This window comes from Oncorhynchus mykiss, chromosome 23, assembly GCF_013265735.2.
Source record: "Oncorhynchus mykiss isolate Arlee chromosome 23, USDA_OmykA_1.1, whole genome shotgun sequence".
NCBI lineage: Eukaryota > Metazoa > Chordata > Actinopteri > Salmoniformes > Salmonidae > Oncorhynchus > Oncorhynchus mykiss.
The window spans coordinates 57335791-57479969 of NC_048587.1; the positions used below are offsets into that span (position 1 = coordinate 57335791).

Genomic DNA, 144179 nt, shown 5'->3' on the forward strand with positions numbered 1-144179 from the left:
TCTTCTCACAATCGTCTGTAGCATCCAAAACAGTTTGGCCTACAAACTCTATGGAAAGATGACTCACAAACATGATGGTGCTCTCTGTTTTGCTCTACGACCCCCACAAGCGTCTTGGGACTCATCTGAAGTCTGTACAAAAGTTGGCAGCTCGGCTGTCTGTAGCATTCGCACAGTTTGGGCTACACACTTATATGGTCCCTCTGGAAAGGTGAGACTCACGAACACGTACATGTCGGCTGTTTTGCTCTAGCCTCACAAGCCTCACAATACTTGTCTGATGGTCCCCTGTACCAGTTGAAAAAAAATGAATGGAAGTACGTTATACAGCCTTATTATAAAGTGGATTAAATGGCTTTTCCCCCTTCAATCTACACACCAAATCCCATAATGGCAAAGCAAAAACTGGGTTTGACATTTGTACAAATTTATAAAGAATAAACTGAAGTCACATTTTACTTAAGTATTTGGACCCTTTGTCAGTACTTTGTCAACGCTCTAATTACTGCCAAAGTTGCTTCGAGTCTTCTTGGGTATGATGCCACAAGCTTGGGACACCAGTACTTGGAGTTTCTCCCATTCTTTTCTGTCAGGTTTGATGCGGAGTGTCGCTGCACAGAATTTTTCAGGTTTCTCCAGAGATGTTTGATTGGGTTTAGGGTTTCAAAATTCTGGGACCTTTAAATAAATTCCCTGTTTTTCCCGAAGTCCCGATTGGAGATTTCCAAGAATAAGCAGGAAATCCGGAATTCTCCAACCAGGATTTGTGGAAAAACAGGAAATTTATTGAAAGTTCCCGGGATTTTTACAACCCTAATCGGGTTCAAGTCCGGCTCCTGGCTGGGCCACTCAAGGATATTCATAGACTTGTCCCAAAGCCACCTCTGCATTGTCTTGGCTGTGTGCTTAGGGTTGTTGTCCTGTTGGAAGGTGAACCTTCGCCCCAGTCTGGGGTCCTGAGCGTTTAGGACTTCAAGGATCTTACTACTTTGCTCTATTCATCTTTCCCTTGATTCTGACAAGTCTCCCAGTTCCTGCCACTGAACAACCCACAGCATGATGCTGCAACCATCATGCTTTACCATAGAGATGGTGCCAGGTTTCCTCCAGACGTTACGCTTTGCAATCAGGCCAAAGAGTTGATTCTTGATTTCATCAGACCAGAGAATCTTGTTTCTCATGGTCAGAGTCTTTAGGTGCCTTTTGGCACACTCCTAAGGGGCTGTCATGTACCGTTTTACTGGGGAGTGGCTTCCGTCATGCCACTCTACCATAAAGGCCTGATTGGTGGAGTGCTGCAGAGATGGTTGTCCTTCTGGAAGGTTCTCCCATCTCCGCAGAGGAACTCTGGAGCTCTGTCAGTGAAAATCGGATTCATGGTCACCTCCCTGACCAAGGCCCTTCTCCCCCGATTTGCTCAGTTTGGCTGAGCGGCCAGCACTTGGAAGAGTCTTGGTAGTTCCAAACTTCTTCCATTTAAGAATGATGGAGGCCTTCAATGCTGCCTCGACACAATCCTGTCTCGGACGATTCTACGGACGATTCCTTTGACCTCATGGTTTGGTTTTTGCCATGACATGCACTGTCAACTGTGGGACCTTATATAGATAGGTGTGTGTGCCTTTCCAAATCATGTCCAATTAATTGAATTTACCACAGATGGACTCCCAAGTTGTAGAAACATCAAGGATGATCAATGGAAACAGGATCTGCCTGAGCTCAATTTTGAGTCTCATAGCAAAGGGTCTGAATAATTATATTCTAGACAAATCTGTGCTTCCAACTTTGCAGTAACAGTTTTTGGGGAAGGCCCTTTCCTGTTTCAGCATGACAATGCTTGCATACACAAAGTGAGGTCCATACACAAAGTGAGGTCCATACAGAAATGGTTTGTTGAGATCGGTGTGGAAGAATTTGACTGGCCTGCACAGAGTCCTGACCTCAACCCCATCAAACACCCTTGGGATGAATTAACACCGACTGCAAGCCAGGTCTAATTGTCCAAAATCATTAATGCTCGTGGCTGAATGGAAGCAAGTCCCCTCTGCAATGTTGTGTAGATTATTTTTTCTTCAATTTGAATCCCACTTTGCAACAATGAAATCCAAGGGGTCTGAATACTTTGAAGGCACTGTTAGCTGTATGTCTACAGTAGGCTGCTAATGATAAGTCAGTTCACCAATGACAAGGCATGTTGAATGGATGAGGTCATAGGCCTAATTTACTTGTTTCATATTCCATAGCCTACTGTATGCAGGGCTGCAGGTAGCCTAGTGATTAGAGCGTTGGGCTAGTAACCTAAAGGTTGCTGGATCGAATCCCCGAGCTAACAAGGTAAAAATCTGTTCTGCTCCTGAAAAAAAGCAGTTAATCCACTGTTCCCCGGTAGGCTGTCATTGTAAATAAGAATTTGTTCTTAACTGACTTTCCTAGTTAAATAAAAAGATGACTATTACATTGCATCCAGTAATTGAATTATTCTGAATTTTCTCCCCAATCAAAATGAAGCCAGTTTATATTTTCACTAGACTATCCAAATAAAGACAACGAATAATCATTACTCCTAAATTTAACCTAGAAGCACCTCAATTTAATTTAGGATCCAACACCAGAATGCTGTGTTGGCTACATTGTTTGATATCATTTCTGGAAATGAGTCACATGTTTTTCAAAAATGCTCCAACTTCCTGGAGGGGGAAATTGACTACATCAGCACCACCTTGTCAGAAAATACAAGTAAGAGAGCCCTGGTTGTACATTTAAACTTGTTTCTAGTTAGCTACTGAAGAGCAGCCAATTATTACTAAGTATCCATAAGTCTATAGCCTTCCATTCCTGCAGAGGCAGTCTTCTGCCAACGTTAGGCAAATGCAACATGTTTAGCCAATGGTTTGAGCAGTGTGGCGATCGCATGCGCGCCGTCACGCTGAAGTGGTACTCAAAAATTATTCACGTTTAGCAGGTCTGCGTTAGTTGTTCAACATAATGCTTGCAGAGCTCTCTTTTACTCCCGTTACGGCGGGTATATGCTTAAAAAAAGTCCAACTAGAAATGTACAAGCAACCGAAAACATGCCTATTCGGCACCTCTCAATGTAAATCACTGCCACAGGTCAAGTCTACGACTGCACAATACATCGGAGGTGCCAAAAATGATTTTTTTTCAGTTGCTTGTAAATTTCTACTTAGACCTTTTTTTTGGGAAGCACACACCAGCCGTAATGACGATAGTTGCTCAGCTAAACTCCATATTTGATGTAACCAACGTACAGAGTAAGAACATTAAGAACACATTCCTAATATTGAGTTACGTGACCCCCTTAATGTTTTGTACACTTGAAGAGCTGTTCTACCCATGAGCAAATATTAAGGTAGTCCCCCACACCTATCTGATTGCGGAGTAAATGCATTTTTCTAAAAAAAAATGTTCCACGGGAAGCTGTGTTTGTATGCTGAAGACCCCAAAGCAGCTGGCATACAGTTTGCCTTGCTCTCCAGATGATCAGCAACCTGTGAAAATGCACCGTTTTGTTGTTGGGGCCTGTTTAGGACATAACTTTACAAAACGTTCAGATACTGTGTTCTACACGATACATTTGTCAAAGTATTCATTCTATCTGCAACATTAAACCTTTCCCATCCCTGAATACACCCCTTTCCTGCTCTTTTCCACAAGTCACTAATGTATTATCATCTAATAAAGTTCATTTTTAAAAAAATGACCAGTTTTCTCTATCTAGGAAAGTAAACCCTTTTAATTCACTAGCATCTACATAATGGTTATTGAATACTCCACAATATATTAAGTCTGGGTGTTATGGTACATGCATACAATTCAAGCTGTTTGAGAGCCCACAGTCACCAATACACATAGATGGGGTGGAGGGGAACGTAATAAACCATTTACCGCTGTGTGGATACTTAGTCTCATTCAGTAGAGCTCTAGTGTTACAAAAAAAAAGCTCCAGCAATGTTTTACTCTCCTAGTCAGTCCCAGATCTGTTCGTGTGGCGTTGACAACTCCTGTGGTCATTATGGGGAACGGCACAAACAGATCTGGGACCAGACTAAGAAAGCACTACAGTACACCCTGGACCTTGGAGCCTAAATGAAGACAGCTGTGATTTCACAAGACTGAGGGCTGGATTCAATCCATATTACAAAAGATCTGCGTTATAAAATGCCTTTAAATCAATGTTCCTGCTTTCGGAGACTGCATTCACAGTGAAAGTTGCATGTGTCGGCTCAATCGAAATTACCCTAAATTTAGGTCAGATTTCCCACAATACAAATTGAATCCAGCGCTTATACTTATACAGTATACAATTATACTGAGGTTACCTGCAGTATGGTCCAAATAGGAAATATGTAGAGAAGCATTCATGGCTCCTTGACAAAAAGAAAAGGTATTCAGACTCGAAACAGCCACGATCAATTCTAAAAGTCTCACATTTGAAAGTCAACATTGCTGGGGAAAATGTTTTTTTTTTGTGTTTGTTTGTTCTCTTTCACAGAAAGAACGTAGATACTGCGACATGAGTACACTTACAGCAAGTCTATGGTTGAATAACCAAAAAAAACTATTATATTTAATAAAATAAGACATTCAAGTACAGTAACATTTTTGCATGAAAATACAAAGCTACAGGGGGAAAAACCATTTAAAATCAAAAACTTTGTTTTCACCCAAAAAATTAAAAGCGGAAGTGCTAGGTCATTAATATTTCATTTGTTGTATCCATACCAACACCACAGGGGTTTGCTGCCCGGAGACATAGGCAGTGTGTGGCGAGGAACTGGTTCCTTTTATGGCTCTGAGCGTTGCTGTGCCGTCCTGCCATCATTCATGGCTCTGTACAATAACTGCAGTCTGACTTGACCACTTCAAAGGCGGCGGGGGGCATGAAGATGGCTAGCGCCCATCCACCTCTCCCCAGCTCCGTTATAAAACTGCAATGCGTCCCATTAATTCTCCTTCAACCTGAGTCAATATCTCTGAGTCCGAAATGGCATCCTATTCTCTTCATAGGGCACTACATTCGACCAGGTCCTCTCCTCTCCGCCAATACATTGCTGGGAAGGAAAACAAGGGGGGAGCGGTGCATCCACAGCAGAACATTTTTCAGTATATAAATGTATGTCTCCTTTCAGCTTGTCTTTATCCACCACAACATCCATTTTTACATATTTTCATGTGGGAAACAATTGAAATATTTATAACAGTTTGTATTGTATTTTTCCTCCTTCCCATGCATTAGTGGACAAGTTAGCTGAACAAAGAGGAGTTTCTGTGTCGGTCCAAAATGGCACCCTATTCCCCACATAGTGGACCACTTTTGACCTGGCCAGCATAGGGTCCTAGTCAAAAGTAGTGCACTATATAGGGAATAGGTCCGGAGGTGGGAGGTCCAGCTCAGTTGTGTTGCAGCGTATTGGACTCTATAGGAGGGGCGGAGTCGTACAGTGTGTCCGTGTCATGCGTAGGCTCTCCGGCTAGCGTGCAGGGGTTTGACAAGGTTCCGGCTCCACAGTCACAGAAGAATCTACAGAGAAGGTACGGATTAGAATATTGAAAATGACTAAAGTGGAAGACCGTGAGGAAATATCAACTGATCAAGTAGCCACTGAAATACTAGCACATCTCCAGTCAGCTCTTCAGATTTCTTAAAGTCAATTACTGTACACAAACAGATTTGAATGTGAGCTATCATTTGGCACAGGAGGGAGAGGTTCTGCACACGATTGTGCAATATAAAACCAGATATAATTAAAAGTAACTTAGAGTGAAATATCACTGTCATTAAAAAGGCATTAAACAGAACAGTAACGTACCTATCATGCCTAATGAACTCAACGTCGTGCCCCTGGTGGCACTTCTTGATGCAGTTCACACAGATGGCGTTGCGGTCTGTTGTGTTACAGGTGTGACACCTGACCACACGGAGGGACAGAACAAAGAAACAGGTGACGAGCCAAATGAGTTTCATCCATTAAAGTGGACAGATGGATCAATGAATCCAACATTGCTTAAAATAAATAAAAATCTTCTTGAGAAATACAGACTTAACATTTACAAAAGTAGCATTCTCAATAAATCAGAAAATCAAGAGTTGTATGTGGCTGTTTATCAAAGTTTGCCGACTAACTTCATAATCCTGCTTTCTGGAATACTCCACTGGGTGACGCGCTCTATCTATATATCCAGATATGTAGAGATCTCTCCATCTATATATCCAGATATGTGTGGAGATCTCTCCATCTATATATCCAGATATGTGTGGAGATCTCTCAATCTATATATCCAGATATCTCCATCTATATATCCAGATATGTGTAGAGATCTCTCCATCTATATATCCAGATATGTGTAGAGATCTCTCCATCTATATATCCAGATGTGTGGAGATCTCTCCATCTATATATCCAGATGTGTAGAGATCTCTCCATCTATATATCCAGATATGTGTGGAGATCTCCATCTATATATCCAGATATGTGTGGAGATCTCTCCATCTATATATCCAGATGTGTAGAGATCTCTCCATCTATATATCCAGATGTGTAGAGATCTCTCTCGCTCTATATATATATATATATCCAGATGTGTAAAGATATCTCTAACGCTCTCTCTCTATATATCCAGATATGTGTAGAGATATCTATACACACAGGGTAAGAAATTATTACCTGTAAAAATCGTGCATTGGATAGCTGGTGTAACTGGAAATCTTGTACAGGCACTGACCTCTGCTCACAGCTTTTTCAATGGCATCTTGATTGTTCATTATTTTGTTATCTGGGGGGGGGTGGGGGGAATACAGGAGAACGGGGGGGGGGTTGGATCAGACCAGGTACAGATAAAAAAAAGTAATTTAGAGACAATTTCAGAGAATTCAAAACCACCATTTTGCCAAAGAGACTGACCATAAGTAGTTCCTGTGTTAGATTCTAGTAACAATATGTTCTCTTTTACCTTTCATTGTAACGTTGACACCCGATGCGAGAAACAACCCTCCAAAGCGGTTGTTGAAGATCTGATTGCCCTCCAGGGTTGCCGTGGCATGATTGGTGATCTCAATACCTGGTAGACATAGAAACAGAGACAGGTCAGGATCAGCATGGGGGAAGTGGAAATTCAGGACCCCCTAAGCACCTGTGGAGATCTGAGAGAATTTCATTAGTATAATATAGTTAAACTTCCACCTAAACAAACTATCAGACGACAAGGTGGAGACATACTATAGTGTTTTCAGAAAGTATTCAGACCCCTTGACCTTTTCCACGTTAGGTTAAAGACTTTTACAAAAAAGTATATGTAAAAAAACAAAATCTATGCACAATACACCATAATGACAAAGCAAAAACAGGTTTCTAGAAAGACCCTTTACTTTGTTGAAGCACCTTTGGCAGCAAATACAGCCTCGAGTCTTCTTGGGTATGACGCTACAAGCTTGGCACACCTGTATCTGGGAAGTTTCTCCCATTCTCTGAAGATCCTCTCAAGCTCTGTCAGGTTGGATGGGAAGTGTTGCTACACAGTGATTTTCAGGTCTCCCCGGAGATGTTCGATCGGGTTCAAGTCCGGACCACTCCAGGACATTGAGACTTGACCCCAAGCCACTCCTGCATTGTCTTGGCTGTGTGCTTGGGGTGGTGGTCCTGTTGGAAGGTGAACCTTCACCCCAGTATGAGGTCCTGAGCACTCTGGAGCAGGTTTTCATCAAGGACCTCTCTGTAAATGCCTCGATCCTGACTAGACCCTGCAGCTGAGAAACACCCCCATAGCATGATGCTGCGACTACCATGCTTCACCGTAGGGATGGTGCCATGTTTCTTGTTTCTTCCAGATGTGAGGCTTGGCATTCTGGCCAAAGAGTTCAATCTTGGTTTCATCAGAACAGCTAATCTTGTTTCTGAAGGTGCCTTCTGGCAAACTCTCCCATCTCCACAGAGGAACTCTGGAGCTCTGTCAGAGTGACCATGGGGTTCTTGGTCACCTCCCTGACCAAGGCCCTTCTCCCCTGATTGCTCAGTTTGGCCGGACATCCAGCTCTATAAAGAGTCTTGGTGGTTTCAAACTTCTTACATTTAAGAATGGAGGCCACTGTGTTCTTGGGGACATTCCATTTTTTTGGTACCTACAGACAATTCCTTCGACCTCATGGCTTGGTTTTTGCTCTGACATGCACCTTATATAGACAGGTGTGTGTCTTTCTGTCCCTGAACAAGGCAGTTAACCCACTGTTCCCCGGTAGGCCGTCATTGTAAATAAGAATTTGTTCTTAACTGACTTAAATAAAGGTCAAATATTAAAATAAATGTAGTTCCAGTGAAAGAAAATCTTAATGCTACAACATACATTCTACATACAAATTACATTTTAGACGATTCCGCTTGCAACTCTGTGGTAACAGTTTGGGGAAGGCCCTTTCCTGCATGACAATGCACCCGTGCACAAAGCGAGGTTCATACAGAAATGGATTGTCGAGATCGGTGTGGTAGAACTTGACTAGTCTGCACAGAGTCCTGACTTCAACCCCCTTTGGGATGAATTTGAACGCCGACTGAGCCAGGCCTAATCAGCAGTGCCCAACCTCACTAATATGGAAGCAAGTCCCAGCAGGAATGTTCCACCATCTAGTGGGAAGCCTTCCCAGAAGAGTGGAGGCTGTTATTGCAGCAAAGGGGGGGAGCAACTCGATATTAATGCCTATGATTTTGGACAGATGTTTGACGAGCAGATGTCCATATACGTGTCCATTTGGGATTGGGTCCCACCTCCTGCAACGCTGGCGCAATTTGGTATTCTAACCCCATTTAAACATTGTGTTTGAGCTGATTTGTGAGACACGGGTGGATCCTGGGTCTTTTTACAAAAACGTCTGTAGAGTCTATGGTTTGAGCCACAAGTTATCTATGAAAAGCTGGGACTCTCACGAAAACGCACGTGACATGTTTTGCTCTGTCGCTAACAAGCTACACAAGAACCGTTAAAAGGTAAGAGTTTCTTCTACATAGTGTCTATAATACTGTGATACGCTCACATAGTTGCTGTCACAAACTCCACACAGTTGTTACTGACTAGTTGGATATTCATTTCCCAGGGAGGAAACAATTTCTGTACATACAGCATTCATACGAATTCATTTTGATCAGGATTTTGCTTGAGGACATTTATTTTCACAGTCTATTAAACTCATGAATGCAACTGTTTATATGAAATTGTGAAACTGTTTTGTGTTCAGCCCGTCCTAAAAATAAAATGGTAAAAAAAGGCTAAATATAAGGGCTGGACATGCAGAAAAATTTAAGTCAGATAAACAAAAAGCCTCGGGACTGATAGGGTTAACGTCTACCTATTAATCACATGGAGTCAAAGCTAAATACTGCCCGGTCATGCTTAACACAGTCAAATACATTTTTTGCAGCATTTGTTATTGGACCAATCCAGGTAGTCCCTCCTCCTTTCAGTCTGCTTTCCTTCACATGGTTCCTAATGAACACAACTCTGGACTGAACTCTGCTTTCTAGCATAGCGTCGCCCACCTGCAGCGAAGCCGTCAAATATCCTGTTCTTCCTCAGGATGGGGTGGCTGTTGGTGCTGATGAGGACCCCTGCCTGGGCGTTCCTGAAGATATCGTTCTCCTCCAGTAAACCCCGTCCTCCGTTGAATATACAGATCCCTCCGTCTCGCCCGTCGTGGATCTTATTCCTCCGGAGGGTGGGGTTGCTGTCCGTCTTTATCCACACCCCCGCCATGGCGTTGTCAAAGATCTCATTGTCCTCGATGAAGCCCAAACCTGAAACAGAGTCAGGATATCAGCCAAGAGGTCCCCCTTTCATGTATCATGGTTATAGAGTTCATGAGGGAGCATCTGAGTGACACAGGAATGTGATGGAGCCACTCCACTCAGAACCTGTGAATCCAGGGTGTCTTAACTGTTCTGCATCATGATTTTCATGTGGAAAAGGTACACTTTCTGAAGAAAATATGTGCTTGCTTCACCCCTCTGCCGACAAAATCAAGCTGAGAGGAGACTGAGAGGATGGATAGAGACTAACAGTTGGTTTCTCACCTGAGTTGTAAACCAGAATGCCTCCATTTTGACCTCCCCAGATCTTGTTCCGTCTGATTTTGGGATTGCTTCCAGTTCTGTTACAGTGGGAAACATTAACCAACAAATCAATCAATGCATATAATTAAAATCAATAGTATGACAAAAAAGTGCATAGCAATGTGATAAATCATCTGTTAAAATGCCTTTATTAAAACAGCAACATGCACTACACATGTGGTTGTCAGTGGGTCCCACCGTGTGGTTGTCAGTGGGTCCCACCGCGTGGTTGTCAGTGGGTCCCACCGCGTGGTTGTCAGTGGGTCCCACCGCGTGGTTGTCAGTGGGTCCCACCGCGTGGTTGTCAGTGTGGCACCGCGTGGTTGTCAGTGTGGCACCGCGTGGGACCCACCCATTGAGTTCCAGCCCTTTCACTGACCTGATTTGAACTCCAGAGTACATGTGGTTGTAGATATCATTGTCCTCCAACACTCCATGGCCGTTGTCGTAGAAGTAGACACCAACCTGTATGACCCACAAGACAAGAGGGGAGGTGGGAGTGTTTAGTTTGCATTCATCCATCCATCCGTGGGAGATGAGTGGCCAATGGAGCCAACTGAACTGACAGTGCCCCCCCCCCCCCCCCCCCCCCCGACACACAAAGGTGAATGCATACACACACATTGTGATATTGTTGTATGGTGGTATTGAACATGTTGTGGATATGTGGTGGTGTAGGGATGTTATATGATGTACTGTTATCTTTAGCTCATTCAGTACAAACATAGTTCACTGTTTTATATGTAATGTGGATGCTTTGGTGTGTTTGGGCCCCAGGAAGAGGGATCCCTAATAAATGCAACTCTCCCTCTATGTCCATACCTGTTTCCCACTGTGTATCCTGTTCCTCCTGAGGACAGGTGTGCTTCCTGTGGTCACCCAGACTCCTGCCAGCGTGTTGCTGTAGACCTCATTCTCCTCAATCACCCCCTGTCCCTTTTCATGCTACAGGGGAGACACACGTGAATTACATTACTAACATCCTTATCCTCTGTCAGTCTGCTGCCTACTGTATGAAGGTTTATTTAACACTAATATGGCAGGCTAATAGTGGTTAAATATGCTAAAGGGTTGCAGATAAACCACAGCTAGGAGCTTCATAAGTACTAAACATGTGATTATGTGCTTTCTTTAAATATACATTTAAAAAGGTTCTAGAAAGCTCTACTTACCACATAGATGCCCCCGTGCTGTCCGTCGTGGATCTTGTTGTGTCGTACGATTGGGCAGCTGTTCGTCCTGATCTGGATCCCTGCCAAGGCGTTACCGTAGATATCATTCCCCTCAATGAGGCCTCGGCCGTCACCGAATATGTAAACGCCACCCTGGTTACCGTTGAAGATGGCGTTTCCCCTGTGATTGACACACCGTGGAAAAATGGCACCATTGACTATCCATTTACACATCAGCATCAATACAATGTAATATAGATTGCATAATGGACAAAGGGAGAGACGAGACAGCGAAAGAGGATTTTTTTTTTTTAAAGTGAGAGAAAGAGAGAATGTATTTGACCCAAAACCCCACTGACCTTATTGTAGGATCGCTATTGGAGGTGACCCACACTCCAGCAAAGTTGTTTGCATAGATCTTGTTCTCAATGAACTGTCCTCGGCCCTTCTCGTGCACGTAGATCCCTCCCGTCTGTCCGTGGTGGATCTCACAGCGCACCACCGTGGGGTTGGCGTACGCCTTCACCTCAAAGCCAGCTATGCGGTTCCTGTGGATGTTGCAGCTCTCAAAGTAGCCCTGCAGGAGGAGACCGTTACGTCAGTAATAAATCAGCATACCATGGCTATTTCTCAATTAATCTTTTCTCGATTCATCAGATCATCACTCCTCCTTTTCAGAAGCATTGGATAAGAACTTCACAGGAAAGAAACCTTCGACTTTCTCCAAAATACAGTTGAGAAGCGCAAGGTGTTAAAAAAAAAACTTTTATTTCCTATTTAGAAAATGACCTCAATCCGATGTCTTGTGTAACCAACATTAGGAATAGATATCCATGTTTTTAGAAGCTGTGGATTAAGGTTTATGTAACTAAAACCAGTGGTGGGTCTTCAAAACCTACAGTCGGATGAAACCGGGAGGCAACACTTCTCTTTACAGACTGAGTATTTACAGCAGAAATACACTTTTTTCTCCAGCTAAGGTAGAAACCAAGGTTCTTCCTCAATTCTTTCCTCATTACCTTGCATACGCTCCTCAAAATGCATTGAAGAATGTCAGATGAGAGGGACCTTAGACATTCTCCTACAATACGATAGAGAAGGAAGCGAGAGGATGCAAGGGATGGAGGAAGAATGAGAAAGAGCCTCTAGTCACAACTGTAGTCCAGATCAATATGGAGCGTCATCTCTCAGGGGTAGCCAGACCAGACCAATATGGAGCGTCATCTCTCAGGGGTAGCCAGGCCAGACCAATATGGAGTGTCATCTCTCAGGGGTAGCCAGGCCAGACCAATATGGAGCGTCATCTCAGGGGTAGCCAGACCAGACCAATATTGAGTGTCATCTCAGGGGTAGCCAGACCAGACCAATATTGAGCGTCATCTCAGGGGTAGCCAGACCAGACCAATATTGAGCGTCATCTCAGGGGTAGCCAGACCAGACCAATATTAGACATAGGGTAGCACATTTTGGGGAATATTCAGTGGTGGAAACCTTCTGTGGGAATTGAAGGGAATATATGGAAATGAATGGAAATATATGCAAATTATTATTAATACCATTTAAATGTTTTTTGCATTGGATATATTTACCATATATGGAAACAGAAACATTAACCTTTTATCTTATCATAAGTAGACAATTGCAAATGACCAAATCCTTCCAATAGAAATATATTTTAAAAAAATGTTACAAATTGAACTTTAATTAAATGAGTTGGCTCTTCACATGGGATGATTTCACTGAACGATCTCCAATGATCCATCGCATCTCCCAAAGACATTTTCAACATACATCTGTAAAATGATAATCTAGAAACGAAAGCTTTGGTTGTCTTCCTCTCAGGCTTCCATGTCTTCTCCCTGGACCTCCTCAATGCACACTACTTGAACATCAGACTGAGGCCTCATCTTCACTGTAACTTTCCAAGCTTGTTGAGGGAGTTTCGTTGTCAGGCTCAAAAAGCCTCAAATATGCCTGGATGTCCACCAATTTTTCAACCCTTGTATTGGTCAGCCTGTTGTGTGCTTTGGTGTGTGTTCCCAAACAAGGACCAGTTGCGCTCTGAGGCGGCTGTTTTTGGTGGGATTTGGAGGATGGAGGCAACAGGGGAAAAAAGTCCCGGTGGCTGATGAGATATGTTGGCACAACTGCCATATTGCATCTCCATCACAAAGCCCTTACTTGGAAGTGTACTTCGCCTGACTGCCAAGAACCTTGCCCTCATCCAGGCCAAGGTGGCGAGACACAGTAGTGATGACACCATAGGCCTTGTTGTTCTCTGCGCCAGACAGGATGCTCTTGCCAGCATACTTGGGGTCCAACATGTACGCTGCGGCGTGTTTGGGCTTCAGGCAGAAGTCTTCACGCTTTTTGATGTATTTCAGAACTACAGTTTCCTCTGCTTGGAGCAACAGTACAGTGGGCTGGGCAGTACAGATTTCTTCTCTTACATCTGCAAGCAGAGTCTGAACATCAGACAGGACGGCATTGTCTCCCTCAATCCGTGCAATGACTACTGCTATAGGTTTCAGGCTGCTTACCACTCTCTACCAAAATACATCATCCAGGAGGATCCTCTTGATGGGGCTGTCCATATCGGCAGACTGTGATATGGCCATTTCTTGGAGAGACTCGATGCCATCCAGGAGACATGGATGGCATTGATGATGATGACAACACCACCCCAACGGGTGTTTCTGGGCAGCTTCAATGTGGTGCTCTTATTCTTCTCACTTTGCTTGGTGAGGTAGATTGCTGCTATAACTTGATGACCCTTCACATACCTAACCATTTCCTTGGCTCTCTTGTAGAATGTATCCATTGTTTTCAGTGCCATGGTGTCCTTGAGGAACAGATTCAACGCATGAGCAGCACAGCCAATGGGTGTGATGTGAGGGTAGGACTCCTCCACTTTAGACCAAGCAGACTTCATGTTTGCAGCATTGTCTGTCACCAGTGAAAATACCTGAGCGCTGAGGGAACTTTATGCACTTGACCAGATGATTCCGCATCTTTGTTGCATTCTTCACATATGATTTGGCACAACATTTGCAAATGTACACAGCTTTTCCTTCTACATTTGCTGCAGTGAAATGTCTCTACACATCAGATAGTGCCCGTGGCATTTTCCTGTAAAGATCAGAAACAATAGTTTAAAAATATATATAAAAAATACAATTCCATCTACAGATAAATAGTTAAGCAGTTAGATTAAACAACTCCTTTGTAAGACAAATATGTAAAAATTAAACATGTATGGAAACAGGTGAATTAACACGCCTCAGTTAGCAGGCTCAAGCAAGCTAAAACCCACATGGTAACAAAAACTAACTAGCAGAAACTGGTAACAAGTTAGAAATTATTTAAACACACTTTTCTGTAGGCTACTATTTGCTAATTAACAAAAAAATAAAAATAAAATATATTCACTCCACCCAGTAGTGTAATCAAAACTTACAAGAAAGCATGTAGTCCTTGGCTCAGTGTAGTAGTGTAGGCTCAATAGCATCTCATTAGTGTGCAAGATCTTGAGATTCAGCTGTACATGTGATGGAAGAATGCACTGTGCATGCAGAGGGTTACAATTTCATTGAATTGGGGATAGTTTAACCAAAATATGTCACAAGACCCAGAATTACCTTGTGTATCCCACAAAAAAAGGTTCACTGCTATAAGCAAAATTCCCCAAATTCCCGATCCTTTGCAACCCTAATGGAGCATCATCTCAGTGGTAGCCAGACCAGAACAATAGTGTCATCTCACCATGCCGTGGTCGAAGGTGAAGACGCCCACGTCTCTGCCGTGGTGGATGTGGTTCCGTCTGATGATAGGGTTACCATGGTTTTTCACCCAGATCCCTGCCAGAGCGTTGTTGGAGATCTCATTGTCCTCGTAGATTCCCTGGGAACGAAGAATGAGTTGCAGAGTTTCACAGCACAGTCTTGGAAATGGGATGATATGAGTAATCAAGTGCCATATGGAAAAGTGGTGTGCGTTACCTACCTGTGCATGGTCAGTGATGTAAAGCCCCACGTTCTCACAGTCGCTGATGTTGCAGTGTTTGATGGTGGGACAAGCGCCCTGGCCGCTCACACAGACCGCTGAGCCCACTGAAACCAACAGGTGTAGAGCCAGCCAGGTGAGCATGGTAGAGCCCGGTGTATCCACTACACTTCTCAGACAGATACCCACCCACTGTCTCAATTCCATGTGTGGAAGACACTGTCAAAATATTGCCCTATGAGCTATGATCATTATAATACATTTAGGTGTCATGAAAATTAGATTGCACTTGGTAGGTCTGAGATGCTAAAACTATGCTTAGTGAAAGGCAGGTAGGTCTGAGATGCTAAAACTATGCTTAGTGAAAGGCCGGTAGGTCTGAGATGCTAAAACTATGCTTAGTGAAAGGCAGGTAGGTCTGAGATGCTAAAACTATGCTTAGTGAAAGGCAGGTAGGTCTGAGATGCTAAAACTATGCTTAGTGAAAGGCAGGTAGGTCTGAGATGCTAAAACTATGCTTAGTGAAAGGCAGGTAGGTCTGAGATGCTAAAACTATGCTTAGTGAAAGGCAGGTAGGTCTGAGATGCTAAAACTATGCTTAGTGAAAGGCAGGTAGGTCTGAGATGCTAAAACTATGCTTAGTGAAAGGCAGGTAGGTCTGAGATGCTAAAACTATGCTTAGTGAAAGGCCGGTAGGTCTGAGATGCTAAAACTATGCTTAGTGAAAGGCAGGTAGGTCTGAGATGCTAAAACTATGCTTAGTGAAAGGCAGGTAGGTCTGAGATGCTAAAACTATGCTTAGTGAAAGGCAGGTAGGTCTGTGGAGAGATGGAGACATTGTGTTGTAAGGTACCTGTGCAAGTGCTGCGTATGATACAGTGGTCAATGATGGGACTGCAGTTGACTGTAATCTCCAGACAGTGGTGGGCATTGTGGTGCTGGGCAGACTTATCATCAGGATTAAACTAAGAGAGGCAGACAAACATAAGGGAGTTAGTTTATTATATAGGACTAAGATAGGAGTCATTCATAACATGTGACTAACATCCACAACTGATATCATGTCAACAGTTCCCTTCGTATGATGAGGACCACTGTACAGAGTCAATATGACAATATGATGAGGACCACTGTACAGAGTCAATATGATGAGGACCACTGTACAGAGTCAATATGATGAGGACCACAGTACAGAGTAAATATGACAATATGATGAGGACCACAGTACAGAGTCAATATGACAATGTGATGAGGACAACAGTACAGAGTCAATATGACAACGTGATGAGGACCACAGTACAGAGTCAATATGACAACGCGATGAGGCCCACTGTACAGAGCCAATATGACGATGAGGCTCACTGTACAGAGCCAAAATGACGATGAGGCTCACTGTACAGAGCCAATATGACGATGAGGCCCACTGTACAGAGCCAATATGACGATGAGGCCCACTGTCCAGAGTCAATATGACGATGAGGCCCACTGTCCAGAGTCAATATGACGATGAGGCCCACTGTCCAGAGTCAATATGACGATGAGGCCCACTGTCCAGAGTCAATATGACGATGAGGCCCACTGCCCAGAGTCAATATGACGATGAGGCCCACTGCCCAGAGTCAATATGACGATGAGGACCACTGCCCAGAGTCAATATGACGATGAGGACCACTGCCCAGAGTCAATATGACGATGAGGACCACTGCCCAGAGTCAATATGACGATAAGGACCACTGCCCAGAGTCAATATGACGATGAGGCCCACTGTCCAGAGGCAATATGACGATGAGGCCCACTGTCCAGAGTCAATATGACGATGAGGCCCACTGTCCAGAGTCAATATGACGATGAGGCCCACTGTCCAGAGTCAATATGACGATGAGGCCCACTGTCCAGAGTCAATATGATGATGAGGCCCACTGTCCAGAGTCAATATGACAATGAGGCCCACTGTCCAGAGTCAATATGACGATGAGGCCCACTGTCTAGAGTCAATATGACAATATGATGAGGACCACTGTACAGAGTCAATATGACGATGAGGCCCACTGTACAGAGTTAATATGACGATGAGTCCCACTGTACAGTCAATATGAGGATGAGGCCCACTATACAGTCAATATGACGATGAGGCCCATTATACAGAGTCAATATGACCGCCCCCAGGTGGCAAGGGTAGGTAATAACATATCCGCCACGCTGATCTTCAACACAGGGGCCCTGTTCACTCATGACAACATGGCCAGGTACGACTCCAACACCATCATTATATTTGCCGATGACAAGACAGTGGTATTCCTATGGGGAATAGGTTTTGTCATGCGCTCTTCATGACTGTCTTGGTGTGCTTGGACCATGATAGTTTGTTGTTGGTGTGGAGATCAAGGAACTTGAAGCTCTCCACTGAAGCCCCATCGATGAGAATGGTGGCATGCTCGGTCCTCTTTTTCCTGTAGTCCACAATCATCTCCTTTGTCTTAATCACGTTGTGGGCGAGGTTGCTGTCTTGGCACCACACAACCAGGTCTCTGACCTTCCTATAGGCTGTCTCGTTGTTGTCGTCTCAGGAGACTGAAAAGATTTGGCCTGGGTCATCAGATCCTCAAAGGGTTTTACAGCTGCACCATCGAGAGCATCCTGACTGTTGCATCACTGCCTGGTATGGCAACTGCTTGGCCTCAGACCGCAAGGCAGTACAGATGGTAGTGCGTATGGCCCAGTACGTCACTGGGGCCAAGCTTCCTGCCATCCAAGAACTCTATACCAGGCGGTGTCAGAGGAAGGCCCTAAAGATTGTCAGAATCCAGCCACCCCAGTCAGACTGTTCTCTCTGCTACCACATGGCAAGCGGTACCGGAGCTCCACGTCTAGGTCCAAGAGGCTTCTAAACAGCTTCTACCCCCAAGCCATAAGACTCCTGAACATCTAGTCAACATCTAGGCTTCCTAGACTATTTGCATTGCACCCTCCCCCTCTCCACACCACTGCTACTCTCTGTTGTCATCTATGCTTAGTCACTTTAATAACTCTACATACATGGACATACTACCTCAACTAACCGGTGCCCCCGCACATTGACTCTGTATCAACACCCCCTTGTACAAAGTCTCGCTATTGTTATTTTACTGCTGCTCTTTAATTACTTGTTACTTTCATCTCTTATTCTTATCAGTATTTTTTTGAAACTGCATTATTGGTTAAGTGCTCGTAAGTAAGCATTTCACTGTAAAGTCTACACCCGTTGTATTCAGTGCATGTGACTAATACATTTGATTATGAGGACCACCGTACAGAGTCAATATGTCACAATATGATGAGGACCACCGTACAGAGTCAATAGGACGAGGACCACAGTACAGAGCCAATATGACAACAGGATGAGGACCACTGTACAGAGCCAATATGACAACATGACGAGGACCACAGTACAGAGCCAATATGACGAGGACCACTATACAGAGCCAATATGACAATATGACGAGGACCACTATACAGAGCCAATATGACAACATGACGAGGACCACTATACAGAGCCAATATGACGAGGACCACCGCATAGTCAATAGGACGAGGACCACTGTACAGAGCCAATATGATGAGGACCACCGTACAGAGTCAGTAGGGCGAGGACCACAGTACAGAGCCAATATGACAACATGATGAGGACCACTATATAGAGCCAATATGACGAGGACCACTATACAGAGCCAATAGGACGAGGACCACTATACAGAGCCAATAGGACGAGGACCACCGCACAGAGTCAATAGGACGAGGACCACCATACAGAGTCAATAGGACGAGGACCACCGTACAGAGTCCATATGACAACATGATGAGAACCACTATACAGAGCCAATAGGACGAGGACCACCGCACAGAGCCAATAGGACGAGGACCACCGCACAGAGTCAATAGGACGAGGACCACCGCACAGAGTCAATAGGACGAGGACCACCGTACAGAGTCAATAGGACGAGGACTACTGTACCGAGCCAATATGACAATATGATGAGGATCACCGTACAGAGTCAATATGACGAGGACCACTGTACAGAGTCAATAGGGCGAGGACCACTGTACAGAGTGAATATGACAATATGATGAGGACCACTGTACAGAGCCAATATGACGATGAGGCCCAATATACAGAGTCAATATGACAACATGAGGACCACTGTACAGAGCCACTGACAATATCATGAGGACCACAGTACAGAGCCAATTTGACAATATCATGAGGACCACTGTACAGAGTCAATATGACAATATGATGAGGACCACTATACATTGCCAATATGACAATATGATGAGGACCACTGTACAGAGTCAATATGAGGACCACAGTACAGAGGCAATATGACAATATGTTGAGTACCACTGTACAGGGTGAATATGACAATATGAGGACCACAGTACAGAGGCAATATGACAATATGTTGAGGACCACTGTACAGGGTGAATATGACAACATGATGAGGACCACTATACAGAGTCAATATGATTTGGATCACTGTTGAGTCCAGGCATACACCAACAGTCAGCTAGGCCCATATTATGTAAGTCATGGATAAGACCTCACCTTGATGGTCATGTAGCCAACGTATGCATCCTCTGAGCCCTCCATGAAGACAAACGTTGAGTCTCTGGTGTTCTCAATGATCACTTTGTCTGCTACTTTACCAGATGCTGTTGAAAAAACACAGCATTGGGGTTTAAAAGGGCAGGGCGAAAAACAACACTGGGCTACAAGTGTCCAGCAAAGACAGTCAATGTGTTGCAAGGTCAAGTGGGTAGATAGTAGAGGTCGACCGATGAATCGGAATGGCCGATTTCAGGTTTTCATAACAAATCGGTATTTTTGGACATTTTATTATTATTTTATTTTTTTACACACCTTTATTTAACTAGGCAATTCAGTCATCGAATCACAGCCTACTTCGCCAAACGGGTGATGATTTAACAAGCGCATTCGCGAAAAAAGCACTGTCGTTGTACAAATGTACCTAACCATAAACATCAATGCCTTTATTTAAAATCAATACGCAAGTATATATTTTTTAACCTGCATATTTAGTTAATATTGCCTGCTAACATTAATTTATTTTAACTAGGGAAACTGTGTCACTTCTCTTGCGTTCTGTGTAACAGAGTCAGGGTATATGCAGCAGTTTGGGCCGCCTGGCTCGTTGCGAACTGTGTGAAGACCATTTATTCCTAACAAAAGACCAAAATGAATTTGCCAGAATTGTACATAAAATTATGACATAACATTGGAGATTGTACAATGTAACAGCAATATGTAGACTTAGGGATGCCACCCGTTAGATAAAATACAGAACGGTTCCGTATTTCACTGAAAAAATAAACGTTTTGTTATCGAAATTATACACTGCTCAAAAAAATAAAGGGAACACTAAAATAACACATCCTAGATCTGAATGAATGAAATATTCTTATTAAATACTTTTTTCTTTACATAGTTGAATTTGCCGACAACAAAATCACACAAAAATGATCAATGGAAATCAAATTTATCAACCCATGGAGGTCTGGATTAGGAGTCACACTCAAAATGAAAGTGAAAAACCACACTACAGGCTGATCCAACTTTGATGTAATGTCCTTAAACAAGTCAAAATGAGGCTCAGTAGTGTGTGTGGCCTCCATGTGCCTGTATGACCTCCCTACAACGCCTGGGCATGCTCCTGATGAGGTGGCGGATGGTCTCCTGAGGGATCTCCTCCCAGACCTGGACTAAAGCATCCGCCAACTCCTGGACTGTCTGTGGTGCAACGTGGCGTTGGTGGATGGAGCGAGACATGATGTCCGAGATGTGCTCAATTGGATTCAGGTCTGGGGAACAGCCAAAAGCTAGACAAGCATTTGTGTAAGTTTATTGATAGCCTAGCATAGCATTATGCCTTGCTAGCAGCAGACAACCTTGTCACGAAAATCAGAAAAGCAATCAAATGAAATCGTTTACCTTTGATGAACTTCGGATGTTTTCACTCACAAGACTCCCAGGTAGATAGCCAAAGTTCTTTTTTTCCCAAAATATTATTTTTGTAGGCAAAATAGCTCCGTTTGTTCTTCACGTTTGGCTGAGAAATCGACCGGAAATTGCAGTCACGACAACGCCGAAAAATATTCCAAATTAGCTCCATAATATCGACAGAAACATGGCAAACGTTGTTTGGAATGAATTCTCAAGGAGTTTTTCAAATATCTATTCGATAATATATCCACCAGGACAATTGGTTTCTCAGTAGAAGCGATTGGAATAATGGCTACCTCTGTACTTTACGCGAGATTTTCTCCGGGAGCAACATGTGACCACTTGCGCAATGTAGCCCCCTACGGGTATTCTTCAACATAAATGTGTAAAACTACGTCACAATGCTGTAGACACCTTGGGGAATACGTAGAAAGCATAAGCTGGTTCATAGCACATTCACAGCTCAATGGGGACTCATTGGCACGCAGCGCTTTCAAAATATGGGGCACTTCCGGAGTGGATTTTTCTCAGGCTTTCGCCTGCAACATCAGTTCTGTTATACTCACAGACAATATCTTTACACTTTTGGAAACGTTACAGTGTTTTCTATCCAAAGCTGTCAATTATATGCATATTCTAGCATCTTGTCCTGACAAAATATCCCAAAAATGAAAATACTGCCCCTAGAGTCGCAACAGGTTAATGACCTAAGGCTCGTATTTCTGTGTGTTATTATGTTATAATTAAGTCTATGATTTGATATTTGATAGAGCAGTCTGAGCGGTGGTAGGCAGCAGCAGCCTCGTACGCATTCATTCAAACAGCACTTTCGTGCGTTTGTCAGCAGCTCTTTGCTGTGCTTCAAGCATTGAGCTGTTTATGACTTCAAGCCTATCAACTCCCGAGATTAGGCTGGTGTAACCGATGTGAAATGGCTAGCAAGTTAGCGGGGTGCGCGCTAATAGCGTTTCAAATCGGTGACGTCACTCGCTCTGAGACCTCGAAGTAGTTGTTCCCCAAAAGCCGCGGCTTTTGTGGAGCGATGGGTAACGATGCTCGAGGGTGGCTGTTGTCGATGTGTTCCTGGTTCGAGCCCAGCTAGGGGCGAGGAGAGGGACGGAAGCTATACTGTTACACTGGCAATACTAAAGTGCCTATAAGAACATCCAATAGTCAAAGGTATATGAAATACAAATGGTAGAGAGAAATAGTCCTATAATTCCTATAATAACTAAAACCTAAACTTATTACCTGGGAATATTGACGACTCATGTTAAAAGGAACCACCCGCTTTCATATGCTCTCATGTTCTGAGCAAGGAACTTAAACGTTAGCTTTTTTACATGGCACATATTGCACTTTTACTTTCTTCTCCAACATTGTTTTTGCATTATTTAAATCAAATTGAACATGTTTCATTATTTGAGGCTACATTTTATTGATGTGTTATATTAAGTTAAAATAAGTGTTCATACAGTATTGTTGTAATTGTCATTATTACAAATAAAAAAAATATGCAACTTAAAACAATTTTTAGAAATTTTAATTTATAAAAAAACTTTTAAAAGAAATCATCCGATTACATTTTTTTGGTCTTCCAATAATCATAATCGGTCGACCAGTAGTAGATAGACGGGGAACAGACGGTGTACGGTACAGAAAACAATGAACAGAATTAATACGTACCAGCTCCTATCATTGTGATGGGCGATTCGATGTAAATCCACTCATCAGTGTAGACCCCAGAGTGTACGAATATGAGGCCGTCAAAGTGGGCCTCCTGAACTCCTCCCAGGGCATCCTCGATGGTGTCATAGTACTGAGGAAGAGGCACCATAGAGAAGTGTGTTACAGCGAAGTCACAGTGAACTCATGATGACCAATCACCCAATAACAACCCACAGATTAAAAAGCATAGTCCTGATCTAAAAATGTAGGCCTATATCAATACAAATAATAAATTACATTTCTATAGCGCTTTTCATAGAATCTCGAAGTGCTTCAAGAGCAAAAAACAAACAAGCAATATATCATGACAGGTCAACCAGTAGAGGCCAGGTCTTTGAAAGATGCATCTTCTGAAGATGGAGAGGGTCAGTTAATGTCTTGAGTGGAGAATGCTGGTCAGAGGATGGTGATGGAGTCTGCTGCTGATCTTTTAGAGGGTTAGTCTGGGAACCAACCTGACTTATAGCCAGCCACTGGACTTCTCCTCCTTCACTCTGTGTATCACCACTTGGGTGACGCCTCAGCAGCTCTGGTTGCCAGAAAGCTCACCATACAAAGAGTTCAGAATAGTATCCAGTCGTCCTCTCAACAAGCACTCCCATTACTTTAAAGCTTAGGCAATGGAGATTCTTCATTCAGTGTACATTTTAGTCCAGGACTAGGCTTAAATCGGTGTCAAGGAAACTGGCCCTTAAACTCTCTCAAACAAACACACTTACAAGCATGTTCTCTCTTCCTTTGTATCTGGCAGGATTACTGTAGAAGTGTTCTGCGAAGCCTGGCTTCACATGTGCTCCTTTATACTGCAAACAAAAACAAAAAAACATCAATGAATCTGGCCATTATTATAGCACAGTAATACTAATGGTGGGATTGCTTCTAGAATCACAGCAATCAAGTTGTCACTCCACTGGAACTTCACTTGCCAAGTTAAATAAAGGTTAAATAATAAAATAAATAAACAAATATAATTACTGGGACTCCACAGTGTTCTTGCATTCATATGTCTGTACAAGTTGTTGACTGTTTTAGCAGCAGTAGGAGTATCTATATGGTTGAGTGACAGTGAGGGTTTCCATAGGTCAGAGGTGAGTGAGTAACAGTAAGGGCAGTGTGGGAAAAGAGGTCATGGGGTCGTTGTCCTACCAGCTGCTGAAAGCTCTCCTTCCACGGGTTGGGCTGCTCATACTCTTCTGGGTTAATCTGGAAGAATTTCCCCGCCTCAGGATGCATCATGGGACGCGTGTACTCAAACACCTCCATGTACAGCCTCTTCCTGTGAAGCAAAGCAAGGCACAGCCAGACAGGACACCATAAGACAGGGAACTTCAAGCGATAACACACTGGGGGGCGCAGGAGGGGAAAGACAGTGTGTGTTCCAGATTGGATCCATTACATTTGGTTGAAGATACCCAAATTAGGACAACCGAACAATTCCATGCGGAAACTTTTGAAAATAAACAGAGTCGTGTGTTCAGTGCTAACTAGCATTGTGGGTCCCATTGTTTACAATTCTTCCTAATTTATTTAAAGCATTACGGGACATAAGAATCCTCCTCTTAACCTTTTATATTCAACCTAGCTTTGCACCTATGGGTACACTCGGAATAGCCTGCAAACCAACCAACCAAGCAAACAGCCAAGCAGACAGCTAACAGTCCAACCAAGAGGCCGGCCAGCCAGCCAACCAACCAAAAGGCCGGCCAGCCAGCCAGCCAACCAACCAAAAGGCCGGCCGGCCAGCCAGCCAGCCAACCAACAGGCCGGCCAACCAGCCAGCCAACCAAAAGGCCGGCCAGCCAGCCAGCCAACCAAAAGGCCGGCCAGCCAGCCAACCAACCAAAAGGCCGGCCAGCCAGCCAGCCAACCAACCAAAAGGCCGGCCAGCCAGCCAACCAAACGGCCGGCCAGCCAACCAACCAAAAGGCCGGCCAGCCAGCCAACCAACAGGCCGGCCAGCCAGCCAACCAAAAGGCCGGCCAGCCAGCCAGCCAGCCAACCAACCAAAAGGCCGGCCGGCCAGCCAGTCATCCAACCAACCAAAAGGCCGGCCAGCCAGCCAGTCATCCAACCAAAAGGCCGGCCAGCCAGCCAGCTAGCTAGCTAACTATCCAGCCGGCTAGCTAACTAGCCTGCCAACCAGCCAACTAACCCACCAACCAGCCAGCCAACAAGCCAACTAGCCTGCCAACCAGCCAACTAGCCAAGCAGCCAGCCAACTAGCCAGCCAACTAGCCAGTCGTGGGTTCAGTGCTAACTAGCATTGCTGGTCAACCAACCAACCAGCCAGCCAAGCAGACAGCCAGCCAAGCAGACAGCCAGCCAAGCAGACAGCCAGCCAGTCAACCAACCAAAAGGCCAGCCAGCCAAACAACCAAATGGCCAGCCAGTCAAGCAGTCAGCTAAGCAAAACGCCAGCCAGCCACGCAGCCAGCCAGCCAACTAGCCAGCCAGCCAAAAGGCCAGCCAGACAGCCAACCAACCAAAAGGCCAGCCAGCCAACTAGCCCAACCAAGAGGTCAGCCAGCCAGCCAGCCAACCAAAAGGCCGGCCGGCCAGCCAACCAACTAACTAGCCAGTAAGCCAACTAGCCAGCAAGCCAACTAGCCAGCCAGCCAACTAGCCAGCCAACTAGCCAGCCAGCCAACTAGCCAGCCAGCCAACTAGCCAGCCAGCCAACTAGCCAGCCAGCCAACTAGCCAGCAAGCTAACTAGCCAGCAAGGTAACTAGCCAACCAACTAGCCAGCCAGCCAACCAACTAGCCAGCCAGCCAGCCAACTAGCCAGCCGGCCAGCCAACTAGCCAGCCAGCCAGCCAACTAGCCAGCCAGCCAGCCAATTAGCCAGCCAGCCAACTAGCCAGCAAGGTAACTAGCCAACCAACTAGCCAGCCAGCCAGCCAACCTAGCCAGCCAGCCAACCAACTAGCCAGCCAGCCAGCAAACCAACCAGACAGCCATTAAATGAGCCAAGCAGACAGCCAACCAGCCGAGCAGACAGCCAACCAACCAGCCGAGCAGACAGCCAACCAACCAGCCGAGCAGACAGCCAACCAGCCGAGCAGACAGCCAGCCAACCAGCCGAGCAGACAGCCAGCCAACCAGCCGAGCAGACAGCGAACCAACCAGCCGAGCAGACAGCGAACCAACCAGCCGAGCAGACAGCCAACAAACCAGCCGAGCAGACAGCCAACCAACCAGCCGAGCAGACAGGCAACCAGCCAGCTAATCAATCAACCAGCCGAGCAGACAGCCAGGCAACCAGCCAGCCGAGCAGACAGCCAACCAACCAACCAAGCAGACAGACAACCAGCCAAGCAACCAACCAGCCTTGGCAGACAGCCAAGCAGCCTTGGCAGACAGCCAACCAGCCTTGGCAGACAGCCAACCAGCCTTGGCAGACAGCCAACCAGCCTTGGCAGACAGCCAACCAGCCTTGGCAGACAGCCAACCAGCCGGGCAGACAGCCAACTAGCCAGCAAGGTAACTAGCCAACCAACTAGCCAGCCAGCCAACCAACTAGCCAGCCAGCCAGCCAACCAACTAGCCAGCCAGCCAACCAACTAGCCAGCCAGCCAGCCAGCCAACCAACTAGCCAGCCAGCCAACCAACTAGCCAGCCAGCCAGCCAGCCAGCCAGCCAGCCAACCAATTAGCCAGCCAACCAACCAACTAGCCAGCCAACCAACCGAGCAGACAGCCAGCCAACTAGCCGAGCAGACAGCCAACCAGCCGAGCAGACAGCCAACCAGCCGAGCAGACAGCCAACCAGCCGAGCAGACAGCCAACCAGCCGAGCAGACAGCCAACCAGCCGAGCAGACAGCCAACCAGCCGAGCAGACAGCCAACCAGCCGAGCAGACAGCCAACCAGCCGAGCAGACAGCCAACTAGCCAGCAAGGTAACTAGCCAACCAACCAAGCAGACAGCCAACCAACCAACCAACCAGCTGAGCAGACAGCCAACCAGCCGAGCAGACAGCCAAACAACCAACCGAGCAGACAGCCAACCAACCAACCGAGCAGACAGCCAACCAGCCGAGCAGGCAGCCAACCAGCCGAGCAGGCAGCCAACCAGCCAGCCAATCAGACAGACAGCCAACCAACCAGCCGAGCAGACAGCCAACCAATCAATCAAGCAGCCGAGCAGACAGCCAGCCGAGCAGACAGCCAGCCAACCAGCCGAGCAGACAGCCAGCCAACCATCCAGCCGAGCAGACAGCCAGCCAACCATCCAGCCGAGCAGACAGCCAGCCAGACAAGCAACCAACCAAGCAGAGAGCCAGCCAAGCAAGCAGACAACCAACCCAGTCAAAGCAGACAGCCAACCAACCCAGTCAAAGCAGACAGCCAACCAACCCAGTCAAAGCAGACAGCCAACCAACCCAGTCAAAGCAGACAGTCAACCAACCCAGTCAAAGCAGACAGTCAACCAACCCAGTCAAAGCAGACAGTCAACCAACCCAGTCAAAGCAGACAGTCAACCAACCCAGTCAAAGCAGACAGTCAACCAACCCAGTCAAAGCAGACAGCCAACCAACCCAGTCAAAGCAGACAGCCAACCAGCCACTCACCAGAGGATGGGGTCATTGGCCAGTTCGCTGAAGCGTTTGCAGACACATGCTGCGCGACACAGGTCCTGCTCCAGCAGGTAGGAGAAGATCTTCAGAACCACCTCGTCTGGCAGCTTCTCCTGGAGGTAGTGCTCTGCGGGAACTGCTAGTGATGAACACAACCAGAGGGAAACTTTATTAATGGAGGAGGTATTCACACATCCAAAATAATAACAGGAGATGGACAGAAACAAGTTCCAATACAGAGAGTAGGGGCATTTTCAACCTCCAATTCTCATAACATGTTATTCACCAAAACATTTGTCCTTGGTTTTACTGTAGTGTGTACGTCATTGTTGTCTTTTACAGACATTTGGAAGATTATCCTGGGATGGGCTGAAAGAGATTCTAATAAATGCAAATTAAACAAAAACATAATGTTAGAAAGTATTATTTTACCTGTTAAATCTTGAGACTTTCCTGACACTCTGGCACGCTTTGCCCGATGGCCAAAGTCTTCTGTGGCTGAAGTGGAAGCACCCTGCGTATAGAAAGAAAAATAGATTATTATAAGCCTTGACAGCTGGCACGTTTTGATGGAACAGACCATGGTCATCTGCTTAAAAACAACCATATTAATATTTCAGCATTGTTTTTAATGAATCAAGTTCTTCAATTAATCACCACCGCTAGCGAAATACTTATCAATTATGCAAAGAGGAAAGATGAATTATCAAATTCAGCCCATGGGTAAAAGGGAGCCTCATGCTTAAGAAGTCACCATTGTGGGTGGAATGCTGATATTGCTCACTAGTCTAGGTCAGAGTACAGCTTTTTGCTATATTTATTTATAACCAGCAGCACTCAGTCCAGGTTAGGTGAGCTGATCCATTTTCAGCAGGCAAACAAATAGATATGTAACGAGTAGAGCTGATATGATACATTATTCTATATGTCAGAGACGCGTCATGTTTATTCTACATAACAGATTTCTATCTGAACATTCCACAATGCTGTGGCTAGTTGAAGGTGCAGCAGAAGCCCCTTTTACCCAGGACCCTACCGAGGACACAGAATAACCTCTCGGTGACTCAGGCATGTAGCCACTTAAATATTGTGTGCCGTCTTTCCACATACATCACACATAGGGTCTGTCCAAAACGGCACCCTATACTGTATAGTGCACTACTGGTCAAACGTTCTTCACTAAATAGGGAGCCATTTGGAACACATCCCATGCTTATGCCTCACCTCCATGTTAGTCTTTGCTGGACACGCTGCTGTTCTCTTGGGTAGTAGAGACTTTCTTCGAAGTTGGTAAGGACTGTTCTGAGCTCCTGGACCGGATTCTTCTGCAACCATATCTGCAGGGACGTCCTCATCTGGAGAGGAAGAGAGGATAGTCAAAACAACACTATCTGCAGGGACGTCCTCATCTGGAGAGGAAGAGAGGATAGTCAAAACAACCCTATCTGCAGGGACGTCCTCATCTGGAGAGGAAGAGAGGATGGTCAAAACAACCCTATCTGCAGGGACGTCCTCATCTGGAGAGGAAGAGAGGATAGTCAAAACAACCCTATCTGCAGGGACGTCCTCATCTGGAGAGGAAGAGAGGATAGTCAAAACAACCCTATCTGCAGGGACGTCCTCATCTGGAGAGGAAGAGAGGATAGTCAAAACAACCCTATCTGCAGGGACGTCCTCATCTCATCTGGAGAGGAAGAGAGGATAGTCAAAACAACCCTATCGGCAGGGACATCCTCATCTGGAGAGGAAGAGAGGACAGCCAAAACAACCATATCTCAGTTTTCGATATTGCGACCAAAACATTGCTTTTGCAACCGTTTGACTTGGCAGTGCAACACACATTTTAAAAAATACAAAGGCAGGGGAATGCCCGTGTGCGTGTAGGGCATATGTCTACCGCTGTGTAGCCGTTAGCGATGTCAATGACAGCCTAACGTCTTCGGGTAGATGGAAATGCAACTAAAAGTTAACTACAAAGTAGCCTCTGCCTACCTGGCAGGTATTTGTATCAATCCAGTGGCCATTTGTTTTGAAGTGTGATACAGACATAGGTGGTAAATTGAATAACAATCACCTACTCCTATCTATACAGAAGTAAATAAAATCATTCAAAATAGGCTGACACCAGAAAGCATGCTTTGGCCACAGATGATCATTAGCTTCTTTTAAAAGAAAAAGCTATAAATGGGTTTTTTTCATCGCATAGCATGCAGTCGGAAGGACACACAATTTGGGTAGCACGCACGGCAAATACCAAAGATGATTGTTGAGTTGCGACCATCAATGAAAAGTAGAGACCCAGCCAGGCATTTCGCAATATGACATCATAGTTTGGAAAGCAAATGGCTATTACTGTAAAGAGAAGACAATGAAAAGACTAATCTGTATTTTATAGTTAGCAAAATTCTCTACTTAATTGATTGAACAGCATAAGTTCCCGCTAACGCAACTCTGGACCTCGAAGCCAATTCCATTGCATTTTTTCATTGCTCCCCTCTAATCAGGCACCAATTTAAGCCTGGAAAATCAGGTGTGTGCAAATCATTTTCAGGTAGAAAAGAAAACCAGCAGGCTCCAGACCTCGTAGGGTAAATTGAGTACCCTTGATATAGCCCATCTTATTGGCTCATATCCCCAGTGAGTGCGCATATTCACTATCATTGTTGGGTCAGTGGCACTTGAAAGTTTGCTTTTGGACCATCATTTCCTCCTCCAGGTTAGATGGATGTCACCTGGCTCACCTTCTCGTAGGCCTATTCTATGGATCAGACAACATTGTTTTTATTGATCTGTTTATCAGTGTCAGCAGAGTAGTCTACCCTGTAAAAAAGACCCTGCTACTGTCTCCAGTAAAATAAAGTAATAGAATTGCATGAAATGTGTTCATAAAAGGCCAAGAAGCGTATCTTATATAGCCTATAGGAGGAATGGGCAACTCCAGTCTTCGGGGGCCGGAGTGGTGCCACTTTTCTCCCCCATCCCTAGCAAACACAGCTGACTAAACTAATTGCTATCTAAACTGAAGACCACTATTACTTGGTCATTAGAGTCAGGTGTGTTAGCTGGAGCAAAAATGTGACACCAATCAGGCCACCGAGGACTGGAGTTGCCCATCCCAGGCCTATAGCCTAGCCTTACTCTATGCCACAATGCACTCAGCCATGCAGTCTTTTTTGCAAACAGTGATTGGGTTATTGTATTAGTCTAAATTATGAAGATCCGGAATAGTAGGCCATCTTATATAAGTCTGCAAATGCAATGATGCATGGAATGCTTTATCATAAAAGGTAAATTTTTATGGTGAAAATTGGCTACAGAAACACAGCTACCCAAACAGTCTGGCACCACCTCAATTAAAGAGTAACTACACACCAGTGGAGGCTCCTCAGAGGAGAAAGGGGAGGACCATCTTCCTCAGTGAATTACATAAAAATAAAATACTTTAACCTCTCTAGGGTACGTGGGACGGTAGCGTCCCACCTCGTCAACTGCCAGTGAAACTGCAGGGCACCAAATTCAAAACAACAGAAATCCCATAATTAAAATTCCCGAAACATACATGTATTTTACACCATTTTAAATCCAGCCACAGTGTCCGATTTCAAAAAGGCTTTACGACGAAAGCAAACCAAACGATTATGTTAGGTGAGTGCCTATTCACAGAGTATTACAGCCATTTTTCCAACCAAAGAGAGGAGTCACAAAAAGCAGAAATATAGATGAAATTAATCACTAACCTGCGATGATCTTCATCAGATGACACTCATAGGACTTCATGTTACACAATACATGTATGTTTTGTTCAGTAAAGTTCATATTTATATCCAAAATTTACATTGGCGCATTGTGGTCAGAAATGCATTGTCTCAAACAAACATCCGGTTTAAGTGCAGAGAGCCATGTAAAATGACAGAAATACTCATCATAAACATTGATAAACTATACAAGTGTTTTCATGGAAATATAGATAAACTTCTCCTTAATGCAACCACTGTGTCAGATTTCAAAAAGGCATTACGGCGAAAGCACACTGTGATTATGTTAGCTAGCCACAGAAACGCATACAGCCATTTTCCAACCAAGGAGTGGCACAAAAGTCAGAAATAGCATTAAAATTAATCACATACCTTTGATGATCTTCTACTGGTGGCACTCCCAGGTCTCCATGTTAGACAATAAATGTTTGTTTTGTTCGATAATGTCCCTCTTTATGAGCAAAAATCTCCTTTTTGTTTGCGCGTTTTGTCCAGTAATCCGAATGCAGAAGTTTTAAAAAAGTACAATAAAAGTTAGTAGAAACATGCCAAAAGATGTTTAAAATCAATCCTTCGGTTGTTTTTGTCATAAATAATCAATAATATTTCAACCAGACAAAAGCTTCGTAAATGGGAAAGGAGAAACAAGAAAGGCCTTTCAAAATAATAGTACTTCCTGGTCGGAATTTCCTCGGGTTTTCACCAGCCATATCAGTTCTGTTATACAGAACATCACAGACATTATTTTAACAGTTTTGGAAACTTGAGTGTCTATCAAAATCTACTAATTATATGCATATCCTATATTCTGGGACTGAGTAGCAGACAGTTTAATTTGGGCATGCTTTTCATTGAAAATTCCAAATGCTGCCCCCTACCCTAGTGAAGTTAACATTTGTTTTAAAGTTATCCTTATTAGATAAAACTATACTAAGGATAGTCACGTCATCAAATAATTTATTAAAAAGACACACTGTTTTGCAATGAAGGTCTATAGTAATCTCACCAGCACTCTGTGGGGTAGCACCATGGTGTAGCCGGAGGACAGGTACCTTCTCTCCTCCTCTGGGTACACTGACTTCAATACAAAACCTAAGAGGTTCTCACCCCCTTCCATAGACAAACAGTAATTATGACAACTTCCAGAGGACGTCCTCCAACCTATCAGAGCTCTTGCAGCACGAACTGACATTGTCCACCTAATCAAAGGAACAGATAATGAATCTAGTAAAGAAAGCAGAAGCTACAGCTAGCACTGCAGTGTATAAAATGTGGTGAGCAATTGACTCAGAGAAAGACAATAGTTGAACAGATCTGAACAAATTCATTTCTTCCAAAATTAAGGGAAAGAGCTATATGTGGTTGTATTATTATAATATTATTTTTTTACTTTCACTTTGCTAGCAAATGCAGCTACCTAGATTAGGATACTCAAACACCCGGCTCAAACCGAGTGGGATGCTATGTTAGCTAGCTGACTATCCAACACTGGACTTCTTCCAAGTCAGTTGGTTTTATTCATTTATTGCCACCGGGGCCAGCCAGTGTAACTGCTAAACTGCTTGCTGATTATACACTGTAGTGCATGATTGTAGCGGGTTTACTAACACGTTAGTCCTAGTAGTTCTAGTTGACTGACGTGACAACGATATGTTATATATTCTGTATGTAGAGGTTAACAGTTATGTTATATATGTTGTGTGTAGCTGTTAACGGTCTTGATACAATATGAAGGTTTGGGTTGGAAAAGTTTTTTCGCCTTGCCACAGGCAACTGATGTGTTGTGCACTGAGGTCCACAAGCGATGGGAAAAGGTGAGGAGAGCGAGTTGATGAATGCGAGAAGGAATTGTATACACACAATGAGCAGAGTGATTTGTGCTGTTTTTATGTGGCTGATTTGAAAGTGAACTTTGCGTGTGCTCAGGGATGTATTCATTCCGCCGAGTCGGTTGGAAAATGTTTCTTAACCGGAAGCACACAGAATGAAACATGAATGATAAACATACCTGAATTTGTCCAATAGAAACTGTTGGACTAACAATCACACCTTAGATCAGCTAGATGCAAGCAAGATTGTGCAAAGCAGGTATTGAATGTGTCACTGTCACCTTGATTACTAAAATTTCTTGACCATGGCACCCTGTAAAGTTTCATTCATAGGCTAGATTGTAGCAACCTAAAGATGGGTACAGGGAATATGAATGACAGTCAACCAATACGCTGTGATAGAAATAAGGTCATCCTCATGAAGTATTTTTATCATCGTCCCTCATCTAAAAACGCCACTGACTGCCACACACACTAAAAAAAGCCATAACAATGACATGATGATAGTAAACCATTCATAGTCAATTCAATACAACATTTTTCCTGTGACAATGTGTGAAGTAACCTTGTTTATAAAAGAGAACAGGTAAATAAGAGGACAAGGCTAGAATAAAAATTGAGGCTAGAGTCCTGAGAACTCTGCATAGGCTATGACTAGTAGAAATGCCAGACTATGGCTGCAATGCAGCGAGCCACATTTCCTTTGCACAGCTCCAAAATCTTTAACAGAGAGTTCAATAAGTCGGCCTGCTTCTCAGATCTCTATGACTGACAGCAGAGTATTTGGCCACATTCCATTCCTCTGCAGTCAAGCTAGGAGTCCCTGCTGTGGATCCATACATGAAGCAGTGAGTAATTTGACTTCCCTGCGCCTGATGGCACTTGACTTCCCATTCACAGCTTCATTAAATAGTACCCGCAAAACACCAGTCTCAACGTCAACAGTGAAGAGGCGACTCTGGGATGCTGGCCTTCTAGGCAGAATTCCTCTGTCCAGTGTCTGTGTTATTTTGCCCATCTTAATCTTTTCTTTTCTTTTCATTGGCCAGTCTGAGATATGGCTTTTTCTTTGCAACTCTGCCTAGAAGGCCAGCATCCCAGAGTCACCTCTTCACTTCAAAAGGGTTTTCTAACAATCAATTAGCCTTTTAAAATGATAAACATGGATTAGCTATCACAACGTTCAATTGGAACACTGGAGTGATGGTTGTTGATAATGGGCATCTGTACGCCTATGTAGATATTCCATTATTATTATTATTTTTTTTTTAACTGTACATTCAAAAATACAAAATATGCATGTGCAAATATCTGAATAAAATGGATGTTTTACCATCTGGCTTCATTCACACAGACCAGTGATCACAATGCTAGCAGCCTACCTATTTATGCTACCTAACAAAAGTAACCAATAGAAAATATCACTTGCATGGTTTATTACTTGCAATGGTGACTTTCATGAATCTGTCTGGGTGAAACCATTGGCTACCATGAACCCCCCCTTCGATTTCTCATAGGACATGCACTGCCAACTGAACGTGACCCAGTCTATTGAGAATCAACAGTTGTGCTGAACAGAGCAGGTGATAGAACCCAGGGGACCAGGATAGCATGACCAGAGACACATAGATGGTGATGTGTGCTGATCATAGAATTACTAGAAGGGGGGAAAAAAAAGCCTTCTCACAACTTGGAAAGATTTATAGTAAGTGGAAAGAAGCATTGTTCTTGTTTGGAACAATCTGTTGACTGCATTTGACCTAATGGAACAGCATGGAAACTTCTCGTGAATATAACAGTGAGGAAGAACCACTGCTCGAGTGACAGGGGGCGGGGCTTGGTGTTCTGGGAAGCAAACTACACAAATTACACATGGCTGAGAGGCCTTTCAGAATATTGCATGCCACAGACTAAATATACTTAGATCAGTTACAAAGATCTCCCTAGAGGGTAGCGTTCAACAAAACCATCCTCTATCCTATCATGTATTTGCAAGCATTTGCAAGCAGCAGCTTCATGACCAGGGCATAAAATTGTCGGGTAGGATTTAGGTATTGACGGGTAAGAATGTCTACTTCACCAGCCACGTTGGCATTCGCATTTGTGAATAGTCAAGTATGGGCATATGTGCGAGTTGCGATTTCTAGCAGAAAAACGCTAAAGTAGCTGTTTTCAAAGTATTTCTGCTGTTTTGTTTCATAGCTGCTTATAGCACAAATAAATACATATCCCACATTCCACCTTGCGCAGCAACAGCTTTGCACAACAGCAAAGCTATTAACATACTGAGTGAAACGTTGATAGATTCATTTTTGGAGGCGCTGGCACAGACAAACATTGGTCTAATTTACTTAAGTCAGCAAAGTGTCATTGTTATGGCTGTTTTTTGTGCATGTTTCTTGGCTATTTACATTGTTTTGTTTATTGTTAGTTTGAATGTGCTGCTTCCACTGATGGCGAAGAGAAGCTGTCAACTACTAAGTCACATTCTCACACACCTCGTGGCCACATTACCACGGTAACCTCCCGCCCTTAAAGGAGCTGCTGAACATTTTTTTCTCATCTGATATTTGGGTTAAAATAACAAATGAAATTGAGCAATACGCCACAGTACTTCTTACTAATACATTTCTTGTTCTGGAAACAATGCAAAGAATGGTCATCAGTTTATGTAATTATGGGGGGGGGGGGGGGGGGGTATTTTGGCTGGTTAACAATCTGAGTGGCTGATAGATTTTTTCATCTGCCTGCCACCATGGTTGAATACAACAAAAAGTTAATTTAGGCCCTGTTCATGACTATTGAACTCTGAGAAGGGATCAGATTCCAGGCTTGACGAACAGGAGCAGGCCGATCAGCAATAAAGAGTTGAGTTGTTTGGGGGCGTAGGCTAATGGCAACGGGAAAAAAATCAAGAACAGCAATGATTCCAGACCAGTCCTTCCCACTACTAAACTTCTAATCCGTGACCTTCACTAGGTCCAAAGACCATTACATCATCAAAACCACATCATAGTTTCAGAGGCAGCAGGTCAGAATTTCACCGGAAAAAGCCACGTCTTTGGCCTGGAAGACATGGTACAAACAATTCACAACATGACAATGATAATAGCCTGAACGGTCAGTTGTACAAACAAGATATGGCAAATCAGCTGGCTTAGTGAACTAGGCTACCCCTCAGGGCATCAGGGTCAGAACGTCTATGTATGTGTCACACAGACAGACCCTGTGAAACCTTCCCTGTCAGTTTGTTTCAAGCCTAACCATAGACACACAAAGGCTACATCACATGATAGGCCTATCAAGAGGCATATAGATAGATATATATGGCTCTGGGCCAATATACACTGTGGCAAGTTTATTAGGTACACCCGTTCAAGAAAATGGTTTGCTCCTACAGACAGTCACGAGGCTGTAGTTTGCTACATAAAGCAGGCAGACAGGAATTGAGGCATTCAGTTACTGTGTAGATTGAAAGTAAGAATGGGCAAAACGAGTGACGACTGAGCGTGGTATTATCCTCGGTGCCAGGCACCAGTAACTCAGAAACGGCCTCCTGGGCTTTCCACGCATGACAGTGTCTAGGCTTTACCGAGAATGGTGCGACAAACAAACAAACATCCAGTCAGCAGCGCGGTAGGGCAAAACAGCTTGTTGATGAGAGATATCAAAGGAGAATGGCAAGGATCATGCAAGCTAACAGGTGGGCCTCAAACAGGCGAATAACGGCGTGCAGAACGGCATCTCGGAGCACAACTCATTAGTCCTCGTCATGGATGAGCTATTACAGCCGACAACCACCCTGGCTCCACTCCAATCAGATAAAAACAAGAAGCAGCAGCTCCAGTGGGCACGCGATCACACCACTGGACAATTGAGTGGAAAAACAGCACCTGGTCCGACTTAGCGTAAGTAGCATGAGGCCATAGTCCCATCCTACCTGGTGTCAAAGGTGTAATGGTGTGGGGCAAGTTTCTGGCAGATGTTAGGTCCCTTGATACCATTGGAGCAATGTTTCCATGCCCCAGAGAATTCAGGCTGTTCTGTAGACAAAGGAAGCCCCCGACCCATTACTAGAGGGGTGTACCTGAAACTGAGCATGCACACATACACACACATACACATACATATATATATATATATATATGAGACAGTCTGCTGTTTCCTGAGGGAATGAATCCTATGACAAAAGTTGGGAGAGATACAACAGATTAAAGTTCAGCCTTCTAGCAATGTTGCACAGAGCCTTCTAGTGTCTATCATAGTGCAAAGCGTATAGGCGTATGCACAGCAGTGTTCTACAGGGTCGCGTTAACGCACAATTCTTTGTTTTCTCAAAGAAGAAAGATAAACTGCTTAAGAACTAAAATGCTTATTATTGTAATTTCTAGTCGGCATCAGAATAATTGTGCTTCAGTTGCACTTCTTCACTTGGATGAGAATTCACGAACTGGCATTCTATCAGCATTGTGTAGCATACTTTTGTCTGGTAAAATGCAAGATTAACTTAAATAAAAACATTAGGAAATGTAGCTGGCTACATTCTATGATTAACATTAGAAATATGATGGCCATGCATCATTTGCAAAAAAATACCTTGCTTTTTCATTGTACGCTCATTTACTTGTGTGGCTGCTAGTCAAATAATGTTGCACTTCTGTTGTCATCTGATGAAAATTAAGTTATTTTCTGCCAAATGTGTTGCACTAATACATTTTCTGTTGAGGAAAGCTATAGTTGCACGCAGGGCCTAAAATTGACACCCGCCACCTGCGGGTAGATTTTGGCATTCGCAGATAAGATGTCTATTTCACCAGCTCTTTGGCGGGTGGTCAGGATGCCACAGAGTGAGCACTTCACTTGTATTCGTTAATAAAAATAGTCACGTATATTGGAGCATTTATTTTACAAAGTATTTCTGCCATTTTGTTTCATAGCTGGTAAATGAATCGTGCAAAGTCAAAGAACTATGAATCCTATCCCACTTCGAGCTGCAACACTGCCTGGTTCGGGCCTGTGCACAAGTGAAGAGCGTAGTTAAAGATTTGTTTTTAGAAGCGCTCTGCACAGGCATAAAAGTTGGTCTAATTTACATAGTTTTGTTCATGAGCTAGGTTGTTTTTCAACGTTTGAGTTTCAACTGCTAGGAAAGAGAAGACAACGCAGCTATTAGACAATCTCACAGGCACAAGACTTGAGTTGCATTACCATGGTAACCTATCCCTACAGTGAAGCATGACAGTGGCAGCATCATGCTGTGGGGATGTGTTTCAGCAGCAGGGACTGGGAGACTAGTCAGGATCGAGGGAAAGATTAACAGAGCAAAGTTCAGAGATCCTTGGTCAAACCCTGCTCCAGAGCGCTCAGGAACTCCTACTGGGACAAAGGTTCACCTTCCAACAGGACGACCCTAAGCACCCAGTCAAGACAACGCAGGAGTGGCTTGGGGACAGGTCTCTGAATGCCCTCGAGTGGCCAAGCCAGACCCTAAACTTGAACCCCATCGAACATCTCTGGAGAGGCCTGACAATAGCTGTGCAGCGACGCTCCCCATCCAAACTGAGAGCTTGAGAGGATATGCAGAGAAGAACGGGAGAAACTCCCCAAATACGGGTGTTCCGAGCTTGTGGCATCATACCCACGAAGACTCAAGGCTGTAATCACTGCCAAAGGTGCTTCAACAAAGTACTGAGTAAAGGGTCTGAATACTGATGAAAATGCACTGTATATGGATGACATAAAGCCAGGCACATTTAACAGTTAGGCTATTGATTTATAGACCTAATCAAGTTGGGGTTTGCTCGATCCTCAATTTTCTTATACAACTAGGCTAAGCCCTAGTCGCACAGGACTAGTAATACTAGAGAATGTTGGTTATGTAATTATTACCCCATAATTCCGTTATTCCAGAGGATGACTCGGACGTGATTAGTTTTTTCCCAAACTGCCCCCTGTAATTCCTTCTTTTTTTGTCAATTGAGCCAAGGCGATAACTGGGCTACATTGATCATTAGAGCTTGGTTCCCAAGTTTCTAAACCGTACCAAACCATCTTTGGATAGTGTCAACAAAATATTTGAACTGAGGAAGTATAATCATAATCACCCTAACCAGCAGCATACCAGCCGGCATACCACCGCTGGCTTACTTCTGAAGCTAAGCAGGGTTGTTCCTGGATGGGAGACCAGATGCTGCTGGAAGTGGTGTTGGAGGGCCAGTAGGAGGCACTCTTTCCTCTGGTCTAAGAAAAACATATTCCAATGCCCCAGGGCAGTGATTGGGGACACTGCCCTGTGTAGGGTGCCGTCTTTCGGATGGGACCTTAAACGGGTGTCCTGACTCTCTGAGGTCATTAAAGATCCCATGGCACTTATCGTAAGAGTAGGGGTGTTAACCCCGGTGTCCTGGCTAAATTCCCAATCTGGCCCTCAAACCATTACGGTCACCTAATAATCCCCAGTTTACAATTGGCTCATTCATCCCTCTCCTCTCCCCTGTAACTATTCCCCAGGTCGTTGCTGCAAATGAGAACATGTTCTCAGTCACCTTACCTGGTAAAATAACAGATTGATTAAAAAAGAATCATTAGGATATTTTAGACATCCGCAGTAGACGTCCTAAATGCCCCCCAGCCTTCAGATGTGAGCTAAACAGTGCACTTGCACTTAAAATTAGTTTTAAGGCTGTGGATGCGAAAGTGAACTTTCCATTTCAAAATATTTAGGCAGTTGTATACTGCTTTGTGATATATTTACAGCAAGGGTTACATTAAATATGCACAATATTTTTTACTGATCCATTTGCCAATATTCAATTAATACACACAAAACATATGAACAAAAGCATTCACTGTGAAAGTTGATACATGTAGGCCTTCATATTTAGGCTATGTATCCAATCAGTTCGTTTTCTTGCTCAAACCACGAGCAACACCTGTCAAACTCAGACATTTATCTCAAAATACAGGGATGTTGATTCGCATGGGACTGGTATTATCAGAGGACCTTGGAGTTTGCCAAGAACCATTTGATTATTCTGGCTGGATTTGTAACTCTTCTGCAAAGTACATATGATTGATATGGCAGATTCGGACGGGACAAAAATTACGGTTGTGGTGTCTTGTGCCAATAAAACTAATCCCGTCAGAATAGGGCTTAAGGCAAATACTTTTTCCTCGTCTCTGCTGCTGCTGCCTCCGCTGCAATAAAATACAGTACTGTGCAGCCGTCTTCATCGACCTTGCCAAGGCTTTCGACTCTGTCAATCACCATATTCTTATCGGCAGACTCAGTAGCCTCGGTTTTTCTGATGACTGCCTTGCCTGGTTCACTAACTACTTTGCAGACAGAGTACAGTGTGCCAAATCGGAGGGCATGATGCCCGGTCCTCTGGCAGTCTCTATGGGGGTGCCACAGGGTTCAAATCTCAGGCTGACTCTTTTCTCTGTATATATCAATGATGCAGCTCTTGCTGCGGGCGATTCCCTGATCCACCTCTACGCAGACGACACCATTCTGTATACTTCCGGCCCGTCCTTGGACACTGTGCCATCTAACCTCCAAACGAGCTTCAATGCCATACAACACTCCTTCCGTGGCCTCCAACCGCTCTTAAACGCTAGTAAAACCAAATACATGCCTTTCAACCGTTCGCTGCCTGCATCCGCACGCCCGACCTAGCATCACCACCCTGGATGGTTTCGACCTAGAATATGTGGGCATCTATAAGTACCTAGGTGTCTGGCTAGACTGTAAACTCTCCTTCCAGACTCATATCAAACATCTCCAATCCAAAATCAAATCTAGAGTCGGCTTTCTATTCCGCAACAAAGCCTCCTTCACTCACGCCGCCAAACTTACCCTAGTAAAACTGACTATCCTACCGATCCTCGACTTTGGCGATGTCATCTACAAAATAGCTTCCAATACTCTACTCAGCAAACTGGATGCAGTTTATCACAGTGCCATCCGTTTTGTTACTAAAGCCCCTTATACCACCCACCACTGCGACCTGTATGCTCTAGTCGGCTGGCCCTCGCTACATATTCGTCGCCAGACCCACTGGCTCCAGGTCATCTACAAGTCCATGCTAGGTAAAGCTCCGCCTTATCTCAGTTCACTGGTCACGATGGCAACACCCACCCGTAGCACGCGCTCCAGCAGGTGTATCTCACTGATCATCCCTAAAGCCAACACCTCATTTGGCCGCCTTTCGTTCCAGTTCTCTGCTGCCTGTGACTGGAACAAATTGCAAAAATCGCTGAAGTTGGAGACTTTTATCTCCCTCACCAACTTCAAACATTTGCTATCTGAGCAGCTAACCGATCGCTGCAGCTGTACATAGTCTATCGGTAAATAGCCCACCCAATTTGACCTACCTCATCCCCATATTGTTTATATTTATTTACTTTTCTGCTCTTTTGCACACCAATATCTCTACCTGTACATGACCATCTGATCATTTATCACTCCAGTGTTAATCTGCAAAATTGTAATTATTCGCCTACCTCCTCATGCCTTTTGCACACAATGTATATAGACTCTCTTTTTTTTCTACTGTGTTATTGACTTGTTAATTGTTTACTCCATGTGTAACTCTGTGTTGTCTGTTCACACTGCTATGCTTTATCTTGGCCAGGTCGCAGTTGCAAATGAGAACTTGTTCTCAACTAGCCTACCTGGTTAAATATAGGTGAAATAAATTTAAAAAAATTAAAAAATGTTCTCAATCCCAATATGCTAGTTAATTTTGCTGTTATGCACATAGCAACATTGGAAAAGGTGCCAATTCTACACCGCACTGAAGATTACGTTTCAGAACCGTGGACAGCGAATGTGGGGGAAAGCCCATGTTATAAAATTATTTATTTATTAGCGTTGCACCATCATTATTATATAATATAACTATATAAAATGTCAGTGTCACATGTATTAGAGTGATGGACTGTGCCATCCCTGTGGCCTCCGCAATGGATTAGACCACTGAGTAAGGCGCGAATCAGCTGGGTGTCTTGTGCACCGTGACAAAATTACAACTGCTCAACTAAAAAAATCTTGGTCGACTAACAGCCTATCGACCAAACAATCTACCAGTCGACTAAATGGGGTCAGCCCTACAAAGGACACGTAGTGTGTTGGGTTGTGCTCCACCTTCATTATAGCATCAACAATGTATCATTACTGGGGAACAAACCAAGACTAGAGATGGGATCCTGGGGGTGGTGGGGAGTAGCCAGAATAAAGACCTCGATAGGAAGAAGCTGGGTTCACTTACTAAAAAGACAGCCAGGGTCAAGCTGCATTGTTCCTGTCATGGTTCCTGTGCCCCACTAGTTAATCATCCAACAGATCAATGGAAATTGGCAACAGAGGCACATTTATGATTTTGCCAACATCAGCTAAATTACATTTCAGGTCTTTAGGGTACAAAAGTAAAGGAAGATCTAATACAATACCAGATACATGGATTGTAAACAGTTTAAGAGGTGGTAGTAACAAAAACAAAACAGTGTTTCAGGCCGATTAATGCAAATGTCTATATGTAGGCCTGTAATCTGTAAATGTAGCCTAGGGCTAATCTCTATTCCAGTGTATGCCCTTCCACATCTGAAGTAGACCGAGCCCAGTTCACAAATGCCAGTCGCAAACATTCTTATTGAACTTCATATGCTTCCCTAAGACTGCATTTAGACAGCAGCCAAATTCAGATCTTTATTTCATTAATTGTTTTTTCAGTTTTGAAAAAGATCTGATGTGAAAAGATCTGAGGTGAGTTTAACAAGGCTTCTGTTTGCAGTCAACATTTTGCCAGAGTAACAATTTCAGTTGAACGATTTGAATACACATTCCAAAACGTTAGTGAAACATCACTGCATCACTACAAAACTACTTTTTGTAAGGATTACTGACTTTTTAGCGACAATATTCAAACTGAAAATGATTTGGCAATTCCTACTAAATTGAATTCCTACAATTGAAAGTCTACATGGCCACTTAATTATTTTTAGCGGCAGTTTAGACCCAAAGCAGACACTTCCATTCGCCACATACTACCTTCTCAGACTGTTCGCAAACGTTTTCAGACTGTCGCGGCTAAAACAAAACAAATGGAATTTGTACGCTAATGTTTGTCAAAGTTCACTAACTATTTCCCCTGTTGAACGGATCTCTGATGTGATTGGTCAAAAGACCAATTAGTGGGAAAATATTAGAATCGTCAGCCTGTCTAAACGCAGCATAACTAATTAGGATAAAATATTTTCTAACAATTGGAGGTATATTTTTTACCAATCAGAGCAGCTTTTTAGCTAATAATTGCAATAACATATCTGTAGATTGTGGTTACTACATGCTGTGGCCACTGCTATTGAGGCTACTAGCGCTGTCTCTGCTCCACACTCCAGCACAATAAGTGGCGGTAATACATCAACGAAGGATGCTAACAGCCCCCCCCCCCGAACAACAAAATAACCACAGGAGAAGGCTGCTAGGTAGTGGCCTTTGTCCCCGCCGACATGTACTGCTTTCCGGCAGTTCTGTTAACAGTACGGTAAGTAGCTAACTAGCAGGGAAACGGGTACACTGTCATTCGCCTCCCGAGCACTGCTTTCCCGCAGCTCTTAACTTTATGGCGCGCAAAGTAGCTAGCTAGTGTAGCCAACTCAACTACCCTTACCGTAACATTAAATTAACTGGGAAAGCACTGCTCGGCAGGCGTTGGCGAAGGACACTGTGTCGGTGTCCTGGCTAGTAGTCGTTAATGGCAGTGTCCGCAGCATGTAGTTAATGTGGTAGTGGGTGTGGTATGGAGTAAGGGTCTGCAGATGGATGTAGACTAATTCATAATTGCCCAAAATATCAGAATTGGGCTGCCTGTGTAAACGCAGCCAATATAGCCTAGTTAGCAAAAGTTACATGCACCTCTGCAATTCAAAGAGGCCTCAGATCACCATTTGAACAGCTGCCTTGACTATGTTGAAGCTGCCTCAGCTAACGTTACTACTAGTGCTGGCTGTCACTTATCCAACAAGTTAGTTAGCTAGTCACGTTCATTTATAGTTATTACAATAACGTAGCTGGCAAATTGACTGTAGTAAACCTAGTTTTATCAAGACAGCTGAATCACCTAACGTTAGCACTCACAAAAAGCTCTGCTGACGTGATGGTCGGTCCCTTCAGGTATTATTTCCCTGCATTTAGAAAGTCATCTTTGTATAAACATCAGTTGGCAACGTACCAGTAGTGAGCCTATTTTTGGAGATTATCGCACATGGAACATAAACATTGTTTACCTTTGAAATGTTATCTTTCGAAAAATTGCCTGGTTACCACATTGCTAACCCACTGTGCGCTTCGGGACACAACGCCAATGGGTGTCCGACCGTCAGATGTCCATCCCAACACAGCCAGACATTGATAGTGATTTACGGTGGTGAGACGCCGCACATAGACAAAATGGATAAGCTGGCTAGCAAATTTAGATGCGTCAAGCTAATTTAGCTAACTGTCTAATTTAGCTTATGCGAGAGTAACGTTAACTGTAACTAAAACGTGATTTATTCAGCTACTATGTAGTTAATTGAACTATCCATGCTGAATATAGTAACCAATATTATTCTCTACAATTTGTGACGTGACTAGATAGCCACCTAAACAATTACCTAACTGCTTTAGCTAATGTTAATATTAGCTAGCCAACACAAACAACTCGTCTCCAGACCAAACGCAACTTTGGTTAAGTTAATAACAAGTGAAGGCGTAATTAGAAGAAAGTCAAATGTGCCGCCAATGTGCTAATTTAACAACAATTGTAAGTAAATGTGCACTTTGATACTTTCCTAAGAGCTATTCAAACAAAGGCGTAGTTCCTGGCTAGTTGTCTACAGATAACGTCATCATGGGTTGCCAATTTGCTTGTTACGTTAGCGTACTAGCCAGCTGGCTAACTTTACATGCTAATAAACACTAGCGAGACTACCAAGAAATAGAAAAAAAAATACCTCATGACAAACTCGTAGGCTAACCATTATTAGACGTGTATTATTATAGTCGTTGGTGCGTTTGAGCAATCTAGCTAGTTAGCTGGCATTCTTCTACGACCTGTAGTCTAGTCAAGATCAGCAAGGATTCGCTTAGGTCTAGGAACAAACCAAGCCAAACAAAGCGCGGCCTAAGAGATTGTCGACAGAACAAGAAGCCTCGGCGTTTCCTACAGTCTCCACCAAAAGGGAAAGACCTTTTCAACCCATTTTTTAAAAAGCCACAGCTATATTCAAACGTTTAATTTGGGTCAACAAGTAACCGAACCAACGTATTTCTGAAATGGTTTAAAATGCGCCCAGTTAGCTTAGGTGACGTTACGTGCATTACCTCTTTCCTGGTTGTTCCTTTCCGGCTGTACCGGGCGCGGCCTCGACACTCGCCTGGGTCTTCTGCTGGTTGCTCTGACGGAGTTCATTTGCGGTGTTTAGACTAAAATAAATCAAACCCTTCTCTGTAGTTGGAACGACGTCTAAGCACGCAATCTAAAATGTTTTTTTCTTAAACATTGCGCAATAAGTCACCCCTTTCCTGCGGCTCGAGAAAAATATATATTTTTGCGTTGCCCCTGCAACCCTTGCTCAGCTCCGTATCACTGTTGCAGGAGGAGCCATTAGCACACAGCGACCGTCCGACAACAAGAACATCACATGGGAAGACTATCCACCAATAGCACATCGAAGTAGGCCGTTTTTTTCTGCCACTGCAAATAGGAATGTGTGTCTGTAATGTCTGAATTTGACTGACTGAGACTGAAACAAGAAAGGCTATTATGGACTCAATTTACCTTCTGAACTATTGCTATTATTAGCCTACTGTAGCCTAATAATCACGATTACCTGTGTGTTAGTACTGGTCTGGAACCAAACCCTGCACACCCCGTGGGTCTCCTGTACAGACCAGTCTACTGAATCATAAAAGCCTGTGTTCTGTGCAGGGGGGCTAGTAGCCCACAATAGGACTGAAGAACAAAGGCCTATATGGTTAATGAAGCCCAAGCCATGGTCTATAGGATTATATATGATTAATGAATACCAAGCCATGGTCAATATGGTTAATGAATCCCAAGCCATGGTCTATAGGATTATATATGATTAATGAATCCACAAGCCATGGTATATAGGCCTATATTTGGTTAATGAAGCCCAAGCCATGGGCTATAGGCCTATATATATATATATATTTATTTATTTTTACCTTTTATTTAACCAGGTAGGCCAGTTGAGAAAAAGTTCTCATTTACAACTGCGACCTGGCCAAGATAAAGCAAAGCATTGCGACAAAAAACAACACACAGTTAAACATGGGATAAACAAACGTACAGTCAAGAACAATAGAAAAATCTATATAGAGTGTGCGCAAATGGAGTAAGGAGGTAAGGCAATAAATAGGCCATAGTAGTGAAGTAATTACAATTTAGCAAATTAACACTGAAGTGATAGATGTGCAAGTAGAAATACTGGTGTGCAAAAAAAGTAAATAAAAACTATTTGGGGATGAGGTAGGTAGTTGGATGGGCTATTTACAGATAGGCTGTGTACAGCTGCAGCGATTGGTGAGCTGCTCAGATAGCTGATGCTTAAAGTTAGTGATGGAGATATAAGTCTCCAATTTAAGAGATTTTTGCAATTCGTTCCAGTCATTGGCAGCAGAGAACTGGAAGGAAAGGCGGCCAAAGGACATGTTGGCTTTGGGGATGACCAGTGAGATATACCTGCTGGAGCGCTTGCTACGGGTGCGTGTTATGGTGACCAGTGAGCTGAGATAAGGCGGAGCTTTACCTAACAAAGACTTATAGATGACCTGGAGCCAGTGGGTCTGGTGACGAGGTCATACAGGTCGCAGTGGTGGGTGGTATATGAGGCTTTGCTGACAAAAACGTATGGCACTATGATAGACTGCATCCAGTTTGCTGAGTAGAGTGTTGGAGGCTATTTTGTAAATGACATTGCCGAAGTCGAGGATAGTCAGTTTTACGAGGATATGTTTGGCAGTGTGAGTGAAGGAGGCTTTGTTGCAAAATAGGAAGCCGATTCTAGATTTAATTTTGGATTGGAGATGCTTGATATGAGTCTGGAAGGAGAGTTTACAGTCTAGCCAGACACCTAGGTATTTGTAGTTGTCCACATATTCTAAGTCAGAACTGTCCAGAGTAGTGATGCTCGTCGGGAGGGCGGGTGCGGGCAGCAATCGGTTGAAAAGCATGCACTTAGTTTTACTTGCATTTAAGAGCAGTTGGAGGCCACAGAAGGAGAGTTGTATGGCATTGAAGCTTGCCTGGAGGGTTGTTAACACAGTGTCCAAAGAAGGGCCAGATGTATACAGAATGGTGTCGTCTGCGCAGAGGTGGATCAAGGAATCACCCGCAGCAAGAGCGACATCATTGATATATACAGAGAAAAGAGTCGGTCTGAGAATTGAACCCTGTGGTGCCCCCATAGAGACTGCCAGAGGTCCAGACAACAGGCCCTCAGCTTTGACACACTGAACTCTTATCTGAAAAGTAGTTAGTGAACCAGGTGAGGCAGTCATTAGAGAAACGAAGGCTTTTGAGTCTGCCAATAAGAATACAATGATTGACAGAGTCGAAAGCTTTGGCCAGGTCGATGAAGACGGCTGCACAGTACTGTCTTTTATCGATGGCGGCTAGGATATCATTTAGCACCTTGAGTGTGGCTGAGGTGCACCCGTGACCAGCTCGGAAACCGGATTGCACAGCGGGGAAGGTACGGTGGGATTCGAAATGGTCAGTGATTTGTTTATTAACTTGGCTTTCGAAGACTTTGGAAAGGCAGGGCAGGATGGATATAGGTCTGTAACAGTTTGGGTCTAGAGTGTCACCCCCTTTGAAGAGGGAGATGTCCGCGGAAGCTTTCCAATTTTTAGGAATCTTAGACGATACGAAAGAGTGGTTGAACAGACTAGTAACAGGGGTCCCAACAAGGGCAGAAGATAATTTTAGAACGAGAGGGTCCAGATTGTCAAGCCCAGCTGATTTGTACGGGTCCAGGTTTTGCAGCTCTTTCAGGACATCTGCTATCTGGATCTGGCTATATGTGTAACGGATGTGAAACGCCAGCTTAGTTAGCAGTGGTGCTCGCTAAATAGTGTTTCAATCGGTGACGTCACTTGCTCTGAGACCTTGAAGTAGTGGTTCCCCTTGCTCTGCAAGGGCCGCGGCTTTTGTGGAGCGATGGGTAACGATGCTTCGAGGGTGACTGTTGTTGATGTGTGCAGAGGGTCCCTGGTTCACGCCCGGGTATGGGCAAGGGGACGGTCTAAAGTTATACTGTTACATATGGTTAATGAAGCCCAAGCCATGGGCTATAGGCCTACAGTGGCGCAAAAAATATTTAGTCAGCCACCAATTGTGCAAGTTCTCCCACTTAAAAAGATGAGAGAGGCCTGTAATTTTCATCATCGGTACACTTCAACTATGACAGACAAAATGAGAAAAAAAATCCAGAAAATCACATTGTAGGATTTTTAATGAATTTATTTGCCCGGGCGGTGTGTTTGGGATCATTGTCATGCTGAAAGACCCAGCCACATTTCATCTTCAATGCCCTTGCTGATGGAAGGAGGTTTTCACTCAAAATCTCACGATACATGGCCCCATTCATTCTTTCCTTTACACGGATCAGTCGTCCTGGTCCCTTTGCAGAAAAACAGCCCCAAAGCATGATGTTTCCACCCCCATGCTTCACAGTAGGTATGGTGTTCTTTGGATGCAACTCAGCATTCTTTGTCCTCCAAACACGACGAGTTGAGTTTTTACCAAAAAGTTATATTTTGGTTTTATCTGACCATATGACATTCTCCCAATCTTCTTCTGGATCATCCAAATGCTCTCTAGCAAACTTCAGACGGGCCTGGACATGTACTGGCTTAAGCAGGGGGACACGTCTGACACTGCAGGATTTGAGTCCCTGGCGGCGTAATGTGTTACTGATGGTAGGCTTTGTTACTTTGGTCCCAGCTCTCTGCAGGTCATTCACAAGTCCCCCTGTGTGGTTCTGGGATTTTTGCTCACCGTTCTTGTGATCATTTTGACCCCACGGGGTGAGATTTTGCGTGGAGCCCCAGATCGAGGGAGATTATCAGTGGTCTTGTATGTCTTCCATTTCCTAATAATTGCTCCCACAGTTGATTTCTTCAAACCAAGCTGCTTACCTATTGCAGATTCACTCTTCCCAGCCTGGTGCAGGTCTACAATTTTGTTTCTGGTGTCCTTTGACAGCTCTTTGGTCTTGGCCATAGTGGAGTTTGGAGTGTGGTTGTGGACAGGTGTGTTTTATACTGATAACAAGTTCAAACAGGTGCCATTAATACAGGTAATGAGTGGAGGACAGAGGAGCCTCTTAAAGAAGAAGTTACAGGTCTGTGAGAGCCAGAAATATTGCTTGTTTGTAGGTGACCAAATACTTATTTTCTTATTTGCAAATTAATTCATTAAAAATCCTACAATGTGATTTTCTGGATTTTTTTTCTCATTTTGTCTGTCATAGTTGAAGTGTACCTATGATGAAAATTACAGGCCTCATCTTTTTAAGTGGGAGAACTTGCACAATTGGTGGCTGACTAAATACTTTTTTGCCCCACTGTGTATGGTTAATGCCTATAGGGACAAGGTCAGAGACTTGGCAGTGGTGCCAGGATAACTATGACAAAGGAGATTATTGTGGACTACAGAAAAAGGAGGACCGAGCACGCCCCCACTCTCATAGGCAGGGCTGTAGTGGAGCAGGTTGAGCGCTTCAAGTTCCTTGGTGTCCACATCACCAACAAACTATAATGGTCCACACACACCAAAGCAGTTGTGAAGAGGACACGACAACGCCTATTGCCCCTCAGGAGACTCAATAGATTTGGTATGGGTCCTCAGATCCTCAAAGAGTTCTACAGCTGCAACATCAAGAACATCCTGACTGGTTGCATCACCGCCTGGTATGGCAACTGCTTGGACTCGACCGCAAGGCAGTACAGAGGGTAGTGCGTATGGCCTAGTAAGTCACTGGGGCCAAGCTTCCTGCCATCCAGGACCTCTATACCAGGCAGTGTCAGAGGAAGGCCCAAAAAAATACCAAGGACTCCAGCCACCCTAGTGATAGACTGTTCTCTGCTACCGCACGGCAAGTGGTACCGGAGTGCCAAGGCAAGGTCAAAAAGGCTTAACAGCTTCTACCCCCAAGCCATAAGACTCTTGAACAGTTAATCAAATAGCTACCTGGACTATTTGCATTGTTCCCACCCACCCCATTTTTACACTGCTGCTACACTCTGTTTATTATCTATGCATAGTCACTTTACCTCTACCTACATGTACATATTACCTCAATTACCTTGACTAACCGGTGCCCCCGCACATTGACTCTGTACCGGAACCCCCTGTATATAGCCTCGCTACTGTTATTTTATTGTTGCTCATTAATTATTAGTTATATTTATTTCATTTTTTTTTCTTAACTGCATTGTTGCTTAAGGGCTTGTAAGTAAGCATTTCACTGTAAGGTCTACCTACACCTGTTGAATTTGGGGCATGCAACAAAGATTGGATTTGATTTGAAGCCCAAGCCATGCGCTATAGGCCTACTCCATTTCAAAGTAGATCTAGGTAATTTGTCAATTCATCTGATATTGGGGAAATATATTTGGTCAATGTGGTTTCTTTGTGTTGTCTGAAGTAGAAGATGGCATAGGTTTATTATTACAGTCTTCCTGACATATCTGACACAACCGATTGCCTGCTGTAGGATAGACAGGATGACCCTTTTCTTTCCCCCGACACACATAATTGTGTACAGGGTTCGGATTACAGGGAAGCTAGAGGGGGCATCAAAACAGGCCCACCATGAGAATTGAAATATCAATACGGCCCCCCTCAAAGATATTGACATCTGGCACCCATAAGACACGTTGGGTACCCCAAGAGTCACTGTGATTCGAACCATGAGTTGATCTGCTAATGCCAGTCAAATAATCCTACAGACAGCAGTACTCCTGTACATGGCCTTTATCACAGCTCCGCTGTCTATGTAAATCGGTGTAATAAAAACATACTTCTTTATCAATCACAAGTGCAAACTTATCAGCAGAGGTCCCCTCCTTTGTGTTCAGCTGTCATGATGCTGAGTTCCTGACTGACAGCTGTATAGAGCCCATGTTGTGAGGTTGGTGGCAAACTGATTGTGTATTCACTCAAAAGACACTCTGTGTTACAAATGACACCCTATTCCCTATTTAGTGTACTACTTTTGAACAGGGCCCGAAGGTCATTTGGGACACAAGTCACTTGGCAATTATCAGGCAAAAATACTGACAGTCAGATGGTGAGGTTCAATGCCTTCATGTATGGATCATTGATCTGTGAAATTGCTGAGCAAAGCTCATTCATGATTCATGTCAGTGAAATAGAACGAAGAAGCTTTCATGTATGGGACCTTGGATGGCATCATGGGTAATAGACTACCTCCTCTCAGTCAAATGTCTATCTATTCATGCACTCCAGTCTGGTTAATGTTCACCCACAGATGGACCTATACTCTACTCTGAGGCACCAGGCTCTGCTTTCCTTGAGTCCAGTTGGTGGAAGGATCATTGTGAAGGACTAGTAATATCACGTAGGAAAGGACACCATCTGTTGGGAGTTGGCCTAATAGTGACGTAAACCTCAAACCAGAGATGGAAGAGAAAGCGAGACTTCTCACAAGCAACTATTTTTCTGGTTGAGGGTGGGGGGGTAAGTATACCAGAGCCAGCTGATATTAGGATGTTTTCAGAGGGAAACTGCCGATCTGTGTATGTGGGAGTTCCGTCTCTTGAGTGAGCATGCCAGAGATTATGGAGGAACCGTGAGCTCACGTGGGAAAGCATGCTCACGCAAGAGAGGGAACACACACTTGACCATTTTGTCCAATAGTCAGGGGCACAACTTTCACTGGGGACGGGAGGGACATGCCCCCGACACAGTTTTGTCATTGGAATGTGATACAAAACAAGGCAACGGTAATCTCTGAGTGTTGGGTAGGCTGTTTGGAGTGTATCCAAATGGATGAAAATAATTATTATGTCCCCCCCCACTTCTAAAACCAAGTTGCTCCACTGCCAATAGTAAATTGCTTTTATGAGACAGCTTCATTATCCACCATCTTTGCCTCAAACCAAGGATTGCCCAGGCATGGGGTAAATTGCATTTGAATTCAGAAACTGAAACCAATTCCTCTGATCACAATTGCTTAGGAATGAGCAGAATTTGAAATTCAGTTTACTTCTTATATTGAAATGGAATTGACCCCAACCCTGATGCACTAGTATAGTTGCTGAAAGGAAGAAAAACTATATTGGTGTCTCTTCATCATATCAGATGTCATCTCCAATGAAGAGGGACAGATCAGATGGATGCAAATCTTCTACTGATTCTTTGTTTGTAACTGTTCAGTCATGCTCAGCTGTAGGAAGAGACTACTAACTGTTCCCCTGTCTGTCAGCTCCTTATTTGACAGCATCACCATCAACAGCACTGTCAACAAAATACAGAAGCAGTGAGATTCCCTCTCTGCTCAATCACCCTTACCATCAAATGCACATCACATTATCAACCACCAGTCAGTGGGTATCGCTGCTCTGTGTTTCTTACATCAGCTTCGCTCTGTGCTGTAGTGTAGAACCATGAATGGCTACTGTAAGAGATGGCATCCCATCATTCCTTGCATGTTTCCTGGGGTTGTGTGTGATCTCTCACAAACACAATACAAAGCCAATCAATACACATCCTTAGAACACAATGTGTCAGTATTGCAATACAATTTTACCAACTCAGCCTTAAGGCTTAATCCATTTTTACACGAGGGCCTAATGCTGGATAAGATAGCATTTTTCTGTTATCTAGTTGCTAATAAAACAGATTGATCTTAGAAGTAAACTCATTGATGTAATAGTGGTTCACCACTAGAGGACACTGTATTATCTAGGACTATAATGGCATATCAGGTAAGATTTCCTCTTGGATGTAGGATATGCTTTATTTTAGAATTGTCAAGAATTTCATGTTCAAGTTTTTTGGGGGGCTTAAAGTGGTAGTCATGAGCAGTGCACTGCCTGATGTGTAACTATCACAAGGGCTGAGTTCCTATTGTAGAAATTCATAATTTGGACAATTGTCACATAGTTAGCACTGAGTGGTCAAATGGGGTAAAGCTTTGAAGTAAAATATGTTACAGACTAAGACGTTTGTCCCTTGGGACAATGGGACCTATAATTATTTGCATTTCAAGTCACTTCTGACCTCCCTTTCATTTAAGATGAGTCATTACCTGCTCTAAACAGCAGGTGGGGGTGTTAATCAACATTTTATTAATAAAGCAGGAACTTTTGGGATTTCAGAACCAAGGACTTTGTCCCACATTGTTGGTTGTTCAAATGTGTAGGTTTTTGAATACATAATTTTCCCAAATGCACCCATGTCAATGTCATTAAGGATTTTTGGTCAGTGGTAATGCAGAAATTAGATTTATCTTGATACAGTATATCCTTTTATGACAGATTTGTCTTTATAATTTCACCATTTCATCGAAGAAGTAAACATTAACAATTGAAAAACAAACAGGCCCAAAAATAAAACAAGATTTTATTTATTTTGTAATACCATATATAATGCAAATTGCATATCTTTGGTGAAAATAAACTTTAGAAACATTTTATTAAGAGGTTAGCATACAAAAACCAAAAGGTCTGCCTAACAGACATGGCAGACGACTGAAGGATACTGGGTCGGCAGCTTTAGTTAGTTCAATGCGACAAAACGCTTTATCATCAATAAATTGCAACTAAGAAAATAAAAACGCATAATCAATACAACACATTTTCAAACAATGAAGCATCCTATGTATGTAGCTTTGAGTTTAGCATAATCTGTCACCATGTCAAGTGAACATCATTGGTGACGATACAGACCCCTAGGGTGCCTCATCGTGTTTATTAGTCTAAGATGCTGAGGAATATTTCTGTCTGTAATAAAGCCCTTTTTGTGGAGAAACTCATTCGGATTTGCTGGGTCTGGCGCCCAGGCTCACCCATGGCTGTACCCTTGTGAAAGCCATAAATTAGCGCCTAATTGATTTATTTTAACTGATTTCCTTATAAACAAACTCAGTAAAAATGCTTGTTGCATTTTTGTTCAGTATATTAAAAAAAACTTACTGAGAGACTCAGGATCATCTTCATGTTGAGTCTGATAAGAGCTTTCTTCTAGCAACAGCATGAACAAGTTACTGGAAGTTGTCCTATCTAAGTTTAAACAGAAGTCCATGGGGGTACCAAGACTAACACCAGGGCAACCCTCAAATGTGGGTTTTTAGTTTCAGTAAGTGTAGGCAACATCTATGGTGGCAGGATCCTAACATGGAGAGGGGGTGCCAACTAATATCTATGGCGTGACTACTTAGGGCAGTCAGAATATTATCTAAACATAAACAGTACAAATTCAGATAAACTTCAGCACCTTTATGATGATTAAATCAACTTTCCCTATCAAGATAGGGAATGCCATCTGAAGTGTCTACCTTTGCTTCTCTGTACATCACAGTTGGCACAAAAAAAAAAATGGTTCAGAATCCATGTTAATCAATAGTCTTTTATCCAACAACAAAACATTGGAAAACTTGGCAGTCATGGTTAAATTAAAACACCCGCTCGAAAGACAATATACATTGGCCATATACAGTACTTTCTCAGACACACTATCACTATAACACATAGTGAAAATAGTGGTCTATGGCAGTAAAATATCATTTAGAAAATAAAACTCAAAAGTCTCAAAAGGATTTTCCAGAAGGGAGAGAGGAAGTAACATTTCCACTCACTTCAAATTACCTTTATTTGATAGAAGTTCCTTTCAATAGTCCATTATAAATTAATTATACATTTAATGGACACCATTCATTTGTTCTTTGTTTATTCACAGCCAGCTAAGACCAGTGTATTCCATGTCCATCTTATTTAGGAGAACTGCAGTTTAGTTCTAAGAACAAAATCCCCTTTCAAAGAATACGGCGATTCCCATTCCAGAACAACCAAAATAAACTGAATATCAGACTAGGTCAGAGTTCTCCTACATTTCCTGTTGGCAGGCTTCTAAAAAACAGGGGCAACAACATTACTGTCAGTCACAAATGCTGTGAGAAGAGGAAGATGGTTGCAATGGCCTTGGTAGTTCCACTTCTGTGACACATTCATGTTTGGCACTGCATACAATCTATACTTACTAACGTGACTTAATTTAACATTTCCTGTGATACAACACAAGTGGAAACCTAACTTGCACTTAAGTTGGCTCATGACAGAGGACAGTACACTGTACTGCAGTGCACCAACTAAAAGCTATTCTAATCATATGGGCATATTGGCATTTTGCTTACTAATGCAAGTTAATACACGCAAGCCCCAAAGAGCATCAGTCTGGCCTCATCACTACACAAGTTCTGTTTCCACATCCTGTACTTTCCGTCACTGAACTCGATGTAATCAACTGGCCCTAAACACATTACTGTACAGTGTAGAGAAGAGTGGTGCACTTCCTGATTTTGCCCTCCGTGTTTTCTTAATGGGGAACAAAACGAAGCAAAGCATCTTTCTGTCACCACAGTCTGAACTCTGCCACAGGGTCAGCCAACACCATTCAGGAGGGGCAGTAGTACAATAAGTCTCTCACATTGCCCATCTAACCTCACAACAACATTATTATAACATCTTTGTTTTAACTTCCCTTTGGCCTGAATACTAACGTTCGAGTAGGTGTGACTAGTATTACATGATTGAAAACTGAGCAGCACATCTGCCAGTGAGTGCCCTCATGCCAAGCGCATTGTCTTGGTATCACTATGGTTACAACAACATTTGCTTAGTTTCAGCCAGATTAGTCTACACTACACTTTGCATAGGATAGAACAAGACATAATAGGACAAGACAGGATAGAATATATTAAATGTATTTCTCAGTTTACACACTAAACACAATGTATGACAGAATTAGAGGGGTCAGGAGAGGAAGAGCGATGAAGAGGAGTAGGTTCTAATGCGAAGATGTAATTCTGTTTCTCTCAGAGTAGGACTAGAGTGGACTCTTCCTGATCTAGATGTAATGATGTTTCTCTCAGAGTAGGACTAGAGTGGACTCTTCCTGATCTAGATGTAATGATGTTTCTCTCAGAGTAGGACTAGAGTGGACTCTTCCTAATCTAGCAGTCGGACACCTTTATTTTATTTCCCTGCCCACCATCGCAGTAGCAGAGTTCCAACATTCCGTTGGTTACGTTTCCATTCCCTGCTATTAAACCCTGACATGGACCCAGTCCAGCGTTCCACTCCGTGGAAGGATGTTTACGATCAGCCGCACTACTTTAATCTGTTGTTTTTAAACAGCAGTACCATCATCAACCCAGGAAAAATACAAAAAGTGGTTTAAGTTATTGCATCTCTTTGGAAGGTTTTCCAGACCAAGGATGTCACCTATCAAAAAACAGTGGTATCTTCAGCACGGAGAAACTGACTTCAACATGAGGAGAGGTTAGTTTGTTAGAGACATGCACTCATAGAAATAGGTTCACTTGGAAGAGGATACAAGTTGAGGAAGCATGCAACGCTTTGAGTTATAAAAAGTGTCAGCTTTTCCCGTCTTATCCCTCAAAACATTATTTGAGTTGTAAGGATCTGCAGCGAAGCCATCAGAAACAACAAGCAGTTTTGTGATGGTTCTTCTCAGTAGTCCTCAAACACCCCTGTTTTACCCTGACACACCCCCGTTTCAAAAGTCTCAATATGGCTTTGTTCTCCTGTGTCAATGATACTATTGCCATTTGTTGTGTTGGATAGTGAGGGATATCCCATCATGTGTCAAACCAAAAACAGGCTTAAAAATCAGCAACCAGAAAAAGAGGCACAACCAAGACACATGATCAGATCAGGGGTCAGGGGTTACAGGGGCAGGAGTCTGAGGGCAAGGGCAGGAAAGTATGCCAACCTCATTTCCTGTTCAGTTTTTTGCTCTTGGCACTCCGTTTGTTAACGTCCATGGAGGTACGGATCCCAGCCAGGTGGAGCAGAGACCCGGCCGCCTCCTTCAGCTCCTCATCCAGCTCTGGGTTGGCTGTCAGCTCCCTACGGGCCCTCTTACCCGCTGGGTGCTTCACCGAAGAGGAGGAGGAGCGGCGAGGAGCAGGCCGGGGGCGGCCGCCTCTCTCGTCCCGGTCCCCGAGGTCGGAGTCGTCCTCGTCACTATGGAAACCCTCACTGCCGGCGCGGCATGTACGGGGCCTGTGGTGGGCATGGCCAGGGGAGGGGCCTCCATCGTCGAGGGAGGAGGAGGAGGAGCGGGAGGAGCAGCGCTGCAGGGCCATACTGCTGTAGTTGTGGTCCTGGTTAGGATCGCTGCTCACCAGGACCAAGTCTGGCCGGGACAGGTCCAAGGGACTCTCTGGATCACCTGGGACAGGGAGGGAAAGAAGAGGATAGCGAGATTGAGGGAGGAGGAGAACATCCTGACACTAAAGAAGGAGCGTTTCAGGGTGCAACAGGGCAGTAGGAGTGGGTTGTGTGATAAAGACAAGTGTTTTTAATCAAATAAGCGGCGGGCTAGGCAGTGTCTCTGTTCAGCAGACAACAGTAATTAACATCCATAACAATTGATGGCAACAGCAGTGGCAGAAGTGTCTAGTCGAATGAACACTATGAGAAGACATGGGAGAAAATACAACAAATCAAATCACATTTTATTGGTCACATACACATGGTTAACAGATGTTAATGACAGTGTAGCGAAATGCTTTTCCTTCTAGTTCCAACAGTGCAGTAATATATAACAAGTAATCTAACAAATTCACAACTACCTTATACACGCACATGTAAAGGGATGAATAAGAATATGTACATATAAATATATGGATGAGTGATGGCCGAATGGCATAGGCAAGATGCAGTAGATGGTATAGAATACAGTATATACATGAGTAATGTAGGATATGTAAACATTATTAAAGTGGCGTTATTTAAAGTGACTCGTGATACCTTTATTAAATCCATTTATTGAAGTGGCCAGAGATTTGAGTCTGTATGTTAGTGATGGCTGTTTAACAGTCTGATGGTCTTGAGATAGAAGCAGTCTCTCGGTCCCCGCTTTGATGCACCTGTACTGACCTCGTCTTCTGAATGATAGCGGGGTGAACAGGCAGTGGCTCGGGTGGTTATTGTCCTTGATTTGATTTTTGCCTTCCTGTGACATCGGGTATTGTAGGTGTCATGGAGGGCAGGTAAGTTTGCCCTCGGTGATTCATTGTGCAGACCGCACCACCCTCTGGTGAGCCTTGCGGTTTAGGGCGGCACAGTTGCCGTACCAGGCGGTGATACAGCCCGACAGGATGCTCTCGATTGTGCATCTGTAAAAGTTTGTGAGTGTTAGGTGACAAGCCAAATTTCTTCAGACTCCGGAGGTTTAAGAGGCACTGTTGCGCCTTCTTCACCACATTATCTGTGTGGGTGGACCACTTCAGTTTACATAGAGTCCAGTGAAGTTCTTTCAGGGCCGTCGATGTGTCTGCTTTGGGGGAATATACATGGCTGTGACAATCGAAGAGAATTCCCTTGGTAGATAATGCGGTCGGCATTTGATTGTAAGGAATTCTAGGTCAGGTGAACAAAAGTACTTGAGTTCCTGTATGTTGTTATGATTACACCATGCCCTTCTTCTTACCAGAGAGATGTTTGTTTCTGTCGGCGTGATGCGTTAAGAAACCGGGTGGCTGTACCGACTGACAACACATCCCGAGTGAGCCATGTTTCCGTGAAACAGAGAATGTTACAATCTCTGATGTCTCTCTGGAAGGCAATTCGTGCCCTAATTTTGTCCACCTTGTTGTCTGGACATTGGCAAGTAATATGCTCGGAAGCGGTGGATGGTGTGCTCGCCCTCTAAGTCTTCCGGTTATTCACAGGAAGAGAATTATATATGCAACCTTGTCTGGCTTAGAATGACAATATGTGAGTGGGACTTCAACTGTGCTGTTGAGTGCATATATGAATCAATGGAGAGGGGATAACAGGCAGTTAACCCACTGTTCCTTGGGCCATCATGTAAAATAAGAATTTGTTCTTAACTGACTTGCCTAGTTAAATAAAGGTAAATATGTGTTACAAGGGTGGATAGATGCTGGGTGAGGGATGCAAAAGCAATAAAGAAAGATGAAAGTGTGAAATCAGGTGGGTGACAGAGAGATACCAGAATGTGCCATCACAGCAGTAAGATTTGTGACCTGTTGCCACAATAAAAAGGGCAACCAGTGAAGAACAAACACCATTGTAAATTCAACCCATATTTATGCTTATTTATTTTCCCTTTTGTCCTATTTGCACATCGTTACAACACGGTGTTGTATAGGACAATGGACATAATGAAATTTGAAATGTCTTTATTATTTTGGAACTTCTATGAGTGTAATGTTTACTGTTAATAAACAAAAGTGAAATAAAACAATAAACATGATCTACTTCACTTGCTTTGACAATGTTAACCATGCCAATAAAGCCCTTAAATTGAGAAAGAGAGAGAGTAGTTAGGTGTAGAGAGAGAAGTGGTGTGGGCATGATGTGGGGTGGAGTCTCTTACATGGATTGGCATGGTGATGGCCAGGGGCGGTGTTTAAGAGCATCATGGCAGTGGCAGCATCTATGTCAGACTCTGCAAGAGGAGAGAACATGCATGGTGGTCAGTGAAATAGCCAGTGTGTGTGTGTGTGGCCAGTCAAGGAGGGGCTAGAGGGAGGTTTCCTAGCTCTCGCCATACCACACTTCAGGTTCTCGAAATGATTTCTAATCACCGAGAGGATTGGAGAATTATCAGCAGGGCCTCTGTAGTCAAGGTTACCAAACAAGAGGGTAGGGGGGAAAAAGGAGAGGATTCAGATCAGAATAATCTACATTGAGGCCTCTATGGTTTGAAATAAAACAAATGACTAAAATGACAATTAACCCTTCAGACCCCAATAGAATGCTGCGGTAGATTACTGAGTTCCAGATAAAGCAACGTAAAACACCAAATAATGCATGCGGAGCAGAATTAGGCCGATACCTGCTAATTATCAAAATTCTACAACTACTTCTCTCTCTAGGTGGCTGTAGAATTTAACGTCTCTTTTCTGGATTTTGATAATTAGCAGGTATCGGCCTAATTCTGCTCTGCATGCATTATTTGGTGTTTTACGTTGTACACAGAGGATACTTTTGCAGAATTCTGCATGCATAGTCTCAATTTAGTGTTTGTCCCATTTTGTGAATTCTTGGTTGGTGAGCGGACCCCAGACCTCACAACCATAAAGGTCAATAGGTTCTATAACTGATTCAAGTATTTTTAGCCAGATCCCAATTGGTATGTTGAATCTTATGTTCCTTTTGATGGCCCTTCTTGCCTTGTCTCTCAGATCATTCATCTCTTTCTCTAATGTTAGCTGATTAGTTTCCAAATTAATTGCATCAGGAAAACAGGACAAACCATGCAACTTGTTAGCTGGCTATGTAAACGTATATCAAATGAGCTCCACTGCGCTGGCATCCACTACCCTAACACGACCGCTAAGCTGTCAAATAATAGGAAAATGAGGCAATGTCAACCTAACAAACCATAACCTAAACCCAATAGATAAACACAAATTACTCTAGCCTTCATTTCAGCTGGTTGTCTGTATGGCTAGCTCGTGAAAATGACAGCTGAGGTTGACGCTTTGTGAGCGCTGCCAAAATGTACCACTAACTAGTTAGCTAGCTATAGCAAGCAGCTTGGGCTGTTCCCATATGAATCACATCAAAACAACCAACTAGCAGAATATATACAGCTAAACACTGCAACTATCCACGAGAGAGAGAGCAATCATTCGAGCTTCACCGCTGATGTGCTCACCTGTACCAACCAAGTTACAATGACATGACAGGACTTTCACAGCACCAAACATTGACCGCAACAAACATATGTCGTTGACTTATTTCACTCACCTTGTCAAGCCACGCAAATACAACAGGTTGTTAGCAATACATTTTGCGATATTCACACAGATAATATTGTTAGAAAAACAAGACTATTCACGGCCGCTATAGTAACCTAAAGGCCTTCGCTGGTCGCTATGGATTCTAATTATTAAAGATGAGAGGATGGTTATGTTGAATGTCTTGTCGGCCAAAGTTGCACGACGAAAATGTGCAGAGGCAACAACCATGTGCATTTGAAATGACATGCAGCGAGACAGCTGAAACTGGATCTAATTTAATATGAATCATATTTCTAGAGAATCTGAGGTGTGATCATCAGCAGAGATTATGTGTAACTGTTTATTTTTGTCGCACAGCTTCGCTTGATCTTGGCCAGGGCGCAGTTGGAAATGAGAACTTACCTGTTGAGGCCTACCTGTTTTTTTGAAGAGTTGTTGGGTAAAGGGTCGCTGGTTTTCACTGCAGCTACTCCTTGTCCACTGTCACACTGGTGCCTCACAAGAACAACAGATGAGTGCTAAAAGTGTTCTTGCAAGTTAAGTTGGGGGGTAGGACTCACCTTTCAGAGAGCAGCCCTGCAGGAAGAGATGTCTATGGGGTGAGGTGGCAGGCGGTGAGGAGGCAGGCGGTGGGGAGGCAGGCGGTGTGCAGAAGGCATGTGCTGCAGGGAAGTGCTGCTTCTTGAGCGCCTGGATCAGGTTGGGCCTGTACTCTGGGTCCACACACCACAGAGAACCCTTACCATTCAGCTGAAATAAACATCACACACTACATTACAAAATACAATAAGACTGACCTGGGTGGTGTTCATTTGGAGAACACTGTAGCTAAAAGTTTCAACTGAGCATTTCTTAGTGGATACATTCATGTAGTACCACAAGACTCTGGCAAATCTTTCATGACTAAGCTTAACACTAATAATAAATACCATTTTGCAGACACTTTTATTCAAAGCAACTTAGTCATGCATGCATACATTTTATGTATATGTGGCCAGGGAATAAAAACCCACAATCCTGACGTTGCTAGTGCCATGCTCTATAAACTAAGCCATACAGGACCTCTTGATAGGCAGCAGCAGACAGCTGTTTTGCCTGCATGGCTGACTCTAACTGTAGCCTCACCAGGGCTTTAGTTTCTCTAGCTGCCATAATGTCTCATAATGCAGTCACCTGAGCATGTGATTACCAATCCAGGCCCTGCTGGGTGAACTGCATGATGGGGGGAAACTGGCGATAAACATTCCATGCCGTCCTTAAATGGCTTATTACAGGGTTGGACTGAGTTTAGCTTTTTATACGCACTGGGAAAGTCCTTTTCATACGACTTACATTTGTAGAACCTCCCTACTGTAGCCAAGACGTATGTTATATATCCCATATGCAGGTTCATTAACTACCACTGAGACAACACACATCTCCATGATGTAAAACAATATGTTCACATTTGTACATCTGTTTGTGTGTGTGTATATGTGTAAGAGAAAGTGTGTAAACGGTTCTCTCGTCTATATCTGGTGTTCTTTTTCAGCCCAGATGAGGAGGAAGAGAGGAGAAGGAAGCGAGAGGAGTAGGGAGGGAGGAGGGATGTAACCTTGACTCAGATTACCAGCCGGCACACAGGCAGGAAGGAGGAAATGTCACCATGGCAACACAAACCACCAGGTAGTGTATCATCTCAAACCAGTGCTGATCGCTCAGTTCAGCAGACAGGTGTGCTCACACTGAGCACCTGCATATTGTGCCCAGAGAGCCTGCCTGCACTGTTGGTGCACCGAGCCCAGAGAGCCTGCCTGCACTGTTGGTGCACCGTGCCACAGTACTGTTGGTGCACCGTGCCACAGTACTGTTGGTGCACCGTGCCACAGTACTGTTGGTGCACCGTGCCACAGTACTGTTGATTGCAGCTCTCTGTGAAACACAGAGCTGCAAATACAGTGAGCACATTATCAATGTTACACTACTGCCTCTGCCACTACAGAATATCAGTATAGCGCTCCAATGATTCTTCATGACACTTTCACACAGCCAAAAATCTCAGAGGTAGGATACTATCAGCTAATTTGAACAATATTTGAATATTTATTTGTATTTTTTTGTCATTTAGCAGATCCTCTTATCCAGAGTGACTTACAGTACTGGCCCCCCGTGGGAATTGCACCCACAACCCTGGCGTTGCCAGCGCCATAATCAGCCATGCTCAGCCATGCTCAACTGAGCCACAAGGGACAACTTTAAACCCACTGCATTAGAGATTGGCATTTTATGTTTTTTGACAGTTCGAGTACCTCACATGATTTATTTTAGTACACAAATTTAATAAGGTATATACAGTACTTTGCAAAAGTATTCACCCCCCTTGGCGTTTTCACATTTTGTTGCATTACAACCTGTAATTGAAATGGTTTTTATGTAATGGACATACACAAAATAGTCCAAATTGGTGAAGTGAAATAAAAAATTAATAAAAAAATGGAAAAGTGGTGCGTGCATATGTAATCACCCCCTTTGCTATGAATCCCCTAAATAAGATCTGGTGCAACCAATTACCTTCTGAAGTCACATAATTAGTTAAATATTGTCCACCTGTGTGCAATTCTATTGTCACATGATCTCAGTATATATACATTTGGTTCGAAAGACCCCAGAGTCTGCAACACCACTAAGCAATGGGCACCACCAAGCAAGCGGCACCATGAAGACCAAGGAGCTCTCCAAACAGGTCAGGGACAAAGTTGTGGAGAAGTACAGATCAGGGTTGGGTTATAAAACAATATCAGAAATTTTGAACATCCCACGGAGCACCATTAAATCCATTATGGAGGTCGACCGATTATGATTTTTCAATACAGATACCGATTATTGGAGGACCAAAAAAATATATATATATTTGCAATAAATGACAATTACAACAATACTGAATGTACACTTATTATAATACATAAATAAATAATGAAACATGTTCAATTTGGTTTAAATAATGCAAAAACACAGTTTGAGAAGAAAGTAAAAGTGCAATATGTGCCATGTAAAAAAGCTAACGTTTAAGTTCCTTGCTCAGAACATATGAAAGCTGGTGGTTCCTTTTCACACGAGTCTTTAATATTCCCAGTTAAGAAGTTTTAGGTTGTAGTTATTATAGGACTATTTCGCTCTATACCATTTGTATTTCATATTTACTTTAGTATTGCCAGCCTAATCTCGGGAGTTGATAGGCTTGAAGTCATAAACAGCGCTGTGCTGCAAGCATTGCTAAGAGCTGCTGTTTGAATGAATGCTTACGAGCATGCTGCTGCCTACCACTGCTCAGTCAGACTGCTCTATCAAATATAAAATCATAGACTTAATTATAATAAACACACAAATACGAGCCTTTGGTCATTAATATGGTCAAATCCAGAAACTATCATTTCGAAAAGAAAATGTTTATTCTTTCAGTGAAATATGGAACCTTTCTGTATTTTATCGAAGGGGTGGCAACCCTAAGTCTAAATATTGCTCTTTATACATTACACAACCTTCAATGTTATGTAAAATTCTGGCAAATTAATTATGGTCTTCGTTAGGGATAAATGGCCTTTCAACAGATCGCAAAGAGCCAGGCGGCCCAAACTGCTGTAAATAACCTGACTCTGCTTGCACAGAACGCAAGAGAAGTAACAATTTCCCTAGTTAATATTGCCTTCTAACATGAATTTCTTTTAACTATATATGCAGGTTAAAAAAATAGATATACTGTGTATTGACTTTAAGAAAGGGATTGATGTTTATCGTTAGGTACATTATTGCAACAATTGTGATTTTTGCAAATGCACATTTGTTAAATCATCACCCGCTTGGCAAAGTTGAAGTAGCCTGTGATTCTATGATAAATTAACAGGCACCGCATTGATTATATTCAACGCAGAACAAGCTAGTTAACGTATATAAAAAACATGTGTAGTTAACTAGTGATTATGTGAAGATTGATTGTTTTTTTATAAGATAAGTTTAATGCTAGCTAGCAACTTACCTTGGCTCCTTGCAGCCACAAGTTCCTTTTGATGCTGCACTCACGTAACAGGTGGTCAGACTGCCATGCAGTTTCCTCATGGATTGCAATGTAATCGGCCATAATCAGCGTCCAAAAAGGCAGATGAACGATTGTTATGAAAATCGTCCCTAATTAAATGGCCATGCCAATTAATCGGTCGACCTCTAATCCACTAATTAAACATTTTAAGAATATGGCACCACAACAAACCTGCCAAGAGAAGGCCGCCCACCAAAATTCACGGACCAGGCAAGGAGGGCATTAATCAGAGAGGCAACAAAGAGACAAAATATATAACCCTGAAGGAGCTGCAAAGCTCCACAGCGGAGATGGGAGTATCTGTCCATAGAACCACTTTAAGCCGTACACTCCACAGAGCTGGGCTTTACAGAAGAGTGGCCAGAAAAAAAGCCATTGCTTAAATAAATAAATAAGCAAATACATTTGGTGTTCCCCAAAAGGCATATGGGAGACTCCCCAAATATATGGAAGAAGGTACTCTGGTCAGATGAGACTAAAATTGAGCTTTTTGGACATCAAGGAAAACGCTATGTCTGGCTCAAACCCAACACCAACACCCTGAGAATACTATCCAGTGAAGCAGGGTGGTGGCAACATCATGCTGTGGGGATGTTTTTCATTGGCAGGAACTGGGGAACTGGTCAGAGGTCCACCTTCCAGCAGGAGAATGACCCTAAGCATACTGCTAAAGCAACACTCGAGTGGTTTAAGGGGATATATTTACATGTCTTGGAATGGCCTAGTCAAAGCCCAGACCTCAATCCAATTGAGAATCTGTGGTATGACTTAAAGATTGCTGTACACCAGCAGGAACCCATCCAACTTGAAGGAGCTAGAGCAGTTTTTCCTTGAAGAATGGGCAAAAACCCCAGTGGCAAGATGTGCCAAGCTTATAGAGACATTCCCCAAGAGACTTGCAGCTGTATTTGCTGCAAAATGTGGCTCTACAAAGTATTGACTTGGGGGGTGAATAGTTATGCACACTCAAGTTTTCAATTTGTCATCTTTTTCTTGTTTGTTTCACAATAAAAAAATATTTATCATCCTCAAAGTGGTAGGCATGTTGTGTAAATCAAATGACACAAACCCCCCCCAAAATATATTTTAATTCCAGGTTGTAAAGCAACAAAATAGGAAAAATGCCAATGGGGGACAATACTTTCGCAAGGCACTGTATTTGTATAACATAACGCCCGCACTGGAAAGAAATGTGAGCATTTATCTACAGACAACCTTACTTACATAAACATTCAGACCCTTTGCTATGACACTCAAAATTGAGCTCAGGTGCATATTGTTTCCATTGATCATCCTTGAGATGTTTCTACAACTTGATTGGAGTCCACCTGTGGTAAATTCAATTGATTGGACATAATTTGGAAAGGCCCACACCTGCCTATATATGGTCCCACAGTTGACAGTGCATGTCAGAGCAAAAACCACGCCATGAGGTTGAAGGAATTGTCCGTAGAGCTCCGAGACAGGACTGTGTCGAGGCACAGATCTGGGGAAGAGTACCAAAAAATGTCTGCACCATTGCAGGCCCAAGAACACAGCGGCCTCCATCATTCTTAAATGGAAGACATTTGGAACCACCAAGACTCTTCCCAGAGCCGGCCACATGGCCAAGCTAAGCAATCGGGGAGAAGGGCCTTAGTCAGGGAGGTAACCAAGAACCAGATGGTCACTCTGACAGAGCTCCAGAGGTCCTCTGTGGAGATGGGAGAACCTTCCAGAAGGACAACCATCTCTGCAGCACTCCACCAATCAGGCCTTTATGGTTGAGTGGCCAGACGGAAGCCACTCCTCAGTAAGGCACATGACAGCCCTCTTGGAGTTTGCCAAAGGGAACCTAAAGACTCTCAGACCATGCGAAACAAGATTCTCTGGTCTGATGAAACCAAGGTTGAATGCTTTGGCCTGAATGACAAGCGTCACATCTGAAACCTGGCACCATCCCTACGGTGAAGCATGGTGGTGGCAGCATTATGCTGTGGGGATGTTTTTCAGTGGCAAGGACTGGTATTTTTATTTAACCTTTATTTAACTAGGCAAGTCAGTTAAGAACAAATTCTTATTTACAATGACGGCATACCCCGGCCAAACCAGGACGACGCTGGGACAATTGTGCGCTGCCCTATGGGACTCCCAATCACGGCCGGATGTGATACAGCCTGGAATCTAACCAGGCCTGTAGTGACGCCTCTTGTACTGAGATGCAGTGCCTTAGACCACTGCACCACTCGGGATCCCCAGTAGAATAGTCAGGGGGAAAAAAACTATTTGACAATATGTGGCATTGTGTGTAGATTGAGGGCAAAAAAAAACGATTTAATCTAAGGCTGTAACGTAACAAAATGTGTAAAAAGTCAAGGGGTCTGAATAATTTCCGAATGCACTATACAAATACAACACCAGCAAATTAATGGTCATCTTCAAGACAAAAAAAATATTTTGATATTTTATTTGCCCATTCTGGCTGTCACAAAGCACATTTCACCAAATGGTATTACAGTATTTGAATTGTATTTTTAATCTCTGGTTAAAGATCAAGCATTGACATCCGTTTGAGTACTGGATTACTAACGGCCACCCCTAGTCAGATGAGAACTGGTTATCCTTGCAGGAATCGAACCCACAACCTAGGCACTGCCAACTCTTTGCAGGGTAAACAAACAAAGTGTGTGTGTGTGTGTGCACGTGCATCTCAAAGTTCCCTTACCTTTCCCAGGCTCCTCTCCACCTTACGGAAACACTTGTTGAGTGACAGGTTGTGTCTGACGCTGTTCTTCCAGCCGGTGGGGGCCGAGGAGAAGTAAGGGAAGTGCTGTACGATCCAACCATAGATGTCCTTCACTGGCAGGCTCTTACTGGGGCTCTGCTCTATGGCCATGTAGATCAACAGAGAGAATGAGAAGGGAGGCTTGGACTTCAACGAATCCCTCTGTGACAAGGAGGCAGAGGATGAAGAGGGGGGGTTCTGAAGGGCTCCGGTGTTGCCCTCAATGTCAAAGAGGGGGCTGGCACTGTGTTGGGCCCCGGCCTCGCCGGCCCCCCCTAGCGTAAAGTTCTGGAGCAGGTTCTCATGGAGCCAGTTGAGGTTGGTGAGCTCCTCATCCTCAGAGCCCCCGGAACCAACGGAACCCCGGTCCAGACTGGTGGCCAATGGGCTGGCTGCACCGCACACTGCCTCTGGGAGAGTCCCCGCCCCCCCACACAAACCCCTAAGTCCCACCCTTTCCCCCTGCATCCCCGGCGTTTCCGCTTTCTTATCCGGCGACATCCCGATGATTGGACCCATTAAACCAGGGAGGTCTGGAGAAAGAAGAGAAGAAAGGTTTAGAGTTGGTTCCAAAATAACTGACAGAGGGGCTACACAGAGAAAGGGGTTGCATAGGCTAGAACAGTTGGATACTAGTAGCTAGATAAAAACAGGGTTGGTAGCATTGAACTTTCCTTCACACAGTGGCACAATCACAGCAGAGAGCAGCTTTCCCAACACGACTGGAAACATGAAATACATGGATGTGACAATTTGAAATTATGTGCTCTACCAAGCACTCAATGTGTTTTACTAAGGTTGCCCCGAGGGCAGGCAGGGCTACCCTCCCCTCCTTCTTCCCTCTCCTTCACATGCAGGCTGACGTGTAGACTACCCTCCCCTCCTCTCTCACTCTCCAGCCAAGAGCCTTTGATGAGGACCTCTGAAGAGTGAGACAACTCCAATCTCTCCAGCCTGCTCTCCTCTCCGCCCACCTCGTCTGACCAGACGCACCTGCTTGTTAGATGCCAATGAGCATTAAACCATCCCTGTCACGATGAGAGAGAGCTGACAGAGAAAGGATCCTTCCCTCTTACACTGCCTTAAGTAGACAGCGCTCAAATACAGAACTGCCTGCCCTGCAATCATCTAGGAGTCAGGACTACCACTTATCTTGGCACAACCCAACTGATACCGCTTGACTGGAGATTAGAAATACAATATAAACATCATTTAGAATCAAGGTAGGAGACAGCAATAATACTATCTAAAGGGACTTCCAAGATTAGGACTAGAAAATACCAACATTCTGTAGAAATGGGTTTTAAGTCCTGTTTTAAAAGTTCATAATGATGGAGTGGCTTTCAGATGGTCAGGGAGAGCATTCCATAGGTGAGGGGCAAGGGAGCAGAAGGCTCAGTCCCCCAGGGAGACGTGTCTTGGGGACTTGACGCAGTAGGGATTGGCTAGAGCAGTGATAGGAATTAGGTCCCCGATGTAGGTGAGGACTCAATCCATTCAAGCCTTTAAACACTAGGAGGAATTTAAAGTCAATCCTATAGTTAACCGGTAGCCAGTGGAGTTCTGTGGGGGTGGTGTGGGCTGACTTGCTGGTTAGTACTCTGGCAGCACAATTCTGGAGAAGTTGCAGCCTCTTCAGTGATTTTGACTGGAAGGCCCACGAACAGGGCGTTGACGTAATCTTGCAGTTGTTCAGCTGGAGTAAGTTCTCTTTCATCCATGACCTGATGTCATCTAGGCAGCTGCCAAGTTTTGCTTGGGCTGAGAGATGGCATCCAGTTTGGTGTTGATATATCAAGGGTGATACTGGGTGGGAGAACAGTAGACGGGGGTCCTTATTTTTTTAACCTTTTAAAAATGCATTTCTACACAGTTTGACACTACTTACTATGCCTCTCGAGGGGTATATGGGGGGGTATATATGGAGGGGTGTATGACCCCCTCCATATAAAAATATTTATTTTGGGGGGGACGGGGAAAGATTTCTTTGGGGGAAAACAGCAAACTTCCTGCATATACAGTGGCAAGAAGAAGTATGTGAACCCTTTGGAAATACTGGGATTTCTGCATAAATTGGTCATAAAATTTTAGGTCACAACAAGACAAACAGTCTGCTTAAAACGAATAAGACACAAACAATATGTTTTCATGTCTTTATTTAACACATTGTGTAAACATTCACAGTCCAGGGTGGAAAAACTATGTGAACCCTTTAATAACTGGTTTGCCCTCCTTTTGGCAACAATAATAACCAAACGTTTTCTGTAGTTGCGTATCAGACCTGCACAACGGTCAGGAGTAATTTTGGACCATTCACCTTTACAAAACTGTTTCAGTTCAGCAATATTCTTGAAATGCCTGGTGTGAATTGCTCTCCTGAGGTCATGCCACAGCATCTCAAAACAGGTTGAGGTTAGGACTCTGACTGGGACACTCCAGAAGGCATATTTTCTTCTGTTGATGCCATTCTGTTGTCGATTTACTTCTGTGTTTTGGGTCGTTGTCCTGTTGCATCACCCAACTTCTGTTGAGCTTCAAATGGCGGACAGATAGCCTTACATTCTCCTGCAAAATGTCTTGATTAACTTGGAAACTCATTTTTCCGTCAATGATAGCAAGCTGTCCAGGCCCTGAGGCAGCAAAGCAGCCCCAAACCATGATGCTCCCTCCACCATACTTTACAGTTGGGATGAGGTTTTGATGTTGGTGTGCTGTGCCTTTTTTTCTCCACACGATGTTGTTCCTTCCAAACAACTCAACTTTAGTTTAATCTGTCCACAAAATATTTTGCCCATGGGACACAATTCTTGTTTAGTGTTTACATGTCGTAGACTCGTCAACAGAGATGTTAGCATGTTCCAGAGATTTCTGTAAGTCTTTAGCTGACACCTCATTGAGCATTCTGCACTGTGCTCTTGCAGTCATCTTTGCAGGACAGCCACTTCTTGGGAGAGTATCAACAGTGCTGAACTTTCTCCATTTAAAAGACAATTTGTCTTACCGTGGACTGATGAACATCAAGGCTTTTTAGGGATACTTTTGTTACCCTTTCCATCTTTATGCAAGTCAACAATTCTTAATTTTAGGTCTTCTGAGATCTCGTTTGTTCGAGACATGGTTCACATCAGGCAATGCTTCTTGTGCAAGGCAACATCTCCAAACTCATTTCATTGATTGGACTCCAAGTTAGTTGACTCCTGACTCCAATTAGCTTTTGGAGAAGTCAGTAGCCTAGTGGGTTCACATACTTTTTCAACTTACCCTGTGAATGTTTATGTATTCAATAAAGACAAGAAAAACACATTGATTTGTGTTATTAGTATAAGCACACTGTTTATTGTTGCGACTTAGATGCAGAGCAGATCAAATTTGATTAACCAATTTATGCTGAAGTCAAGTAATTCCAACGGGTTCACATACATTTTCTTGCCACTGTGTACACACAGAGATATTATTCAGACCCTTCACTTTTTACACATTTTGTTACGTTACAGCCTTATTCTAAAATGTATGTATTAGTTATTTTCCCCTCAATCTACACACAATACCCCATAATGACAAAACAAAAAAAAACGTAATATCAAATTTACATAAGTACTCAGACCAAAGACGGGTCTGAGGAGCAATTTGGTGATGCAGCTAGCTGCATGTAAGCTGGCAGGGTTTTCTTGAGAGCTCGACGTGATTAGCCATTTCGGCTGGGACCACGGATTGTCCCGGGTTTGTGGTTGTCTCGATCCCTGCTGTTTGTCGTTTTCAATCTTCCCGGTTACCTGCCATGTCTGGAACTGCGAGGAGCTACCATGACAAAGACCAAAGCCGGCGAGAGTACCGTTGAGGACAGTGGTGTTTCTATAACAGGTGAAGGATGTTTTAAAACAAGAAAATAGCATCAAGTGTTTTGTCCAAATTACTGGTGGATTCAACTAATAAAAGAATAGACAACCTGACCAGAGTGGTCCAGGACCTGAATAACAGTTTGCCGTTCTCCCAGGATCAGCTCGATGAGTTGAAACAGGAGAACCGCAAGATGACAGCAATCTGTAAGTCAGTGAAAGTGGACATCAATTATGTGTGGGAATCCATAACAATGACAGATAAATCAACATGATGGACAATCAAGGCGGAACATGGACGGAATTTCATAACCTCCACGAGACCTGGACGGAGTCTGAGGACAAAGTGAGGGAAATTATTTCTGAGAAATTGAAGATGGACCACAGGAAGATTGAGGCAGAGCGCACCCACAGGACTGGAAAACCCAGGTGACAGGCCAAGGCCCATAGTTGTCAAGTTCCAGAGGTTCAAGGACAATGTAGCTGGTCTGGAAAGAGCCAAGAACTTGAGAGGAATGTATATCTTCCTCAATGAGGACTATCCTGAAGTTGTGTGACAGAAGAGGAAAGAAGAAGAGCGCGTGGGGACATTACTTACATCCGCTGTGACGGGCTCATCGTCCAACCTCCCAGAAGCCTATAAGGGATGAGCGAGCCAAGCCTATTGGTTAGCAGCTTCAACCCCGCAGCACACTCACCTATTGATTGTTTGCTCGTTTCAGTATTATGTCTTTCTGATGAGTTCCCAGGAAAGGGCTGAAACAGCCCATATTAATACGTAGTCTTAGAAATCGGGTTAATTAAATCCTTAACTTGCTAACATCAGATAACCTTCATATATTAGCCATTTCTGAGACTCCAATAATTCATTTGATGATACAGCAGTAGCAAAACAAGGCTATAACATCTATAGAAGAGACAGAAATGGTTAAGGGGAGGTGTTGCTGTATAAATTCAGAGCCATATCCTTGTAATGCTTAGAGAAGATCTTATGTCAAGTGTTATTGAAGTGTTGTGGTTGGAGGTTCACTTCGCACATCTAAAGCCTTTTCTTTTGGGGTGTAGCTATAGGCCACCAAGTGCTAACAGTCAGTATCTAAATTATGTGTGGAATGCTTGAAATTGTATGTGATGTAAACAGAGGTCTACTTTCTTGGGGACCTGAATATTGACTGGTTTTCAACAAGTTGTCCGCTCAAGAGGAAGCTTCTTACTGTAAACAGTGCCTGTAAACTGGTTCAAATGATTTAATCAATGTACCAGGGTGTTTACAAACACTACAGGAACAAGATCACCACATGCATTGATCACATTTTTAGTAATACTGAAGAACTTTGTTCTAAAGCTGTATCCTTACCCATTGGATGCAGTGATTACATTATAAGTGGCTATATCCAGGAATGCCAAAGTTATATCCAGGAAAGCCAGCCAACGCTGGGCCTAAAATAGTGTATAAGAAATCATACAAAAGATGTTGCTTTGATTCTTATGTGGATGATATTTGTTGGTCTGGTCTGATTAATGAGGAGCATCCAGACGCAGCACTTGATGCATTTATGAAATTGCTTCTTCAAATGATTGATTAAACATGCAATCTGACTGTTAAGGATCCGTGGGTTAACGAGGAATGGAACAACTATGGTTGAAAGACATGGGGCAAAAGGAGTGGCTAATAAGTCTGGCTGCACATTTGACTGGTTGAAATGATGTGACTAAACTCAACAAAAATAAACCATTATGGAGCTACGGTCAATGGTGGGGGGACCTTTAGAGCACCTTAACATAAAAGTATGGGCAGAAAGACATTCAACTCCATCTTTCATCCAATCAGATGGCTTATTCATCACAAACCATTTCATGTTCATTATTTTAAATGATTACTTCATTAGCAAAGTGGGCAAACTTAAGCAGAAAATTCCAACAATGAACAGTGAGCCATCGTATTCATGCACAAAAAAAACTAATAATGAAAAGAAAAGCATTGCAACTGTGAATTTTGTAAAGTTTGTGTGTGAGAGGTGGAAAAATTGTTATCGATCAATAATGACAAACCTCCGGGCACTGACAACTTCGATGAAAAGCTAATTAGGATGGTAGCTGACTCTGTAGCCACTGCTATCTGTCATATGTTTAAATCTGCGCTTCATGGAAAGGCTTCATCCTCAGGCCTGGAGGGTGGCCAAAGTAATTCCGCTTCCCAAGTGTGGCAAAGCGACCTTTCCTTGTCCTAACAGCAGACCTATCAGCTTGCTGCCAGCTCCTAGCAAACGGTTGTAAAAAATAGTGTTTGACCAAATATGCTATTTCTCTGTAAACAAATTAACAACAGACCTTCGGCATGCTTATAGAGAAGGGCACTCAACATGTACCACACTGACACAAATGACTGACAAAGAAATTGATAATAAGAATATTGTGGGAGCTGTACCGTTAGATTTCCGTGCAGCCTTTAATATTATTGACCATAACCTGTTGTTGAAATAAAATGTGGGTGTTATGGCTTTTCAACCTCTGCCATGTTGTGGATTCAGAGCTATATATCTAATAGAACTCAGGCATTTATTTTCTTCTCTAATGTCAAAATAAGTCAAGTGGGGTGTACCGCAGGGCAGTTCTAGGCTCTCTACTCGTTTCTATTTTTACCAATGAACTCCCACTGGCATTAAACAAACCATGTATGCTGATGATTCAACCATATACGCATCATCAACCACAGCTAATGAAGTCACTGAAACCCTTAAAAGATTTGCAGTCTGTTTTGGAATGGGTGTCCAGTTATAAACAGGTCCTGAAAATCTCAAACTGAAGAGCATTGTATTTGGTACAAATAATTCCCTAAGTTCTAGACCTCCCTCTAGAATCGGCTTCATGTTGCGAAATATGAAGCCGATTCTAGATTTCATTTTGGATTGGAGATGCTTAATGTGGGTCTGGAAGCGGAGTTTACAGTCTAACCAGACACCTAGGTATTTGTAGTTGTCCACATATTTTAAGTCAGAACCGTCCAGAGTAGTGATGCCAAACATACCCTCGTAAAACTGACCATCCTACCGATCCTCGACTTTGGCGATGTAATTTACAAAATAGCCTCCAACACTCTACTCAGCAAATTGGATGCAGTCTATCACAGTGGCATCCATTTTGTCACCAAAGCCCCATATACTACCCACCACTGCGACCTGTACGCTCTCGTTGGCTGGCCCTCGCTTCATTTTCGTCACCAAACCCACTGGCTCCAGGTCATCTACAAGTCTTTGCTAGGTAAAGCCCCGCCTTATCTCAGTTCACTGGTCACCATAGCAGCACCCACCCGCAGCATGCACTCCAGCAGGTATATTTCACTGGTCCCCCCCAAAGCCTCCTTTGGCTGCCTTTCCTCCCAGTTCTCTGCTGCCAATGACTGGAACAAACTGCAAAAATCGCTGGAGTTTTATATTTCCCTCACTAACTTCAAGCACCAGCTGTCAGAGCACCTGTACATAACCCATCTGTAAATAGCCCATCCACCTACCATCTTCTGCACTTCTATCACTCCAGTGTTTAATTGCTATATCATAATTACCTCGCCACTATGGCCTATTTTATTGCCTTATCTCACCTCATTTGCTCACATTGTATATAGACTTATTTTTCTTCTGTATTATTGACTGTGATTATATGTTTGTTTTACTCCATGTGTAACTGTGTCGTTGTATGTGTCGAACTGCTTTGCTTTATCTTGGCCAGGTCGCAATTGCAAATGCGACCCAGCCTACCTGGTTAAATAAAAGGTGAAATACATTTTTTTTGTGTGTGTTTACAATGAATGAACCACAAAACAGCAAAACATTATTTTGTATCGCAACACAATACATTGACTCACACAGTAGCCTAAAGGAGAACACACAGGAAATAGTCTCACAGTACATGGAATTGACTTCCTCCTCTGGAATGTTTGTACACATTCAGTAGCTACTTCATAAGACTAGCGAAAAATATAGGACAATCAAGCAAGAGCACAGAAGGCAGCCAGCAAAGAGACACCCACCCCCCCTCTCTCCTCCTCCCCGCTCACAACAAACTTTAGTCTTTGTCCCATGTCACCATGACAACCCTGCTGCGGTCACTTCAATTAAGGGCACAAATCCTCCCAACGAGAGAAAGTGGGAAAATAAGTAATCCATCTACGCTGGGCTGTGTCTGTCAACTGTAGCCAACAACCAATCAGCATTCAGCTTGAGGAAACCCTACAGTGACCGGGTAGTGTCTGTGGGGAACCACCAAACTTCCCGGTATAGGCTGGGGTGGTGCTGGAGTGATGCTGAGGCTGGGGTGGGTTGTGACTAGACTGGTGCTGGGCTAGGGTGGTCTGGGTTATGTCTGGGCTGAGCCTGATGCTTGGGGTGGGGGTTGAGGGACAGAGGATGGCTGGGCCCATCCTTTCGCCGTCGTTGAAGAGGAATTGGGTCAAGCTCTGCTCTGGACAGAGAAAGCAGGAGAGAGGGGGGAGACGGGAGAGTGAGGGCATAGAGTGGGAGAGAGAGAGTAGGCTCTGGGGACCTGGTGATGAGATGGAGGGAGCAGAAAAGAGGGCAGGGATGTGATGTGCACCAGTATACCCCTCAGCCCTAGACATTCATCTCACATCTCAGAGAGAGAGGATCAGTCTAGGTCTGGAGTTGGGTATTCACTTTCAGGGTTTACAGGGGGGGGTCAGCAACAGGCAACCTCCTGTAGAGATTTTTTTTCAAAGGAAGAGTAAAACATTTGTACATTTGTACATAGCCTAACAACAAGTGTCCTTACAAAGAGAGTGTAGTAGAAAGAAAAGGGTTGAGAGAGCGAGCCAGCCAGCAACAGAGAGAGAGCGAGCAAGCTAGAGAGCGAGCCAGCCAGCCAGCCAGAGAGCGAGCCAGCCAGAGAGCGAGCCAGCCAGAGAGCGAGCCAGCCAGCCAGCCAGAGAACGAGCCAGCCAGCCAGCCAGAGAGCGAGCCAGCCAGCCAGCCAGAGAACGAGCCAGCCAGCCAGCCAGAGAACGAGCCAGCCAGCCAGCCAGAGAACGAACCAGCCAGCCAGCCAGAGAACGAACCAGCCAGCCAGCCAGAGAACGAGCCAGCCAGCCAGCCAGCCAGAGAACGAGCCAGCCAGCCAGAGAACGAGCCAGCCAGCCAGCCAGAGAACGAGCCAGCCAGCCAGAGAACGAGCCAGCCAGCCAGCCAGCCAGAGAACGAGCCAGCCAGCCAGCCAGCCAGAGAACGAGTCAGCCAGCCAGCCAGCCAGAGAACGAGCCAGCCAGCCAGCCAGCCAGAGAACGAGCCAGCTAGCCAGAGAACGAGCCAGCCAGCCAGAGAACGAGCCAGCCAGCCAGAGAACGAGACAGCCAGCCAGAGAACGAGACAGCCAGCCAGAGAGTGCCGGCCAGAGCCAGAGCGCACCGGCCAGAGCGAGACGGAGCTCCAGAGAGAGACGGAGCGCCAGAGAGAGACGGAGCGCCAGAGAGAGACGGAGCGCCAGAGAGAGACGGAGCGCCAGAGAGAGACGGAGCGCCAGAGAGAGACGGAGCGCCAGTGAGAGACGGAGCGCCAGTGAGAGACGGAGCGCCAGTGAGAGACGGAGCGCCAGTGAGAGACGGAGCGCCAGAGAGAGACGGAGCTCCAGAGAGAGACGGAGCTCCAGAGAGAGACGGAGCTCCAGTGAGAGACGGAGCGCCAGAGAGAGACGGAGCTCCAGAGAGAGACGGAGCTCCAGAGAGAGACGGAGCTCCAGAGAGAGACGGAGCTCCAGAGAGAGACGGAGCTCCAGAGAGAGACGGAGCTCCAGAGAGAGACGGAGCTCCAGAGAGAGACGGAGCTCCAGAGAGAGACGGAGCTCCAGAGAGAGACGGAGCTCCAGAGAGAGACGGAGCTCCAGAGAGAGACGGAGCTCCAGAGAGAGACGGAGCTCCAGTGAGAGACGGAGCTCCAGTGAGAGACGGAGCTCCAGAGAGAGACGGAGCTCCAGAGAGAGACGGAGCGCCAGTGAGAGACGGAGCTCCAGAGAGAGACGGAGCTCCAGAGAGAGACGGAGCTCCAGAGAGAGACGGAGCTCCAGAGAGAGACGGAGCTCCAGAGAGAGACGGAGCGCCAGTGAGAGACGGAGCGCCAGAGAGAGACGGAAGTGTTTCCTCTATATTATATATATATTCATTGCCACCACTCCGGGGAAAAAAAATCCATCATATGTATTTATTATTTTGGGGATGGTCAAATATTCAGTGTAAACTTAAAGGACTAAAATCTGAAAAGTATATAGCTCTATCTTTAAATAAGAAAACTAACAATCAACAAAAATACATTGAACTTAAATCTAACCGCATGATGTAAAGTGTTGATCCCATGTTTCACTTCTAATGCAGTTCTTCTAGCTGGCTGATGAGGCATATCTGCTGCTGCTACTCAACAATTAGAACCACTCTGTTGTATGATGTGGAGGTCTGGGACAACAGGCCGGGTGGTCATTAACCTCAATTAGTAGCACAAAGACCCTCCTCCCCCTCTCTGCTGCACCACGCCCCCAACATCCTTCAGGTAAAACCCCACCAGCCACATTTAAATATCAACAGTCTTTTTTTATGTGCATGGTGTTCTAGTGGGTATGTACATATACTGAACAAAAATATAAAATGCAACAGGCAACCATTTCAAAGAATTCACTGAGTTACAGTTCAATTGAAATAAATCCATTCGGCCCTAATCTATGGAATTCACATGAGGTTGTGGCGGTGGATGAATGGCACGACAATGGGCCTCCGGATCTCATCACAGTATCTCTGTGCATTCAAATTTCCATCAATAAAATGTAATTGTGTTCGTTGTCCTTAGCTTATGCCTGCCCATACCATAACCCAACCGCCACCATGGGGCATTGTTCACAACATGAACATCAACAAGCCGCGGTTATATTTTTGTTTATTTGTGTATAGTGCATTCAGAAAGTATTAGACCTCTTGACTTTCACATTACAACCTAGTTATAAAATTGACTAAACACATTTTTTACTGATCAATCTTCACACAATACCTCAAAATGACAAAGTGAAAACATGTTTTTAGAAATACCTTATTTACATTAAGTATTCAGACCCTTTCCTATGAGACACGAAATTGAGTTCAGATGCATCCTGTTTCTATTAATCATCCTTGAGATGTTTTTCAACTTGATGAGCCCACCTGTGGTAAACTCAATTGATTGGACATGATTTGGAAAGGCACACACCTGTCTATATATGGTTCCACAGTTGACAGTGCATGTCAGTGCAAAAACCAAGCCATGAGGTGGAAGGAATTGTCCGTAGAGCTCCGAGACAGGATTGTGTCGAGGCACAGATCTGAGGAATGGTACCAAAACATTTCTGCAGCATTGAAGGTCACCAAGAACACAGTAGCCTCCATCATTCTTAAATGGACAAAGTTTGGAACCCCAAGACTCTTCCTAGAGCTGGCCAGCCAGCCAAACTGAGCAATCAGGGAGAAGGGCTTTGGTCAGGGAGGTGACCAAGAACCAGATGGTCACTCCGACCGAGCCCCTCTGTGGAGATGGGAGAATCTTCCAGAAGGACAACCATCTCTGCAGCACTCCACCAATCAGGCCTTTATGGTAGAGTGGCCAGAAGGAAGCCGCCACTCAGCCAACATAAAAATCAGATTCTCTGGTCTGATGAAACCAAGATTGAACTCTTTGGCCTGAATTCCAAATGTCACATCTGGAGGAAACCTGTCACCACCCCTACGGTGAAGCGTGGTGGTGGCGGCAGCATCATGTTGTGGGGATGTTTGTCAGCAGCAGGGACTGGGAGACCAGTCAGGATCGAGGGAAAGATGAACGAAGCAAAGCACAGAGAGATTCTGGATGAAAACCTGCTCAGAGTGCTCAGGACCTCAAACTGAGGCAAAGGTTCATGTTTCAACAGGACAACGACTCAAAGCACACAGCCAAGACAACGCAGGAGTGGCTTTGGGACAAGTCTCTGAATGTCCTTGAGTGGCCCAGCCAGAGCCCGGACTTGAACCCGATCGAACATCTCTGGAGAGACCTGAAAATAGCTGTGCAGCGACGGTCCCCATCCAACCTGACAGAGCTTGAGAAGATCTACAGAGAATGGAAGAAACTCCAAATACAGGTGTGCCATGCTTGTTGCATCAAATCCAAGACTTGAGTCTGTAGTTGCTGCCAAATGTGCTTCAAAGTAACGAGTAAAATGTTTGAAGACTTATGTAAATGTGATTCAGATTTCTATTTATTTCTAAATTTGCAAAAACCTGTTTTTGCTTTATCATTATGGGGTAGTGTGTGTAGATTGATGAGGGGGGGGGCGGATTTTATCCATTTTAGAATATGGCTTTAACCTAAATTGTGGAAAAAGTGAAGGGGTCAGAATACTTTCTGAATGCAGTGTGTGTGTTATTTATGCTAGATAAAACAGACCAAAACACCAGCTGAAGGGAACCCATCCCAAGATCACAAAGGAAGTGCTCTTAGCTGATTATCACATTCCCGCTGCGTAGTGAATTATCATCGCTGTTATGAGTATCATTATCCTTGCTCTTATCAAAAGGCATCAAAGCGGGATGCGGCAAGGTGATCGAGGGGTCCGCTAGCTGGTTAATGGGCCACGTGTGAGTGAGTGAGAGCTAATGAGAGATATTAGCTTGTTGACTTCTCAGTGCTAAGCAAATTGCTACCGAAGCTGGCCCGGATGGTAGCCTATCGGTTCACCTGCAAGTTAAAACTACCACCCTCTCCATCGGGCCAGCCCCTCCATTATAAATGTGCTAACAGACAGACAAAAGACAGGTGCAGAGGCATATTAGGCTAATTTCCCTTTGAAACTTTATCCTACTAATGCACTGATTTAAAAAGACAAAAGAACATACAGCGGCATTAGGTTTGTGGTGACTTAATGACTCTTTAGATATGTACAGAAAAATGTGATGGCATTAGTGGGTACAGTCGAAGCAGTGGTTTTCTTAGCTTTGGTGCCTTTAAACACCACCCAGGTTATGGAGCGATTTCCTCAGTGACAACAGAAGAGGAGACTGGCTTCTGCTCCATCTCCCGATCTGCAGTGGTTGCCGTGGCAGCAGGGCCTAGCTGTAAAGGGAAGTGATTGTGCTGTACTCTATGGCGGAGCGAGGCATGAGGAGAAAGGCTAATGTGGAGAAATCAATACACGCTCCGCGCAAGGTGCTGAGGCCAGCATTCTCCTCAAACCTCACTCACAAAGACGAGGATACACTGACAGAGAAAGAGAGACATCAGCCCAGCTGTCAGAAAAAAAGTAATTATTTGAGAATGCAGTAAAAGCATGAGAGCCTCCCTTAAAACAATTTAAATGACCCCCACACTACAATTCAAATGTTGCATTGAAATCTAAACATGCCATTTTGAGTTGATAGAAGTGGATAAAGGCTAAGACACACTGTACCAAAACGATTGACTCAAACCTCTAACACCTCTGTAATAGATACTGTGTGTCACAATACTGAAGCACACATTATGACAAAAGGTTGGTTAGATTTCAGCTGATACTTGTTAGAGTGGGGGTTACATTACAACCTGGTCTGTGTAGTGTGTGTCTTACTCTGTTGGTCAAACTGGTTTGTGTGTCTCTAGTCTGTCGGAGTGCAGTAGACCGGCAAGTCCACTGATGAGAGGTCAGAGATGCTACAGTATTCCTCATTGAGGTTGAATATTTTCTGACACTGCGAAATGGATGGGGTTGAATGTGTGCAAGAGGTGAAAGCAAACAGAGTTGAGTTGAAACAAAGACGTTAGATTCAGCCTCGCTTTCTCCTCATACAAAGGAGCGGTTGTTTTTGCTCTGGCGACATTTCACAAGCCCAACAGTATTCTAAACAGAGAACTGAGCAAGGGGGAAACGCCTCAGGCCTGGTGAGGAAGTTCATTTACAAAGACAGACCAACTCACACAGAGCAACTCACAGAGAGACACCTCTATGGGACTGTGGACTTGACCAGTGACAGGAGTGGAGGTTAGGTGGAGTTCCCTACAAAAGCTCTATGCGTGTGCGTCTACAGAATGTACCCATTACCACAGCATGCACTGTCAGACAAACAGTACCCACATGTGAAGCATATGGGGAAATACAAACAGAGTTGAGGATGAGAACAAAATGACAGAACAAGGATGAGCACCAGAGAATGCCAAGAGTGTGCAAAGCGGTCATCAAGGCAAAGGGTGGCAACTTTGAAGAATCTAAATATATTTAGATTTAACACTTTTTTGGTTACTACATGATTCCATGTGTTATTTCATCATTTTGATGTCATTATTATTACACAATGTAGAATATAAGTAAAAAATAAAGAAAAACCCTGGAATGAGTAGGACTGGTACTGAGAGATATATATATATATATATATACACACACACACACACAGCTCAAAAAAATAAAGGGAACACTTAAACAACAATGTAACTCCAAGTCAATCACACTTCTGTGAAATCAAACTGTCCACTTAGGAAGCAACACTGACAATAAATTTCACATGCTGTTGTGCAAATGGAATAGACAACAGGTGGAAATTATAGGCAATTAGCAAGACACCCCCAATAAAGGAGTGGTTCTGCAGGTGGGGACCACAGACCACTTCTCAGTTCCTATGCTTCCTGGCTGATGTTTTGGTCACTTTTGAATGCTGGCGGTGCTTTCACTCTAGTGGTAGCATGAGACGGAGTCTACAACCCACACAAGTGGCTCAGGTAGTACAACTCATCCAGGATGGCACATCAATGAGAGATGTGGCAAGAAGGTTTGCTGTGTCTGTCAGCTTAGTGTCCAGAGCATGAAGGCGCTACCAGGAGACAAGCCAGTACATCAGGAGACGTGGAGGAGGCCGTAGGAGGGCAACAACCCAGCAGCAGGACCGATACCTCTGGCTTTGTGCAAGGAGCAGGAGGAGCACTGCCAGAGCCCTGCAAAATGACCTCCAGCAGGCCACAAATGTGCATGTGTCTGCTCAAACGGTCAGAAACAGACTCCATGAGGGTGGTATGAGGGCCCGACGTTTTTAATTTGCCAGAGAACACCAAGATTAGCAAATTCGCCACTGGCGCCCTGTGCTCTCCACAGATTAAAGCAGGTTCACACTGAGCACGTGACAGGCGTGACAGTCTGGAGACGCCGTGGAGAACGTTCTGCTGCCTGCAACATCCTCCAGCATGACCGGTTTGTCGGTGGGTCAGTCATGGTGTGGGGTGGCATTTCTTTAGGGCCGCACAGCCCTCCATGTGCTCGCCAGAGGTAGCCTGACTACCATTAGGTACCGAGATGAGATCCTCAGACCCCTTGTGAGACCATATGCTGGTGCGGTCGGCCCTGGGTTCCTCCTAATGCAAGACAATGCTAGACCTCATGTGGCTGGAGTGTGTCAGCAGTTCCTGCAAGAGGAAGGCATTGATGCTATGGACTGGCCCGCCCGTTCCCCAGACCTGAATCCAATTGAGCACATCTGGGACATCATGTCTCGCTCCATCCACCAACGCCACGTTGCACCAGACTGTCCAGGAGTTGGCGGATGCTTTAGTCCAGGTCTGGGAGGAGATCCCTCAGGAGACCATCCGCCACCTCATCAGGAGCATGCCCAGGCGTTGTAGGGAGGTCATACAGGCACGTGGAGGCCACACACAATACTGAGCCTCATTTTGACTTGTTTAAGGACATTACATCAAAGTTGGATCAGCCTGTAGTGTGGTTTTCCACTTTAATTTTGAGTGTGACTCCAAATCCAGACCTCCATGGGTTGATAAATTTGATTTCCATTGATAATTTTTGTGTGATTTTGTTGTCAGCACATTCAACTATGTAAAGAAAAAAGTATTTAATAAGAATATTTCATTCATTCAGATCTAGGGTGTTATTTTAGCGTTCCCTTAATTTTTTTGAGCAGTGTATATATAGCGCGAGTCCAATAGGGAAGGTATGTGGTGAGGACAAACACGGTCCTTTAGCTCAGATACTAGTGGAGAGAGTGAGATGGATAGCCTAACCTAGGCCTCCCCAGTGGTGCAGCGGTCTAAGGTACTGCATCTACAGACCCGGGTTTGATCCCGGGATGTATCACAACAGGCCATGGTCGGCATTGGTCGGCGCACAACTGGCCCAGGGTCATCCGGGTTAGGGGAGGGTTTACTTGGCTCATCGCTCTCTAGCGACTCCTTGTGGCAGGCCGGGCACTTGCAGGCTGACATCGGTCTGTGTTTCCTCTGACGCATTGGTGTGGCTGGCCTCCGGGTTAAGTGGGTGCGGTTTGGAGGGTCACGTTTCGGAGGATGCACGACTCGACCTTCGCCTCCCGAGCCAGTTAGGGAGTTGCAGCGATGAGACAAGATCGAAATTGGGGAGAAAGGGGGGGGGTCAAATAAAAAATATAAATTAATAAAGTAGGCTAAACTAAAGGGTTGCAGTGGAATGTGGATCTCCATTTGTCTACCGATTGTTCAGAGCACTGTTGATGTCTGACTGCTGACATTTTCATGTGATTCTACATGTAAAAATCACATCTAGCATGGCATGTGTTGTTGTCTATCCCCACCACCTGGGGACGGCCCGTCAGGAAGTCCAGGATCCAGTTGCAGAGGGAGGTGTTTAGTCCCAAGGTCCTGAGCTTAGTGATAAGCTAGGAGGAAAGGGATCGTCGACGCGTGGGAAACAGGGGGTTAACTGCCTTGCTCAGGGGCAGACAACAGATTTTTACCTTGTCAGCTTGGAAGGCACTATACTGTTGAACGCTGAGCTGTAGTCTGAACAGCATTCTCACGTAGGTGTTCCTTTTGTCCAGGTGGGAAAGGGCAGTGTTGAGTGCAATAGAGATTACGTCATCTGTGGATCTGTTAGGGTAGTATGCAAGTTGGAGTGGGTCCAGGGTGTCTGGGATGATGGTGTTGATGTGAGCCATGAGCCATGACCAGCATTTCAAAGCAATTCATGGCTACAGATGAGTGTTTTACGGGGCAATAGTCATTTAGACAGGTTACCTTGGCGTTCTTGGGCACAGGGACTATGGTGGTCTGCTTGAAACATTTACATATTACAGACTGGGTCAGGGAGAGGTTGAAAATGTCAGTCAAGACACTTGCCAGCTCTGGCCTTCCAAAGTACAACTCAGACTATCAGTGTTCAGCGATGGCTCACTCTTAAGGGTCATGTGATTTAGAGTTCAGTCAGTTGGTGTGCAAACATTGCCCCAGCTAACACAGAGCTACGTGGCAGAACACTCACAAGCTGCAGAATCATGTATTAAAAGGGTAGTACTACGCAACTTTCGGAACAAATTAAAATGCATGTGCTCATTCCAGAAGATGTGGGTGAAATGTGTGGAGAATTTCAGCAACGCTTGTTAATACTAGTCTATTCAAATCAATGACGTAACAGAATAATTATTTCATAATCTAGAAACCCTTTCGTCTCAGCTTTTTTCTTGACATTTATTACATTGCAACCTCTTGACACCAATGTGAGTCGTTGTGCATTCTTTGAACATAGGCCTACACCATTATAAACTCGGTTAAGCTATGAAAGAAACAGGATTTTTGGTGCAGGTACAGCCAACTAGCACATAAATATTACGATAGTCAATATTATACAGTACAATATCACGGTATGTAACTATCAATTTTTCCTCCACCACTAGTAAAGTCACACTAGTCTTAAATAGACAGGATCAGAGAAGCTTTCAGAAGGTACACAACGTCTGGTCCGTGGCTCTGAGCAGTGTGTGTGTGTGTGTCAGGAGATGAAATATGTGAGCAGCTGCAGTCATTAAAAGCAGTAACCTCCAAACAAAGGCCAGATCATATCAGCAGACAGACAAGAGCCTTGATGGGTTGATAGAGGAGGCAGCGGCAACAGACAAATTGGCTGCTTCAGTGGGATAAACCAGAAACCACCAGATATGGCCGGAGAAGAGGAGAGCTTACTAACCCAAAGGGGACAACTCTCAGAGAAGACAAGAAGGAGATATGGTCCTGACATGAATCAGGAAGACTAAAATAAAGAACCAAGACAGCACACCGCTGTTGTTTTTCTGCTCTTCTTTCACTTCCTTTAAAGGTGCAATATGTAACTTTTTGGGCTAACTGACCAAATTCACATAGAAATGTGAGTTAGACAGTAGATCTGTCTCTCTCATTGAAAGCAGGTCTAAGAAGCGTTAGTTAGATCTGTTCTATACATGCTGTTTCTATGCTTCCCGTTCTTAGTTTTGTTTGTGTCATACTTTCAGTTTTGTACACCAGCTTCAAAAAGCTTAAAATACAATATTTTTGGTTATTTAAAAGATACTTCACAGCAGATTAGATACAAGGGACAATGATTCTCTATACTTCTTTTGTCACAAACTGAAATTTGGCGAACTATTATAATTTTGCGACCAGGAAATAGTGGTGCGATTTCCACATACTGCACCTTTAAATCACACAGCCTGAGTTAAATACAGGTTGAATTGTTTCACTTTTTCATGCAACACTGAGGTGGTGTCTACACTTACATGGGACTTATGCTATCCTAATATAAAGATCACATTGAAAAGACGGGTCTAGGCGCACAAGTCGCTTGATGGTCCGATTGTGGTCAGATCTGGCTGACATATCAGGGGGTAGTCAGGGATGCATCGTGTGCGGATTTCTCCTCAGTCTGAACGCAATCAGGCTACCAAAGGCACATACAGTGGGTGAAATCATCAGCACTTTTCCCACAATTCTCCAGAGGCATAATAATGTTGGAGGAAATTCATTCCCAGCATGTGAGGAACGTGTGTGCTGGCCTCATAAATGCTAGCAAGCTGATTAATATTTAGAAATCCAAGAGTTAAGCTAACCCATTTGCAATCCCTTTAACATTGCCTGCTAGTTTGCGGACTGGCCAATTCCATTTGAATACAGCCCGGGAAAAGGTCATCTGGACACACTGTGGACACATTTACATGCAGTTGCAGATGCATGACGCACTGGGTATTCCATGATCAAAACTCTAAGATCAGAATACTAAAGCTACATGAACGGTTAAGTCTAGACGGCCTGAGAAACAGTAAACAGAGTGGTGAACATCTTGCTACTGTGTCTGTCCATGAAAACCAGTCATCTGTGCCTTCATGTGATTGAGTGTGTCTTAGTAATCTTTCTTCCACTGAAGACTAATTGATGTGTATAAACAGTTGAATTCAGAAGTTTACATATACCTTAACCAACTACATTTAAACCCAGTTTCACAATTCCTGACATTTAATCCTAGTAAAAAGCTCCACAATGAAATAGGGTGGGGGCTGTGCTTTGACAAAGTGGGTGGGGTTATATCCTTCCTGTTTGGCCCTGTCCGGGGGTCATCGGATGGGGCCACAGTGTCTCCTGACCCCTGCTGTCTCAGCCTCCAGTATTTATGCTGCAGTAGTTTGTGTCGGGGGGCTAGGGTCAGTTTGTTATATCTGGAGTACTTCTCCTGTCTTATCTGGTGTCCTGTGTGAATTTAAGTATGCTCTCTCTAATTCTCTCTCTTTTTCTTTCTCTCTCTCTCGGAGGACCTGAGCCCTAGGACCATGCCTCAGGACTACCTGGCATGACGACTCCTTGCTGTCCCCAGTCCACCTGGCCGTGCTACTGCTCCAGTTTCAACTGTTCTGCCTGTGATTATTATTATTGGACCATGCTGGTCATTTATGAACATTTGAACATCTTGGCCATGTTCTGTTATAATCTCCACCCGGCACAGCCAGAGGAGGACTAGCCACCCCACATAGCCTGGTTCCTCTCTAGGTTTCTTCCTAGGTTTTGGCCTTTCTAGGGAGTTTTTCCTAGCCACCGTGCTTCTACACCTGCATTGCTTGCTGTTTGGGGGTTTTAGGCTGGGTTTCTGTACAGCACTTTGAGATATCAGCTGATGTACGAAGGGCTAAATAAATACATTTGATTAGCACTTTTCGCACCAAAGTACGTTCGTCTCTAGGAGACAGAACGGGTCGCCTTCCTGAGCGGTATGACGGCTGCGTGGTCCCATTGTGTTTATACTTACGTACTATTGTTTGTACAGATGAACATAATACCTTCAGGCATTTGGAAATTACTCCCAAGGATGAACCAGACTTGTGGAGGTCCACAATTTTTTTTCTGGGGTCTTGCCTGATTTCTTTTGAATTTCCCATGATGTCAAACAAAGATGCACTGAGTTTGAAGGTAGGCTTTGAAATACATCCACAGGTACACCTCCAATCAAATTATGTCAATTGGCTTTAGAAGCTTCTGATAGGATATCTTTAGTGTATGTAAACTTTCTGACTAGAGGTTGACCGATTAATTAGGGCCTATTTCAAGTTTTCATAACAATCGGTAATCAGCATTTTTGGACAACGATTGTGGCCGATTACGTTGCACTCCACGAGGAGACTGCGTGGCAGGCTGACTACCTGTTACGCGAGTGCAGCAAGAAGCCAAGGTAAGTTGCTAGCTACCATTAAACTTACCTTATAAAAAACAATCAATCTTAAAATAATCACTAGTTAACCCTTTAGCCAGGGAGTCATGCTGAGACCATCAATAAACAATTACTCTACGTCCTATATGCACATCAATTACTCTACGTCTACAGTTGAAGTCGGAAGTTTGCATACACTTAGGATGGAGTCGTTAAAAAAATTGTTTTAAATCACTCCACACATTTCTGGTTAACAAAAATGTGTTTTGGCAAGTCGGTTAGGACTACTACTTAGTGCATTCCAACAATTGTCTACAGACAGACTATTTCACTTATAATTCACTGTATCACAATTCCAGTGGGTCAGAAGTAGAGGTCGACCGATTATGATTTTTCAACGCAGATACCAGTTATTGGAGGACCAAAAAAAGCCGATACCGATTAATCGGACAAATTATTTTTTATTAATACATTTGTAATGACAATTACAACAATACCATTTGTATTTCATATACAGTGCCTTGCGAAAGTATTCGGCCCCCTTGAACTTTGCGACCTTTTACCACATTTCAGGCATCAAACATAAAGATATAAAACTGTATTTTTTTGTGAAGAATCAACAAGTGGGACACAATCATGAAGTGGAACGACATTTATTGGATATTTCAAACTTTTTTAACAAATCAAAAACTGAAAAATTGGCAGTGCAAAATTATTCAGCCCCCTTAAGTTAATACTTCGTAGCGCCACCTTTTGCTGCGATTACAGCTGTAAGTCGCTTGGGGTATGTCTCTATCAGTTTTGCACATCGAGAGACTGAATTTTTTTCCCATTCCTCCTTGCAAAACAGCTCGAGCTCAGTGAGGTTGGATGGAGAGCATTTGTGAACAGCAGTTTTCAGTTCTTTCCACAGATTCTCGATTGGATTCAGGTCTGGACTTTGACTTGGCCATTCTAACACCTGGATATGTTTATTTTTGAACCATTCCATTGTAGATTTTGCTTTATGTTTTGGATCATTGTCTTGTTGGAAGACAAATCTCCGTCCCAGTCTCAGGTCTTTTGCAGACTCCATCAGGTTTTCTTCCAGAATTGTCCTGTATTTGGCTCCATCCATCTTCCCATCAATTTTAACCATCTTCCCTGTCCCTGCTGAAGAAAAGCAGGCCCAAACCATGATGCTGCCACCACCATGTTTGACAGTGGGGATGGTGTGTTCAGGGTAATGAGCTGTGTTGCTTTTAAGCCAAACATAACGTTTTGCATTGTTGCCAAAAAGTTCAATTTTGGTTTCATCTGACCAGAGCACCTTCTTCCACATGTTTGGCAAACTTTAAACAACACTTTTTATGGATATCTTTAAGAAATGGCTTTCTTCTTGCCACTCTTCCATAAAGGCCAGATTTGTGCAATATACGACTGATTGTTGTCCTATGGACAGAGTCTCCCACCTCAGCTGTAGATCTCTGCAGTTCATCCAGAGTGATCATGGGCCTCTTGGCTGCATCTCTGATCAGTCTTCTCCTTGTATGAGCTGAAAGTTTAGAGGGACGGCCAGGTCTTGGTAGATTTGCAGTGGTCTGATACTCCTTCCATTTCAATATTATCGCTTGCACAGTGCTCCTTGGGATGTTTAAAGCTTAGGAAATCTTTTTGTATCCAAATCCGGCTTTAAACTTCTTCACAACAGTATCTCGGACCTGCCTGGTGTGTTCCTTGTTCTTCATGATGCTCTCTGCGCTTTGAACTTCTGGAGAGAGTTTGCTGCACTGAAAGTAAAGGGGCTGAATAATTTTGCACGGCCAATTTTTCAGTTTTTGATCTGTTAAAAAAGTTTGAAATATCCAATAAATGTTGTTCCACTTCATGATTGTGTCCCACTTGTTGTTGATTCTTCACAAAAAAATACAGTTTTCTATCTTTATGTTTGAAGCCTGAAATGTGGCAAAAGGTCGCAAAGTTCAAGGGGGCCGAATACTTTCGCAAGGCACTGTACCTTTGACTATTGGGTGTTCTTATAGGCACTATATAGTATTGCCAGTGTAACAGTATCGCTTCCGTCCCTCTCCTCACCCCTACCTGGGCTCGAACCAGGAGCACATTGACAACAACCACCCTCGAAGCATCGTTACCCATTGCTCCACAAAAGCCACGGCCCTTGCAGAGCAAGGGGAACAACTACTTCGAGGTCTCCGAGCGAGTGACGTCACCGATTTGAAACGCTATTAGCACGCACCCCGCTAACTAGCTAGCCATTTCACATTGGTTACACCAGCCTAATCTCGGGAGTTGATAGGCTTGAAGTCATAAACAGCTCAATGCTTGAAGCACAGCAAAGAGCTGCTGGCAAATGCACGAAAGTGCTTTTTGAATGAACGCTTACGAGCCTGCTGCTGCCTAGCACCGCTCAGTTAGACTTCTGTATCAAATCAGACTTAATTATAACATAAGACACAGAAATGCGAGCCCTAGGTCATTAATATGGTCAAATCCGGGAACTATCATTTCGAAAACAAAAGGTCAATTCTTTCAGTGAAATACGGAACCGTTCCGTATTTTATCAAACGGGTGGCATCCCTAAGTCTAAATATTGCTGTTACATTGCATAACCTTCAATGTTAAGTAGCGTCCCACCTGGCCAACATCCGGTGAAATTGCAGAACGCAAATTTCAAATTACAGAAATATAAATAGTTAACATTCATGAAAATACACGTATTATACATCAAACTAAAGCTTAACTTCTTGTTAATCCAGCCGCTGTGTCAGATTCAAAAAGGATTTACGGCGAAAGCACGCCATGTGATTATCTGAGGACAGCACCCCGCATACAAAAAACATTAAACATTTTTCAACCAGGCAGGTGTGACACGAAAGTCAGAAATAGCGATATAATAAATGCCTTACTTTTGATCTTCTTCTGTTGGCACTCCAAAAGGTCTCAGTTACATCACAAATTGTCCTTTTGTTCGACAATGTCCTTCTTTATATCCATAAAAACTCAAGTTTAGCTGGCGCGGTTCATTCAATAGTCCACCGGTTTCCCTCCTTCAAAATGAATCCCAAACGTTACCAATAAACTTATCCAAACAAGTCAAACAATGTTTATAATCAAACCTCAGGTACCCCAATACGTGAATTAACTATAAAATGTAAGACGGATAATAGTATGTTCATTACCTGGAGATAAATAACAAAGAATGCACTTTCACCCACGCGCATGGAAACACTACAGCCAAAATGGGAGCCACTTAGAAAAACTACAACCTCTAGCTCCATTTTCCCAAAAACCAGCCTGAAACTCTTTCTAAAGACTGTTGACATCTAGTGGAAGCCCTAGGAACTGCAATCTGGGAGGACTTCTCATAATAAACATGAAAGCCATTGGAAACGGTGGAAGGCTGAAATTATATATTTTTTGGATGGTTTGTCCTCTGGGTTTTGCCTGCCATGTCAGTTCTGTTATACTCAGACATCATTTTAACAGTGTTAGAAACTTTAGAGTGTTTTCTATCCAAATCTACCAATTATATGCATATCCCAGCTTCTGGGCCTGAATAACAGGCAGTTTACTCTGGGTGGGCACGCTTTTCATCCGGACGTGAAAATACTGCCCACTACCCAAGAGAGGTTAAAATAAATTAATTTTAGCAGGCAATATTAACTAAATATGCAGGTTCAAAAATATATACTTGTGTATTGATTTTAAATAAAGGCATTGCTGTTTATGTCAAGGTACACATTGGTGCAACGACAGTGCTTTTTTCGCAAATGTGCTTGTTAAATCTTTACACGTTTGGAGAAGTAGGCTGTGATTCGATGAGAAATTAACTGGCACCGCATCGATTATATGCAACGCAGGAGAAGCTAGATAACTACACGTGGTTGATGATATTCCTAGTTTAATTACAAAAATAAACCAACCAACCACGCATAGAGAACACAATGTTTGAAGGTCATTGTTAAAAATCACAGACCTTTTCAAGACTGGCTGTTGATCAGACTGGTACTTTAGTTAACTACATGAACGGCACAAAACTCACCCGTTTTTGTTCCTACAGGCAGTGTGTTTTCTAATTCTAACACCATCTCAAACCCCAAACGCTACTCCAGAATGTTCAGATAGGCCCAGTCGCTACACACATCGTCAGACCACCAGTTATCTTCACACCTTGAGTGTTAATTGGGTATAAAGGGTGTTGAGTGCAGCACCTTAGCACACTGGAGTCAATAGAATAATAGGAGTGACAGAGGTTAGTTAACTATTTCGGTCTCCATAACAGACTTCCAGACATGTCAACTTATTTAAGGACTGCTGCTAATCCTAATGGCCTCCATTAAACAGCCCCAGCTAAAACACAATCCCCTATACAGACCACTACTATAGTTCTGAAGAGGTATAGGCTAACCTTTCATCATTCCGGGTCGAAGTCCATCACACTGTGATAACATGGCATTGTTGTTAACGTAATAGGGAATGCTTTGTATTCACAGACTGGTAGGCCTTAAAGTAACAGACATACAATCCTTATAAGTCCTTAACACTAATGCATGTGAAGAACATGCAATCTAACAGTATTTACTTCTTGGAAAGCGGAATAACTGGCATATTACCTTGTGAAACACGTTTATGATAGTTATAGCGCCTATAGGCAAGGCATGATGAATGTATTAAGAGTAACAAAGCACCTATAGCCTCCTACATGTCTCAGAACCATTAGTGTTCCATTCCCTAGTCTCCAGAGTGAGATGGATAATGTCAGTCTGGTACACTTCAACATGTCCCAGAGGACAAGGACAGAATATTCACCAAAATTGAAGCACCGGGCTCTTTCTATTGCACTTCTTGATTAAAATGGCATGTCTTTCACTGTGGAATATGGTTAGTGTGTTGTTGTCAACATAGTGCTGAGTGCAAATAAAGGGGTGGGATTTTGATTCTAGAATCTAATGCCGGCGATTGAAATAACCTTATTATGTTGAGCAGCCAAGATGATCAACAACACATACACCCTACACGCACGCACACACACACTTGTGACAATCTTTCCACCACGTGCCTGTGCTGAGATAGCCATTACATAGCAGGGTTAGCAGCAGCATTACTAGGGTTATAGTCATGAATGCCATGAAAGAGAGAACGTCTCAAACTACTTCGGGCAGCTAAGATACTTACCCGTCTGACTGCAGCCCTCCTCTAGAAGTATGTATACGTGTGCACATTATGGTACATACATTTTTTCCCCCTAGCAAACGCACAGGGCAGAAACATTTTTAACAGCATATGGTTCAAAGAAAACCAATCATGTGCAGTGTGCTCACACACAAACACACGATGGGCCTGAATTCCTGGCAGTAAACTAATGACAGGTTGATCACTTCTGTTTCCCTACTTTTGTCTCAGGCCTGTTTATCTGTGGCACATTTGTCAGCAAACAGCATCTGTTTGACAAAACAGGAACACTGCCCCTCCCCACCCTAATCTCACACACGCACTTGCCTGCGTAACAAGACAACTACAGTAGGCAACACGTTTCAATCCAAATCATCATCCTGTTTTGTAAGAGAAAGGGGGAGACATGATCACACAGACACGAGAGGGGATACAATAATAGTATGTTATCACACCAACTGCCACACCTATGGAGAACAAAAAATGTTGAATTGGCTACCAACAGTCAGACAATCTTGTGATAATCCATTACCGCATGGATTTAGTGTAGCAGTCATTCTCAGAAAACAGGCCACTGTTCCTAGGCCGTCATTAAAAATAAGAATTTGTTCTTAACTGACTTGCCTAGTTAAATAAAAGGTAAAATAAAATAAAAAATAATAATTTAAAAAATTCTCTCAAGAATCAACTTTCACAAAATGCCCTCTGGAATCTCTGAGATTAGGATATGTACTTATCTATTTCATAAATATTATGTTTTGCTGCCAGATATTATGCATTTTAAAAACATTCCAAATTTCATTACCATAAAAATCCCCAAAAGTTACAAATTAATATTGAAATGTTTTTTTAAACAACGCTACCCTAATGAAAAGGCCTGGGTCAAACATAACGCCGAAAACAAAAAAATATTTCAAATGAAGTTATCAATAATAATACAATTTTAGAAATCTGACTTTTCCACAATTTAAGCCGTTTGATAATGAGAAGGCCAAGGGGGTGTTTGAGAATATAACCTCATTCTGAAGGCATATAAGCAAATAAATTAACCTGTGCTCATCTAGGGAGTTTTTACAGGAACTTGAAAAAGTGTTACGTCATGAGACATGTCCACAGACAGTGTTAGTGCGTACTCCATACTATAACTTTGGGGTGAAAATGTACCATTTAAAATATGACACCGTAGTCCTCAGAATGATGGTTGATTTTTGCTGTTAAATCATAGTTTTATAACTCAATTTGCTACAGACATTTTAAAACTGGTTTCATCGACCGTTGAGGTCAAGCACAAGGCAGTGTCCCCCTCACAAATTCAGAGTCCCCCAGTTGAAATAAAGGAAACACTTCAGGAAATGAGGGATACAAAGTGTATTGGAAGCAGGTGCTTCCACACAGGTGTGGTCCCTGGGTTAATTAAGCAATTAACATCCCACCATGCTTAGGTTCATGTATAAAAATGCCCAGTTGGCCATTATTCTGGCTACCATGGTAGACAAGATCTCAGTGACTTTGAAATAGTGGTCTCAAAGGAGCATAGGGGGTTTAAAGTGTGTGTGTGTGTGTGTAAGTGTCGCAATCACCAGATCTCAACTCAATTGAACACTTAAGGTTGTTTCTAGAGTGGCGACAGACAGCGTTTTCCACCACCACCATCAACAAAACATCCAATAATGGAATTTATTGTGGAAGAATGGTGTCACATCCCTCCAATAGAGTCCCAGATACTTCTAGAATCTATGCCACAGATCGGCAACATGGACAGGGTTGTGGGCCACAATGTGAACTCATAAGGAGCTGCGGTGGCTCGCAGATCAGCTACGCACAACCATTCTCACACATGTAGTCAGAGCCAGCCCTAGCCTTTTGGGGGCCATCAGCAACATTTTGTTGGGGGCCCTAAGCAACATTTTGTGGATATGCTATGTATATGCTAAAAAAATAAATAATTTACCAATCTACTTTTTTTAGCTGACACGGCTAATTGAGTGACTGATAAGAAAATAAATACTGATGGATAACCAAATATAGAAATGTCACCTTGTGTATTCTACTATTATAACTCTCAACAATAAGGTGTGACCCAGACTAAGTTCCCAAAAAATGTGTGGGTAGCAAAATTCCAGGAAATTTCAAAAATTCCCAGTTGGAGAATTACAGAATTTGTTTTAAGTTCCTGGAATTTTGCAACCCGCAGCCCCAGTGTGTGTATGTATATATATATATTTATTTTTTGGGGGGGGTCAGTTGCCCATCCCTGATCTATGCCAAGGCGCATTGAAGATGTGCTGGATGCTCGTGGTGGCCCAATGCCCTATTAATTGGAATAATCCACCCAAAACCACTCATTCCTATAATTTACCATGTTATATAACACTAATATGTGATAATAATATTTTTGTTAAAGATGCAAAAACAACAGTCCAAATCTTTCCTCTAAGACACCACGTTGGTGTTCCCTTTATTTTGGCAGTTACCTGTAGCTACTCCAAAGGCAATTTGACACTAAACCCATTGAATGTCCAGGGATGTGCTGATATGTTCCAATATATGACGAGGGTCTTCTTCAGAGTTGCTGTGGTGACTTCTTCCATCACCAGTGAGCTGTGTCGCTGTCCCATAATGCATTGTCAAAGACCACGCTCCATTTCAACTGGCAAAATTGCAGCGTGGGACAATCTGCATGTGAGTGATTGAGGATTGGACTCAACGTCCATCCAGATATATATTGCATTGAGTGCAGGCCAACTCATGGGGAGGCTGAGCGGAAGAAATTAAAGGTTAGCAACCAATCTTTCGCTTGATCAGCTCTTCGATATCCCCTGGACCACGTGTCACGGGAAATTTCACTCAATGAGGAATCAATAACAGAAATAATTCACTCATCATTTTCACACACAAAGCGACTATCGCTGTTTGATAGACCGACAACACCGCAAATGGGCTACAGAGTCAAACATGGTAACACCCCCTGCTACTGTCGCCCAACAAAATTGCCCTACATTTTCTCCTCAAATGAAAAAACGTTCTTGCATTAACAAATCAACGACTAAGGTTTAAAATACTATTTCAGATTGCTTTAAAAATCTCCATGCTGCAAATTACACAGATGGCATGACCTCATTTAATACATGAAATAAGTTCAGGTGTCAGATGTGGTGTCTGACAAATGGTTGAACTTGCAGGCAGACTCGTGTCATGACTCATGGCAATCTAACGTCGAATGAAACAGGGAGTAAACATAACACATTCAAGAAACGACAACGATACGTGTTCATCGAATGACTGCATGCGAAAACTTGCCATTTGATATGACCCGTAAAACCGTTAGGAAAGTAACGAAGCTTCTTCCATCGTCGCTACACATTTATATCCACCGTCGCTACACATTGTTGCAATTGATATATACGTCTGTTAAGGTGTTTAATGCATGCTCAAATCGGAATAAAAACATTGGACGGCCAATTGTATCTTGTTGGCTACTGCTCGGTCACAAAAGAAGTTTGCTACAGTTAGCTCGATAGCTAATGCCACATGGAAGACAAGACGCCAAAACAACTTCTTAGCACAAGGTAGCTCTAGTATAGTATATATTGTAGAGTTGAGAAACTCAAGTAAAAAAAAATTTAAAAACACATACTAAATAATTTAAACGTTTCCATATAACATTGTTTATGTAGCTTACCATAACCTAAAGCTAGAGTTCGGATAACAAATGGGGGAAGTAACGTTACATGTTTGTCCGCTATAGAACTGCCATGCTGGCTGCTCGAGCTATCAGTTACTGCTCTCATTTACTTCGCGCTGCCTTTCACTGGCCATGGAAAACACAACTCATTCCGTGATATCTCACACCATGAAATGAAATAAGCATATATTTTCAACTACTTACAATCATGCACGCGGTTCCTGTAAAATAGCAGTGTGGCTGGAATCGTGTGTTCAGGTGTCTGTCTCAGTTTCTCACAGTGTCGGAGATCACATCCGCAGCTGCTTCCTCATACACGCAACGCGCAGATCACGCCGCACAGCAACGCTACCAAACCCCTCTCCGTCGCCAAGGCAACAAACCCACTTCAGCCAATCATAACCCCTCCCTTCCATACCCCCTGGCATCTGGCCGCAGCGCGGAAGAACAGCGTTGATTTGTGCGCGCGGTCGCCGCTACACAATTTGTATTTATTTTTTATTCACAGGAGTTCATTATGTAGCCTAACTAGCATATGACGTATTGTAAACGCAATTCAATTAGATTGAACAAGCGCACAGTACCATTGTTTTATGTCTCCAAATAATACAGTTAATTCCAACTGAATAAACTGCACAGCATTTGGTGGTGAAAGTGGGGATTAAAGGGAAAGAAAAGGCATCTGCTTCACTTTGGCGGGGGAGTCCAGCCAGAGGCCTCATGCCCATAGGGGAAACAGGGGCATGTGCCCCTTCAGAATTTTCCTTTAAAAAAAAAAAAATATTCTGTAATATGACTAGACACCTTTCAATTTTATGAAGTTAGCTCAGATAGGTTCCCAACATCATAACTAGCTACCAAGAAGCCTTTTCAGGCTGTCAATCAAGTTAGAGTAGTTAACTTGTCTAACTATCTTAGCTGACATGCCTGTTGGCCAGGTTTGTAGACTTCAGAAAAGCAAGCAATAACTAAATGTACTGAATAAGACTCACATTCCTTTTAATCTTTTACCCAAATTTGAGCAGAGAAACATATTTTGTTTCTTTAAAAAAAGAAGCAGGAGGATCGGACAGTTGAAGAGGTACGCTTAGATATGCCGATAAATATACTTTTTTATTTTGACATAGAATTAAGTATAATGATTATGTCTCTAGGTTGCAGGAAAAAGGTGTTTTAAAAAATGCAAAATACGCCAATTTATGGTCGGAAGACCGAGCCCCCCCTCTGGACAACCCCCCAGCCATCCTCACGTAATGTGCCCCCTCGGGTTTTTGGGATGCATGGTGCCCCTACGCTTGACATATTTGCACAGTATTACACAGTCATGTAGACCCACAGTATAATGGCAAGGGATGCATTATATGTATTCTTGAGTAGAGCCTATTGATCATTTGAGAGCCTATGGGCCAAAGTGCAACTCTATGGGCTCTCTAAGCATCACAGTTTACACCAAACTGTAACTCTCACATCAGAGTATGATAGCTGACTCACTTTAGACCTCCTCCTCCTGCTCCTCTGTCCTCCTTCTCTGTCCTCGTCCTACCGCTCCTCTGTCCTCCTCCTCCCGCTCCTCTGTCCTCCTACTCTGTCCTCCTCCTCCTGCTCCTCTGTCCTCCTCCTCCCACTCCTCTGTCCTCCTTCTCTGTCCTCCTCCCGCTCCCCTGTCCTCCTTCTCTGTCCTCCTGCTCCTCTGTCCTCCTCCTCCCACTCCTCTGTCCTCCTCCTGTTCCTCTGTCCTCCTACTCTGTCCTCCTCCTCCTGCTCCTCTGTCCTCCTCCTCCCACTTCTCTGTCCTCCTTCTCTGTCCTCCTCCCGCTCCCTTGTCCTCCTTCTCTGTCCTCCTGCTCCTCTGTCCTCCTCCTCCCACTCCTCTGTCCTCCTCCTGTTCCTCTGTCGTCCTCCTCCCGCTCCTCTGTCCTCCTTCTCTTCTGTCCTCCCGCTCCTCTGTTCTTCTCCTCTGTCCTCACCCTCCCCTCCTCTGTCCTCCTTCTCAGTTCACCTCGTTCCTGTTTTTTCAGAACCTCCCTCAGAGATATAACTTTGAAAAGCTACCAAAGTAATCTAATTTACTGCTGTAGCCTACAACCCCTTTTTTCTGCCAAATGTTATTCTTTCAAAATGTTGGGTTCAAGTGAAATCATTTCTCTATTACCTTGTAATTAATTACCGACCCTTTTGTTCACTTTGAAATGTCATAGTCTTCCTACACCATTCTTCTGTTTGGAATGTTGTAGTAGACCAAATTTGCAATGCTTTTGCATCTTCCTTCTAGTGGAAACAGAAACACACCCTGTTCTGCTTCATGTCCTTCAGTTAGTTCAACTGGACAAACAGGATCTTCTGTGAATGGGTGGTGTGCTACAGCCAAGCGGGAGTCAATGAAACCAGCAATTTAGGGTTAAACAGAAACCAGCCATTAGAGGGTTAAACAGAAACCAGCCATTAGAGGGTTAAACAGAAACCAGCAATTAGACTGGGGTTAAACAGAAACCAGCCATTAGAGGGTTAAACAGAAACCAGCCATTAGAGGGTCAAACAGAAACCAGCCATTAGAGGGTCAAACAGAAACCAGCCATTAGAGGGTTAAACATAAACCAGCCATTAGAGGGTTAAACAGAAACCAGCCACTAGAGGGTTAAACAGAAACCAGCCATTAGACCGATAAACAGAAACCAGCCATTAGAGGGTTAAACAGAAACCAGCCATTAGAGGGTTAAACAGAAACCAGCCATTAGAGGGTCAAACAGAAACCAGCCATTAGAGGGTCAAACAGAAACCAGCCATTAGAGGGTTAAACATAAACCAGCCATTAGAGGGTTAAACAGAAATCAGCCATTGGAGGGTTAAACAGAAACCAGCCATTAGAGGGTTAAACAGAAACCAGCCATTAGACCGATAAACAGAAACCAGCCATTAGAGGGTTAAACAGAAACCAGCCATTAGAGGGTTAAACAGAAACCAGCAATTAGACTGGGGTTAAACAGAAACCAGCCATTAGAGGATTAAACAGAAACCAGCAATTAGACTGGGGTTAAACAGAAAAAAGCCGTTAGAGGGTTAAACAGAAACCAGCCATTAGAGGGTTAAACAGAAACCAGCCATTAGAGGGTTAAACAGAAACCAGCAATTAGACTGGGGTTAAACAGAAACCAGATGTTAGAGGGTTAAACAGAAACCAGCCATTAGAGGGTTAAACAGAAACCAGCCATTAGAGGGTTAAACAGAAACCAGCAATTAGACTGGGGTTAAACAGAAACCAGCCATTAGAGGGTTAAACAGAAACCAGCCATTAGAGGGTCAAACAGAAACCAGCCATTAGAGGGTCAAACAGAAACCAGCCATTAGACTGGGGTTAAACAGAAACCAGCCATTAGAGGGTTAAACAGAAACCAGCCACTAGAGGGTTAAACAGAAACCAGCCATTAGAGGGTTAAACAGAAACCAGCCATTAGACCGATAAACAGAAACCAGCCATTAGACCGATAAACAGAAACCAGCCATTAAATCAAATCAAATCAAATTTTATTTGTCACATACACATGGTTAGCAGATGTTAATGCGAGTGTAGCGAAATGCTTGTGCTTCTAGTTCCGACAATGCAGTAATAACAAGTAATCTAACTAACAATTCCAAAACTACTGTCTTGTACACAGTGTAAGGGGATAAAGAATATGTACATAAGGATATATGAATGAGTGATGGTACAGAGCAGTATAGGCAAGATACAGTAGATGGTATCGGGTACAGTATGTACAAATGAGATGAGTATGTAAACAAAGTGAAATAGTATAGTATAAAGTGGCTAGTGATACATGTATTACATAAGGATACCGTCGATGATATAGAGTACAGTATATACGTATGCATATGAGATGAATAATGTAGGGTAAGTAACAGTTATATAAGGTAGCATTGTTTAAAGTGGCTAGTGATATATTTACATCATTTCCCATCAATTCCCATTATTAAAGTGGCTGGAGTTGAGTCAGTGTCAGTGTGTTGGCAGCAGCCACTCAGTGTTAGTGGTGGCTGTTTAACAGTCTGATGGCCTTGAGATAGAAGCTGTTTTTCAGTCTCTCGGTCCCAGCTTTGATGCACCTGTACTGACCTCGCCTTCTGGATGATAGCGGGGTGAACAGGCAGTGGCTCGGGTGGTTGATGTCCTTGATGATCTTTATGGCCTTCCTGTGACATCGGGTGGTGTAGGTGTCCTGGAGGGCAGGTAGTTTGCCCCCGGTGATGCGTTGTGCAGACCTCACTACCCTCTGGAGAGCCTTACGGTTGAGGGCGGTGCAGTTGCCATACCAGGCGGTGATACAGCCCGCCAGGATGCTCTCGATTGTGCATCTGTAGAAGTTTGTGAGTGCTTTTGGTGACAAGCCGAATTTCTTCAGCCTCCTGAGGTTGAAGAGGCGCTGCTGCGCCTTCTTCACGATGCTGTCTGTGTGAGTGGACCAATTCAGTTTGTCTGTGATGTGTATGCCGAGGAACTTAAAACTTGCTACCCTCTCCACTACTGTTCCATCGATGTGGATAGGGGGGTGTTCCCTCTGCTGTTTCCTGAAGTCCACAATCATCTCCTTAGTTTTGTTGACGTTGAGTGTGAGGTTGTTTTCCTGACACCACACTCCGAGGGCCCTCACCTCCTCCCTGTAGGCCGTCTCATCGATGTTGGTAATCAAGCCTACCACTGTTGTGTCGTCCGCAAACTTGATGATTGAGTTGGAGGCGTGCGTGGCCACGCAGTCGTGGGTGAACAGGGAGTACAGGAGAGGGCTCAGAACGCAACCTTGTGGGGCCCCAGTGTTGAGGATCAGCGGGGAGGAGATGTTGTTGCCTACCCTCACCACCTGGGGGCGGCCCGTCAGGAAGTCCAGTACCCAGTTGCACAGGGCGGGGTCGAGACCCAGGGTCTCGAGCTTGATGACGAGCTTGGAGGGTACTATGGTGTTGAATGCCGAGCTGTAGTCGATGAACAGCATTCTCACATAGGTATTCCTCTTGTCCAGATGGGTTAGGGCAGTGTGCAGTGTGGTTGAGATTGCATCGTCTGTGGACCTATTTGGGCGGTAAGCAAATTGGAGTGGGTCTAGGGTGTCAGGTAGGGTGGAGGTGATATGGTCCTTGACTAGTCTCTCAAAGCACTTCATGATGACGGATGTGAGTGCTACGGGGCGGTAGTCATTTAGCTCAGTTACCTTAGCTTTCTTGGGAACAGGAACAATGGTGGCCCTCTTGAAGCATGTGGGAACAGCAGACTGGTATAGGGATTGATTGAATATGTCCGTAAACACACCGGCCAGCTGGTCTGCGCATGCTCTGAGGGCGCGGCTGGGGATGCCATCTGGGCCTGCAGCCTTGCGAGGGTTAACACGTTTAAATGTCTTACTCACCTCGGCTGCAGTGAAGGAGAGACCGCATGTTTTCGTTGCAGGCCGTGTCAGTGGCACTGTATTGTCCTCAAAGCGGGCAAAAAAGTTATTTAGTCTGCCTGGGAGCAAGACATCCTGGTCCGCTTCGGAAAGCGTCTCTCCAGTAAGCCACGTTTCCGTGAAGCAAAGGACGTTACAGTCTCTGATGTCCCTCTGGAATGCTACCCTTGCTCGGATTTCATCAACCTTGTTGTCAAGAGACTGGACATTGGCAAGAAGAATGCTAGGGAGTGGTGCGCGCTGTGCCCGTCTCCGGAGTCTGACCAGAAGACCGCCTCGTTTCCCTCTCTTTCGGAGTCGTTTTTTTGGGTCGCTGCATAGGATCCACTCCGTTGTCCTGTTTGTAAGGCAGAACACAGGATCCGCGTCGCGAAAAACATATTCTTGGTCGTACTGATGGTGAGTTGATGCTGATCTTATATTCAGTAGTTCTTCTCGACTGTATGTAATGAAACCTAAGATGACCTGGGGTACTAATGTAAGAAATAACACGTAAAAAAACAAAAAACTGCATAGTTTCCTAGGAACGCGAAGCGAGGCGGCCATCTCTGTCGGCGCCGGAAGTACATAGAGGGTACATTAGAGGGTTAAACAGAAACCAGCCATTAGACTGGGGTTAAACAGAAACCAGCCATTAGACTGGGGTTAAACAGAAACCAGCCATTAGACTGGGGTTAAACAGAAACCAGGAATTAGACTGGGGTTAAACAGAAACCAGCCACTAGAGGGTTAAACAGAAACCAGCCATTAGAGGGTTAAACAGAAACCAGCCATTAGAGGGTTAAACAGAAACCAGCCATTAGAGGGTTAAACAGAAACCAGCCATTAGAGGGTTAAACAGAAACCAGCCATTAGAGGGTTAAACATAATGGATCTAACCAATTTACTTTTCATGTTTTGCTGTTGTTTTTCTGGGTATTGAGGCTTGAAAGAAAAAAAAAGAAAAATCTGATGTGGTCCTCTCTTAAATCTTTGATTAGAAGTCACATTTTGGAGTTTTCCTCATTCACTGGTTTTCTTTCTGAAGCTGCTGTTTCTTGTTTTTTCCCCCAGCGCAATTCACCATGGCAACTGTTAGTGACTGGGTCACATGGCCTATCTCGTGCTTGGAGAATAGGAAAGGATGGACAGATGATGCAGGCATCTGTCTGTCGGTTTCTGGTTTATTGGTTAAAAGTCATTTGTTGGAGTGGAATTAACCATCCCAAAAATTGCCCCTTTGAATACAAAAACCCTACAAACACTTTAAGGCGCGTGTGTCAAACACATTCCACGGCAGGTCGAGTGTCTGTGGGTTTTCGCTCTACCCTTGTACTTTATTGATGAATTAAGGTCACTAATTAGTAAGCAACTCCCCTCACCTGATTGTCTCTGTCTTAATTGAAAGAAAAAACAAAAACCCACAGACACTCGGCCCTCCATGGAATGAGTTTGACACCCCTGGTTTAATTTGACCTACAGTATGTGTTTTTATAAACCACATTCAATCTAGAGAGAATGACCAAGGCCTATTCTATTTCTCTTGAATACATGTTTTGTGTCTGTAGCTCTGATGGTCATGATTCCCACCAATGTAGCTCTGATGGTCATGATTCCCACCAATGTAGCTCTAAAGGTCATAATTCCCACCAATGAGGCTCTGATGGTCATAATTCCCACCAACGTAGCTCTGATGGTCATAATTCCCACCAACGTAGCTCTGATAGTCATAATTCACACCAAAGTACCTCTGATAAATCATAATTCCCACCAACCTATCTCTATTGGTCATAATTCCCACCAACGTAGCTCTGATGGTTATAATTCCCACCAATGTAGCTCTGATGGTTATAATTCCCACCAACGTAGCTCTGATGGTCATAATTCCCACCAACGTAGCTCTGATGGTTATAATTCTCACCAACGTAGCTCTGATGGTCATAATTCCCACCAACGTAGCTCTGATGAATCATAATTCCCACCAACGTAGCTCTGATGGTTATAATTCCCACCAACGTAGCTCTGATGGTTATAATTCCCACCAACGTAGCTCTGATGGTTATAATTCCCACCAATGTAGCTCTGATGGTCATAATTCCAAACAACGTAGTTCTGATGGTCATAATTCCCAACAACGTAGTTCTGATGAATCCTAACTCCCATCAACGTAGCTCTGATGGTCATAAATCCCAAAAACGTAGTTCTGATGAATCCTAATTCCCACCAACATAGATCTGATAAATCATACTTCCCACCAACGTAGCTCTGATGAATCCTAATTCCCACCAACATAGATCTGATAAATCATACTTCCCACCAACGTAGCTCTGATGAATCATAATTCCCACCAATGTAGTTCTGGTGAATCATAATTCCCACCAACGTAGCTCTGATGGTCATAATTCCCACCAACGTAGTTCTGATGAATCATAATTCCCACCAAAGTAGCTCTGATAAATCATAATTCCCACCAACGTAGCTCTGATGGTTATAATTCCCACCAACGTAGCTCTGATGGTTATAATTCCCACCAACGTAGCTCTGATGGTTATAATTCCCACCAATGTAGCTCTGATGGTCATAATTCCAAACAACGTAGTTCTGATGGTCATAATTCCCAACAACGTAGTTCTGATGAATCCTAACTCCCATCAACGTAGCTCTGATGGTCATAAATCCCAAAAACGTAGTTCTGATGAATCCTAATTCCCACCAACATAGATCTGATAAATCATACTTCCCACCAACGTAGCTCTGATGAATCCTAATTCCCACCAACATAGATCTGATAAATCATACTTCCCACCAACGTAGCTCTGATGAATCATAATTCCCACCAATGTAGTTCTGGTGAATCATAATTCCCACCAACGTAGCTCTGATGGTCATAATTCCCACCAACGTAGTTCTGATGAATCATAATTCCCACCAAAGTAGCTCTGATAAATCATAATTCCCACCAACGTAGCTCTGATGGTCATAATTCCCACCAACGTAGCTCTGATGGTCATAATTCCCACCAACGTAGCTCTGATGGTTATAATTTCCACCAAGGTAGCTCTGATGGTCATAATTCCCACCAAGGTAGCTCTGATGGTCATAATTCCCACCAACGTAGTTCTGATGGTCATAATTCCCACCAACGTAGTTCTGATGGTCATAATTCCCACCAAAGTAGCTCTGATAAATCATAATTCCCACCAACGTAGCTCTGATGGTCATAATTCCCACCAACGTAGCTCTGATGGTCATAATTCCCACCAACGTAGCTCTGATGGTTATAATTCCCACCAAGGTAGCTCTGATGGTCATAATTCCCACCAAGGTAGCTCTGATGGTCATAATTCCCACCAACGTAGCTCTGATGGTTATAATTCCCACCAACGTAGCTCTGATGGTTATAATTCCCACCAACGTAGCTCTGATGGTTATAATTCCCACCAACGTAGCTCTGATGGTTATAATTCCCACCAACGTAGCTCTGATGGTCATAATTCCCACCAACGTAGCTCTGATGGTTATAATTCCCAACAACGTAGCTCTGATGGTTATAATTCCCACCAACGTAGCTCTGATGGTCATAATTCCCACCAACGTAGCTCTGATGGTCATAATTCCCACCAACGTAGCTCTGATGGTTATAATTCTCACCAACGTAGCTCTGATGGTCATAATTCACACCAACGTAGTTCTGATGGTCATAATTCCCACCAACGTAGTTCTAATGAATCATAATTCCCACCAACGTAGTTCTGATGGTCATAATTCCCACCAACGTAGTTCTGATGGTCATAATTCCCACCAACGTAGTTCTAATGAATCATAATTCCCACCAACGTAGTTCTGATGGTCATAATTCCCACCAACGTAGTTCTGATGGTCATAATTCACACCAAAGTAGCTCTGATAAATCATAATTCCCATTAACCAATCTCTGATGGTCATAATTCCCACCAACGTAGCTCTGATGAATCATAATTCACACCAACGTAGATCTGATGGTTATAATTCCCACCAACGTAGCTCTGATGGTCATAATTCCCACCAACGTAGCTCTGATGGTCATAATTTCCATTCATTATTCATACTCTACATGGTTTATTTATTGTCCCTGAATGTTTATTGTCCCTGAATGTTGATGTGAGTGAATGCACATGGTGTTTGTATGCTCTAACACAGACCTAGCCGAGATAAAGAGGAACAATATATATTGAGAATGGTATTTATGGTATCTTCTCTTGCCAGTCTCCCTTCTAGATAGATTTGCCATACCATTTGAAAGCATATGAGAGGGAGAGCGTTATGATTTACGACCAATGTCAAAATAAAATCCTTGAGTTCATCCTCTTCATTCTCTTACTCTACTGTCTGTACGTTGCCTTGGCTCAGGTTGACGTGACGTTATTTCAATGAAGGCTAAGAGTTATCCATACAGCCAGAGGCAGAGGTCAGCCTATAGCCGACTCACTCTGCTCCATCTTTATTCTACTCTCCTTCCTGTATCACTCCTTTCTCTCCTACCCTCACTACATCACTCCTTCCTCTCCTACCCTCACTACATCACTCCTTCCCCTCCTTTGCTCCCTGTATCACTCCTTCCCCTCCTATCCTCCCTGTATCACTCCTTCCCCTCCTTTCCTCCCTGTATCACTCCTTCCCTCCCTGTATCACTCCTTCCCCTCCTTTCCTCCCTGTATCACTCCTTCCCCTCCTTTCCTCCCTGTATCACTCCTTCCCTCCATGTATCACTCCTTCCCCTCCTTTCCTCCCTGTATCACTCCTTCCCTTCCTGTATCACTCCTTCCCTCCCTGTATCACTCCTTCCCCTGCTTTCCTCCCTGTATCACTCCTTCCCTCCATGTATCACTCCTTCCTCTCCTTTCCTCCCTGTATCACTCCTTCCTTCCCTGTATCACTCCTTCCCCTCCTTCCCTCCCTGCATCACTCCTTCCCCTCCTTCCCTCCCTGTATCACTCCTACCCCTCCTTTCCTCCCTGTATCACTCCTTCCCCTCCTTTCCTCCCTGTATCACTCCTTCCCTCCCTGTATCACTCCTTCCTCTCCTACCCTCACTACATCACTCCTTCCCCTCCTTTCCTCCCTGTATCACTCCTTCCCCTCCTCCCCACCCTGTATCACTCCTTCCCCTACTTTCCTCCCTGTATCACTCCTTCCCTCCCTGTATCACTCCTTCCTCTCCTACCCTTACTACATCACTCCTTCCCCTTCTTTCCTCCCTGTATCACTCCTTCCCCTCCTTTCCTCCCTTTATCATTCCTTCCTCTCCTACCCTCACTGCATCACTCCTTCCCCTCCTTTCCTCCCTGTATCACTCCTTCCCCTCCTTTTCTCCCTGTATCACTCCTTCCCTCCCTGTATCACGCCGTCCCCTTCTTCCCACCCTGAATCACTCCTTCCCTCCCTGTATCACTCCTTCCATCCCTGTATCACTCCTTCCTCTCCTTCCCTCCCTGTATCACTCCTTCCCCTCCTTTCCTCCCTGTATCACTCCTCCCCTCCCTGTATCACTCCTTCCCCTCCATCCCTCCCTGTATCACTCCTTCCCCTCCATCCCTCCCTGGATCACTCCTTCCCCTCCTTCCCTCCCTGTATCACTCCTTCCCCTCCATCCCTCCCTGAATCACTCCTTCCCCTCCTTCCCTCCCTGTATCACTCCTTCCCCTCCATCCCTCCCTGTATCACTCCTTCCCTCCCTGTATCACTCCTTCCCCTCCTTCCCTCCATGTATCACTCCTTCCCTCCCTGTATCACTCCTTCCCCTCCTTTCCTCCCTGTATCACTCCTTCCTCTCATTTCCTCCATGTATCACTCCTTCCCCTCCTTTCCTCCTGTATCACTCCTTCCTCTCCCTCCCTCCATGTATCACTCCTTCCCCTCCTTCCCTCCCTGTATCACTCCTTCCTCTCCTTCCCTCTCTGTATCACTCCTTCCTCTCCTGCCCACCCTGTATCACTCCTTAGCCTCCTTCCCTCCCTGTATCATTCCTTCCCCTCCTTCCCTAAATGTATCACTCCTTCCCCTCCTTCCCTCCCTGTATCACTCCTTCCTCTCCTTCCCTCCCTGTATCACTACTTCCTCTCCTGCCCACCCTGTATCACTCCTTCCCCTCCTTCCCTCCCCGTATCACTCCTTCCCCTCCTTTCCTCCCTGTATCACTCCTCCCCTCCCTGTATCACTCCTTCCCCTCCATCCCTCTCTGTATCACTCCTTCCCCTCCATCCCTCCCTGGATCACTCCTTCCCTTCCTTCCCTCCCTGTATCACTCCTTCCCCTCCATCCCTCCCTGAATCACTCCTTCCCTTCCTTCCCTCCCTGTATCACTCCTTCCCCTCCATCCCTCCCTGTATCACTCCTTCCCTCCCTGTATCACTCCTTCCCCTCCTTCCCTCCATGTATCACTCCTTCCCTCCCTGTATCACTCCTTCCCCTCCTTTCCTCCCTGTATCACTCCTTCCTCTCCTTTCCTCCATGTATCACTCCTTCCCCTCCTTTCCTCCTGTATCACTCCTTCCTCTCCTTCCCTCCATGTATCACTCCTTCCCCTCCTTCCCTCCCTGTATCACTCCTTCCTCTCCTTCCCTCTCTGTATCACTCCTTCCTCTCCTGCCCACCCTGTATCACTCCTTCCCCTCCTTCCCTCCCTGTATCATTCCTTCCCCTCCTTCCCTAAATGTATCACTCCTTCCCCTCCTTCCCTCCCTGTATCACTCCTTCCTCTCCTCTGCTCCCTGTATCACTACTTCCTCTCCTGCCCACCCTGTATCACTCCTTCCCCTCCTTCCCTCCCTGTATCAATCCTTCCCCTCCTTCCCTCCCTGTATCATTCCTTCCTCCCCTTCCCTCCATGTATCACTCCTTCCTCTCCTTCCCTACCTGTATCACTCCTTCCTCTCCTTCCCTCCATGTATCACCCCTTCCCTCCATGTATCACTCCTTCCCCTCCTTTCCTCCCTGTATCACTCCTTCCCTCCCTGTATCACTCCTTCCCCTCCTTTCCTCCCTGTATCACTCCTTCCCCTCCTTTCCTCCCTGTATCACTCCTTCCCTCCATGTATCACTCCTTCCCCTCCTTTCCTCCCTGTATCACTCCTTCCCTCCAAGTATCACTCCTTCCCCTCCTTTCCTCCCTGTATCACTCCTTCCCCTCCTTCCCTCCCTGTATCACTCCTTCCCCTCCATCCCTCCCTGTATCACTCCTTCCTTCCCTGTATCACTCCGTCCCCTCCAAGTATCACTCCTTCCCCTCCATCCCTCCCTGGATCACTCCTTCCCCTCCTTCCCTCCCTGTATCACTCCTTCCCCTCCATCCCTCCCTGTATCACTCCTTCCGCTCCTTCCCTCCCTGTATCACTCCTTCCCCTCAATCCCTCCCTGTATCACTCCTTCCCTCCCTGTATCACTCCGTCCCCTCCTTCCCTCCATGTATCACTCCTTCCCTCCCTGTATCACTCCTTCCCCTCCTTTCCTCCCTGTATCACTCATTCCTCTCCTTTCCTCCATGTATCACTCCTTCCACTCCTTCCCTCCCTGTATCATTCCTTCCCCTCCTTCCCTAAATGTATCACTCCTTCCCCTCCTTCCCTCCCTGTATCACTCCTTTCTCTCCTTCCCTCCCTGTATCACTCCTTCCTCTCCTGCCCACCCTGTATCACTCCTTCCCCTCCTTCCCTCCCTGTATCAATCCTTCCCCTCCTTCCCTCCCTGTATCATTCCTTCCTCCCCTTCCCTCCATGTATCACTCCTTCCTCTCCTTCCCTACCTGTATCACTCCTTCCTCTCCTTCCCTCCATGTATCACTCCTTCCCCTCCTTCCCTCCCTGTATCATTCCTTCCCTCCATGTATCACTCCTTCCCCTCCTTTCCTCCCTGTATCACTCCTTCCCTCCAAGTATCACTCCTTCCCCTCCTTTCCTCCCTGTATCACTCCTTCCCCTCCTTCCCTCCCTGTATCACTCCTTCCCCTCCATCCCTCCCTGTATCACTCCTTCCTTCCCTGTATCACTCCGTCCCCTCCAAGTATCACTCCTTCCCCTCCATCCCTCCCTGGATCACTCCTTCCCCTCCTTCCCTCCCTGTATCACTCCTTCCCCTCCATCCCTCCCTGTATCACTCCTTCCGCTCCTTCCCTCCCTGTATCACTCCTTCCCCTCAATCCCTCCCTGTATCACTCCTTCCCTCCCTGTATCACTCCGTCCCCTCCTTCCCTCCATGTATCACTCCTTCCCTCCCTGTATCACTCCTTCCCCTCCTTTCCTCCCTGTATCACTCATTCCTCTCCTTTCCTCCATGTATCACTCCTTCCACTCCTTCCCTCCCTGTATCATTCCTTCCCCTCCTTCCCTAAATGTATCACTCCTTCCCCTCCTTCCCTCCCTGTATCACTCCTTTCTCTCCTTCCCTCCCTGTATCACTCCTTCCTCTCCTGCCCACCCTGTATCACTCCTTCCCCTCCTTCCCTCCCTGTATCAATCCTTCCCCTCCTTCCCTCCCTGTATCATTCCTTCCTCCCCTTCCCTCCATGTATCACTCCTTCCTCTCCTTCCCTACCTGTATCACTCCTTCCTCTCCTTCCCTCCATGTATCACTCCTTCCCCTCCTTCCCTCCCTGTATCATTTCTTCCTCCCCTTCCCTCCATGTATCACTCCTTCCTCTCCTTCCCTACCTGTATCACTCCTTCCTCTCCTTCCCTCCCTGTATCACCCCTTCCCTCCATGTATCACTCCTTCCCCTCCTTTCCTCCCTGTATCACTCCTTCCCTCCCTGTATCACTCCTTCCCCTCCTTTCCTCCCTGTATCACTCCTTCCCCTCCTTTCCTCCCTGTATCACTCCTTCCCTCCATGTATCACTCCTTCCTCTCCTTCCCTCCCTGTATCACTCCTTCCCTCCCTGTATCACTCCTTCCCTCCCTGTATCACTCCTTCCCTCCCTGTATCACTCCTTCCCTCCCTGTATCACTCCTCCCCCTCCTTTCCTCCCTGTATCACTCCTTCCCTCTATGTATCACTCCTTCCCCTCCTTTCCTCCCTGTATCACTCCTTCCCTCCCTGTATCACTCCTTCCCTCCCTGCATCACTCCTTCCCCTCCTTCCCTCCCCGTATCACTCCTTCCCCTCCTTTCCTCCCCGTATCACTCCTTCCCCTCCTTTCCTCCCTGTATCACTCCTTCCCCTACTCCCCACCCTGTATCACTCCTTCCCCTCCTTTCCTCCCTGTATCACTCCTTCCCTCCCTGTATCAGTCCTTCCTCTCCTACCCTCACTACATCACTCCTTCCCCTCCTTTCCTCCCTGTATCACTCCTTCCTCTCCTTCCCTCCCTGTATCATTCCTTCCTCTCCTTCCCTCCATGTATCACTCCTTCCTCTCCCTCCCTCCCTGTATCACTCCTTCCTCTCATTCCCTCCATGTATCACTCCTTCCTCTCCTTTCCTCCCTGTATCACTCCTTCCTCTCCTTTCCTCCCTGTATCACTCCTTCCTCTCCTTTCCTCCATGTATCACTCCTTCCTCTCCTTCCCTCCATATATCACTCCTTCCTCTCCTTCCCTCCATGTATCACTCCTTCCTCTCCTTCCCTCCCTGTATCACTCCTTCCTCTCCTTCCCTCCCTGTATCACTCCTTCCCTCCCTGTATCACTCCTTCCCTCCCTGTATCACTCCTTCCCTCCCTGTATCATTCCTTCCCTCCCTGTGTCACTCCTTCCCTCCCTGTGTCACTCCTTCCCTCCATGTATCACTCCTTTCCCTCCATGTATCACTCCTTCCCTCCCTGTATCACTCCTTCCCTCCATGTATCACTCCTTCCTCTCCTTTCCTCCCTGTATCACTCCTTCCTCTCCTTCCCTCCATGTATCACTCCTTCCTCTCCTTCCCTCCATGTATCACTGCTTCCTCTCCTTCCCTCCCTGTTTCACTCCTTCCTCTCCTTCCCTCCCTGTATCACTCTTTCCTCTCCTTCCCTCCCTGTATCACTCCTTCCCTCCCTGTATCACTCCTTCCCTCCCTGTATCACTCCTTCCCTCCATGTATCACTCCTTTCCTCCCTGTATCAGTCCTTCCTCTCCTACCCTCACAACATCACTCCTTCCCCTCCTTTCCTCCCTGTATCACTCCTTCCTCTCCTTCCCTCCATGTATCACTCCTTCCTCTCCTTCCCTCCATGTATCAATCCTTCCCTCCCTGTATCACTCCTTCCCTCCCTGTATCACTCCTTCCCTCCATGTATCACTCCTTTCCCTCCATGTATCACTCATTCCCTCCCTGTATCACTCCTTCCCTCCCTGTATCAGTCCTTCCTCTCCTACCCTCACAACATCACTCCTTCCCCTCCTTTCCTCCCTGTATCACTCCTTCCTCTCCTTCCCTCCATGTATCACTCCTTCCTCTCCTTCCCTCCATGTATCAATCCTTCCCCTCCTTCCCTCCCTGTATCATTCCTTCCTCTCCTTCCCTCCATGTATCACTCCTTCCTCTCCTTCCCTCCCTGTATCACTCCTTCCCTCCCTGTATCACTCCTTCCCAACCTGTATCACTCATTCTCTCCCTGTATCACTCCTTCCCTCCATGTATCACTCCTTTCCCTCCATGTATCACTCCTTCCCTCCCTGTATCACTCCTTCCCTCCATGTATCACTCCTTCCTCTCCTTTCCTCCCTGTATCACTCCTTCCTCTCCTTCCCTCCATGTATCACTCCTTTCCCTCCATGTATCACTCCTTCCCTCCCTGTATCACTCCTTCCCTCCCTGTATCAGTCCTTCCTCTCCTACCCTCACAACATCACTCCTTCCCCTCCTTTCCTCCCTGTATCACTCCTTCCCCTCCTTTCCTCCCTGTATCACTCCTTCCTCTCCTTCCCTCCATGTATCACTCCTTCCTCTACTTCCCTCCATGTATCACTCCTTCCTCTCCTTCCCTCCATGTATCAATCCTTCCCCTCCTTCCCTCCCTGTATCATTCCTTCCTCTCCTTCCCTCCATGTATCACTCCTTCCTCTCCTTCCCTCCCTGTATCACTCCTGCCCTCCCTGTATCACTCCTTCCCTCCCTGTATCACTCCTTCCCTCCATGTATCACTCCTTTCCCTCCTTTCCTCCCTATATCACTCCTTCCTCTCCTTCCCTCCATGTATCACTCCTTCCTCTCCTTCCCTCCCTGTATCACTCCTTCCCTCCCTGTATCACTCCTTCCCTCCCTGTATCACTCCTTCCCTCCATGTATCACTCCTTTCCCTCCTTCCCTCCATGTATCTCTCCTTCTTTCCATGTATCACTCCCTCTTCTTCCCTCCATGTATCACTCCTTCTCCTCCTTTTCTAGCTGGATGATGAATTTACAAAGGCAGCAAAAGGGAGAGGAAAACAAGATATAGCAATCACCAGGGCAACAGAGCTGATTGAGAATGCCTTGAAAAGACATGGCCATTAGTCTTTGTGTCTGCTAATCTGATTTTAAAGCTGTTACTACAATCTACAGCATTATGCCCCAGCGACCACTGACAGCGGTGGGTCCAGGGCGGAGGGCACGGCTCATACAATATCACTGACAGGGATGGGTCCAGAGATCTGATTCAGGGCGAAGGTCATGGCACAGACCAGAATAAATCAAATCAAATTTTATTAGTCACATGCGCCGAATACAACAGTGAAATGCTTAATTACGTGCCCCTAACCAACAATGCAGTTAAAATAAATATATGGATAAGAATAAGAAATAAAAGTAACAAGTAATTAAAGAGCATCCGTAAAATAACAATAGTGAGACTATATACAGGGGGTACTGGTACAGAGTCGATGTGTGGGGGCACCGATTAGTTAAGGTAATATATACATGAAGGTAGAGTTATTAAAGTGACTATGCATAGATGATAACAACAGAGTAGCAGCGGTGTAAAAGAGGGGAGGGGCAATGCAAATAGTCTGGGTAGCCATTTGATTAGGTGTTCAGATGGCTTGGGGGTAGAAGCTGTTTAGAAGCCTCTTGGACCTAGACTTGGTGCTCCGGTACCGCTTGCCGTGCGGAAGCAGAGAGAACAGTCTATGACTAGGGTGGCTGGAGTCTGACAATGTTTAGGGCCTTCCTCTGACACCGCCTGGTACAGATGTCCTGGATGGCAGGAAGCTTGGCCAGAATTATGTACTGGGCCCTTCGCACTACCCTCTGTAGTGCCTTGCGGTCGGAGGCCGAGCAGTTGCCATACCAGGCAGTGATGCAACGCTCTCGATGTTGCAGCTGTAGAACCTTTTGAGAATCTGAGGACCCATGCCAAATCATTTCAGTCTCCTGAGGGGGAATAGGTTTTGTTGTGCCCTTTTCACGACTGTGTTGGCGTGCTTGGACCATGTTAGTTTATTGGTGATGTGGACACCAAGGAATTTGAAGCTCTCCACCTGCTCCACTACAGCCCCGTCGATGAGAATTGGGGCGTGCTCGGTTCTCTTTTTCCTGTAGACCACAATCATCTCCTTTGTCTTGATCACGTTGAGGGAGAAGTTGTTGTCCTGGCACCACACGGCCAGGTCTCTGACTTCCTCCCTATAGGTTGTCTCATCGTTGTCGGTGATCAGCCCTCCACTGTTGTGTCACTGGCAAACTTAATGATGATGTTGGAGTCGTGCCTGGCCATGCAGTCATGAGGGAACAGGGAGTACAGGAGGGAACTGAGCACACACCCCTGAGGGGCCCCGGTGTCGAGGATCAGCGTGGCGGATGTGTTGTTACCTACCCTTACCACCTGAGACTGGTCCGTCAGGAAGTCCAGGATCCAGTTACAGAGGGAGGTGTTTAGTCCCAGGGTCCTTAGCTTATTGATCAGCTTTGAGGGCACTTTTTTTTTTATTAACAGTACTGACTGCTCAATAGATTTTGACTGGTTGCAGGTTCATATCAACAAAGAACAAGAATTACAGTATCACAGAGACAAAGGACAAGTTTGTGAGATGCAGGGTACAGTACTGTAAACATAGGGGTACAAGGAGGAGGAAGAACAAAAAACAAAATTGCAAAGAGCAAAGCAGAGTAGTAATTTCTGATCAATTTTGAGCTACTATGATAGAACATGTTTTCTTTCATCAAAAGACAATGACGGAAAAATGTTAATTTTTTTTAGATGAAAAATGTACTTCTCCCTGAGAATTTTATGTTTTGAACAATGTGTTTTCTATTTTTCGGTGTATTGTTTACTGACTGCTTGAGAGTGTATATCATTTTGACCACTTTGTTTATGATTTGAGAGCAGTGTTTGATTTTGAACACAGGTAAAAACTGTTTTGAGGCGAATGTTTCATTTTGCAAGAGGAGTCAGAGGTTATGTAAATAGTGCTTGAAGATGAGGTTTTGTGTTGAATGTTTTCAGGAAATGGTTTCAGAAATTGTGTTTTAGCAATTGAGAAAAACTGTAATAGCATTCTCACATATGTGTTCCTTTTGTCCAGGCGTGAAAGGGCAGTGTGGAGTGCAATAGAGATCACGTCATCTGTGGATCTGTTGGCGCAGTATGCAAATTGTAGTGGGTCTAGGGTTTCTGGGATAATGGTGTTGATGTAAGCCATGACCAGCCTTTCAAAGCACTTAATGTTTACTGATGTGAGTGCTACAGGTCGGTAGTCATTTAGGCAGGTTACGTGTTCTTAGGCACAAGCACAATGGTGGTCTGCTTGAAACATGTTGGTATTACAGACTTGAACAGGGAGAGGTTGAAAATGTCAGTAAAGACACTTGCCAGTTGGTCAGTGCATGCTCACAGTTCACGTACTCGTAATCCGTCTGACCTTGCTGCCTTGTGAATGTTAACCTGTTTAAATGTTTTACTCGCAACGGCTGCGGAGAGCGTGATCACACAGTCTTCCGGAACAGCTGGTGCTCTCATGCATGTTTCAGTGTTATTTGCCTCATAGCAAGCATAGAAGTGGTTTAGCTCGTCTGGTAGGCTCGTGTTACTGGGCAGCTCCCGGCTGTGCTTCCCTTTGTAGTCTGTAATGGTTTGCAAGCCCTGCCACAGATCACTGACGTGCTTCTACACCTGCATTGCTTGCTGTTTGGGGTTTTAGGCTGGGTTTCTGTACAGCACTTTGAGATATCAGCTGATGTACGAAGGGCTATATAAATACATTTGATTTGATTTGATGGATCCAGAGACCTGATTCAGGGCGGAGGGCATGACACATACAAGATCACTGACAGGGATGGGTCCAGAGACCTGGTTCAGGATGGAGGTCATGGCACAGACCAGATCACTGACAAACAGTCTGCCTTGTGTTTCATTCAGGAGAATATTTATGAAAACTATAGAGGCAGTAGGGGATCATTAGGTAATATAGTTAGATAGGATGCATACTGTAGTGGAGGTAATGTATATAGATAGGATCGAAGATTGAGTTATGTATTGATGGGGAGGGTTATGGTAGCTGAATTAAAAGAAGGGGATACAGACAGTAGATGGGGACTGGTGGTTGATATGAAGAGAGTCAGAAGATTGAGGAGAGATGGAGAAAGAAATGGAATGCCATGAGGAATAGAATGTGGTTGTTTAGGAGATGAGCTGACCCATTGGGATTTTGTTTTATTTTTCAAACCGTGTGTGAGGTGGAATTGGAGGGATGGAGGGATGAAACATGAGGAAGGATTCACTGTAGATACGGCATCTGTGTTTATGAGTGTGTGTGTGGCTGAGTGTCAGCGTGTGTGTTGCTGTGTCAGAGTGTGTGTGTGTGGCTGTGTCAGAGTGTGCAGTATATCAGGAGTATTATGTGTGAGAGTGTGAACGAGTGTGCATGTACGAGAGTGCATTCCTGCATATGCATGTGTGCATGCTTCTGTGCATGTGTGCAGTGTGTGTGTGTGTGTGTGTGTGTGTGTGTGCAGTGTGTCAGGTTAACAGACTGACACACAAATCTGTGCAGCCTGACTGGCCTAATGCCGACCCATTGAGACCCTCTCATGCGGAAATTAATCAAGCCCTTTTTACGGAGTGCAAGTGTCCAGGCTCTCACACACACACACACACACACACACACACACACACACACACACACACACACACACACACACACACACACACACACACACACCCCTGCCAGGCAGCTAGCCTATAAGTGAGCCTGTACACACACGCATGCACACTGCACGCAGCAACAATCCATTAACGACCAACCCAGAACTCATAAGAACTCTACAATGACCTGTTAGTAACCTGGTCTCATAGTTTGACTTTGGAATTTGGATGAACGTCGATTTTTGACCCATTCATTTTGTGTGGTTACAGGCTTAATTCCGTGTGGTTACAGGCTTAATTACGTGTGGTTACAGGGTTAATTCCTCCTCCCTTTAACTCTCATTACACCTTAGTTATCTTTCCAGAGCGTGAACACACACACACTCAGTTACCGTGCTGGTAGCAGCTCTTAATGTAGATGGCCCTGTAATGAATCTCTTAGAAACGGGAGATTAGGTTATGGCTGCTACAACCCTGGTTATATCATCAATTCACACACACACACACACATACACATACACACACGCACGCACGCACGCACGCACACACACACACACACACACACACACACGCCTACATGCACACACACACACACACACACACACACACGCCTACATGCACACACAAACACCTCAGGCAGGAATGCACACACAGTAAAGGTGTTAACCTGTGGCCCGCTGGAGGAAACAGGAAGCCAGTGGATCTCTCATCAGTCTGTCTCTTTGGCACTGGGGATATGGATATACTTATTTTGTTCTAATCAATTGCTAATTGGGATTCCACCAGGGTGGAATTGCATTGCATTGCAAGGTGGGATACCATCTTTGGCTTGTATGACTGGTCTCTGATGAGGGTTCCAGGGGTACAAGGGTCATAAGGTAGACCTGCCTTCTCCAGTTGCCTGTTCTTTACGGATTGGCTCCCATCAAATTATATTCTCACAGGGAGCAGAGACCGATGGCAACACTGGTGAGAGTAAGCCTTAGGGTGATATGAGACAAACCACTCACACAAAACATTCAGATAACGAGGGTGATATGAGACACACCACTCACCCAAAACATTCAGATAACGAGGGTGATATGAGACACACCACTCACACAAAACAGTCAGATAACGAGAGTGATATGAGACACACTACTCACACAAAACATTTATATAACAAGGGTGATATTTATTTTACCTTTATTTAACTAGGCAAGTCAGTTAAGAACAAATTCTTATTTACAATGACGTCCTAGGAACAGTGGGTTAACTGCCTTCTTCAGGGGCAGAACAACACATTTTTACCTTGTCAGCTCAGGAATTCGATCCACCAACCTTTCGGTTACTGGCCCAACGCTCTAACCACTAGGCTACCTGCCTCTCCATGAGACACACCACTCACACAAAACATTCAGATACACATTCATAAAGAAGACAGTGACGAACCTCTCCATCTTGTGGATAGGTGAAGAGTGTCACCTATGTCTGACTTAAACATCCTCTGTCTCTCTGGGCATCTAGTCAGCCCATCAGACAGTCTGTCCACGAGACAGGCTGGCTGACGACCAAATAAGGGTGCAGAACGCCTTCCAGATCCAGGACGAGAACTGAGGATCCCGGTCGGAGACAATGTCCACCGGGAGTCCATGGATCTGGAAGACGTGCTGCACCATGAGCTGGGCCGTCTCTTTGGCAGAGGGTAGTTTGAGGAGAGGAACAACTACCGTCAGGATGACGGTGTTGCCATCAGACGGAGGAAACCCAGTGACAATGTCCAGGGAAATATGGGACCAGGGGCGATGAGGAACGAGCAAGAACCATAGTGGGCCACCAGAAGCGTTGTTGGAGGAAGGCCAGGGTTCGACGGGAGCCAGGATGACAGGTAAGTCTGGAGGAATGAGCCGATTCCAGGACCTGGGATCGGGCAGAATCAGGGACCAGCGTCTGGCTGGGACCTTTGTGCCTTGTGGACCAGGTTCTCAATTCCCCAGACAACTGAAGCCGCAAGGCATGAGGTAGAGAGGATGGTCTCAGAGTAAAAGGGTGTGGCAATGGAACTGTACAGGCGAGGAGAGCATCTGGCTTCATATTCTTAGACCCTGAGCGGTAGATGGTGAAGTTGAACCTGGTGAATAACAGAGCCCAATGGGCCTGCCTATATTGCTTGGCTGTGCGGAGATATTCAAAATTCTTATGGTCGGTCCAAACCAAAAATGGATGTTCCACTCCTTCCATCCAGTGCCTCCACTCCTCCAGCTCCATCTTGATCGTCAGAAGTTCCCGGTTACCTACGTCATAGTTTCTCTCAGCGGAGTTGAGACGATTGGACAGGAAGGCACAGGGATGTAGCCCTGGATGAAGCGGTGGTAGAAATGAGCAAACCCCAGGAAACGTTGCAATTGCACTCTGGACGTGGGTTGGGACCAATCCACCACCGCGCTCACTTTTTGAGGATCCATCTGGACATTTCCTTCAGTGATGATTTATCCCAGAAAGGAGGCAGTAGAGTGGTGAAACTCGCACTTCTCAACATTCACGAACATCTCGTTCTCAAGGAGGTGCTGAAGGACTTGTCAGAAGAGGGCAGACATGGAGAAGACAAGGATGTCGTCGAGGTAGACAAACACAAAACGATTGAACATGTCACGGGGCACATCGTTGACCAGGGCCTGGAAAACAGCGGGAGTGTTGGTGAGCCCAAACAGCATGACCAGATACTCATAGTGTCCACTGGCCGTGTTGAAAGACGTCTACCACTCGTCCCCCTCGCATATCAGAATAAGATGGTAGGCATTCCGAAGGTCCAACTTGGAAAAGATGGTAGCCCCCTGGAGAAGTTTGAAAGCAGAGGAGAGGAGTGGCAGGGGGTAACAATTCTTTGAGGCCCCAGTAGTTGATGCATGGATGCAGGGTCTTGTGTTTCTTTTCCACAGAGAAAAACCCTACGCCAGCAGGGAATTCGTCAAGGACGAATGCTCCCAGCAGCCAGAGAGTCCTCAATGTACTCCTCCATGACCTTGGTCTCGAGCCGGATAGGGAATATAGCCAACCTCGAGGCGGTGTGATGCACGGGAGGAGGTCAATGGCTCAATCGTAGGGACGATGCGGAGGAAGAGAGGTAGCACAAGCTTTGTTGAATACCTCCAGGAGATCATGGTACTCTGTGGGAACAGTAGAGAAATCTGAGGATTTACTTAAACCCTGAGGAGGACATCTCAGGGGTTGCTGCGCCGCATTAAGGCAGTGGGAGTAACAGAACGGGTTCCAACCCAGGATTGAACCCATGGTCCAGTCAGCAATGGGATTGTGCTTTTGGAGCCAAGAAAATCCCAACACAACAGGGACGTGAGGTGATTCAATGAGGAGAAGCTGTATAGACTTACTGTGATTGCCGGCAGATTAATGGGAACTGTGTTGTGCGTGACTCTTCCAATGGAACGGTCGTCCAGTGCCCTAGTGTCCATGGGAACGGAGAGGAGTTGAGTGGGGATACCTGGTTCCGATACCAGTGTAGCGTCCATAAAACTCTCATCTGCCGTGGAGTCAATGAGCACCTGCAGAGACTTAGACTGATCTCCCCACAGCAGGATCACAGAAAAAAAGGAGTATGGGTATTAGCAATTAGAGAATTCCCAGTATAGCTCAACAGTGTACTCGTACCTACTAATGAGTCAGGTCTCTTTACTGGGCAGGTGGCTATGTAATGTCCCGCAGCACCACAATATAGACAACAGTTGGAGCTCAGCCTACATGAATGTTGCGTAGGCTCCAGTGTGTCCGACTCACACGTCGCCGATGATTGTCGAGGGAACTCGAGTGGCTTCGGATCTTCTCGGAAATGCAGCCTTCTGGGACTTCCGGATTCCTTTGGAGGTGAGCAACCAGCAGCAGAAGAACGAGTGTGACCGAGACCCGACTTCCTCTCCCTCCTGCGTTCCCGTAGACGCACATCAATCCTAATGGTAAGGGCGATGAGGGAATCGAGGTCCAATGGTAACTCCCGAGCTGCTAGATTGTCTTTTATCTCCTCTGATAGTATGTGAAGGAAGGTATCGAACGGGCCTCCGGATTCCAGGCACTCTTGACGGCCAATGTGCGAAAATCTACCGTGTAGTCTGCCACACTAAGTGAGTTCTGATGTAATTTCAGTTGCTTTCGGGCCGCCTCTCTCCGGCGAATCGAACACCTTCCACACCTCCGCCATGAAATCTTCCAGATTATAGCAAATGGCAGATTCTTGCTCCCAAACAGCCATAGCCCAGGAGAGAACCCTTCCAGACATTAGCGTAATAAGATACACTATCTTCGACCGATCCGAAGAGAATGAAGATGGCTGTAGCTCAAAAATAAGGGAGCACTAGGAAAGAAACTCCTGGCAGGTTCCAGGATGCCCAGCATATCGCTCCGGAGGAGGTAAGCAGGGTTCTCGGGGAGCGGGGGTATGCTGAACAAACCCACCACTGGTAGGGGGGTTACTGAGTGACTGGGAGGTCTCAGATGGGGCATGCTGCCTGTAAGATAATTCACGGAACTTCTCCATTAACGCCTTGAACCCCTGGTCGTGGCGTTGCACAATAGATTGAAACCTTTCCATAAGGTTCTGAAGTAGCTTCTCATGTTTTTAAACATGAGGGAGACAGCGTGATGGAGTTGGTCCGAGGCTGCTGGGTCAGTCATGGCCAGTTCGTACTATAACGACACAAGGCGAGACCCAGATGCAGACACAGGAGGCAGATGGTTTGAGTCTCTGATATTTATTGAACAACGAGGGGTAGGCAAGAAGAAGGTCCAGGACGTGCAAGAGTTCATAACTAGGTCAGAGTCCAAACAGTAGAGGGCGGCAGGCAGGCTCGAGGTCAGGGGCAGGCAAAAGGTCAGAACCGGGAGGACTTGAAAAGGGAGACGAGGAAAAACAGAAGCTTGGAAAAACGTTGGTGGACTTGGGAAGACAAGACTAACTGGCAACAGACAAGCAGAGAACACAGATATAAATACACTGAGGGTAATAGGGAAGATGGGTGACACCTGGAGGGGGGTGGAGACAATCACAAGGACAGGTAAAACAGATCAGGTTGTGACAACCAGACAGTCAACCCACCAGACAGTCAACCCACCAGACAGTCAACCCACCAGACAGTCAGTCCATCAGACAGTCAGTCCATCAGTCAGTCAGTCCACCAGACAGCCAGTCCACCAGACAGTCAGTCCATCAGACAGTCAGTCCATTAGACAGTCAACCCTTCACACAGTCAGTCCATGAGACAGTCAGTCCACCAGACAGTCAGTGCATCAGACAGTCAATTCCCACAGGATCACTACACCCAGGCCACCATGTGCTAATAAGTTTGAACTTCTCTAAGAAACTAAACTTGTTAACCCAATGAGTCCCATCGTAACTCCTTTTAGACATTGTGTGTTTGAACTACAGACTTCTGGGTTGTACCATTGGATTAATTTCTTTATTCTGCATCGTAGTCTGTGTGATTAACGGGAGCTGAGCTAGAGCGGTGTTTGTGAGACAAGGGCAGATCCCGAAGGGGCCCGGGTGTCAGGAGAATTTAGTTCTCGTGTTCATTAACCAATTCAATTAAACTACTCAGTCTGCTATTTCAGGATTTGTAGGATACTGATAGAAATTAAGACAGACAGAGACCCAGTTTACAATAGTACAATAGTTAAACGTTTATTCACGGGAACGTTCTCCCTATCATTTCCGGTACAATGGTCTATATACCTCAAATTTCGTCATAAATGTCCCTCCTCCTCTCAGATACTATGGCAATATAGTTCACAAGCCTTCTCACATTGTCTGCCACAATCTACTACAAGCCCAAGGTCTCTCCCCTCCCTGGGTTGGGACAGAATGTCTTGTAAGGAACATAGTATTCCAGCCGGTCTGACAATAGCTCCATTCGTTTCTAACAAGGAACAGAAAGTCCTTGTTCTAATTCAGAACTAAAACTAGACAGACAGACAGACGGGTGACTCCGGCAGCTCAGGACAGACAGGCGACTCTGGCAGCTCGGGACAGACGGGAGACTCTGGCAGCTCGGGACAGATGGGAGACTCTGGCAGCTCAGGACAGACGGGAGACTCTGGCAGCGCTGGACAGGCGGGAGCACCTGTAGGGAGGAGACGGAGAGACAGCCTGGTCCGGGGGGCTGCCACCGGAAGGCTGGTGCGTGGAGGCGGCACCGGATAGGCCGGACCGTGGAGGCGCACTGGAGGTCTCAAGCACTGAGCCTGTCCAACCCTACCTGGCTGAATGCTCCCCGTAGCCAGGCCAGTGCGGCGAGGTGGAATAGCCCGCACTGGGCTGTGCTGGCGAACCGGGGACACCATGCGTAGGGATGGTGCCATCTACACCGGCCCGAGGAGACGCACTGGAGACCAGATGTGCTGAGCCGGCTTCATGGCACCTGGCTCGATGCCCACTCTAGCCCGGCAATGTACCGGGGACACCGTGCGCCTCACGGCATAACACGGTGCCTGCCCGGTCCCGCTCTCTCCACGGTAAGCACGGGGAGTTGGCACAGGTCTCCTGCCTGACTTCGCCACACTCCCCGTGTCCCCCTTCCCAATAAAAAAACCTTTTTTTTAATTGAAATTTCTCAATAAAAAAATCATGAATTCTACTACTTATGTGAAATTGTTTTGTGTTCTACTGGTTACCCTGAAAAGAACCCGGTAAAACACTTAGTTGTGAGGCTTAATGTAAGGGCTGGACAAATATAAGGGCTGGATAAATGAAAGTCAGATAAACGAAAAGCTGATTTTTGCTGCAGGGCTGATAGGGTTAAAGAGTATAAAAATTGAATCAGTCATTTGTTGAGCAAGGGCTTTTTAGACAGTTGCAGAGGACAATTTCAAGCTGAGTACATGTGCACACACACACACACACACACACACACACACACACACACACACACACACACACACACACACACACACACACACACACACACACACACACACAGAGCGCCAGTGCTGGCCTGCTCTGCTCACCATTTAGCTGCATTTCCATAGACAAGGATCTCAAGGCCAGTGGACAGGGTAAACAGACAGTATTTGCATTCACCCAAGGGCAAGTACCACCTGTCTGTCTGTGGAGCCGTCACTGCACTCGCCACCTGGTTTAATGAAATGCACTTACTAACATGGGAGCCATAGCTGTCAATGAGCACAGCCCTAACTCAAGTTCATTACTACATTACAGGAGGATCAACGTTCACTATAAAAGTGTGTAGGAGGGTATCAAAATCAAAATGGGTGGACAGAACACAAGAAACCTTTGGACATTGACTTTAACAGCTTTCTTTTAACAGCTTCTCTGTTCTTCAGGTTTAGTTCCCTCTCCTCTCACTCCCCTCCCTCTTCCCCTGTCCGCTCCTCCCACTTCCCTGTCCTCTCCTCCCACTCCCCTCCCTCCTCCCCTGTCCGCTCCTCCCACTTCCCTGTCCTCTCCTCACCTGTCCTCTCCTCCCACTCCCCTCCCTCCTCCCCTGTCCGCTCCTCCCACTTCCCTGTCCTCTCCTCACCTGTCCTCTCCTCCCACTCCCCTCCCTCCTCCCCTGTCCGCTCCTCCCACTTCCCTGTCCTCTCCTCACCTGTCCTCTTCTCCCACTCCCTTCCCTCCTCCCCTGTCCTCTTCTCCCACTCCCTCCTCCCCTGTCCTCCCCTGTCCTCTTCTCCCACTCCCTTCCCTCCTCCAATGTCCTGTCCTCCCACTCCCTCCTCCCCTGTCCTCCCCTGTCCTCTTCTCCCACTCCCTTCCCTCCTCCCCTGTCCTCTCCTCCCACTCCCTCCTCCCCTGTCCTCCCCTGTCCTCTCCTCCCACTCCCCTCCCTCCTCCCCTGTCCGCTCCTCCCACTCCCCTGTCCTCTCCTCACCTGTCCTCTTCTCCCACTCCCCTCCCTCCTCCCCTGTCCTCTTCTCCCACTCCCTCCTCCCCTGTCCTCCCCTGTCCTCTTCTCCCACTCCCCTCCCTCCTCCCCTGTCCGCTCCTCCCACTTCCCTGTCCTCTCCTCACCTGTCCTCTTCTCCCACTCCATTCCCTCCTCCCCTGTCCTCTTCTCCCACTCCCTCCTCCCCTGTCCTCCCCTGTCCTCTTCTCCCACTCCCTTCCCTCCTCCAATGTCCTGTCCTCCCACTCCCTCCTCCCCTGTCCTCCCCTGTCCTCTTCTCCCACTCCCTTCCCTCCTCCCCTGTCCTCTCCTCCCACTCCCTCCTTCCCTGTCCTCCCTAGCCTACAGTAATACTCCTAAACACAGTAATGGAGACTGTCTGCTTACAGAAGCCCTGTGTTTGACAGGCCTTTGTGCTATCCAGAATTGTGTCAACAGGCGCGGGTTGTCTCTTATCTGTAGCTTGATAAAGGCCTACTTCAATGAAGAGGCAATAAAATAACTCAACAGGCAGGCAGAGTAAAAGGAACAGAGAGACAAACAATTAGCCAGTAATTCTCTATTGATTCAGACTATTTATTCAGGATAGAAATGTAAATTGACCTTGGTTTTTATTGGGTGTGTCGAACTGTTGATTCGCTCTGAGGCAGGATGAAGGCCCAGGCACTGGTTGCAACCGAAAAGGCACCCTATTCCCTATATAGTGCACTATGTTTTAACAACAGCCCTATTCACCTTTGTCAAAAGTAGTGCAAGCCCTATAACGTGAAAAAACGACATGCAATCAGCACAGTTTTAACTAGTCCCGATAAAGAAGAACTTACTTCTAGACAAGACTTAAGGGCGGCAAGCAGCCTAGTGGTTAGAGCATTGTACTTGTAACCTGAAAGAATGCAAGATCGAATCCCCGAGCTGACAAGGTAAAAATCAGTCGAACAAGGCAGTTAACCCACCGTTCCTAGGCAGTCATTGAAAATTAGAATTTGTTCTTAACTGACTTGTCTAGTTAAGTAAAGGTTTAAACATTTTTTTCAATGTAATGGCAAAATGTAGATTTCGGCCTAAATAGACATACCTAAAAGTAACTGCTTTTCATGTGTAATTACATGATTCTGACATGAAAAACCTGAAGACATCTGGGAGATTATGAGGAAATGATCAGAAGATAGATAGGAGTTACATAGTTCAGAATACACAAGATCAAGCACACAAATGTATTATTTTGAAATTCATCTTTCATTGACAAGCTATAAGTGAATTATTGGAAACACATCAGATGGTTTCCAAAACATGTGAACAATATCAGAAAACAAAATGGGATTGATAGACTTAACAACTAGAAATGGGAAGACGTTTTAGTAAGTGGTGTCAGGTGTGGTCATGGGACGGTTCCAAGTCTCTGAGCCAGGTATCCCTGGAAAGCTTTATTCATTGGCTACAAGACTGCCATGGTAGCCAATCCCCTGTGTAATGGATGCCTACAGTGCATAAGCAGGCAACATCATATTTTTCATGCGCAAAGATATAGTCACTATGTGGACATTCGATGTTGCTATTAAGTCAAAAATCATCAAATAATATTGGATATAGGCTAGATTTGTTCCTACCAATCTAATGATTCAATTGATAGCCCCCCACTTAGCTATAGCTCAAACACAGACCAAATCAAAGCTTACCTTGTAAGATGTTTGCTGTTTTCTGAAAACATTGTGTAAAATAAACATTTAGACTCTTGGGGCTGATCAATAACAGGCAGACAAATGAGATATCCTCATGATCTGTGGAGTCCCGGCTTTCGGTGTGTGTAAACGTATTCAGTGTTTTGCTTTGTTTATCCTTCACAACGCTAACCGGAATGTATCATATATGCAGTCACTTTAACCATATCTACATGTACATACTACCTCAATCAGCCTGACTAACCGGTGTCTGTATGTAGCCTCACTACTTTTATAGCCTCGCTACTGTATATAGCCTGTATTTTTACTGTTTTATTTCTTTACTTAACTATTGTTCACCTAACACCTTTTTTTGCACTATTGGTTAGAGCCTGTAAGCAAGCATTTCACTGTGAGGTCTACACCGGTTGTATTCAGCGCATGTGACAAATAAACTTTGATTTGATTTGAGGTAGCAGCCATCTTGAAATGAGGTCTTCGGCTCGGCCTGCCCTTATACATTCATATGCCCATATATGGTAGTGTCACACGAAAGCTACAAAGGCACCAATCAATAGCCAAGATACTCAGCTTTCTGCTTTTGCAGATAGGGACTACCTTCTCATACCAGACTGAAATGAATATAAAAAAAATCCAGACTAATCTATGTAGCGAACGACAGAGCAGAGTAAGAATTTAGTGTGAGTCGTCAGGCTAAGAAAGAGTGGGATTAGGAGAGGAAGTGTGGCCAGAATGACACCAAATCAAATTGTATTTGTAACGGTTTTCTTCCTGGGAAGGAGAGGAGGACCAAAATGCAGCGTGGTTATTTTCTTTAAATACAGGAATGGAATTAAGAATATATAAATATTTGGATGAGCAATGTCGGAGTGGCATTGACTAAAATATAGTAGACTAAAATACAGTAGAATAGAATAGAATAAAATAGAGTATATACAGTACATATGAGATGAGAAATGCAAAATATGTCAACTTTATTGAAGTCATCTTCTCAAATGACTGCCTGGTTCACTAACTACTTCTCAGATAGAGTTCAGTGTGTCAAATCGGAGGGCCTGTTGTCCGGACCTCTGGCAGTCTCTATGGGACGGCCACAGGGTTTAATTCTCGGGCCGACTCTTTTCTCTGTATATTTCAATGATGTCACTTTTGCTGCTGTTGATTCTCTGATCCACCGATACGCAGACGACACCATTCTGTATACATTTGGCTCTTCTTTGGACACTGTGCTAACAAACTCCAAACAAGCTTCAACGCCATACAACACTCCTTCCGTGGCCTCCAACTGCTTTTAAATGCTAGTAAAACTAAGTACATGTTCTTCAACCGATTGCTGCCCGCACCCTCCCACCTGACTAGCATCACACTCTGGACGGTTCTGACTTAGAACTATAAATACCTAGGTGTCTGGTTAGACTGTAAACTCTTCTTCCAGACTCACATTAAGCATCTCCAATCCAAAATTAAATCTAGAATCGGGTTCCTATTTCGCAACGAAGCCTCCTTCACTCATGCTGCCAAACATACCCCCGTAAAATTACCAATCCTTGACTTGGTCGCTGTCATTTACAAAATAGCCACCAACACTCTACTCGGCAAACTGGATGTAGTCTATCACAGTGCCATCCGTTTTGTCACCAAAGCCCCACATACTACCCACCACTGCGAACTGTATGCTCTCGTTGGCTGTCCCTCACTACACATTCTTCGCCAAACCCACTGGCTCCAGGTCATCTATAAGTCTTTGCTAGGTAAAGCCGCGCCTTATCTCAGCTCAGTGGTCACCATAGCAACACTCACCCGTAGCACGCGCACCAGCAGGTATATTTCACTGGTCATCCCCAAAGACAACTCATCCTTTGGCTGCCTTTCCTTCCAGTTCTCTGCTGCCAATGACTGGAACAAATTGCAAAAATCACTGAAGCTGGAGTCTTACATCTCCCTCTCTAACTTTAAGCATCAGCTGTCAGAGCAGCTTACCAATCACTGTACCTGAACACAGCCAATCTGTAAATAGCCCATCCAACTACCTCATCCCCATATTATTACTTACCCTCTTGCTCTTTTGCACCCCAGTATCTCTACTTGAACATCATCCTCTGCACATCTATCACTCCAGTGTTAATGCTAAATTGTAATTATTTAACCTCTACGGCCTATTTATTGCCTTACCTCCCTACTCTTCTACATTTGCACACCCTGTACATATATTTTTCTATTTATGTTATTGACTGTACAGTTGTTTATGTGTAACTCTGGGTTGTTGTTTTTGTCGCACTGCTTTGCTTTATCTTGGCCAGGTCACAGTTGTAAATGAGAACTTGTTCTCAACAGTCCTACCTGGTTAAATAAAGGTGAAATAAAATAAAATAAAAAAATAAAATATATTGAAGTGGGCAGTGATTCCAAGTCTGGCTATTAACAGTCTGATGGCCTTGAGATAGAAACTGTTTTTCTGTCTCTCGGTCCCAGCTTTGATGCACCTGTGCTTACCTAGCCTTCTGGATGATAGTGGGGTGAACAGGCAGTGGCTTGGGTGGTTGTTGGCCTTGGTGATCTTTTTGGCCTTCCTGTGACATCGGGTGCTGTAGGTGTCCTGGAGGGCAGGTTGTTTGCCCCCGGTGACCACACCACCCTCTGGTGAGCCCTGCGGTTTCAGGGCACAGTTGGCATACCAGGTGATACAGCCCAACAGGATGCTTTCAATTGTGCATCTGTAAAAGTTTGTGAGGGTTTTAGGTGGCAAGCCAAATATATTCACCCTCCTGAGGTTGAAAAGGAGCTGTTACGCCTTCTTCACCACACCGTCTGTGTGGGTGAACCATTTCAGTTTGTCAGTGATGTGTATGCCGAGGAACCTGAAGCTTTCCACCTTCTCCCCTGTGGTCCTGTCGATGTGGATAGGGGCGTGCTTCCTCTGCTGTTTCCTGAAGTCCACGATCAGCTCCTTTGTTTTATTGACGTTGAGTGAGAGGTTATTTTCCTGGCACCACACTCCCAGGGCCCTCACCTCCTCCCTGTAGACTGTCTCGTCATTGTTGTTAATCAGGCACACTACTGTTGTGTCGTCTGCAAACTTTATGATTGAGTTGGAGACGTGCGTGGCCAAGCAGTCATGAGTGAACAGGGAGTACAGGAGGGGGCTGAGCACACACCCTTGTGGGGCCCCTGTGTTGAGGATCAGCTAAGTGGAGATGTTGTTTCCTTCCTTCACTACCTGGGGGCGGCCCGTCAGGATGTCCAGGACAAAGTTGCACAGGGCGGGGTTCAGACCCAGGGCCCCGAGCTTAATGATGAGCTTGGAGGATACTATGGTGTTGAATGCTGAGCTATAGTCAATTAACAGCATTCTTACATAGGTATTCCTCTTTTCCAGATGGGATAGTGCAGTGTGCAGTGCGATGGCAATTGCACTGTCTGTGGATCTATTGGGGCGGTAAGAAAATTGAAGTGTGTCTAGGGTGTCAGCTAAGGTAGAGGTGCTATGATCCTTGAATAGTTTCTCAAAGCACTTCATGATGACAGAAGTAATAGTAATTTGATTCTCTGTCAGTTTTTAGTTCGCTTTCAGTTTTGTACAAATGCTGCCATCTATCCACGGTTTCTGGTTTAGGTAAGTTTTAATAGTCACAAAATGGAGTCATGATCATATTTGACGAATGGAGGGTGGGGGAGGGCCTTGTAGGCATTTCGAAAAGCTGAGTGGTCCAATGTTTTCTCAGAGCGAATGCTACAGTGAAGGTGTTGTTAGAACTTCGGTAGCATTTTCCATTTTTTTTCAAATCCACAGCTACAATAAATGCTGCCTCAGGATGTGTGGTTTCCAGTTTGCATATAGTCCAGTGTAGTTCTTTGAGGACCGTCATTGTATCGGCTTGAGAGGGAATATGCACGGCTGTGACTGTAACTGAAGAAAATTCTCTTGAGAGGTAATACGGTCGGCATTGTATTGTGAGGTATTCTAGGTTGGGTGAACAAAAGGAATTGAGTTTCTGTATGTTATCACAATCACACCATGAGTAGTGAATCATGAAACATACACCCCCGCCCTTTTCCTACCCAGAGTGATCTTTATTCCTGTCTGCACAGTGAACTGAGAACCCAACTGGCTGTACGGACTCACTATTATAATCTCACATGAATCCCAACAGTCCAAACCGCCTTGGCCATGAGCCTTTATCTGTTTAGCCAGGCCAGTCGGTGGCTGAAGGGGATTCACTCTCTTTATCTGTTTAGCCAGGCCAGTCAGTGGCTGAAGGGGACTCACTCTCTTTATCTCTTTAGCCAGGCCAGTCAGTGACTGAAGGGGACTCACTCTCTTTATCTGTTTAGCCAGGCCAGTCAGTGGCTGAATGGGACTCACTCTCTGTTCTAGAGTGTATATCCTTACAGTTCAGGGTGAGAGATACAATCTGAGGCACCAAGGCATCACGGATAAAAATCAATAGTCCCCTATAGGCCCTGGGCTAGGCCATAAGACTCCTGAACATCTGAATCAAATGGCAACCAGGTCTATTTGCATTGCCCCTCCCCCCTTCCACGCTGCTGCTACTCTCTGTTTTTATCTATGCATAGTCACTTTAATAACTCTACCTACATGTACATATTACATCAATTACCTTGACACCAGTTCCCCGCACATTGAATCTGTACCGGTAACCCCTGTGTATAGCAGCGCTATTGTTATTTTACAGCTGCTCTTGAATTATTTGTTGTTCTTATCTCTTACTGTTTTTAGGTATTTTCTTAAAACTTCAATGTTGGTTAAGCTAGTCCTCCATAGGCCCTGAGCTTGGCCTATTCAGCGAGTCCATTATGGACGTCCTATAAATGAAGATTACATCACAATAGGGGCAAGAGAAGCCTCTCTCTCTCAACCTACTTCCCAGATAAAACCTAACCACTCCAGTTCCTGGGGTTGTTTAAGGGTAGTTGGATTCCTTAGCCCTTCCCCTGCCTCAGTTTCCATATCCACAGTCTCAGGAAGAATGGTAGGTCGAAACGTATTGCTGTAACTCAGCGATGTTGTTCTGCTCCTACCTCTGTTTATACTGTATGTATGAAGTATCTTCTCTGCAGTATGTAGGCTCTTTTTTTGGCATATCCTCAACTTTGCCTGACTACTGAGCAGACTGTTAAACAGTGATCACTAGCACAGAGAGGCTGCTGCCTACATACAGACTTGATATCATTGGTCACTTTAATAAATGGAACACTAGTCACTTTAATAACGCCACTTTAAGAATGTTTACATATCTTGTATACAAGCATTTTGCTACACTCGCAATAACATCTGCTAACCATATGTATGTGACCAATAACATTTGATTTTGATTTGATTTGAGCATGGAGATAAACTGTAGCACCAACACAGACACAATCTCTACCCACAAAGCAGTGTACCCTGGCCTGGCTTGGCTTGGGCTTTGTTGTAAAGCCTGGTACTGAAGTATTGACCACTAGTAGACCAGACAGGACAACAGATCTGGGAACAGTTTCTCTTCTTTGCTGTGGTTGTTGTTCACGGTTTATAGCCCCAGTACAACTGCACTGTTTATAGCCCCAGTAAAACTGCATGGGGAAAAAAGCTCCTGCAAATAGCTCTGCAATACAATCCACCACATGCAGGAGCAATTAAATTAGCCTATTCATCCTGAACTGTTCTATTACCCCGCTAAATTAGGTTTTCCACTAGAAATGACTGCCCCATGCTGGCTAATGAACACCTTACCAAGTCTATTCACTGACAAGGGAAAGACGATGAATAGACAGACAGACGGTCGGGTGGGCAGGCAAGGCAGTCAGACAGACAGTCAGACAGTCAGTCAGTCAGTCAGTCAGTCAGTCAGTCAGTCAGTCAGTCAGTCAGTCAGACAGACAGACAGACAGACAGACAGACAGACAGACAGACAGACAGACAGACAGACAGACAGACAGACAGACAGACAGACAGACAGACAGACAGACAGACAGGCAGGCAGGCAGGCAGGCAGGCAGGCAGGCAGGCAGATAGACAGAACCACTTTGACGTGTTGCGTTACATTCAGTCTATTGTTGAAATGTTTGTTGTTGCTGTTGTTGTTTACAGTGAAAGGGGGTTCAGAGTCTAAGTCTTAGTGCATTAACATTTTCCTGGACATCTTCATTGTAAACAGTGAAGGCTTGAAGTTTACAACACTGTCAGACCTGATGCTATTCCTTTACACAGGATCCCATCCACCCCACTCTGCCTTGGTCACAAGTGCACTTTGTGTTGGGGGGACAATCGTGGTGTTTGTGCCCTGCCAGTGTTGCCTGGCACCATCAGCTTCTCAGTGGGCTGCCGTGGCACATGTAGAGGGCTGGGTTGGCTTGTGTATTGTTCCCTGAGCAGCATGTGTGTGTGTGTGTGTGTGTGTGTGTGTGTGTGTGTGTGTGTGTGTGTGTGTGTGTGTGTGTGTGTGTGTGTGTGTGTGTGTGCGCGCGCAGGTGGTGTGTTATGAAAAACTGCAATTACTGTGCAGGTCAGGTCAGGCCTCTGAAGTGTACAGTGACTGTCAAAGCTATGCATTACAAAGAGTTGTGACACTATGTATATACACTATGGGGTAGTGTCTGTTATCGATACACACAGTACATGGCTTGGTTAGTTTGAATACAGTTAGTGTGTATAGAGTGTTGGAAATGTAAAGAGCTAAAGGGAAGTGTTTGTTGTGGAACTTATACCGGTGTGGGCATTGTTAGTGTGTAGAAGTGAGTGAGCGTGACTCATTGCCTGGGGGCATCGGGCTGCGTAATAGACTCTGGGTCTATGGAGAGCCTGCCTGGCTTCCTGACTGTGGCTATGGGCAAAAACACTATAAACAAACAAGAAAATGTTAATCCAGAGGCGGCACTCCTAGTGGCCGGTGACTTTAATGCAGGAAAACTGACATACGTTTTACCTCATTTCTACCAGCATGTCAACTGTTCAACTAGAAGCTGAAAAACTCTGGATCACCTTTACTCCACACACAGAGACACATACAAAACTCTAGATCACCTTTACTCCACACACAGAGACGCATACAAAGCTCTCCCTCGCCCTCCATTTGGAAAATCTGACCATAACTCTATCCTCCTAATTCCTGCTGATAAACAAAAACTCAAACAGGAAGTACCAGTAACGCACTCAATACGGAAGCGGTCCAACGAAGCGGATGCTAAGCTACAGGACTGTTTCGCTAGAACAGACTAGAATATGTTCTGGGACTCAGCCAATGACATTGAGGAGTTTACCAGTCACCGGCTTCATTAATAAGTGCATCGATTACGTCATCCCCACAGTGACCGTATGTACATACCTCAACCAGAAGTCATGGATTACAGGCAACATCCGCACTGAGCTAAAAGCTAGAGGTGCTGCTTTTAAGGAGTTGGACAATAACCCAGACGCTTATAAGAAATCCTGCTGTGCTCTCCGATGAGCCATGACTGCGTGGCCAAGCACAACTCCAACACCATCATTAAGATAGCTGATTACACAACAGTGGTAGGCCTGATCACCGATGATGATGAGACAGCCTATAGGGAGGAGGTCAGAGACCTGGCAGTGTGGTGCCAGGACAACAACCTCTCCCTCAATATCAGCAAGACAAATGAGCTGATTGTGCAAAACAGGAAACAGAGATCTGAGCACGCCCCCGTTCACATCGATGAGGGGCTGAAGTGGAGCGGGTTGAGAGCTTCAAGGATCTATCATCACTAAGGATCTATCATGGTCCAAACACACCAACACAGTCATGAAGAGGGTATGACAATGCCTCTTGCCACTCAGAAAGTGGGAAAAGATTTGGCATGGGCCCTCAGATCCTCAAAAAGTTCTACAGATGCAACATTGAGAGCATCTTGACTGTCTGGATCACCGCTTGGTATAGCAACTGCTTGGCATCCGACCACGAGGCGCTACAGAGGGTAATATGTTCGGTCCAGTACATCACTGGGGCCGAGCTCCCTGCCATTTAGCACCTACAGTGAGGGAAAAAAGTATTTGATCCCCTGCTGATTTTGAACATTTGCCCACGGACAAAGAAATGATCAGTCTATAATTTTATGATAATTTCAATGAGAGACAGAATAACAACAAAAAAAGCCAGAAAAACGCATGTCAGAAATGTTATAAATTGATTTGCATTTTAATGAGGGAAATAAGTATTTGACCCCTTCTCAATCAGAAAGATTTCTGGCTCCCAGGTGTCTTTTACACAGGTAACGAGCTGAGATTAGGAGCACACTCTTAACTTCTTATGGCTGCAGGGGCAGTATTGAGTAGCTTGGATGAAAGGTGCCCATATCAAACGGCCTGCTCCTCAGTCATAGTTGCTAATATTTGCATATTATTATTAGTATTAGTATTGGTATTGGATAGAACACACTCTGAAGGTTCTAAAACTGTTTGAATTATGTCTGTGAGTATAACAGAACTCATATAGCAGGCAAAAACCTGAGAAATACCACTTCCTGTTTTTTTTTCTTCTGGAGGTGGCAGATTTTCAACCAAGGTCTCATTGAAATTACAGCGAGATATGGATGAGTTTTCACTTCCTACACCTTCCACTAGATGTCAGCAGTCAATAGAACTTTGTCTGATGACACTAATGTGAAGGGGGGTCGATTGACACAGGAAATAGTCACCACAGCCATGAGTGGACCATGCTTTCACCAGGCGCGTTCACAGGGGAAGGACTTGCGTTCCACCGCTCATCTGAAGTAATTCTAATTGTCCGGTTGGAATGTTATTAAAGATATATGTAAACAACATTCTAACGATTGATTCAGTACATCGTTTGACATGTTTCTACTGACTGTTACGGAACTTTTGGACATTTCGTCACGTTATAGTGGACGCGCTTTGTGACTTTGGAATTGTTTACCAAACGCGCTAACCAAAGTAGCTAATTGGACATAAATAACTTCCATTTTCAAACAAATCAAGCATTTATTGTGGACCTGGGATTTCTAGGACTGCATTCTGATGAAGTTCATCAAAGGTAAGGAAACATTTATCATGTATTTTCTGGTTTCTGTTGACTCCAACATGGATGCTAATTTGGCTACTGTTCTGAGCGCCGTCTCAGATTATTGCATGGGTGGCTTTTTCCGTAAACTTTTTTTGAAATCTGACACAGCGGTTGCATTAAGGAGAGGTATATCTATAATTCCATGTGTATAACTTGTATTATCATCTACATTTATGATGAGTATTTCTGTTGAAACGATGGCAATGCAAAATCACTTGATGTGTTTGGAACTGATGAATCTAACGCGCCAATGTAAACTCAGTTTTTTTTATATAAATACGAACTTTATCAAACAAAACGTGCATGTATTGTGTAACATGAAGTCCTATGAGTGTCATCTGATGAAGATAATTCAAGGTTAATGATTAATTTTATCTTTATTTATGCTTTTTGTGAATGCTATATTTTGCTGGAAAATGGCTGTGCTTATTGTGGTTTGGTGGAGACCTGACATAATCGTTTGTAGTGCTTTTTCTGAAATACCTATTTGAAATCGGACACTTTGGTGGGATTAACAACGAGAATAGCTTTAAAATGATATAAGACACATGTATGTTTTAGGAATTGTAATTATGAGATTTCTGTGGTTTGAATTTGGCGCCCTCTATTTTCACTGATAGTTGTCATATCGATCCCGATATCGGGATTGCAGCCATAACAAGTTAACTTCTTAAGATATAGGGGGCAGCATTTTCACTTTTGGATAAATAGTGTGCCCAATTTCAACTTCCTGCTACTCATGCCAGGAATATAAGATATGCATATTATTAGTAGATTTGGATAGAAAACACTCTGAAGTTTCTAAAACTGTTTGAATCGTGTCTGTGAGTATAACAGAACTTATGTAGCAGGCAAAACCCCGAGGACTAACCGTTCAGAATATTATTTTTTTTGGTCTCTGTCTGTTCACTGAGTTCTCAGTGGCAAATAATATTTCTTAGGAACCTGTTTTCAGTTCCTACCGCTTCCACTGGATGTCACCAGTCTTTGGAATTTGGTAGAGGATATTCATTTGTGCAATGAAGAAGTAGGCCATCTAGGAACTGGGTAACACTGTTGAGAGTGCACAATATGTGAAAAGTAGCGTTGGTTTGTTGTCTTCCTGTATTGAACACAGATAGACCCGTCTACAATTTGATCGATTATTAATGTTTAAAAATACCTAAAGTTATATTACAAAAGTAGTTTGAAATATTTTGGCAAAGTTTATAGGCAACTTTTGAAATATTTTGTAGTGACGTTGCATTTTTTGGAAGCTGTTTTTTTCTGGATCAAATGCGTTAAATAAATGGACATTTGGATATACTGTATATGGACGGAATTAATCGAACAAAAGGACCAATTGTGATGTTTATGGGACATATTGGAGTGCCAACAAAAGAAGCTCGTCAAAGGTAATGCATGTTTTATATTTTATTTCTGTGTTTTGTGTAGCGCCTGCAGGGTTGAAATATGCTACTCTCTTAGTTTACTATTGTGCTATCATCAAATAATAGCTTCTTATGCTTTTGCCGAAAAGCCTTTTTAAAATCTGACATGTTGGCTGGATTCACAAAGAGTGTAGCTTTAATTGAGTATCTTTTAATGAAAGTTTGATTTTATATCTTTTTTTTATTATTTGCCGCGCTGCATTTTCCCTGTTTCCCTGTCATCTGAGACATTCTCATCAATGATAAGATGACATGAACTCTACAGTGGAAAGTCTACACATCAGAGTTATCGGATTCACATGGAATTGCTGTTCAATTTAAATGTTTGAATATGAAATTATTCGTGATGGGATGAAATGTGATTTTAGCTTCTAAAATGTGAGAATTGGGTTTTCATAAGTGAATTAGGCCCGACTCAGTGGCCCGCCCACGTGAAGAGACATAGGTTGTAAACTATGAAACACACCCCTTTTCTCCCTCCTATATAAAGCCTTGACGAAAATGTAACCTCCTGTTCCGAGGATGTGAGGACGACAGTCCGATGTCAGAATGGTTCAGATAATAACTACAGAACGAAGCCAACCTCAGCGTGAGCTTTGGTTGCGAATGGTGTGAACTTTGAACTCTTATTCACTACAGAAGTGATACCTCCTAGCCGTTGAGTTAGCAACAGCAGCTGCAAACGCAGGTTAGGAAGGAACAGACAGAGTATTCCGTCTACCACACAACGACATTACTACAATGTATCCAATTTACCAGCAGAGACATTCTTCAAAGGACAAAGGACTCGGTTGGGCAACACGGCCTTCCATCTATCACCAACCTACCGAAGCGCAGCTCAAAGTAAATATTTATTGCATTTTCCTTTTCCAAATGGGCGGTAATTTAGAATGCATAAGATACTGTATTTATGATAGCACAGCTTCTCCCTGTGTCCCTCAGTCTTCCCGCTCTTTCACTCAAACCCAATCCCCGTTCTTTGTGTAACAAGCTGTCATATCTGTTCCGCCCGCAAGGGACGTTTTCCTTTAAGACGTAATTTGTAATCAAGTTATGATTAATTATGTGTATATGTATATCTGTGTGATTAGTTAGGTATTTAATAAATAAATAATTAAACCCAATTATGTATTGCTGATTCAACTTGTTAGCCAGGGTTCGTGCAGATAACCAAGAATTTACAACTTTCAGATGAGACTGAATTAAGGTGACGATTAATATTGACTGCTATTGATGTAAAATATTACTACGTCTTTAAGAGTTTATTCGGAAGATAACAGCTCTAAAATATTATTTTGTGGTGCCCCGACTCTCTAGTTAATTACATTTACATGATTAGCTCAATCAGGCCATATAAAATAATTTTATAGAATAGCATGTCATATCACTTAATCCGGCATAGCCAAAGACACGACACTAGCCTTGCTAATGTTATAGCGTCGCTACTGTATATAGCCTTGCTAATGTTATAGCCTCGCTACTGTATATAGCCTCGCTACTGTTATTTTTCACTGTCTTTTTACTGTTGTACTTATTTCTTCACCTAATACCATTTTATTTAATATATTTTTTCAACTTTGAAATTGCACTGTTGGTTAGAGCCTATGAGTAAACATTTCACTACACCTGCTGTATTCGGCGCATGTGAGAAATAAACTTTGATTTGAGGAGTGGCTTCAGGACAAGTCTCTGAATGGCCTTGAGTGGCCCAGCGAGAGCCCATACTTGAATACGATCAAACATCTCTGGAGAGACCTAAAAATAGCTGTGCAGCGACGCTCCCCATCCAACCTGACAGAGTTTGAGAGGATCTGCAGAGCAGAATGGGAGAAACTCCCCAAATACAGGTGTGCCAAGCTTGTAGCGTCATACCCAAGAAGACTTGAGGCTGTAATCGCTGCCAAAGGTGCTTCAACAAATACTGAGTAAACGGTCTGAATATTTAAGTAAATGTAATATTTCCCTAACACTTCTCTCTTCCGGATCCTTAGTCTGGGACCCAGGCTCTAACACTTCTCTCTTCTGGCTCCTTAGTCTGGGACCCAGGCCCTAACACTTCTCTCTTCCGGCTCCTTAGCCTGGGACCCAGGCTCTATCCCTCTTCCGGCTCCTTTGCCTGGGACCCAGGCTTTAACACTTCTCTCTTCTGGCTCCTTAGTCTGGGACCCAGGCCCATACACTTCTCTCTTCTGGCTCCTTAGTCTGGGTCCCAGGCCTTACACTTCTCTCTTCTGGCTCCTTAGCCTGGGACCTAGGCCCTAACACTTCCCTTTTCCGGCTCCTTAGTCTTGGACCCAGGCCCTAACACTTCTCTCTTCCGGCTCCTTAGTCTTGGACCCAGGCACTAACACTTCTCTCTTCCGGCTCCTTGCTCTTAGAGGGCTAGAGGGGATAAGGTGTGAGCTCCCTCTAACAGGAACCACTGTGCTGGCCACACACACACACACACACACACACACACACACACACACACACACACACACACACACACACACACACACACACACACACACACACACACACACACACACACACACACACACACACACACACACACACACACACACCAGGGATCTTACTGTGCTCGATCAGCCCTCAGCCTGGCTCCAGCTGTAGCGTCGGTAGGGCCCATCAGCCATCTGTCCCTGACCAACAGAGATCAAGAAGGCCACACTGTCATTGGAACAGGGTGCACCCCCCCCCCCCCCCCCCCCACACACACACACACACACTGGGATGAGCAGGGATGAGGTCAAATGGGGGGAAGGGGTAGTCATGCAGGCAGTTGTTTTCTACCATACCTAGGAACGGCGTCCCATTTCCTGGGTTTTTGGGTGACAAGGCAGAAATCATGTTCCCCTTGGTTGGTGTGGTGGTGGTGGCCCCTCTCCCTCACACTCTCTTTCTGTCTCTAGCTGTCCTATTTATGATAATGAGCCACCTGCCTTCCCTGATCGCAGCCGCCCAAACCAGGGGTGGGGGTGGGGGGTGGGGAGACATCTCTGACACAGAGACAACGACTCCTCCTCTGCCTGTTGTATTTGTTTCTGTCTACTATCCTGTAGGTTCACTCCAGCCCTGTTTCTGGAGAGCTACCATCCTATAGGTTCACTCCAACCCTGTTCCTGAAGAGCTACCATCCTATAGGTTCACTCCAACCCTGTTTCTGGAGAGGTACCATCCTATAGGTTCACTCCAACCCTGTTTCTGGAGAGCTACCATCCTATAGGTTCACTCCAACCCTGTTCCTGGAGAGCTACCGTCTACCATCTTGTAGGTTCACTCCAACCCTGTTTCTGGAGAGCTACCATCCTGTAGGTTCACTCCAACCCTGTTCCTGGAGAGATACCGTCCTATAGGTTCCCTACAATCCTGTTCCTGAAGAGCTACCATCCTGTAGGTTCACTCCAGTCCTGTTTCTGGAGAGCTACCAAGAGCTACCATCCTGTAGGTTCCCTCCAACCCTGTTTCCGAAGAGCTACCCTCCTGTAGGTTCACTCCAGTCCTGTTCCTGGGGAGCTACCGTCCTGTAGGTTCACTCCAACCCTGTTCCTGGAGAGCTACCGTCTACCATCCTGTAGGTTCACTCCAACCCTGTTTCTGGAGAGCTACCATCCTGTAGGTTCACTCCAACCCTGTTCCTGGAGAGATACCGTCCTATAGGTTCCCTACAATCCTGTTCCTGAAGAGCTACCATCCTGTAGGTTCACTCCAGTCCTGTTCCTGGGGAGCTACCGTCCTGTAGGTTCACTCCAGTCCTGTTCCTGGAGAGCTACCGCCCTTTATGTTCACTCCAGTCCTGTTTTTGGAGAGCTACCATCCCGTAGGTTCACTCCAACCCTGTTCCTGGAGAGCTACCGTCCTGTAGGTTTTAACTCCAACTCTGTTCTTGGAGAGCTACCGTCCTGTAGGTTCACTCCAACCCTGTTCCCGAAGAGTTACCCTCCTGTAGGTTCACTCCAACCCTGTTCCTGGAGAGCTACCGTCCTGTAGGTTTTCACTCCAACCCTAATCTAGCGCACTTGATTCTAATAATTAGCTGGTTGATAAACTGAATCAGGTTAGTTACAACTGGGGTTGGAATGAAAATCTACAGCAGGGTAGCTTCAGACATCAGTGAGGACCTCTGTGGATGACCCTGAGGATGAAAGTGAGGATGACAGACAAGCTAAGTATCTTATCTCCAGGTCATGGATGTGTCACTGCAACCTTAAAGGTCCTCAATGATGTCACCATTGCCCTTGTTTATAAGCAATGTTGTGCTGCTATTTTTATTGACTTGGCTAAAGCTTTTGATACAGTAGACCATTTCATTTTTGTGGGCCGGCTAAGGAGTATTGTTGTCTCTGAGGGGTATTTGGCCTGGTTTGCAAACTACCTCTCTCAAAGAGTGCAGTGCATAAAGTCACAACATCTGCTGTCTCAGCCACTGTCTGTCACCAAGGGAGTACCCCAAGGCTTGATCCTAGGGCCCATACTCTTCTCAACTTCCTACTGCTCAGGCAGTAGGAAGCCCTCTCATCCATTTATATGCAGATTATGCAATCTTATACACAGCTGGCTCCTCCCCCGGATTTTGTGTTAAATGCTCTACAACAAAGCTTAGTGTCCAACAAGCTTTCTCTGCCCTTAACCTTGTTCTGAACACCTCCAAAATAAAGGTAATGTGGTTTGGTAAGAGGAATGCCCCTCTCCCCACAGGTTACTACCCCTTAGGGTTTAGAGCTTGAGGTAGTCACCTCATACAAGTACTTGGGAGTATGGCTAGACGGTACACTGTCCATCTCTCAGCACATATCAAAGCTGTAGGCTAATGTTAAATCTTGACTTGGTTTCCTCTATCATAATCACTCCTCTTTCACCCCAGCTACCAAACTAACCCTGATTCAGATGACCATCCTACCCATGCTAGATTACGGCAGGTAGCCTAGAGTTGGGCCAGTAATTGAATGGTTGCTAGATTGAATCCCTGAGCTGACAAGGTGAAAATCTGTCTTTCTGCCCCTGAACAAGGCAATTAACCCACTGTTCCCCGGTAGGCCATCATTGTAAATAAGAATTTGTTCTTAACTGACTTGCCTAGTTAAATAAAGGTTAAATTAAAAAAAATTAAAAAATTAAGGAGACGTAATTTATAGATCGGCAGGTAAGGGTGCTCTCGAGCAGCTGGATGTTCCTTACCATTCGGCCATCAGATTTTCCACCAATGCTCCTTATAGGACACATCACTGCACTCAATACTCCTCTGTAAACTGATCATGTCTGTACACCCGTCACAAGACCCACTGGTTGACGCTTATTTATAAAACCCTCTTAGGCCTCACTCTCCCCTATCTGAGATATCTACTGCAGCCCTTCCTCCACATACAACACCCGTTCTGCCAGTCACATTCTGTTTAAGGTCCCCAAAGCACACACATCCCTGGGTCACTCCTCTTTTCAGTTCGTTGCAGCTAGTGCCTGGAGCGAGCTGCATAAAACACTCAAACTGGACAGTTTTATCTCCATCTCTTCCTTCAAATACTCAATCATTGACACTCTTACTGACAGTTGTGGGTGCTTTGTGTGATGTATTGTTGTCTCTAACTTCTTGCCCTTTGTGCTGTTGTCTGTGTCTAATAATGTTTGTTCCATGTTTTGTGCTGCTGCCATATTGTGTTGATACCATGTTGTGTTGCTACCATGTTGTTGTCATGTGGTGTTGCTACCATGCTGTGTTGACATGTGTTTCTGCCTTGCTATGTTGTTGTCCTAGGTCTCTCTTTATGTGGTGTTGTGGTGTTTCTCTGGTCGTGATGTGTGTTTTTTCCTATATATCTATATATATATATATTTTTTCTTTTTCTATTTTTACCCCGTCTCTGCAAGAGGCCTTTTGGTAGGCCATCAACTGACTTGCCTAGTTAAAGACGGGAAATATATATATATTTTAAGACAAACTCATCATGGACTCACTCTCACTTTGAACATGGTGTTAAATGCTGCTGAACATTGTTAGTGGCAACCAAACACTCGGTCGACAGCAATTTAACTTAGCTAGTATGTGATCGTAAAGGTTAGTAATGTGGTAGTAACGTCTGATAGTAGCGTGGTCTATAGAGCTTGCTGGCTTGTTTTCCTATAAAACAGAAATTAGTTACCTCTGGTTCGTTTGGCCATTCTTATGGGGTAAATGAATGGGGAAAGAATATGGTTTTGGGATACACACAGGAAATAAGGTCTGAGGTTAACACAGGCTTAGGAGGCCTTATGGGTTTTGTTCTCTGAGATAATATCAGTCAGTTAACATGATCTTTATGAATTATGAAGCCTTTATGTAATTAATGTTCTTGTTTTGATTACATAAATGCTTAAAAATTCACAAAAAGTGACGATAGCTGATGAAAATGATCTCGTAGAAGAACATGTATAACATCTCCTAAGTCTGTTAGTCACAGATCTTATTTTTGACATTTACCCAACCCCCCCCCCCCCCGCCAACGAGCCATGGCAGGGTTAGTGTGTACAAAAATACACC

The 144179-nt window shown here is 44.7% G+C and overlaps 2 protein-coding genes and 1 long non-coding RNA gene across 8 annotated transcripts; 1 reads left to right on the forward strand and 2 right to left on the reverse strand.

Moving 5' to 3' along the window:
• Nucleotides 1-3736: 3736 nt before the first annotated feature.
• On the reverse strand, nucleotides 3737-45861 carry LOC110503010 (F-box only protein 11). 4 transcript variants are annotated; one of them, XR_005039276.1, is made up of 21 exons: nucleotides 45543-45833; nucleotides 28816-28946; nucleotides 28024-28105; nucleotides 27586-27730; nucleotides 24162-24291; nucleotides 23735-23818; nucleotides 22974-23106; nucleotides 19872-19978; nucleotides 16143-16254; nucleotides 15290-15396; nucleotides 15050-15187; nucleotides 11647-11864; nucleotides 11288-11468; nucleotides 10938-11060; nucleotides 10495-10580; nucleotides 10077-10153; nucleotides 9546-9800; nucleotides 6973-7080; nucleotides 6745-6795; nucleotides 5832-5930; nucleotides 3737-5542 (listed from the first exon to the last, which is right to left on the reverse strand). XR_005039276.1 is itself a non-coding variant. In XM_036960873.1 (21 exons), exons 1-21 carry the CDS (start codon nucleotides 45628-45630, stop codon nucleotides 5413-5415), a joined length of 2640 nt encoding a protein of 879 aa, XP_036816768.1. In that variant the 5' UTR covers nucleotides 45631-45861; the 3' UTR covers nucleotides 3737-5412. The 4 variants fall into 4 exon arrangements, 3 of the variants coding, with proteins under 3 accessions (XP_036816768.1, XP_036816767.1, XP_036816769.1); XM_036960873.1 differs by having other exon boundaries at nucleotides 6687-6795; nucleotides 27586-27727; nucleotides 45543-45861; XM_036960872.1 differs by having other exon boundaries at nucleotides 6687-6795; nucleotides 45543-45861.
• On the forward strand, nucleotides 43339-63647 carry LOC118943926. Its single transcript, XR_005039277.1, has 3 exons — nucleotides 43339-43722; nucleotides 62769-62902; nucleotides 63345-63647. It is a non-coding gene; the product is annotated as an uncharacterized LOC118943926 (long non-coding RNA).
• LOC110503011 (forkhead box protein N2) lies at nucleotides 53820-97666 on the reverse strand. Of its 3 annotated transcripts, XM_036960876.1 has the most exons (6): nucleotides 97411-97666; nucleotides 95996-96278; nucleotides 68014-68606; nucleotides 61798-61987; nucleotides 59866-59937; nucleotides 53820-57690 (listed from the first exon to the last, which is right to left on the reverse strand). In XM_036960876.1, the coding sequence occupies exons 3-6, from the start codon at nucleotides 68590-68592 to the stop codon at nucleotides 57230-57232; spliced, it is 1302 nt and encodes a 433-aa protein (XP_036816771.1). In that variant the 5' UTR covers nucleotides 68593-68606; nucleotides 95996-96278; nucleotides 97411-97666; the 3' UTR covers nucleotides 53820-57229. The 3 variants fall into 3 exon arrangements, with proteins under 3 accessions (XP_036816771.1, XP_021437050.1, XP_036816770.1); XM_021581375.2 differs by lacking the exon at nucleotides 95996-96278 and having other exon boundaries at nucleotides 97411-97660; XM_036960875.1 differs by lacking the exons at nucleotides 95996-96278; nucleotides 97411-97666 and adding an exon at nucleotides 97204-97363.
• Between the last annotated feature and the right edge of the window lie 46513 nt (nucleotides 97667-144179).

Coding starts and splice junctions, on each gene's coding strand:
- LOC110503010 (XM_036960872.1), bottom strand. CDS start 45,630: ATGAACTCCGTCAGAGCAACCAGCAGAAGACCCAGGCGAGTGTCGAGG. Junction 10,581..10,937: donor GGATACACAGTGGGAAACAG/GTATGGACATAG, acceptor TGGGTCATACAG/GTTGGTGTCTACTTCTACGA. Junction 10,154..10,494: donor TACTCTGGAGTTCAAATCAG/GTCAGTGAAAGG, acceptor CCACTGTAACAG/AACTGGAAGCAATCCCAAAA.
- LOC110503011 (XM_036960875.1), bottom strand. CDS start 97,312: ATGAGAGCAGTAACTGATAGCTCGAGCAGCCAGCATGGCAGTTCTATA. Junction 68,607..97,203: donor AACTCTAGCTTTAGGTTATG/GTAAGCTACATA, acceptor TTCTTTCTCCAG/ACCTCCCTGGTTTAATGGGT. Junction 61,988..68,013: donor TGGAGAGGAGCCTGGGAAAG/GTAAGGGAACTT, acceptor TGTTTATTTCAG/CTGAATGGTAAGGGTTCTCT.